A 144,179-nucleotide genomic window follows, 5' to 3' on the forward strand; every position below is an offset into this window, starting at 1 on the left:
ATTGGGACTATAACTTTCCTTTTTATCTGTTCTTTCTCCAGTATCTTTGCCGTCGCCTTTTTCTTTTTTTCATTAAGACTGGGATTATGCTTTATTCCACGCTTCACAAATGATTGATATCGTGTTTACATGTGATCGGCTTTTGCATCGGCTCACGGTTCAGAATCGGCAATTTTACTACGTGTAAACGGAAAGCAGATTCTGCATCGGCAATTGGCGCGCATTTCATTTACTTTACCATTATGACGTAATTGTAAGCGCACGGATCCAGCGTTGTCTTTATTATTACGTATATTGTTGGTGTGCGTAGGTCTTTGACACGAGAGCCGATTCTGCAACGCGAGCTGTAACAGCGTGTAAACGCGGTGCAAGATAAACCAAAAGCCGATTCTGCATCGGCTTTTGGTTCTGAACCAAAAGCCGATCACATGTAAACATGGTATAAATCACCCACATGTTGACTTGTGTTCCGTTATGTATCTATGATAAATAATTTCTGGAATGTGATATGAAGTTGCAATGTTATATGTATATAAGAAAATGCTAATGTTATGGATAATTGCATTGCAGTTGCTTTCCTGTGATCCCTGCATTGTTTTGACTTCTCAAGACCTAGGGAGCACTTTCATGAAGCAAACAATTATTTTCACTGACTAATTTGCATTGGGCCAATCAGAGGCAAGGATTCTCAGTAGCTTAGTAGTCAGTGAAAGCTTGCTTCATGAATTGCCGCCCTGAATGTGATTTTACATGTGAAAACTGTCCTAGACTTATGATCATCGTTTCAAAAGATATTTTGGTGATAAATAAATGATTTGTAAATACATGTACTACTATGTATTGCGACTTGCTTGATATCTTGAGTTCATCTTTCACATGACCCTCTTACAAACCCATTTACAGTATCGGGGGAGCATTTCATCAATATTTTTCTCCGACAAGTTGTCAGATCTGACAACTTTCCCCGATTCTGATTGGCCGAGAAGTGCCGTTACTATGGTAGCTGTCGGATAAAACAGGACTTGTCGGATCAAATCCTTTCATGAAATGCTCCTCAGGTGGGTGTTTTATAAAGCTGTTTGTAAGCTATGAGTGACTTTACAAATGACTGGTGATCATTTCTTGTGGTAAATGATGCACTGCAAAGTTTTATTGTTGATCTAGTTTCTTGAAAAGGATCAACAGTCCTTCATAAAGTTGCTTGTAACTTACAGCTTTATCAAACACCCACCTGGTAGAAATTTTTCAACATTCAAAAATCTATTTGACTCATTTTAAAGGTTCTATGACACCAATTCCATCTTATTCTAGATACATATCTATTATTAGGCAGTTTTAACTCGACACTGAACCGGTGTTGAGTTATTCCATGGAAATGAACTTCAACAGGAACGCCCACAAAAATTTTTGAAAGACTTGACCTGTCAATCATTGTGATGTCATCAAGGAAGGTTTTCCCAGCTGTGCATCCAGACCCCTAGTTATTGTACACGTTCCTCGTGTAGTTGCTGTTTCAACCGAGCTCATCCTTAACAGATTTTTATGAGGTTTTGATCATGGCTGCAACATAGTCATCAGCTGCGTCAGATTCTTCAGACTAAAGATTCAGGTTCTGAATATTATTCCAGCAATTCAATTTATTTACTTTGAATCCACACATGCGACCACAATAGGCACTTCACGCTCCAAACATCAGCAACACTCAGCAGCTTCCTTCCCTGACGTCATAACTGTCAAGTGATATATATACGAAACCAAATCGGGCTGAATTTTTGTGGGCGGGGCGAATTTGGCTCAATTTTTAATATGAAACTGCCTTTGATCATGTGTGATGTTTTTCTGGTAAACTTTTGATGGAATCGTAATTAGTAACCACTAAGCTGACAAATAAATCAATGTCTTTGCTGTATTTCATGGAACATTCTAAAAGCTGCGACTCATTTCAACATTCTAAGAACTCTGGCTCAAATTCACATAGGTGGTTTTTAAAACCATCGGTTGAACCCATGGTATATTCAGATTTCCTGTATAAATTATGCTTATTAACCGCGTACATTAGAAAATGTGCAATGCTGATGTGCGCTTTTGAACTAATGAGTCCACTCTTCACGCAGGGGACTCGTAAATAAAATAACGTACTTAACCATGGCAACAGGCTTTAAATTGGCGCACTGAAACAAAAGCATGCATTAGTATTGGACAGTTTTTAATACATGGTAAATCAAGTGTAATTTAAACAGGAAATCTGCACAAATCTTGGGTTTAATCAATGGCTTTAAAAACCATGTTTGACATTGGAAATTGAACACGAAGCACATACATGTGTCTAACAGAGTACATTTCACATATTTTCTGTTTGTCCAATGAAAATTACAAAAAGAAAAAAAAGATATTTTGTCATCTTTTCTAAGGGCAGTGACTTCTTGATATCTAATTCCAAAAGGAGCTAAATCCAAAAATATTTATAAAATTGTACAATTGTATTATTTTCAGCAAAATTTTCACTGATTGTTTGAACTTGTATCCAAAATATGTAGCTAAAAATTGAATGCATAACTATATGTAAAATAGAAAAAATAACCAATTTTAAATAAGCATATAGTGGAACAAAACTTGTTTTGGAAAAAAAAATCAAATTTGCAATCAATTTTTACCAAACTTTCCAATTTCATAATCACGGCCCATTTACTGTTTGGTGAATACTAAAACAAATTGAAATAAAGTAACCTCAAGCCTTTAGAAACATCAGTAATAATGGGAATATTTTTCTTTTTTATTTCAAGAAATTACTCCACAATGATGGAATACAAACATTCATATTTGCAGTAGCAATACATAGGAAGTTTCTCAAATTATTTTCTTCAAAGAAGTACCGCACCTGATAATCACATATTTATAAATTGGGTACATTCAGACAGAAACATGACAAAACGATCTATATTTCAATGCCATACATAAGCAATTTCAAGTATAATTACTCCACAACTTATTTTGTCTCAGAGTCAATAGTCTTGTGACTTTCTTTCATTTAAAAAAATGAAATGTGGTGAAATGTGGTTCAAATTTTAATATCCCTGTAGCCACTTTCAACGTGTATCAAAATACATACACTGTAATATTTCATATCTGCTCCTTCGAAAATACACATACTTCAAGTTATCATGATTGGTCAACAGACTGAAAATAAAAAACATATGTAAAAGTTCTTAGAAAGAAATGAAAATAAGAAAGAAGTACTAAAAAATTATCTCATACATAAGCAAGAATTGAAACCATTTAATAAAAAACAAATCAAAGTATGGACCTGACATCCCACTTAATTTTATATGATTATTCAACAAACAGTGCTCCAAAAGGTCCCAAACCAAATCCTTCCCTTGCCCACAAACATGCTTCACTTTCATTGGAAATAATACATTTAATCAGATGTATACACATGCAGCTATTAATAATGTACAATGTAGAGGAACATAAACAATCCATCGTGTGTCACCATTTGGTCAGAAAATGCCTAGCTTTATAATCACTCCATTCTATCCTACAATAAGAAAGTCAGGATATATTTGCACATTTAATGCCGTACACTTGTGCTGAGGGGCAGTCCTTTCAATATTTCAAAGACCTTTGAACTGGTTTATTCACAGAACGCCGCTGAAAACCAAACAGCGGTTTTCTACCATAACAGCCAGTCATGATCGCAGAGATAGGCAAGTGTCCTGATCTAGTACAAGATTTGTAACAGGTTTGAGGAACATTTATATCACTGACTTCATACTCTTAAGGAGGTGTTGCAAGAAAGATATCTTTATCGATTGCAAATACCGACCACAAATAAGCATTTAATAGATAATTTTCAAAGACAGAAAGTCAATTAAGATTTTTTAAAGAAAAAGTAGGCCCAGCCATCACTTGCAAAGAAGGAAAATAATAGCAAGGCTTCTGATTGCTGTTGGGATCCTTGGGACTGCTACTGTCTTGCGATCAGTTTTAGGTTTCTTGCAACACCCCCTTGTAGGATTCCTCCCTCGTAATGATCGTCGGTGCATGGCTGGTCACGTCTTCTCAAATCTCTGGAATCACAATCATGTACATTTCCATTCACGTTGTTACACATTCAAATAGTTATCTCTTTATATATAAAATAATCACCCTTATCTAGTTTCCCCTGATCGGGGTGCAACTAGCCTCACATCATGCCCCCCATACCACCCATACCTCCCATACCGCCCATGCCTCCCATACCACCGCCGGGCATCTCTTCCTTCTCTTTAGGAATCTCGGTGATGACGGTCTCGGCTGTCGTCAGGAGGGAGGCCACACCCGATGCATCCAGGAGTGCTGTCCTTACAACCTGTAAGTATAAAAGAAAAGATATTTCAAAGGACAAGTCCACCCCAACATAAACTTGATTTGAATAAAAAGAGAAAAATTCAACAAGCATTACACTGAAAATTTCATCAAAATCGGATGTAAAATAAGATAGTTATGGCACTTTAAATTTTAGCTTCATTTCACAAAACAGTTATATGCACATCTCGGTCGGTATGCAAATGAGGAACTGATGACATCACTCACTATTTTTTTGTATTTTATTATATATGAAATATGAAATATTTTTATTTTCTCGTCATTGCCATGTGAAATGAAGTTTCATTCCTCCTGGAATTCCATTATTTGAACATTTTGTGCTTCAGGCAAGGAGGTCCTAATCATCAAATTTGTAAAAAATGAAATATTGTATAATTCAAACAAAAGAAGTAGTGAGTGAGTGACATCATCGACTCTCTCATTTGGATGTAACTGGCTCGTTCATATAACTATTTTGTTAATAATAAGCGAAACTTTGAAGTGTCATAACTTTCTTATTTTACATCCGATTTTGATGAAATTTTCAGCACTGTGCTTGTCTGATTTTCCTCTATTGATTCAAATCAACATTTTTCTGAGGTGGACTTGACCTATAAAAAGTCCTGATGATTCAATAACCTGATGTTTGTAATTGGGCAAGTAGAGCAACCTGTGCAAATGCCATTGTAGGGCCACAAATGGGTTCCTGGCTGTGTTTTCATTTTATTTGCACAAGTCTGTAAAATCATCAGAGAGTACTTATAACCCATAACTCAATACTCATGCCTATAACTTTGAGAACTTGCCCCCAAAAGGTCTAGCTTGAGTGGGTATGAATGTGAAAATCATTGATCAGGTATTATGTGGCCTGAACAATTTTCTATAAATTGAATTAACAGGTAGTTTGGTAGTTTTGAAAGCAGCAACTCAGAGAGATCTGAACTTTTCAGCAGTCCAAGAAATTCTTGCATGTCGTGTTTCAGATCACTTACTTTTCTCAAGGTACTTTTGTCAAAAGTCTGTGCCTGGGCCCTGTCTTACAAAGACTTACGATTGATCCAATCAATCCCAACTGTAGGAAATCCAACCATTCCATAATGTTTTTCTATAGGAAATTTCAACAATTTCCTTAGTAAACAAAGAGAATCACACCGAATCTTCAGAACAATGAATGTACGAATATACATCATATCTAGAAAATATTCTGAACAAAATTACATTTTGGATGTTGACGTTGCAGGCCATCCATAGTTGTGGTTGATCGGATCAATCGCAACTCTCCCTGGTCTTTGAGAAGGCATTCCACTACAAAGGCACTATGCGTCTTTTAATAGCAGCCTTCCTGCATTCTTGCAGGATTCCTGCAAGAAAAATCTGGCTCTGTGTTTTGACCAGATATCGACGTTCAATTTTGAGGCCTACATGAATAATCTGGGTTATTGTAGATGACCTTGCCTTTAAATTGCGGGTTTTGAACCAAGCATCACGTGTATAATTTGATTTTTTTTAAAATCAATGTCAACTTACCTTTGTGGGATCAATAATACCAGCCTGGACCATGTCAACAAACTCTCCTTCCATTGCATTATAACCAATCCCTTCTGACGCATCTATCACCTTCTCAACAATGAGGGCGCCCTCTACACCGGCGTTGTTGGCGATGGTCTGGGTTGGGATGCGAAGCGCTCTCCTTACAATCTCAACACCTGCAGATAGAGAAACAAGGGTTGTATTTCATAGTTATTCCTTGACGTAAAGACTGTAGATGAATTGCCAAATAAGCTGTAAATAAGCAAGGGATTTTGTCATCAGATGGCCCTCTTCTCCATATGGGTACATATGTACTCCCTATTGCTTATTCATGTCAGAGGTTTATTTTTCAGCATCTTTTATTACTTTATACAGGCCACCACACACCTTACGGCCCGACTTGTCTAAGACTGGCCTGCGACTGAGTGATTAGAGATGAATCGCAAGGCAGTCATAAACCTCGACACCGTACACCTTGCGATCCGACTATCATGCTGTCTGCGACTCATTTTTGCGCTTTTTGCCATAGCAACTGAGAAAATGCGCTTACTGTACTGCGTATACGCGTTGTTTATCATATAAGCGTCGTGCAACTCTGCTGTCTGATTGGCTGAAAGTTGGATTGAGCTTGCGATCCAGTCATAAGGATTCGAAATATCAAATCCTTACGATTTTCCTTGCGACCCGTCTCTGACCGGTCTACGACTCTCAAGGTGACAAGAGCTGTGATGTCACATCTCCCCTCACTCAGTCGCAAGCCAGTCGTAGACCAGTCGGGTCGTAAGGTGTGCGGTGGCCATAAAACATATGAATTGCTTTAATAATATCAAAAGTTACTGTTAAAAATTCTTTTCATTCTAAAGACTCTCCTTCGAAACAATTCCTTACAACTTCTCAAATTTGGCTTTTATATTTTTTTTTTCAACTTACCGATCTTCTGATCAGCATTTTCGGCAGGGATGTTTTCTAATGATGGCAGACACCTGATGAGGGCTGTACCACCACCAAGCACGATACCTTCCTCAACGGCAGCCCTGGTGGCATTCAGGGCATCGTTCACACGATCCTTCTTCTCGTTTACTTCAACATCACTTGAACCACCAACCTGAAACAGATAAAGGAAGAGCTACCAACTTGTACAAGAGCATTTCAGTATTTTAAAAGTAAAAAATCAGTATTTTGGTGAGGAAATCAGTATTTCCAAAGAAATACCATAGAACACATAAAACTGAAACTTAGAAATCAGTATTTTGCATGAAACCATTAGTATTCTTCTCATTTTTCAGTACTAAATACTGAAAATCAGTACTAGTTGGCACCTCTGTAAAGGAAACAATACAACTATCCTGACCTTTACTGACAAAAGAAATCAAGTAACAAAAGTGTAATTTACTGGCAAATACGTCTGCAATCTACAGACAACAATGCGCACAATGGTTGACTGGCCATATCTCGATCTATGAAAATATGCAACGGTCAGCAACCATTCTAACACAAACTCTGACTCTATTGCAAAGATATTTCTTTTGATGATTGCTTGATTGATGATCCATCTGATGTCCCAACAAACACTGCAGCTAGTGAGAAATCTATAGGATTTAAACACTGACCTGGGGCCCGAACACAAAACTTAGCAATGATCGTAGAACATTTTTCTACGATTGATGCCATTGACTACAATGTACAATCAAACGTAAAAATCAAGCTTACGATCAATTGCTAAACTTTTTGTTACGGTCCCCAGGACTTGAAATTTTAAACTGTTAAGTCAGGATACTGCCTCACCGGGATCTGGAATTTGAATGCATTGATATACATTACCTTTAGTACTGCTACACCATCGGAAAGCTTGGCAAGCCGTTCATTCAGCTTCTCCTTCTCATACTCTGAGTTTGTGTTCTCAATCTGTTCAGCGATTTCAGCCACTCTCCTATCAATATCCTCTTGCCTGCCCTTACCCTGTTAAAACATTAAAAGACAAAATTTAGTAGTATTATATATATGTAATGATGATAAATCCGGAATTATATGTAGTATTTGTAAACCTGATGGCAGTCAGATTTCCCTTTCGTATTAGAAATTTAAAGAATACCATCATATCCAAAATCAAAAGAATAAATGATCTTTTCGAGCAAAGACCGAAATTTCAGCAGGCCAGGACCCCATTGCATAAAAAAAATACTCTTACAGCGAAGTTGCAATCCAATGGCGACTTCCAATGATCACTCTTCATAACAGCCAATAAAAATAAAAAAATTGTATGAAAATTACCACTGGACAGCAAAGTTACAAAAAATTGTATCTTTTACGAAACAAGGTCTTCTCATATTTTCTGTGACAGTACTTTTGCTTCATTTCAGTTTCATATTACTATTACACTTCAAATTTGTGTTTCAAGATGAAATATGAATTATAAAAGAAAAAGAGCCAGACTTTGGGATGAATAAATACCTTGAGAATGAGTGTATCGTCCTTGGTGATGGCAATCTCACCGACCTGACCTAGATCCTGGACCTGAACATCTTCAATCTTAACGTCCATAGCTTCATCACCAAATACCTGATGAAAACAAACAAGGAATGGAGAAAGAAGTGGATAAGAGTTTGAAGGTGAACTGCATTTGTATAAAACCTGAATTTTAAGTAATTTTTTTTTATCATATTTAACTTGGTCATGCCCTATGAATTTGTTATTAATACTCTATAAAAAAATAAGAGTTTGACAGCTAAGTCATGCATGACTGAAAAGATCCAGTACCTTTTTTTAACAAGAGTTATTCAATAAATGCTGGGACACCTCCCTCCCCTAATAACCCTTCAAAGTTTAAAATTTCCACATGGGGAGAATTCACATGCAATTAGGTGCCTTAATAAAAGCCAGAGCAATGTCTCTCCCCCACTGATTCCTCAAGCAATGTTTTTATTGCAAATCATCCTATTTCATTACAGACAAAACAAAGTGGAATGCAGGGAAAGTGAGTGTGAAATATCCCAGGGGAGTCCAGCCTTGCTTTGAAATTGAGATCCCTGGGATTATGTAGATTTCAAACTGGCAATTGGGTAAGAAAAATTATGACAAGGGACAAAGGATAACTTTCACATAGCCCATGTACTTAATAATCAGGGATTTGTGGTTTTTGCCATAGCACCCATTCCCCTGGGGCAGTAATCTAAATATAACTGGGGTAGTGTTTTATGTCCTTGTGAAAGAAAATGTAACTTGAAGTAAAACTTTTGGAAAAAAACAAACAGTTTAGCTATGTGATGTATTGGAGTATATGGAAGAGTAGTCCTTGCCTTACTTCACTATGACATCACATACGCTGCCAATTTGAAATCTCCATGGGTATAGTGATTACCAATTTTTTCAACTTTAAATATTCATAACTTTCTTATCGTTTGTCCAATATTGTTCAAACTTTATCAATCAACTTGTCTGATTTTTCTTTCTCCTCTAAAACAAGCTTTATTTGGGTTGGATTCCCCTTAAAAGATGTGATTCCTACTAATAAAAGACATGGCAGAGATGCTTGGTATTTAAGTTACCTATGGTTTATACTACAATCATCAAGGCTACATTTCTCCATGTAAGCCACAGAAAGGGAAAGTGATTACTTCCAGCGGGGGGGGGGGGGGGGTACTTACATAGACGAGTGGATACCATGCGTGACCAAAAAAATAAACGTAAAAAGGATGTCTTTTTCAAAATAGGGCATGATACGTACATAACGTAATAAGGGTGTAAAAAACACTAAAACAATGAAAACAGGGCATCTATTTTCGCTAGGATAGTCAAATTTGCAAGGGTGTAAAAAAAATCAGGACTAAAATCTTTTATAAAGGATGTACTTTATGTACTTGCCCCAAGAGTACGATTTGTGCGAGATGTGGGAGGTGGTACTAAACCCAATGATGTAGGTACCGACGTCTGTGACATAATAAAAATATCGCTGTACTTGTTCAGGGGGTCAATTCAGGGAATACTTGCCAAGAGCATCGTTTAGGTTACTTGTTAAGGGTAGGGTTTCACACGCCAATACTTGTTAGGGGGTGCATTTTCAGAATTTAGGGTGCTTTTCGAGACCCCATGGTCGCGCATGGTATCCACTCGTCAATGGAAGTGGCCCCTCCGGGATTACTTACAATTCCTCCTGTAGAGATGGCCATATCATGAAGCTGGTTCTTCCTGTTATCACCAAACCCTGGAGCCTTGACTGCTGCTACCTGAAGACCAACCTTTAACCTTCAGGAGAAGAAAGACAAAACTTGACTATCAAATCAACACATCTCAATAACAGTGTCTATATAGCATTGAGAAATATCGCATCTGGTGGACACTGGGTAGCGTAGGGACAATTTTAAATTTTCTCATGAAAATAGAAATATGCATAGGAAATCTGAGGTATTTTGCTACCTAGTAAACTTGCATATTGTATCAAGTGTTGGTCAACCTAATTGCCATAATTTGACTTAAAGGACCAAATGATATTATCCCGATGCTACATGGACACTGTATCCATGTTACAGTACACTATTTTGCTCAATGACTTCATAAATGATTAGTCTAAATTCCCCCAAATTTCCAGTAAAATGTATGGTCTTTAAAGCGACCTACCATTGACAAATCATGGGGAAATCAGGGATTCAAGTCTTTCACTCGGCTTACTTTCACTATATAATGATAGCCTGTTCCAAGTGCCAAGATTTATTGCCATTTCAAGTTTCGCTCGATGAGAAAACAGCTTATGATATGGAAGAGCAATTACAAGGCCTGCTTCCAGACTGCATGCCCCGGATGCTATGTAAAAGACACCGACATGTCTGGGATGTCTAAAGAGAGCGATAGACTGACCAAACAGAAGCAAACTGCATGTTGGTCAACCCTAAGTAAATACGATCACGAGTTCGGTCAAATTTGTGCTGTTCGAACTTCTATCGCATTAGTCCAATGGCCTCTCATGACGGACAGACTTTATCATGCAAGTCAATTGGCCATTTGCAAATTTCGTATTGATTAAAAATCCCTGTGATTTGTCAATGTAAGGCCACTTTAATATGTAAACTCACAGACAATATATAATAAGTCTTGGGTAAGGTTGATATGTCACATTTTGTTCCCCTACTTGATGGAAAGACCCAACTGTACAAGAACCTGTTTCAATTCAACAGTTTGTAAATTCATGCAGGACATTATGAGCATGTCGATGAAGCATTCCCTAGGTCTCCAGACAAAGCTTACCTATTAAGAACCAACGTGCTTAGAGCTTCCCCATCGATGTCCTCAGCGATGATGACGAGGGGTTTCCTCTGAGCGTTGGCAAGCTCCAAGGCTGGGACGATGGCTTGGATGGTTGAGATCTTCTTCTCACATAGCAACAGGAGAGCATCTTGGAATTCAACCTTTTGACCTGGAAGGAAAAGGAATCAAGGTTGTAAACATGTATTTATTTACTTACTTACCTTACTTACTTACTTTCTTACTTATTTATTCATGCATGTTCACAATGTACAATATATATATAAGAATACACAGATAATATATAAATACAATTAAAACACATATAAATAATGAACATACAAAGGTGTTGCATACATAAGAAGCTAAAAGCTTGATTGGTTGAAGCACCTTTAAACTGGTTTTGCATCCAAGAAAACAAAATAAAAATGTAAGAATACGGAAGAGGAAAGAAAGAGAAGCGTCCAAAAGTGATAGACTGCCGAGATATAACAATAAAGTTATGACATGAATGGTTTTAAAGCTCTTTATCAAATGATAGAGTTGAATGATGCCATGGCTCTTCACATATCTGTAGATATTCAAAGAAAACTTGGACAGCTACCTGTAAAACTTTATAAAGACCAGAGTCAACATATGACCACATTTCAACCAGACCTTTTCTTTTTGTTATTTTGCAAAGACATCATGACACATAAAAGTAACCGGATAAGTTTTTCCTATACAAGCAAATTTGTTTTGTCATTTTATTATATTGCAATTATGCAAGTTAGATACATATCACTAGTTTATATTATTACTCTCTTCAAATTAGGTATATCAATGCAAATCTTTTGCAAAGACTTAGGGAAAACATTCAAATAAGATGTAAAAAAAAAGGAAAAAAAAAATCAACTTCAATTCACTTTTTTATTTTAGCTTTGCTACAATCTAGTGCATCACCACAAATTTCACCCAAATGTAAATACCTTTAGCCGAGTTGATGAAATACGGCGAGATGTATCCTCTGTCAAACTTGAGACCCTCAATGACCTCGAGCTCATCATTCAACGTCTTGCCATCCTTGACAGTGATAACACCATGCCGTCCGACCTTCTTCATTGCCCTTGAGATGAGTTCACCGATGCCTGCATCTCCGTTAGCCGAGATGGTAGCAACCTGCAACAAGAGGAAATGAAGGTGAAACTGGCTAGAGTTGAGTAAGTTCAGAACACATAAATCTGTTTATTCAAGCTGAATTTTAATCAGAGTTGTCAGGTTTTGGATATTTTGGTCTACAAATTGCTTAACATGTTAGTTTGAATAACATAATGCAGGGTGATTTAAAGTGACACAATTAACTGTGGGTCATTATCAGGGAGGTAGTAACGAGCGATAGTTCCACATCACAAGGCCGATGCTAAGGCCGGCCTCGACTACATCCCCGATCATTATCAACTAGAAAGTATTGAATTCATGACTATCATCTATAAATGATTGGATAGAGTGCATCATTGAAAAAGCAACTTGATAACCGGTGCCTCCTAAAGGTTTTATTTTACTTTATTATCATTTTACTATTATTAGATTTGTAAACTGGAAATACTGAATTTCTTCCTCTTCAACAAGTGGAATGCCTCTGGCCGTCTCACCTGCATCACGCGGTTCAATATAGCAGCAGTGCTGACTTTGAATACTACTCTGACTCGCACAAGATGTTCAGTGATACATGGTTACTCTTATGTCCACTTTTTATGAACTAGACCAATAAACTTACAGAGATATGATGGTTATTCAACAAAAAACCCCAACATGGCCAAAGTTCATTGACCTTACATGACCTTTGACCTTGATCATGTGACCTGAAATTGGAACAGGATGTTCAGTGATACTTGATTACTCTTATGTACAAGTTTCATGAATCAGATCCATAAACTATCAAAGTTATGATGGTAATTCAACAGATACACCCAATTCGGCTAAAGTTCATTGACCTTTGACCTTGGACATGTGACCTGAAACACGCACAGGATGTTCAGTGATACTTGATTACTCTAATGTCCAAGTTTAATGAACTAGACCAATAAACTTTCAAAGTTATGATGGTAATTCAACAGATATCCCCGATTCGGCCAAAGTTCATTGACCCTAAATGACCTTTGACCTTAATCATGAGACCTGAAACTTGCACAAAATGTTCAGTGATGCTTGATTACTATTATGTCCAAGTTTCATGAATCAGATCCATAAACTTTCAAAGTTATGACGGGAATTCAACAGATATCCCCAATTCGGCCAAAGTTCATTGACCCTAAATGACCTTTGACCTTGATCATGTGACCTGAAACTTGCACAAAATGTTCAGTGATGCTTGATTACTATTATGTCCAAGTTTCATGAATCAGATCCATAAACTTTCAAAGTTATGATGGGAATTCAACAGATATCCCCAATTCGTCCAAAGTTCATTGACCCTAAATGACCTTTGACCTTGGTCATGTGACGTGAAACTCATGCAGGATGTTCATTGATACTTGATTAACCTTATGTCCAAGTTTCATGAACTAGGTCCATATATTTTCTAAGTTATGATGACATTTCAAAAACTTAACCTCAGGTTAAGATTGCGATGTTGATTCCTCCAACATGGTCTAAGTTCATTGACCCTAAATGACCTTTGACCTTGGTCATGTGACATGAAACTCTAATAGGATGTTCAGTAATACTTGATTAACCTTATGGCCAAGTTTTATTAACTAGGTCCATATACTTTCTAAGTTATGATGTCATTTCAAAAACTTAACCTCAGGTTAAGATTTGATGTTGACGCCGCCGCCGCCGCCGCCGCCGCCGTCGCCGTCGGAAAAGCGGCGCCTATAGTCTCACTTGCTTCGCAGGTGAGACAAAAACAGCATTGGCAAAGCAAAATATTGCTTGACTTTACAACCTACTATAAATAGCACAAATTATATATTCCAAACAGCACAATGTTTATATCTGGAATACAGAGTAGTAAAGTTTTGTTAACCCATTATAGACCGAAGCTGCATAGTGTGGGCTGGGGTCCATAGAAAATATGTCATAATATAAATTGCAAGTCTCCAATGGGTAAATTAGGTATTTAACAAATAGGACAGTTCACCTGTGCAATTTCTTCTGGTGTTGTGACTGGTTTGGACTGTCTCTGTAACTCCTTAACCACAACATCAACAGCGTTCATAATGCCCTTCCTGATTTCTGTAGGGTTGGCTCCCCTGCTGATGTTATCAAAACCCTCCTTGGCGATGGCTCGCGCCAACACTGTTGCCGTCGTGGTTCCATCCCCGGCTTCCTCGTTCGTGTTATTTGCAACGTCCTGGACAAGTTTAGCGCCAATGTTCTGCCATCTGTCTTTGAGTTCAATGGCTTTGGCGACTGTGACACCGTCTTTTGTGATTTTAGGACCACCCCAGCTTTGCTCTATAATTACATTACGTCCCTGTCAATTACAAAAAGGGGAAGTTAGCGTGACGGAAAAGGTAGAACAAGCAGTCAAGGACAAAAGATTTTTGAAAACTTAGTTAATTCAATAGTTCTTCAGAAACAAGTTCATTATATCATATGAACTTGCTCATACACACAAGCCAACAAACAAACAAATAAAAAAAGCCAACTTGGCAGTGAAGCACTTTTCTTTCAACATTAGCCTACATATGCTAATCATACAATTTTTTTATATAGAGAGAGGGAGGACAATTAAGCACAGAAAGAATCAGTTATCCGATCTCTTCATCTGATACTGAAAAAATGATTTGACTTGGAAGGTGATCTGTTTTTTTATACAGAAGGAATCAGTTGGCTGTTTGATTGATTAAACCTATCTGCTACAGTAACAAATCATTATTTTTCTTATGGCAAGCAAGAACAGGCTAATAAGTGACAACCAAAAAAAAATATTTTTGTATGGCTCAGAAAGCCTGGAGATGCACAATAGATCTCCCACAGCACTGTACAAGAAAAAACATTTTCTTCATTGCTGCCTCTTCAATTTGAAATTAAATTTTAATGTTTAAACATTCCCAACAGTCGCTTAAAAAATCCCACCAAACTAAGAACCCCCTCCCCCCATTGACCAATCAACTCACTTTGGGGCCCATTGTGACTGCTACAGCATCTGCAAGGAGGTCCACGCCCTGAAGCATCATACCCCTGGCCTCTGCACCAAACTTGATATCCTTGGCATAGCTCCTGGCAAGATGTGGGCACACAACTCTGTTTACTGATGGGGTCAGGGCCCTGGAGGTCAGGGGTCGGAGGACGCTGGATAGTCTGTACATGATGGAATCTTGAGGGCTGCAGGAAAGGAAGACAGTGAGAATGTTACCTTGTTCATTTAAAATATGATCTCTTTGTTTTGTGAAAATTTTGAACCAATATGCATGCATGCATGTAATTTACAAGACATTTAAAATAGTCAAGTTGGAACAAGCACTATCAGAAGGAACTACTGGAAGTCTCGACAGGCTTGCCTTCTTCTGCCGTACACTGATGACGATGATGAACTAAAATAAACTTAATTTGACTAAGCACTGCCTGGCTTCAGTTTTTAGTTCACTGAGGCATGCCTAAATGACAATGGTGGAGAAGGGGGTGGTGAGGGGGGAAGTGGTTTGAGTGATCTAGAGACAGGCTTTTAGGGACACATTTCTATAGTAGACTGACTAAATTTAGCAGGAGATAGAAAAAAGAGAATTTTCAGGAAATCTAGTAGGCTGATGAGATGGCCAGATGGGTATTGATTGAGCACGGTCAATCATCAAGGCATACATGGCCATGAATTTATTAAAGCTCTGATGACATTCAATTTTTTAGATTTAGATGAATATCAGAAACCTTACAATGCAATGTTTTGGCAATAAGTTGAAACTGTTTTAAGGTACAAATTTTGATGTTTTAAAAGTCAGATAAACATCAACTTCACTTATCAGATGGACAGTCAACCTGCCCATAATGTTAAATCTTCTCTCCACTCCACTCGCCGATTCAATCCAGCCTTCTACTCAACTCAAGGCTTCGCCTCTGGACTCTCTCAGTCTCACGTCATGTCTCAAACTCTGGCCAGCTTTCCCCTTAAGGACTAATTTGTTAGTCCATGTTAGTCCTGTCTAGATTATCATCAATTACCAGAGGTGAAGACCAGAAAACCTACAGGAGAAGCCCTTCATTTCCGAACCTGATGTGATGTTACACCACTCTACTTTCTAACCTCCTCCACTGCATTTGATCACCGCCTCTCTATATCCTGGCCTTATCCAATTTTCGACTTAAAAGAAGTTGTTCTTTCCACTCTTAGCTGGGCATTTGAACAATACATTACCACGAAACTTCAAAGTATACAAATTTGAAACTGCTGACCGAGGGGGGGGGGGCAGTTCCATTGCATTGATGAGTGCTATGCGCGACCACAGGGTCTCGAAAAGCACCCTGAACAATTATTTTCCATATTCTGAAAATGCACCCCCTAAGAAGTATTTAATTGGCATGTGAAACCCTACCTTTAACCATTATTGGAAACAAAACAACACCCTTGGCAAGTATTCCCTGAAATGAACCCCTAAACAAGTATGAGGGGTTATTTTAATTGTTATTTCATGTATGTCACAGATGTCAGTTCTACCTTTACCTACATCATTGGGTTTAGTCAGCCCCACCTCCCAAACTTCGCTCAAGTCGGACTCTTACTAAGCACATAGTGTTGACTGTTGGGGCAAATAGTAGGCTTCATCCTTTATTTTTTAGTCTTTTTACCATCACAAATTTGACCCAAATTCCTAAACACATCTAGTTAATCATGAAATTCATGTTATTGTTAATAGAAATCCACTGCCGAAAATGTGGTTCTTGGTGTGAGGTGTATAGATAATACTAACCTCGCACTGGTGTGAGCGACATGATAAAAAACAAATAGATTATTACACTGTACAAGATCTACACGTTACGATCCCTACTTACAGAGCTACCAAGTCTCATGCATTATGCGTGAGAATCAAGCATTTTGGACTCTTGTTCATCCCCTCTTATCTCCAGTAGAGGCGCACGACCAATATGGGAGACTCTCTCCAATAGGGGAGACAATCTCCCACATTGGAGACTTGCTTTGCAAAAGGACAAAAGAAACAACACCAACAAAAACAAGATTTTTTCCACCCCAAATTTTGTCTCACTGAGGTCAGAAGCCCATTGGTTTTGTGTGTGATTGACAAAAAAAATCCTTATCAAAACAAAAGTAGACGGTGAATTTTTAAAGTAGACGGTGAAAAGGGGTAATTTTTCATGAGGAATCTGCTTATCACATTTTTATTTGCCGCCAAGGTAATCCTTTTGCAGCAAATGTAAACAAAGGAAATTGGTCTCCCAAACTGGAGACTGTCTCTGAAATTGGATACCCAAATTCTTTACAAAAGTCTCTTACTTATATTGGAGATAATCTCTCTCATGGGAGACAGTCTCCAATATTGGCCGTGCGCCGGCCTCTACTGATCTCTGTCTCACGCAACTATCAGTACAGAATGTATGTGATCTCACTCAGATTCACAGAAAAATCTCACGCATAGCTGGTCTTTGAACTTGGCATCTCTGTACTTAACTTGAATTTTATTTAGAAACTGTGACTTGACTCGACTTGTCTTGAGTTGAGCAAGCACAGTCATCAGTTATATTAGACAGCTGGCAGCCGTCTGTTTCGAGGAGTTTTTTAACATTTTTTTTTATTTCTCCTCGTACACAGACGGCTCGCTATCGTGCACGCACCATTAGGGGACTTGCAATGCAAAATCCCCCCGTCGGGGCTCTTCAATTTTTTTCTTTAATGAATAAAAAAATTGACAATTATTGTGACCAAAATGCAAATTAATATTCCCTCTTGGCATTAATTGCCAAAAAACGGAGAAAAATCAAGTTAAAAGGAACAAAAACAGTGACTTACCTCGGCTGTCACGCAAATTCACTTCCCCGTTTTGTCCGATCTTAAGTACATAAACATATGGCCATTGAGTCCCTGTACAGATCGCGCTAGAACTTCGGTCTCTGTATTTGGTGAGTGAAGCCAACGGAGTTCAGCTGAACAACCAACATAACAGAGACCGAAGCTTTTGGTCTACAGTTTTATTTTGTTATATTCCATGATAAAAATTTGTAATAATATTGGTTGAAACTTTAAATTGAAACAGAAAACTGCAAGATCGAACTTGTGTTGAAATGACATTTAGATTGCAAAAAGAAATGTGTAATATGTAGTAGAAAAGAAAGACAGCATTCACTTCACTTTCAGAATCAGAGTCTCACTCTCAGACGTCCATACTCAACATGCTCAGTCTGATACTCGGCCCGGCATGCTCGGAGTCGGACTCTCGGAGATTAATTGTTGGGGCACACTTCACTTCTAATTTGACTTCTAAAATGTGCCTACGCGTTTAAAGAACAAAGCTACATTAAAAAAATAAAATCTTACTTACGCCTTGTGTAAATAGAAGAGATTTGTTAAGTTATACCACCAGTTTGTCCAGGGCAGGTCTCCGGGGGAGTTACGGCTGAGTTCAGTAACAAATTCCGCTAATCCGGCTAACGTTAGTTGCTCGCGCACGTGTAATCTCGAATGTTCGCACGTGCTGCATCAAAGCCTCGCACGCACGAATATTGCATAATCAAGGGTATTTAAACATTTTCGAGTGCCCCGCACCCATATAAGCCACTAAATACACATCTCATTGGGTGAATTAGATGTAAAATTCATTGCTTTGAAATGATGTGAAGACTTTAAAAAATTTATATTTATATCTACAGTATTCAATGGTGGGAAAGTGGGAGCATTTTATGGCTTTAATATCAAGAAGTTCTTCACAATTTCATATCATACTGGTTACCGGGCTACCCTTGAATTTTACCTTCATAAGTAATCGATTAAAAAACAACAGATGGGATGTTAGACTCCGTTTAGTCATTTATGTAAATTCATTCAAATACATGCCTAAAAGTAGGTTTTTCGCGAGATTTCTTTGAAGAGGGGTGTTTTACTTTCCCTGATCTATCGAACCTTTGGACTAAGGGGGTTATGAAATATCTTGAATATAAAAAAAGATCAAATCCCGGGATCAAATTCCTGAAACTCCTGCCATATTTGAAAGCTTGTCCTCCATTTTGACATCAGGGTATCGTAATCGAGTTCGCCTGAGATGAAGGGGGGGGGGGGGTTCTGTCCTGAGATAGGGGATTGGAATGAGAGCTCACCGTCTGAAAAGGGGTACTGAGCAGTGTTCCAGATTTGGGTCTCCAATTAAGGCAGGAAAGCCCGCGATAGGGGGGTTTAAACATTTTGGCAGACATGAGATAGGGGTCCGGATCACTGATCAGTGGTCCGGATAGGTGCATTTCAAATAGGGAGGGAATACCCAAAAGGTGACTCGACTTATATGCCCGGCGGGGAAATATATGCTCCTGCGACATTTTTTAAAGGACAAGTACGAACCAACAACAAATTTGATTTGAATAAAAGGAGGAAATAGAACCCAGACTGACTCAAATTTGGATTAAAAAAACAATATTCACACACTAGTCGTATGCATGCAAATGAGGGGACTGATGGTATCACCAACTCACTGTTTATTTTGTTTTGTATTATATGAAGTATTCTAATTTTAGCCTCATCATTAATTATGTCCAGCGAAAAAAGGCCTATATATTCCTCCCTATTGTTTGTCAAATCGGTGAAAATCAAAATGCTGTATAGTTCAAACAATAAAAAACAAAACTTAATAGTGAGTCGATAGACATAATTTGCATATCACTGATTGTGCATATAACCAGGAAGATATATCACTCTAACTCCTTGATATAAAAATTATTGTGAAAAATAAGCGAAAATGTCCTAACTCTATCCGCTTTTGATGAAATTTTCAGCGTATTAGCTTTGCCTATGCTTGTTTGATTTTCTCTCTATTTATTCAAATAAAAACTGGGTGGACTTGCATTTTAATCTAAATTATGCCAGACAGGCAGGTGAGACAGGGGCATATGGTTTGTTTGCTTGTTTTTTGTAAAACTTTGACAGTCGAACAAATTTTGAAAAAGTAAGTTTCACTCCCGAAATGAAGGTGAATTTGATCAGAAGAAATTGAATGATCGAATGAATGAAAGAATGAATAAATAAATAAATGAGACTATCAACTTTAAGTTTTTACTATTTTGATAGTACAGGTGCTTTCGATTAGAAATATGAAACACCCGGGGCACCCCAGCTATGTATAGGGACTTTAAATCTCAGTTGGATTTTTTTTCATTAAAATTCTTTAATCATCACTTGTGTGGGAAAATTCTTTTGAAGGCCCCATGAGCACTAAAGTAGAGTGCTACAGACGGGGAGGGGTGCAGCCTGCCCCCCCCCCCCGACGAGTCACAAGTGACCCACTCCTTTGAACTTGAAGACCCCTTTTTTGCTTGTCATTTTATTTTCTGGTACGAATCCTTCATTTGTTTTGTGATTGAAAGACTTTTTTTTTCTCAGGAGTTTCTCAAAATTCTCTGCATTGATGGGCCCACATATAACTAGACCGGGCCGGGCCAAATAGGCCTACCTATAGGCCTAAGGAAAGATATATATATATATATATATATATTCATTTTTTTTGTTATTTTTCTATTATTTTAAGTTTATGTCATTCGAAATCTATATAGTTGTATGATTTCGATTGTATTATATTATATTCCATCCCCACGGCCCACGCCCCTCGACGCTGTCTTCAAACGGCTGTCGAGAAAATCTAAGTCGATCGATCATAGAGTTTCTAGAACTTTCTGGGACCCTGACGCCAATGTCTGATGTGATGCAATGATTCATATTCTTGCAAAGTAAAGAAATTAATCAATTTGTGTGTATTAAATGTGAACCACGATTATTATTGTCCCTATTCTCAGATTCACAGATGATGTATGAGATGAGTTTATTCATGAAAGGGGAATTTTAGAAAGGTTTTAAAGAAAAGGGGGAGGGGTCGTCAATGCGTACGCGCACGCGTGCGGCAGCTGCATTGTTTTCGCTAAACACGTGTGATTAGCCGAGCAAACCGGTTTTGTGTAACAAGGGTCGAGATCGAGACTGTTGGATAGTCAAAATTAAACGTACCTTAGGAAAATAAATCTCAAATAAAATGGTAAGAAAATTTATACGATATGAACGTTTCGTTCAGATGTACAATATATCGATACATTCAAATATTAGTTGTTCTAGATCATGTGAAATTCGACCTAGCTTGATCATGCAGTCCCTTGCATTATATTCTGTGTGTGTTGTGCGCATTGAAGTGGTTTTCTTGTTTGAACTTTGTCTTTGATAGTTGCAGGGGCCGCTGAATGGTTTTCAAAGTTGGGGGGGGGGGGAGTCTTACTTTGTTACTCTTATGTGCCTATTTTTTTTGTTTACCAAACTACCGATTACCAGGCCTTTTCGTTCGGTTAATTGGGAAGTGCATGCCAAGTCGTTTAAGTTAGGACTATGAGGAACGTCTTCGTTTCGGCTGCAGCACTACTCCAGCTTTTCCGCGGAACATACCTACCACTTTTTTGGTCGAGTAGCCCTAGAACCGGTTCTAGTCATGGCTCAAGGTTCCCTATGGGCATTTTAACGGTAACTGACGTTACATGGCACAATTTTACACACTTCATTGTGTGTGATTATCTCTAAAACAAATGATGGGAGTTTGCTTTTTTATAATTATGTCTATTAAAAAAAACACATGATGGGAGGTTAAAAAGCAAACTCCCATCATTTGTTGTTTTAGAGATAATCATACCGGGGCAGGGGGAGCAGAAGCGAAGGGGGGGCTACTCGACCAAAAAAGTGGTAGGTATGTTCCGCGGAAAAGCTGGAGTAGTGCTGCAGCCGAACCGAAGACGTTCCTCCGAACTTAAACGAACCAGGAGTTATTATGAGCCATGCAGCGTTCTCGCCAGGATTTTTCTTACGCGTGTCGCAAACCCGCCGATTCGGTGGTGGCCGATTTTACACGTGATGTTTTGATTTTCACATGCGCTTTGATGATTTGATCCCGGTAAAGTCAAGTTTCATTGCCAATCCGCGAAGTTCACTGTAATATTGTTCTAATCGGCGGCGCACACCAATACCTAACTTAGAGTTGATATCGGCAAAATGTTGAAATGTTAAGTTGCTGTTTATCTAAAAATTTATGGGTCTTTTTGTCTGGAAATGTTTTAAAGTGTTTTGAGCTGTATTGACTTAAAATATATTTGGAATACCTTTCGTTATGGACTCCCGTTCTCCGAGAAGAAATATAAATCACGCATCTATCAGGACATGTTTTAACATTGTTTTGAGGTGCTTGAGTTGAAATATATTTGATATGCCTTTCGTTACGGACTCCCGTTCTCCAAGAGTAAATATAAATCACGCATTTTTCTGACAACCGCGGGAAAGAAAAATAAAAGAAAATAGAAGTCACAAATATCTCAGATTAATGAACGATCTATTAGGAATGTTTTAAAATTGTTTTGAGGTCCTAACGAGTTGAAATATATTTTATATACCTTTCGCTATGAACTCTCTAAGAATAAAAATCACACATTTATTCTGACAACAGCGGAAATGAAAATAAAAGAACAGAAGTCACAAACATCTAAGTTTAATGAACGATCTATCGGGACATGTTTTAACATTGTTTTGAGGTGTTGATGAATTAAAATATATTTGATATATCTTTCAGTACGGACTCCTGTTCTGCGAGAGGAAATATAAATCACGCATCTATCAGAACATGTTTTAACATTGTTTTGAGGTGTTTGAGTTGAAATATATTTGATATGCCTTTCGTTACGGACTCCCGTTCTCCAAAAATAAATATAAATCACGCATTTTTCTGACAACTGCGGGAAAGAAAAATAAAAGAAAATAGAAGTCACAAATATCTCAGATTAATGAACGATCTATTAAGAATGTTTTAAAATTGTTTTGAGGTCCTATTAAACGAGTTAAAATGTATTTTATATACCTTTCGCTATGAACTCTCTAAGAATAAAAATCACACATTTATTCTGACAACAGCGGAAATGAAAATAAAAGGACAGAAGTCACAAACATCTAAGTTTAATGAACGATCTATCGGGACATGTTTTAACATTGTTTTGAGGTGTTTGAGTTGAAATATATTTGATATGCCTTTCGTTACGGACTCCCGTTCTCCAAGAGTAAATATAAATCACGCATTTTTCTGACAACCGCGGGAAAGAAAAATAAAAGAAAATAGAAGTCACAAATATCTCAGATTAATGAACGATCGATTAGGTATGTTTTAAAATTGTTTTGATGTGTTGATTATTTAAAATATATATGATATACCTTTCGTTACAGACTCCCGTTCTCCGAGAAGAAATATAAAGCACGCAATTTTCTGACAACAGCGGAAATGAAAATAAAAGAACAAAAGTCACAAACATTTTAGATTAATGAACGATCTATCAGGACATGTTTTAACATCGTTTTGATGTGTTGATGAATTAAAATATATTTAATATACCTTTCGGTACGGACTCCCGTTCTCCAAAAATAAATATAAATCACGCATTTTTCTGACAACCGCGGGAAAGAAAATAAAACGAAATAGAAGTCACAAAAATGTCAGATTAATGAACGATTGATTAGGAATGTTTTAAAATTGTTTTGAGGTCCTATAACGAGTTAAAATATATATACCTTTAGGCTTTTGCTATGAACTCTTTAAGAAAATTTAAAAATGTAGCTACAGCCAAAGCAAGTGATACCTCCTTCGTCATAAGGTACATTGCGTAATACCTTGGGTGAAGCAGCTGGGCTAGATCTGTCATCAGGACACTCGACAACAAATTTAGATAATCTGCCAAGATTTGCTGAACCATTAAATCAGGTAAACATGAGATGAAAATCGTTTCTCTTGGGTCTCATTTGGGAAGCCACTGAGGTCATTTTAAAACATGAGCCATGTGAGCGATTGCTTTGGGTGCATGGTGACGGACATTTCATTGATTTTTTTTTTCAATCAGCGACTATACAAATAAAAAAAAGTTATACAAATTCTAATAACTTTTAAAGTCTTTGATGAATTTTCGTAAAACTTTCATCAATGCTTATCATTATGTTTAAGTTCTACTATGTTTACAATAAACTTTTTGTCAGGGTGAACTGCCGCTTTAATGTTTGGTCACTTGAAAATGACACCTACGTATCACGAACGTGTGTTTTCAGTAAGTTAATTTTTAGTTGGGAAATATTGGAAATATACAAAATCACTTATCATTCATTTTTACCATGCTTTAATTTTTTTCAGGTTGAGACTTCGAAAATGTGTTGACCATTTTCATCATTTTGCAATTCAAATTCCCTTTCAAGATGTTGCAAAGTCTTAGGCATATTCCTGATCTGTACGATGCAGGATCTTTGGGCGGGGGAGTTGGCATGACATATCGATTAGAAATACCTAAACATCGATCTCATGCCACCCCCCCCCAGAACATCAATCAATAGAACTGTACACACATGTGAAAAAACAATACAAGAAATTATAGTCTGTTTTAGATGAAAGAATGAAAAATAAATGGTGAATCCAGCAATTAGCTGTCATACAAATAACATTAACATCTCGCTCCCGGGATCTCGCTTTTTTCCTTTCACAAAATCATCCACATGTATATCGCAAACCGTTTTAACATTCATTCACATTTTCTGATATCAAGAATTAATTTCTTGATATTAAGAATTCATTTCTGATTTCGAGGGTCAATGTATTGCAAGAAAGCATTCTGATTTTTAATCAGAAATTCTTGATATCAAGAAATTAATTCTTGATATCAAGATCTTCATTTTCATTTCTGATTTTGTGCATCAATATATTGCAAGAAATCATTGTGATTTTTATTCACAAATGAATTATTGATATCAAGAAATTAATTCTTGATATCAAGGTCTTCATTTTCATTTCTGATTTCGTGCATCAATATATTGCAAGAAATAATTATGATTTTTATTCAGAAATTGATTCTTGATATCAAGAAATGAATTCTTGATATCTTGATATCAAAGATTCATCAAGAAATGAATTCTTGATATCAAGAAAATCATTCTGATATTTATTCAGGAATCAATTCTTGATATCAAGAAATTAATTCTTGATATCAAGAATTCATTTTCATTTCTGATTTCGAGTGTCAATGTATTGCAAAAAATCAATCTGATTTTTTTTAAGAAATGAATTCTTGATATCCAGAAATTATTTTTTATATCAAGAAATGAATTCTTGATATCACAAGAAATGAATCTTTGATATCAAGAATTCATTTCTGAATTCGATCGTCAATTTATTGCAAAAAATCATTCTGATTATTAATCAGTAATGAATTCTTGATATCAAGTTAGAAATTAATTCTTGATATAAAAATGTATGTTTTTTGGTATCAAGAATTAATTTCTTGATATCAAGAAATCGTTTTATGATATCAAGAAATGAGTTCTTGATATCAAGAAATTAATTCTTGATATCAATAAATCTAATAATTTTTGATGTCAGAAAATGTTAAAATAGCTTGCCATACGCACGTCGCTGGCCATTAAGCCTATTACTTTATTAGTATTACAGATCATACATCCAAGAATTTCATCAATTATTTCGTTGTGACATGACAGCAGAAATTGAGAATGAACGTTAAGAATATACTTAGCAAGTAATTACCAGGAAAATTATATGGAACAATTCATTTTAAAATCAAAATTTCTTGAAAGTTATCAGAATCATGTAAAAATGAAAAGTTACGTCGCATCGCGGACAATTCAGTTCCAAACACTGCGTGCAGGTCCGGCTCTGGCTCAGCTAGCTAGCCGCGCCAGCGGGCTGGCAAAGCTAGCGTGGCTGGGTGGCTGGCTACTGGCTAGCCGGCTGGAAGTGTAAATGCGCCAGTGTCTATGCATGGATATTATCCGGTCAAGTGATAAGATCGTAGTTTGTCTGTTGCCGAAATGATTCTGAAACATTCTATATTTTTGAGGATTGATGATGAATGATGCAACAATTATTTTCGATGATTTTCCCTCACTTTTTATAATTTTTTTTTGCCCGTGTCGCTCACTTTTTGCGCGAGACGCACCAGGAGCTTGTGGGATTTGCGTGTGTCGCATGCGACGCGTGTGTTCTACGCTGGCCAGAAAGTTGATTATATGGCTCGCCAAAAGGGAATACGTATGTAACCATATGGATAGCAGATAGAGATACTATATAAAAGTGCTTGTTACTACAACACATTCTTGACCTGTCTAGTATATCAGTTATTTCTCTCAAAATGTGTTTTTTCCCTGCAATTTTTTATTTGTTTTAAAATTTGATATTCCCAGGCTGTTTTCAGGAGATTCAGACCACTGTTTGACCGAATCCTTGTGGAACGATTTGTCCCCGAGACCAAGACCAAAGGAGGTATCATGATCCCAGAGAAGGCTCAGCAGAAGGTCAATCAAGCTACCGTTGTAGCAGTAGGAGCAGGGTCTAGAGATTCAGTGAGTATAAGACAGTTTGTAGTTCAATGATCAGAGGAAGGTCATTTGTACTAAAGTGACATGGTAGTTTAAAATTTAATAAGATAAGCACCAACTTCGATGTCTTGATTATTCATATAAACTTTTGAATTGTGTTTTTCATTCACTTCCAAAAAACAATGCATCCACGAATGGCTGGTATATCACAATTTGCCAAGTACATTGTGCAACATGCTATGATATGCATTCAAAGTAGAAATGCAACAAATACCTTCATAGAGTGTTCAATGGTGTGCTATTCTAGTCACCTAGTTTATTCAATTTCTTCATGTTGCTATGTAAGGCATCTTAACATAATGTCTTGCTTTGAAATCTGCCTATAGATCTCAATGAAAAAATTGAAAGGTCATATGACCAAAATTGTCCATGAAGAAGCTACATGTACGAACTGGTCTATTCAGCAGGAAAGGGAAAAGGGTGTTGTTCCATTTATAAAGCTGTAGTACATTGATTTATTTTATGTTTCAGGAGGAATCAACATTGTTTTTGTCTCACCTGCATAGCAGAGTGAGACTAGGCGCCGCTTTTCCGATGGCGGGTCAATGAACTTAGACCATGTTGGGGGAATCAACATCAAAATCTTAACCTGAGGTTAAGTTTTTGAAATGTCATCATAACTTAGAAAATATATGGACCTATTTCATTAAACTTGTACATAAGGTTAATCAAGTATCACCAAACATACTGCATGAGTTTCACGTCACATGACCAAGGTCAAAGGTCATTTAGGGTCAATGAACTTTGGCCAACTTGGGGGTATCTGTTTAATTACAAATTCATAAAACGTGGAAATAAGAGTAACCAAGTATCACTGAACATCTTGTGCAAGTAATAGTAGTTTTCAAAGTCAGCACTGCTGCTATGTTGAATCGCGTGATGCAGGTGAGACAACCAGAGGCATTCCACTTGTTTATGTTAAAGGTCGCTATTAATAACGTGAACATGACCACTAGTGTCCACTATCTTGGTTTTCAAATTGTAGTAAACAATTCCACAGAATAAAACAAAAGACCACTGAGTGATCATACACATTAGCTTACAAGTATTAGTCGACCTTCAATGAGTTGAACATTCATCAAAATTTGAAGTAATTTTTAAAACCAGATTATGCAAAATATGTTCTAAATGTCTTCAAAGTCGGATTTCTCCTTTTGAAGTCAAACGGAACTTTGTAGTCCTAGTAGTAGGTAGTATGACTGCTCAGAAAAGCGGTCTGTATACTTTGCCAATTGATTCTGATAGAAAAAATATTGTTCAGCAATTATTAGCAAAATGAACAAGGTATTTTATCAGTAGCCTAGTCTTCTCTTGAAGATGAGATTATTTCTTACAGCTTACCAGACCATGGGCCTGTAGCAGAAAGTGTTAGAAAATCACATTCAACTCCGAATATCAATTGCAACTTGTCAACCAATCAGAGGCATACATTTATCTAATTTTTAATTACTTCTGTTGGCCTTGTTTTTTTTTCTCATCCAACACAGTCAGGTACAGTGCACAAGGTCGCTGTAGATGTTGGTGATAAAGTTCTACTTCCAGAATTTGGAGGAACCAAGGTTTCATTTGAAGAGAAGGTAAAGTACTGAAACATTTCATGAAATTGTTTTTCTTTTTCTTGTTGCTCACTTAGTGGTGGATAAAGATAACTTTTGAAATTTAACCTATCAGTCATCAACCGTGCATGCACATGTATTTGCAACTGATCATGGCATTATGAATGACGTAAAACATCCTCAAAAGGTCCCCTATTTCATCGACTTCAATGTTTCGATAGTATTAATGATAATATATTTTCATTCTGTCTTTGTTTTACAGGAATATTTCATCTTCAGGGAAGGTGATATACTAGGAGTTCTGAATGAGGAAAAGTGATGGAGATTTAGAACAATATCTAATTATAACATGTAACCACAGCCAGTGTTGACTCCTATTCGATGCATGTATGGTGTAAATATGAAGATGATTTATTGGTTGGATGATGGTGTTGCTTTTCTACAAGTATTTGTCTTTGTATTTTGATATGTTGCAGTCTTGGACCTGCCTAAAATGGAAAGTTCAATTATTATGTTAAATTACTCATTTCCGTTTGCCTCATAAAGGCTCGTATTATATTGATTAATGAAGTGTGAATGCATCAATGCACCCCCTTTACTCTACCCAGACCAGTTTATACAGATTTCAAAACTGCATAGCTTGACCATCTAACCCTACTGCAATATCGTTCTGTTGGTAGTCAAACATACATTTATAAAGGTTGATGATATCCTTGGTATTTCAACTGCCACCGTACTCTATCCAATGGAGTGGTCTCTGTTTGGTGTGAACAGACAAGGTGGTAAACTTCTTTCAGAAACAAGGACTTGTCAGTGATGATTTATACAAAGCCCCGTCTTGTAAGGCAATGCCTAATGTTTTCTTGATAATCTTTTACAATGGCTTCGTTTCATGAAACTTGTCAGCACTGGCAATGTGTCATTCTCCGATAGTTGCCATAGTAATATAAGCAATCAGAACCAAGAACTTCATGGAAATTGACAATTTCCATGAAGTTCTTGGTTCTGATTGGCCAAGAAGTGCTTATATTACTATGGCAACTATCGGAGAATGACAATTTTTTATCAGTGTTGTCAACTTTCATGAAATAGTGTCCACTAGTTTATTTTTTCCTTGTAGGAGAAAAAAATAGAAGAAAGCAAATATGGCTCTGTAATTGTATACTATTCTGTTGGCCAGGTGCTTTATACATATTAATTACATGAACATTGTAGTACTGACAACTGTATTCTCAATATTGATTCTGTTGGTCGTCATGAATTGCTTCCTGCATCACGATGCTTATCTCAAGTTTTGGATGTTAAATCATTAACCAAAACAGTGTTTGTACTATGTACCTTTGAGGTATGGATATGTCAACATTTATGAATGAATAGCACTATGTATTATGTAAAGATATGACCTGATCATGTTGATTAAAACTGAATTACATTGTATAACTTCGGGACTGAATCTGTCATCTTATTCTCTTCCATGTGGTAAATCATACTAAGAGAAATAAGTGATAACATCACAAAAACCCTTCAGCATTTCTACACCATACCAGGGCAGGGCATGATGAAAAAAAAAACTCCCAACAGCCCAAATTTGGTGAGAATCAGTTGATGCCCCCCACCCCCCCCCCCCCCCCGAGGATATGACCTGAAAGCATGATTTGCCCCAAGAAATCAGTTCAGGTTTGGTTCTCATTTAATTCTTGAGGCCCCCATTGAACAATTCCAACCAATTTTTGTAGGTTTTGGAGGTATTGCATGAAATTGTCATAAAAATGCTGAAGTACTATCTCAGAAAATTGATGTCACACTTCAGTTCTCTGTTGCAGTTCAGATTTTTTATGTGGGTGTATGGAAAAATCTGTCCCTTGACTGGTAATTATAAAAAAAATTATAATGAAGGGAGGAGGAATCTGTCATAGTTTTATTTGAAAGGGGAAAAATGGCTAACAAAAAGTTGAATGGGCTTTTCATATAAATACTGCCTGGGGTATCAATATTTCAGCAAGTTTGAAGATTTAGCAAGGCTCTTAAAAAAGTATGGACTTAGAGGGAAGATGGAAACAGGAAGGAAAGGAAGAGAGAAAATGGGGGAGGGTCACAAACAGGGATGGGGGAAGATTAAAGTCAGAGAGGGAGAGATGGAAGAGGGGGAGTCCTGGGGAGATTCAGAAATGGGGATTAGTGGATAGGTGGAAGGAGAGAGGGCTGGGGATTTTGCGAATGAGGATTAAGAGGCGTGGTTGATGGAGAGTTAAAAGGGGGGGGGGGTTAAAGGGGAAGTTCACCCTGAAGAAAACTTTGTTGCAAAAATAGCAGAAAAAATAGTAAAAAATATTAGTGAAGGTTTGAGGAAAATCCGTTAAAGAGTAAGAAAGTTATTAGAGTGCAAAGTTTTGGATTTGTGACGTCATAAACGAGCAGCTGCCCCATGTGTTATGTAATATAAAAAGCATTAATTTCAAATTTTGCATGGTTCCTGATGACTTAATTTTCTTTTCTATTCATGATCGGGTGTGAAATGATTTGTCTATTGATATACAAAAGGTACAGCGAAAACCATTATCAATTTTCTGAGAAAATGACATTTCATTGATTTTTTACCATTCGCTATGTAGGAATGCTGCTCGCATATGACGTCACAAATCAAATAATTGAATTTCTAATAACTTTTTAATTATTTGATGAATTTTTCTCAAACCTTCGGCAATATTTTTTATTATTTTTTCTGCTATTTTTACAATAAAGTTTTTGTCAGGGTGAACTTCCCCTTTAAGGGTTCGTAATAGAAAAGTATGGCGGATGATGAGAGTGAGGGAAGGGAGATTCAGACATTCGCATTGAGATGAAATGTGGAAGGAGAAAGATAGAGACGGAATAATCAAATATAACCAGGGGCCCATTTCATAAAGGACTTGCAAACTTGTAACTTTGCCTCTATGGCAACTACCATGGTAACGGGGCTCAGCAGCCAATCAAGGTGACCATGAAAGTTGCCATAATGGCAAAGTTACAACAGTTGCAAGTCCTTTTTGACACGGGGCCCCAGGTGAGAAAACAAAAGAAAAACACCAAATATTTTAGTGGGTCTAAAAGACTTTATTCTCTCAGAATATATTTGTACATTCACAGTGTGCTGAATAACAGATTACATAACACACATTTAAAAATTCCTTTCTCCAAAACAGAACTGACTGTCAAATTCATTTTTTTCTTATCACTCAAGATGATTATGATAAACTGTCATGTTAGTGTGCCATATCCCATATTTTTTTCAATTCTTTCATTAACTGATACTGCACTAAATCTCTGCATAGATCAATCATTAATTAGGCAAAGAATTTAATGAATCTTTCTTGGAAAGACCCGCACCATACACAGCATGTGTTAAATACTAGTTGTCAAGCCAAATACTAGTAGTCAAGCCAAAAGGAAAAGATTTGTAGAAACAATGTCGAATCATTTCACTGTAGATTGTATGAGCTGTACAGGTACATAATTGGGCAAGTATAAAAGCGATGAAATACACTGCCTTGCCAGATTAAGCACTGCACAGTCATAATTTATTGCCTTGGAATCTCAGAACAGATATGCACTTGGTCTTCAAATAAAATACAATCTAAAGCAAAATAACAGTTTTAGCAGGCGCCAACATCTCAGAAAAAAAATCAATAAAGCAGGGTAATGAAGCTAACAAACAATAATGCCAAATCTATAAATCCTACTATTGAAATCTATTTTGGCAAAAGAGTCAAACGATATTGATAGTAGTGTTATGCTACAATCGTCACCTTGTATTGAAAGGAAAATACATGACTATCCTGCTAGTACAGTTTCATACGATTGGCAAAGAATAGTTGGTATCCACCTAATATAAGCCTACATGTAGAATGCTCACAGATTTAGATATGGTATGGATACAAAGTTGAAAGGGATATACCACATTACAGCCATTACCTTGAAAATATTTCTCCAAGCATTTGGCTGGCTTTGACTTTTATGACATTTGATAGAATAGATTAAATCTGGTATTTTCAACAAAATCACAAAATTTACAAGTTCACAACTGTCGATATGTAAGAATTTATTCTAAACCGGAAATAAAATTGAAGTAAACAGCAAAGCAGCTTCCCAGGTCAAAATAGATCTACAAAACTGAACCATCCTTGGGATAAAACTCAAAATAATTTTTCATACTTGGTATTCAACTCTCAACTGCATTTTTGAATACAAATAATCATGTCGTACATATAATATTCAGGACATCACAAGATTCAACACAGTGGGTCTAATATATTTCCGCTAAAAGGTGACTTTGTCCAAATTTCATTCAACAAGTACACTCCATCGAGTCCCATAAATATATCTTTTAGTTAGATTTATACACACATCTTCGCAAAAACCCTTTTGTATATAATACTCCCTTTAGGTTAGGTTTTAGAGGTTTTGTGTGGCATAGCTTTATTAGAATAGGGGGTTGTTTAGCGACCGACAAGCTTCTTGAGCCCCTCGGTGCTCATTGATTTTGGTCGTTCCAGAGGTAGACCGAAGGCTCTGTCCCAGATGAGAGAAGCAAGGGTACCCAAAGCCCTTGAAACACCAAAGAGGACGGTGTAGTAGTTCATCTCTGTCATGCCGTAATACTGTAATTAATACAAAGGAGGAACAAACAAAAAAATAACACTCAAGATTGCACATGATTTTCACTGGAATACATTTAATATCAAGGAGCTTTGGATATCTCACACATGATGCAGATCTTCTCTTTTGGGGAAATCAGCCTCATGAATGTTAATAGAATGCAGCATTAAAGGAGAGAAAATCCCTAATCATGGAGTAGATTATGAAATCTAAAGCTCCCTATCAGAACCAATAACAGAATACTAGTATAAGAAATTACAAGGTCTACTCGCATACCAGCATTTAAAAATTTGTATCCGATTGCTAAAATTTGTTTCTGACAGGGAACAATTACTTGCAGTATATTAACCCTATTGTTGCATTTGATTGCGTTTCTTTCTGTGAGGATTCCAAGATGTCACAAATGTCCCAAGTTCTATATATCTTACATATTAAAAATGGCATGATGCTCTTTTCTCTACCACAGCAATAGACTTGTAAACAGCCAGGAGCCGAATATTTTGCCTTCTTCTCTGCCCTCCTGGCCATTGTGTTATCATTATCAGTATGGGGAAAATCAATGTTGGGGAAAATCTTGGGAGAACAGTAGGTCCATTGATTGGGCAGGTGATGTTCAGAGGAATTAGATCTACGAGAGAGCCATTTCAAACAAAGGGAAATAAACAAAAAATCCCCCCTAACATTTGAAATAACTTTGGCGTCATCTGCGCCTATAAGGCAGAAAGTGAACTTATTCAGTGACCTGTGAATGTCTCCTCCCGACTTAAATAACGTTGTGGCGTGCAGGTGGACCAGTACACACGGGTTTCCTACTCATGGTAAATGTTTGATAAGACGTCATTGGCTTACCTGGAGTAACACACCACTGTGTGCATCCACGTTGGGCCATGGGTTCTGGGCCTTGCCTTGCTCCAGGAGGATGTCAGGTACTAGCTTATAAATCTGACTAACAAGCTTGAACATAGGGTCATCAGGTAGATGCTTCAGGGCAAACTCACGTTGGCATTCGTAACGAGGATCCGTCTTCCTCAGGACAGCGTGGCCATAGCCCGGTACAACCTGAAAGAAGATAAGGATACAGTCATAGAGCAATTGATTTACAAGTTCGGATATTGGACCATCAGGAACATATAAAGCATTTCTCAGAATAGCATGGCCATATCCTGGTACAACCTGAAAGAAGATCAAAGTTAACAAGCTTGAACATAGGGTCATTAGGTAGGTTTTCTTCCGGGCAAACTCATGTTAGCATTCATAACGAGGATCTGTCTTCCTCAGGACAACATGGCCATAGCCCGGTACAACCTGAAAGAAGATTGAAGGTACAGACATAGAGCAATTGACTAACAATTTTGAACAAAAGGGTTATCAGGAAATCCTGTTGGCGTTCATAACTGGGATCTGCCATTCTTTGAACAGCCTGGCGATTGGCCATAGCCTGGTACAACTGTAGAAAGATTAGGGTTTATTTGCAATTATACAAACTAGGGGTAAATTCAATTTGCTTACTAGCGTATGGCACATTGCCAGTTTGAGTGACCGATTCTTACCTGTCCTGATTTGAGTGTATTCCAGATGAATTCTCTCATGTTTTCATCAGATACATTATCCCCAACCTGCTCTCGGAGCTTTGTCAGCCATACCAGCACTTCCTGCAATCGGATAAAAAAAACAATCACCATCATTGTCATTAGATATCGATGCATTACCGTATATGAATGAAACATATTCCATCACGTACAAAGAAATACATAACCAGGGATGTTTCCTTAAGTTGTTCATTATGTATGCATGAACTTAAAAAATGCTGGTACGCATTCTTAGGTGATAAATTGAAAAGGTACTGGAGTGCTCTGTATAAATGTAACTTTTATTTATTACGCTCTTTCCCTGTGAATCATCTAAAGTCAAATTACAGTGAAGTTAACATAAGTTGACTTTATATAAGATGCAAATTTTCACAGCAGAAGCAAATTTTCACATCAAGATAAGCAGAGTAGATCTAACTTCCTTTTTTTTAAACCAGTACCTGCCAGTGATTTTTCAGTGCTTTTTGGAGGACCATTACATCAGAATTGTCAAAAACAAAGACGTGCTGAAGAAATAAATTTCTTTATTAGTTACCTGGTTAGCGAGTCCATGGAGTGGTCCAGCAAGACCATTCATACCAGCAGCAAATGAAAGATAAGGATCTGAAAGAGCACTGCCAACAAGATGAACTGTGTGGGCACTGACATTACCTCCTTCATGGTCACTAGAAAAGAGAACATACATTGTGATTAGGACAAGGATCTGAAAGGGGGCACTATTGACAAGATGAACCACGTGGGCACACATATTACCTCCTTCATGGTCACTAGAAAAGAGAACATACATCATGAAGGTAATTTGAATGCATATGACCATGCAATAATGAGCTTTATATTTTCCCTCCATGGCACTGAATCTTCTGATTGGGGGAAATGCCTTACTGGGCATGAATGAGGAAAGAGAGCAGCCTGTAATAGGGGACAGAAGATTCCATGTTATTAATAATAATAATCCGCTTTTATATAGCGCTTAATACATCTAAGCGCTTTACAGATATATCATTACCCCAGTCATCGGATTCAATCAGTCATTCCTGCACACAATGTGTGTGCATATCCTCCACTCCCTGGGGAGTATTCCAGTCAGTTGCCGGTGAGGCCCACACAGCAGTACTGGACAAGCTACAATGACTTTCCCATCCTACCGGGTACCCATTAAGCACATGGGTCGAGAGTGGCAAAGTGGAGATTAACGCCTTGCCAAAGCACGCCAGACCACGGTGGGATTTGAAAACACACAACCCTCTGTTTACAAGGCGAGAGTCAGAACCACTACACCACGTCTCCTCCTTATTGCCTTGGGCTAGAAAGTGAAATCTACAGATCTCTACAATTATGTGAAATAATATATCACTTGAAAAAGCTTAGTTTACAAACTTAGCTGCACTGACTGACTGACTTTCATACCCTATCATATTATTTGACACTGAATTCTAAAACAGAAAATGAATGATTTTCAGATGTATAAAAATCTTCTTCTTCCAATCCAAATCCTTACCTGTGAATTGTGAGGTACAGCCTCATAAGCTCTGTGAACATGTCATTATCATAACCAAGCATCTGAGAGAAGTTACCAGACCAGTCCATGTCCATACTGATAGGAGATACCTTGCCATCCTTGTAGAGATTACGGTAGATAATGGCTGCTACAGTAGGGAGCTTGGCAATCAGGTTCATGGAATCTTCATAGGTGTACTGTGAGAAGAAAGGTTTCAAATATGATTGACAGTTGTAGTAACCCTGAAGAGTAATCCCTTTCAGCAACTCTAAAGCTATCCCAGGATGAAAACATTTTCTATGTATCAGCACAAGAAGCCAAGGTGAAGGTAAACAAAATTTCACTTATATGCAGTAAAAGTGAATGTGGATCATGCAAGTAAAAAATGCCTCTATAGAGACCCAACAGGAGGCTGCATCGCACTGATGAATGACAGTGCAGCCTCTCTAAATACAAAGAGTTCATTCCTATCAAACAGATCCTGGTAGGTGGTTCCTAAATTTGACAGTACGTGGGAAGGATAACATGTAAGCATCTAGTAAGAGTAAAAAATTGACCGAGTTTGAACAACATGCAACGAAATGACCACCTATTACTAGTGTTCGTATTATGAATAAAAGAATGTGCCAGAAGATTCTGGAAGAAATGCTTGTTGATAAATAAGCAAAATAAGCATGGCATACCAGCTTAATATAGGGTCTTTATCCAAGCGATAACAGTTACTTCTCTCTGTCGGTTTGTTTGTTTTCAGCTATTAGGTTTAATTAATTGTATCAGATCTAGATCTACAATGATATGGAGACAATTAACCTTCATTTCTAATGATTTTACCATTGACTGCACTGATCATTATGTGCAATCAATCATAAAACTCAAATGGACAAGGAGGCCTGTATTTTGAAATCCTTTTCAAATCACACCATGGTCTAAACTCTGTGCTAAAATTATGGGAAGCAAATGTTGTCAATAGTTTAATAATCTAAGTTTCTGTCTTCACTATTTTGTTTGCAATAGTGATGACAAAAAAAAAACTAATATCGTAATCATTTCCAGAACATTATGAATGATTTTATTGTTAAAGATCCAGACCGGACCCAAAAATGAAACTGACAAATTATATACCAATCGAAAGCTTATAAGCTACTAAATACAGCAAGGTATGCTTTATGCATTTTCACCGCTTCCCAGCTGAGTATTTTGCTTAAGAATATTCCAATTATCGGGCTTCGAACCCCGTTTAGAAAATAGGCTTTATTGTGCTTTTCACCTGCCTCGAGACCGTGACGTCACGTTGTGTAAGAAGCGTCGTGATTCCATAGGTTTGTACACAGAAAAACTTGGTGATTTTTTTGTTTTCCAGATAACGCATTTCATTCTCTTCACTTCTATCACAGAGGGATATCACATATATTTTTTCCTACAAGCTTGAATTTATGAAATCTACAGTTTTGAACTAGTTTTTGTCATATTTTATTTCCTGCTTATTTGGCGCAGATTTCAATTCTATCTGCATTTAGATTATGAATAACAACTTTTCCTGACATAGCAATTTAGGCCCAATAAGAGCCAAACAAAGAAATCACAAAAAAGGTAGTGAATAGTTGTAGGTTTACAACAATTTGAACAGTGAATAATTTTGAGTGCCATTTTCATCTGAAAACGAAAAAAAAAATGGATTCATAACATGGAAATGGAAGAAAATACCCAATGCTTTTGTACACAAACCTATGGAATCACAACCCTCCAGACACAACGTGACGTCATCATTTCCAGGCGACGTGGGGGTGCTCAATCAAAGCGTAATTTGGAGGAGCAGTTTCTTTGATTTTTATTTAATATTTTTAACTATTGGAAGGAGATATGTGTAATATTTTTGGTATATTTGTATTGTATGAATCAATACCTTTATTTTGATATATGATTGTTTTTACACCGGTCAGGGTCTTTAAATGAGTTGACAGATTGAGCGTGTACTATTACTGACTTGTGTCACACTTTGCTATCCATACTTAAACCACAACTTCAGAACAGGGGCCCGTTTCATAAAGGACTTGCAACTGTTGTAACTTTGCCGTTATGGCAACTACCATGGTAACCTGCTGAGCCCTATTACCACAGTAGTTGCCTTAATAATAAAATAATAATACATAAGATTTACATAGCGCACTTTCCATCTTGATGGCAAATTTACAACAGTTGCAAGTCCTTTATGAAAAAGGCACCTGAATTAAATTAATAAGAGTGCAGAATATGGGCCTTGGTCACAAAGCTTTGCTTAGCAGGCAACCTTACCTCCCAGTATGTGGTCTTATGAACACCCTGTGCGTAAGCCTCGGCAAACTTGCTCTCGCTGTTCATAGCGGAGATAGCAGCACTGAACTGAGACATAGGATGGAGTGAATCGGGGAAGTTATTCAGCATCTGCACAACGTGGTACGGGACGGCTGCTCTCTCGTTCCATTCCTGAGAGATGGCTTTGACCTGCAAGGGTAGTAATGATAAAAATACAGAAAATAATGAGATAGCAAGGAGATGATTTAAGCGACTGGAAGACTTACAGGACTACCTTCTCTTCTGTATATTGCTAATGCTGATGATGACTTAATGGATCATACACGTTTTGCAGCCCCCAAACATGGAATGGTCTACTGGCACATCGATATTCATGTTTATCAAGAGAATCCTTCAAGCAGAATTAAAGACTTATATATTCTGTGAGGTACGTACAGGTAATTCTGCCTAGGTGGGACAACAATTTCAATTTCATTTCATTGTCTACATGGAAATTTGATTTATTCAAATCAGAAAGATTTGTAATAAAACGTTACATATTTCATGTTCGTACAGGCATCACATGCAAATAAGTACAATTATTCAAAACGACATCAGACAGTGGCAAATACAAGAGAAATTCTCAAGGATAATAAAGATGTCAAAGTAAAGATGATCGCCAAGTAGAGAAGAAACAGAAAGAAAGTTCAAGTGGTGGGATTATTGTACATGCATAAATCTGCAAACAGACTTTGTTATTATTACTACAGGTTGTGGACATTCAGGGGCCCTGTTTCAAAAAGAATTACAATTGTTGTAACTTTACCATAATGGTAACTACCATGGTAACCTTGATTTTGATTGGCTGCTGAGCCCTGTTACCATGGTAGTTGCCATAATGGCAAAGTTACAACAGTTGTAACTCTTTATGAAACGGGTACCTGGTGTGAAAAAATGCTTCAAATTTTTTAGGCGATTATTGAATTATGGAAAGAAGAATTGGGCAGAGTCTACTTTACATCTGACGACTATATGTGGGACCTTGATATAATTCGTCATTGTTTTCAAGTTCATATGAAAGGTTTTTGAATCATGGCCTTACATGTACATGTAGCAGTCTATGAAGAGAAATGAAAATGGAGAAAAATATGGGTTGGAAGTACAAAATTTTAATCATTTCATGGGATTGCCCATTTCTTCTCTTCTGAATCAGTGAATGCCGAGATAAAGGGCATTGCTATATAGGAATATTGCATAGAATCTTTAAGCAAGTTTGCAGACACAACATGAACTATAAAGAGGAGAATGTTTAATCCTAAAACTACATGTACAAGCAAAGATTCTGCATTACAGAAGCTGTTCAAATCTTAAGCTGCATATTGTGCTTTCATAAGACAAATACCAGGGCCCTGTCTCATAAGACTTTTAATTAAAGTTCTATTAATGCACAGTCTAAAAGAAGTTTACCATCGGCCAATCAAGTTGAGGAATTTTGGTAGTTTTAAACTGTTATTTAAAGTTTTAATCCTAACGAGTTTCATGAAATGGGCCCTGGTATATTTTACAAACCTGAGCCTCTGTTGGGATCTCTCCCGTGACCAGGAGCCAGAAAAGACCTTCAGGCAGTGGCTCGGATCCACCTGGAGCCTTAGGGAGAAGCTTCTGACATTCAGGGATGCTGTAACCACGGAAACGGATGCCTTCATTTGGATCGAGCACAGATGTCTCTGTGACGAGACCCTTCATACCTCGCATACCTCCATAAAGCTGACAAGACACAAACATAATGAAGTTATTTGAAAATTAACGACAGAACAAAGGCACTGAATGTGATTAGGTAAAGGGATGTAGTAAAAACAAGTAATTAAAAAACATATCAGAACTTTTAATTGCTTTTATTTCTATTCCTGTACCTTTAATTAATGTTCTTTCATTCTCCATTTCAAAGAGACTCCCCAAAACATTGAAAATTAAATAAAAATATGGAGAAATATAATAATTTGACTGATCATGTGGTAATCTCTATAGTATACTGTACCTACATGTATGAGGCAGTTTTGGTAATTCAACTTTAATGTAATATGGCACATTTCCTCCTTTTGGTCAAATACAGCAACATTTCTTTCGAAAAAAAAATGTACAGTAGGTCTACACTTACTTGCTACAAGAATCTATATGAATCCTGAGGAGAAAAGATTCATGTACTTGAGAAGTCCTGACAATTATTATGATGAAAAGGAGAGCATATACAAAAATGTACATGTAGTCATCCTACTTGTCACAATCATTCTATTCATAATCATAATGTTGCCAATTCGAGACTTATCTGTTTTTTTTCAAAATGCAAGAACTTTTTTCATTCTCTTTATAATTTCTGTCTAAATGTCACATTTCTAGCTTTATACTCATTCTAAAACAAGAAGAAACACATTTAATTTTCCAAAAAATTTCAAATAAAAGAACTTACCATGTCTACTTGAATCTCACCGATGACCTTTGACCCACATTCTTTGCGGAATTCTTTGATTTCCTTCTGCTTCTCTGGAATTTGTCTGGCTAGCACTTCTCTTAAATCCTAGATGAGAGGGTGAGAAATAGAGGGGGGGGGGGGGGGGGAGAAAGAAATACTCAAGAGTAAAATTCATTGAGCTACAAGTGGTTTTATTTGTTTGAAATCTTTCTTTTTCGAATGTTACATACCTCATAATTACCATACATGTACATGTAGATCCAACAGTGAATTACTGTAATGTACTATATATAATACACATACATGTACATGTACAAGTACTTTGGGCAGGATCAATATACAATTCTGTATATTTCTTGTTCAATTATTATTTTCATAAATTACATGGTTCGAAGATACGTTCAGTTTTTGATAGCCATGCATCATTGCCTTTATGCACTATGCAGTGTCATGTATAGATCCTATAAAGTAGAAAAAAATCTACAATTCCAAATATATTATCATGATAGTGATGTGATTATCAAAAAGCAAGATATACAGTCGTCCTCAAAATTATTCATACCCTTGTTGATATTTGTGATTTTTCATGTTTGTGATGAAATAAATGCATTTTATCAAGTTTCTCTATGATTTATGTGTGACCTACTAGTGAAAGAATAACAACAATGCACAATTCAAGAAATTTCTCTTTTCAGGGGTATTTTATTCATAGATATTCAAACAATGTCATGTTCAAAATTATTCATACCCTAGGTTTTCTGAGTCCAATGTCTTTCATTAATAGTCAATAGCATAGCCTTTGTTCTTTACGACTGCTTCTAGACGATTCCTGTAAGTGTCCACAAGCTTCCTGCACGTCTCCTGCGGGATGTTGGCCCATTCTTCCTTGGCGTAGGCCTCAAGCTGGGTCAGGTTGGTCGGGTTCCTAGCCATCACTCTGACTTTCAGGTCTCGTCACAAGTTCTCGATCGGATTCAGGTCAGAACTCTGACTTGGCCATTCTAGGACGATGACATCATCGTCCTTGAACCATTTCTTCACCAGCTTGGCGGTATGCTTTGGGTCATTGTCTTGTTGGTACTTCCAGTTGGGGCCAAGCTGGAGTTTTTCGGCAGATTCCTTCAAGTTCTCATCAAGGATCTGGATGTAATCCTCCTTTTTCATGATTCCTTTGACTCTAACGAGGTTCCCTTTGCCACTGGAAGAGAAGCATCCCCATAGCATTATGTGCCCACCACCATGCTTGACGGTTGGCACAGTGTTCTTTGGATTGTATGCTTCCCCTTTCTTCCTCCAGACGTATTCAACATCCATATGGCCAAATAACTCCAACTTCGTCTCATCAAACCACAGGATGGTTGACCAAAAGCTTGGATTTTGCTTCAGATGACCTCTAGCAAAGGCAAGTCGAGCCTTCAGGTGTTTCTTCCTGAGCAACGGTGTCTTCCGAGGCCTGCGTCCATGGAGACCTCCTTTGTGCAAGACTCGCTCGATGGTGGACCGGGACACCTTCGTCCCTGACCGGTCAAGCGTTTCAAGTAGGGCCTTGGTTGTGGTCCGGGGGTTGTTGTTGACCTCTCTGCAGATTTTCCTGGCAAGTTTAGGGGACACCTTGCACTTCCTGCCACGCCCACTAAGGTTCTTCACAGTGCTGTACCTCTTGTGCTTCTTGATTACGCTCTGGACTGTTGCCACAGGGATGTCATACTGCTTTGAAATGGCCTTGTAACCTTTTCCCTCAATGTGGGCATTCACAAGACGTTGCCGTAGGTCCTCACTGAGCTCCTTCTACTTGGCCATGATTATCAGAGACTGAGAATAACCAGAATGCTTTCCTCTATTTATACCCTTTTAGAAAGATGCTATTTTCCATCATTGTTCAATGGCTTGTTTAACAAAGAGGGTATTTAATTCATTGGAACATCTTGAAATAACTATAGAACAAAGAATAGCACATTCCCAGATAGTGAAAATAATGCGCATTGTCATAAAAGGACATTTTTGTTGAGGTATTGGCAAGGGTATGAATAATTCTGAACAAGTGCAAAAAATAACTTTCGACCCTATCTATTATTATGCTAATGAGACTTGCCAGCTCATATGTCAAATCATGCATATCAACAAGCAGACAAAAGATACAAAGAAAGTTACATCATAATAGCTTTTACAAGTAAAGAATCTACCGAAGAATGCTTTTCCACAAGGGGTATGAATAATTTTGAGGACAACTGTACATGTACATATTTTTCTCATTTTATATTTTAATAGGAAAGACAAATCGTAGCTAACCTTTCACTTTACAACAAAATTAATAAGAGAGGAAATATAGATCTGTCACATTTTTTCCCCATTATATGTGTCCATAGACAACTTCAGAAGACAGGTATACATGTAAATATACAAATAGACGGTTCATCCTTCTTTATAGAGTACATTATTCATCGAAACAAATTTGATGAACATGATCTTTGAGAAGGAAACAAACACACTATGTCTCCATCTGAAAGAAATAAAGTCTGATCTTGCACAATGCAGCATAGAATAAGGAAGGTTCAATTATTACTGCGTGTCTGCCTTTGCTTTAACCTTGCTCTGACTTTTAAGACACTGTGTGACCTCACCGAGTTCAACTTCCTATATTCATTGCCAGGTTTTTTTTGCTACCCTGGTAAGAAATGACTATATCTTGAAAAGGCGGACAATGTACATGTACAAGCAATGTAGTGTACATGTGCATGTAGCAGCTGTTATTATAATTACATGTACTACACTGGACAGAACAAACCACCCCCCCCCCAAATACATACATGTACAGTAATGGGTATGTAAAGAGTAAATTATATGTAACTACGGGTGGACTGTAAGCAGAGCCTAAATGTATACATGTAGAAGTAATGTACATGTAGGCCTACATGTATGGTGTATATACATGTATCAGTTCTTACTGAGGTGAGCTTTCTTGGCGTAATGACCACCATCAATCACCTGTTTCTTATTTCATGACTCAGACTCATGCAACGTGCTATTCATTTCCAAAAGTTGAATGTCAAAGACTTATGCCCATATTCTGAAGGCAGTTTTAACTTTAGACCACGGTCTAACTCTGTGCTAAAATTATGGGGAGCTTAAAGTTAAAAATTTCTGTTTATATAATGTTTTACTATTTTGTTTCCTTTTGCTTTCATAATGAAGAAAAATACTTCAAAATACTTCAGTTATCATTCCCAGACAATTATGAACAATTTAGGGGTGTCATATTGAATGTGTATTGTTAGGGATTTGTGCCCCAATTGGCTTTCCATAGTTAAACTACAACTTTAGACCAACGTTTGATTCAAACCTGAGTTCAGTATATGGGCCTACAATGTCTAGCCAATATCAAATAAATGTCAGAATTCTTTTCAGTTTTTGGAATATAGCTTTTTTACACATTTAAAGGGCTGGAAATTCAATATTTTCGATCTACATAATCTTTATTTCTTTTACAGGGCTTCAATCGACCCAAGGCCGTGGTTTTGCCTTGATGCCCCTCTCTCTATCGAGGTGGTTTCAGACTGCCTCGAAGTTCGTCAGTTTCAGGTATTTTCTGATCGGGAAATTTACCCTGATCAGAAAATACCAGGTAATATTGGCAATGTGGAAGCAAATTACATGTAATCTCCCCAAAAGAAAATACCCACTAAATAGTCGGTACTTGTCAGAACTATGAGAACTTTCGCAGGGATTTTCCAAGGTCACAGGTATTTTGGCAATGTGAAAGCAATTTACAAATTACAGGAACTTTTTTTTAGCCCAGTGTGTAGTTGGGTGCGGGCACCTTGGCTGGCTGCTGAGCTAGTGATTTTGAATCTCGCGCCTTGCTTGCTTATCAGACCATACTGCTGATGCTCGTAACTTCAGGAACTTAATATCTCGAAGGGTATGTTTCGGGGCGGTGTGAAAGCAGGAATAATTAAGGGGTATTTTTTCAGCCTAAAAAAAGTTCTCGTAATTTAATGGGGATTCTTATGATCGAATCAATTGAAACCACCTTCTCTCTCATTGGCCTTGGACATTTGAATTTTGAATTTTACCCATTTGCACTGTAACATAGAATGTGCCCTGTAGGAAAGTGGCCAGCCATGGTGCCACCCCACTCCCCTATTTTATTTGCGTGTAATCACTGATTTCATAAAATTAAAGTATTACTGAGAAGACCAAGGAAGGGAGCTAAAAATAAAATAAAAATGTTTTAAAGAATCAATGGATGAAAAAGATTGAATGGTCAATTGCACTTTTGAAAGACTGGAATGCTCTCAGCTTTTGTACCTAGGTTTTAACAATCACTCTACAAATAATATTGGTGATCCCAGTCGGTGGAGATGGTAAAAGATGTAGGACCAGCATGCATGACATTGCAATTCAGTATTCATGACCTGTACCTCCATGTATACCCTGAAGTGAGGGAGCCTGCATAGACATTATCAAAATATCAAAGGGTCTCCGAGTTCAATGACTGGAGTACCGGTACACCATGGACCTACCTATAGGTCCATGAGTATACTGACTTGAAGAAGCATCATGAAATTCAATTTGGGCAAAACCAATATGAATGAGAGTTTTCTTTTGATTATAAAGGGTTTATAAATTAGACATATTTTTCTATTAAAGTATTATTCAGGGGGTACTTTTCCCAACCTAATTGAACTATCACAATCTGCAATATTGGAGAAGATTTAACAATGCAGTGAATGGACATTTTCCAGGGCTCATTTGAGCATTAATTACAAGGGCAAAATCATCCCGAGTCCCTGTGCATGCCCTCGCCCCCCTCCCCACTCAGTGTTATCTAGGGTACGCCTATGCTCGTTCCCTCCCTTTGAAAGCACCCCCCCCCCTATCTCATGTCTGCCAACATTTCTGAATCCCCCTTTCCCTGCCTTAGATACCCCCTAAAAGGGCCTAAATCCAGAACACTCAATGTACCCCCTCAAGTGAGCTTTCATTCCAACCCCCTATCTCAGGACAGCCAACCGGGGATTTCATCAAGTTTTCTATATTTAATATTTTATTACCCCCTTTTTAAATTTCTCGCGAGTCCAAAAAGACAGAGTAAAAATACACCCTTTTAAAGAAATCTCCGGGTGACAAGTCAAATACCGCCCTTTTTTTCCAACTTGCGAGCCGGACTCGTCCCGCGAAAAAGTACCCCTTTACCAGACATTTTGGGAACATGCATGCGGTCCCTCCGACCCCAGAGTGTGGGGGGCCGGGGAATCCCCCCTCCACCCACCCCTGCTGGTTTTATTTGGGATGCAATGAAGATACATGTACAATGTAGTTTGAACAATGTACACATTGCAATTTGCAATACATGGGGTACATAGTGCACACGATAAAAATAAATGCTGGGTCCATTTTCAGATACATGTACATCTCGGTCAACATTGTGCAGCACGATGTTTGAGTTTTGCATTAAGGAGGCCTTTATAATGTAAAGTGTCTGTGGGCATTCATGATCACAGACAAAATTTCAATGATTGGCATGCACACAGCACAAATTAATTACATACAGTAGCCTCCTGTGGGCTCACATAAACTTTTAATCATTTGGAAATTAAATACATTTCCCTAATAACAAACTTTAAAGGACAAGTCCACTGTCCACTTCAACAATAAGTTAATTTGAGAGAAAATCCAACAAAATATATCACTGAAAATCTCATCAAAATCGGACATAAAATATCAAAAGTAAATTATTTGCTGAAAGATAAATACCATTTGTGGTAATGATCTCAAAATGAGTTCGAACAGAATCCAATGAAATGACCACCAAAGTGTTTGTACGTATGTAAAAATATGTGCCAAACGGCTCAGGAAAAAATTATGTAACTGCTGAGAAATAAGCAAAATACGGTAAGCACGGAATTCCATGAAAAATAGTATACTACACATATATACATGTACATGTCTGCCTTTTTGTGTTAGTGATTATCAGAATTATCGGTTTTCAACTAAGATTTCATGATTTCACAAAAACAAGTTTATTTCAATGTACCAGAACTACAAGTAGATCTATAGATGATAATTTTTGGTGACATTTAACCTTAATTCAAAGACTTTCTCATGAAATAATTGTTTGCTGCAAATACTTTCTTGTACCTTTAATTTTACAATTTCAATAGTCATATCATATGCACATCCTGGTGAGTTCATAATATGCAAATGAGTGAACTCATGACTTCATCCACTCCCATTTTCTTTGGAATAAAATATTCAAATCTTCTCCTCATCATCTTGTGGAACAATGTCTTATTCCTCCATGAACACGTGGAATTCCAATTTAGCATTTTATGGTTCAGTCATGTTGGATGTTCATGTCAAATCTGTAAAATTTCATAATTCAAATTTTCAAACAATAAAACAAAAAACATAAGAAATAAGTGAGGGACATCATCGACTCTCATTTGTATGTCACTGAGTTTCGTAGTACATATGTACATGCATATAAATCGTTCTGTGAAAAAATAAGCGAAAATTTAAAATGTCATTATTTTCTCATTTTCATGAAATTATGTTGGTCTGACTTTTTCTTCGTCAATTAAAATCATCATTTTTCTCGGGTGAACTTGATGTTTAACAAAGTCTAAGGTCTTCAAATACTGAGAAAAAAATCTGAACTCTGCTCGACACTTTAAAGTCTGGCCAATAAACTGAACTTACTTTGGAAGAAATCATTCTTCTTTTTCTAGATAGCAACATTAAAAAGCCAAGACTAAAACATGTACATGTACATATGTATGTTTTTCCCTTTTGGGTGAAGAATTGGTACAAACTACAAAACCTATGCAGATTTCACGTATAACTGCAAAAAAAAAATAGTTTCCATTATCTCTACGGCTTTCAAATAAAAAAAGGTGTAATAGTTTTCCCACCTGTAGGCTGACACAGTGGGTTCCCTTTGCACTTCAAACAAGACCCTCCTCACAACACGGATATCATTGCATTTCTTTTAAAAGATGCTGGTAATTGATTACACCTAATAGCTCATGTACATGTACATGTATACAGGCAGGACGATATGAAGGAGTAGGTCCTGTAGTGCACTATGTACAATTAAAGGGGAAGTTCACCCAGACAAAGAGTTTTATTGTAAAAATAGCAGAAAAATTAAAAAAATTGCCGAAGGTTTGAGAAAAATCCATCAAAGAATTAAAAAGTTATTAGAATTTGAATTATTTGATTTGTGATGTCATATAGTGAGCAGCATTCCCACATTAAACTTTAAGCAAATGTTAAAATATTAATGATACCAGTACATGTGTATGTCATTTCCTCAGAAAATTGAAATTTTCTCACAGTATGAGTACCTTTTATATCAATATAGACAAATAAATTCACATCCGATTATGAAAAGAAAACAAAAATAAGTCACCAGAAACCATTGAAAAAATGAAATTCATGCATTTTAAATTACAGAACATAATCATATGGGGCAGCTGCTCGTTTATAAATGTCATAAACTATCCAAAACTTAAGATTCTAATAACTTTCTTAATCTTTAACAGATTTTCCTCAAACCTGCACCTCTATTTATTATTTTTTTCTGCTGTTTTCACAACAAACTAATGTATTCTTCAGGGTGTACAAGTATTAGACTAAGGCAAAACTTGTACAAAAATGTTAGGGTTCACCTACATGTACGAATACTAATTTATTGAATTATCAGTATTCTGTTCCATACAAGATAGGGTTTGAAATTATAATACAGTGTACGACTCAGAATGTACTGTATTTCTAAACAATGCAAAAATAGTTTTTGTTTTGCCATAAATTTGAAGATTAAGACTAGGAAAGAAAATTTCTTAAATCAATCTGTAAAGTACATTTCAGTGCAATACAAACAAAACCCATTGCGAATCAATGGACAGGGTTGACTGGATTATCCATTCTTTTTAACATTTTACTGCACTAAATTGTTAAAAAGAAAGTGTAGCTCTGGTAAACAAATATCCATCAATGTGTCATGTGAAAAACAGAAGCCTTTGTATAAATTCTCTCATTAAAACTTACTTTATTAATGATTTGACCAAAATATTTTGTCCCCCCCCCCTTTACCTGTGACTGTGGCCATTAGGGAATATTTCATGAAATGAATTGTCGGACGTTTCATCCAAAAAATCCTGTTTCATCCAACAGTAACCTTTGTAACAGAGCCTCTCAGGAGTCTCACCCAATCAATATCTAGGAAAGTTGTCAGATCTGACAACTTGTCGGACAAAAATGTTGATGAAACGCTCCCTTGAGCATCTCTACCAAGATGAATTGCGTCTATAAATTGCTTTAATATAGGCTAAACCTCAACAGAAAAATCTGTAAGATTTGATTCAGAGGATAGATCCTACAATTTGGATTGAGGTCTTAGGGAGTGTTGCAAGCAATCAATTGCACATTTCAGATGCAAATTTTCAAGTGATAGACCAATTATAACTGAATCAATGCAATAAGCAGACCATCAATTAATTGCAAATTGGAATGAAATGCATCACTTTAAAATGAATTTGGTATACCCAGTTGTTGTGTGTCCGGACAACCAATTTTAAGCAGCCATTGGAAAAGTTAACTAGGAAAGTTCCACAATTTTTTTTGATAAACTATTATAGAGCCAACAAAACTGAAATAGATTACAACTATCAAATTCATATTTTTTTTGGTAATCCAAAGCGAGAAAGAAGACTTCAAAATTTTAAAATGTCCAGACACCCCACGTACCCAAACCCATCCTACTTCATATTGATTTTTGCCATAAATGGCAAGTTTTTTGCAATCCCATTAGTCACGCCTTCAGTGCACCTCCCATAGGCTTAGGCAAGACAACAATAAAAGGCCCTAAACTCTTAGGCCCGTATTCTGAAGTCGGATTTAATTTAAACTCTGGCTTAAAGTCTATCTAACGGTAGAATTTCAATGTATCAGCTCTTTTTTCTCTCAAATCATTCTTCAATATTTCGGAAGGACATAGCTTTCTTCATACAACATACAATGTAAGGAAAATTTTGATATTTTGGGCTTTCCATAATTTTAGCACTGAGTTAGACCATGGTCTACAAAATTAAACCTGACTTCAGAGTTGGGCCTTAGTCTCCCATTATAAGAACAGGTGTGCACCTGTAAGGAAAATTTGGATATTTTTGGGCTTTCCATAATTTTAGCACTGAGTTAGACCATGGTCTACAAAATTAAACCCGACTTCAGAGTCGGGCCTTAGTCTCCCATTATAAGAACAGGTGTGCACCGCCCCCCCCCCTCCTCGAGATGTAGCTATTTTTACTTACTGTTGACTCTGATGCATTTCTGACCCCAGCACCAAATGCAGGTAGAGCATTCTGTGAGGAAAAGAAGAAAATTATTACATTAATGGTAGAGTCTCGGCATACATTGTAAACTTGTAAAATCCGAATAAAGTTTATCAACAATCACAAAAATGACAAAATCAATTAAGAAAATTTTAAAGTAAGACTAATTTTAAAGGACACGTCCACCCCAATAAAAAGTTGAATTTAATAAAAATAGAAAAATCCAACAAGATCAACACTGAAAATTTCATCAAAATTTGATGGAAAGTAAGAAAGTTATGACATTTAAAGCTTCGCTTAATCTCACAAAATAGTTAATACAGTTATGCAGATTCTAATCAGTATTCAAATGAGGGAACTGATGACATCATCCACTCAGTGTTTCCTTCTACTTCATGATATGAAATATGAATACTTCCATTTTGCTTCTCATTATCATGTGAAACAAAGTTTAATTTCTCCCCAAACATGTCAAATTACTATTTTTCAACATTTTGCGGTTCATTCAAGTTGGTCATTATTGTCAAATCTATAAAAATTTTGTATTGTATAATTCAGAAAATAAAAAACAAAATAAACAGTGAGTGAAGGACATCATTGACTCTCTCATTTGCGTATCAATGAGTTGCGCATTTATAAAACTCTTTTGTGAAGAATATGCATCACTTCAAAATGTCACAACTTTGTTATTTTACATCTGATTTTGAAGATATTTTCAGCATTATGTTTGGTTGATTTTTGTCTATTGATTTTGAACATTTTTCTGTAGTGGACTTGATGTTTACAGCAAACCAAAATACAAGGATAGAACCAATCTGATCAGAAAGAATAAAATGAAAGGAGCAATCTACCACTTTCGTCAAAATCAGTTATAGAATATCAAGCGAGTTAAGGAAGCTGGAAAAGTCTTGGACATCATACTTTCTACAACTCAAATTCGCAAAAATGCTTCAAATTGCTGATTTTATGGACTAGGCCTACTTACCATTTGTACACAAATTTTCAGATTTTCCCCTTTTACATACATCTATTTCACATTATCTCTTCTTGACCATGACATATGTGGTGTGAATTATTATACTTTGTTAAAAAGATATATACCGGTACCGGTACCGTATATCATTTTTTAAAGAGAAATCTCTGTAATTGTAAAGACGCGCATGCATGTTGAAGTAAAAAATTGACACAATCTCACACCTTTGCCACGCCCACGCCTCCTGGCGGAATGGATTTCCATTGGTTGAGTGACATGAGAGAGCTATAATGCTAAAAGCGCGTTTCTTAGTTATGCTAAATTAATTGGAGTTTGGATATTGATTAAAAAAATAGGTGTCTTACTAAGACTCTTAGTAGTTAGTACTTAGTTACAGAGGTAAAATTGAAGATAAATAAAATTGTTCTCAGAAATCAGAATATAGGCCTACCAAGTACCAAGAATCTGAGAGATTTTAAGGGTATTTTATCTCACTGATTTTAAGAGAGATAACAAATTTAATTTCATCTGAGATAAAATGGATCTCAGAATACCATCCCTGGCACTGGCCGACGCGATGATGTCCCTTCTCGCTTTCATTTTTCATTTCATTCTCATCACATACCGGTACCGGTACGTCCAGTACTGTACCGTACGGTACCGGTACAGACTAAAAGATACGCGTCGCGTCAGGGCGGCGTTGCCTGGCTCATTCACAAAACACGACCACTGCGAAATATTCACTTAAAATTAAAATATTGCACAATATAAACCATACCTTGGCATTCAGAAGTAATCTCCTAGTTGCTATATTGACGAGAGACATGATTTTAAGTTTAACTCAACGCCAGATTACTTGTAAAAGGGGACTTCAATCCAGTCCAATGCACCGGCCAGTTCTCATGCAGCAGCGTACCGGAAGCTCTCGGGATTCTTCAATCTTCAGGTCAAACTTGGGTCATCGATCTCGATCTAGATTTCCGAGGGGCGCGCCAGGGTCGGGTAAAAAAGGGAGCTCCGAGGGGCCGAATGTGATGACATGATCCCATCCATTGGCGGCGGAAGCAAAAAAAATTAAGGGGGGGGGTCCACTTGAAATTTTTTGATGGACACATGTAAAAAAAATTGACAAGCAAAAAAAAAAAGGTCATCAACTAAAAATTTAGGGGGGGGGGTCGTCCCCCACCTCAAATTTAGGGGGGGACCTGTCCCCCGCCTATGATCCCATCCCATTCGAGGCGGGGGGGGGGAGGCAGGGCTTTGGTTACGATTTTTTTTTAACTGGGGGTGCTGATAAAAATTTGAAAAGCAAAAAACAAAAACGGGTTTCTCAAAAATGATGGTCATCACCCAGGGTCATCACTTTTGGGGTTGTATATTTTTTCTTTTGTACATATCTTCCAGAATACCTGGGGTTGCCGTGCCACGCTGCATCGATTAATGGGGCTATGGTTTGGGGGTGCTTCTATATGCAACTCCAGCACCCCGGCTTCGAGACCATAAGGGGGGGGGGGTCCATGCCAGTGCCCCTATATCTGTACGTCAGTGGCGTACTGAAATCCTGCATGATTTGGCTGACTCCATATAAATCTCGTGAATTTGGATCCCCGTTCCCGATTTAAGGCACAGAATTAACTCAGATACGCCTCAATGATGTGATTTTCGATCCCGAGCTAGATCGACCAAGAAGAAGACTTGAAGAAGAAGAAAATGGGAGAAGGAAAAGAAGAACAAAAATGAATTAGACCTATCAAGGCTCGCGCTTCGCGTAAGCCTAGATGACTCAACCCCTTCAAAAAGTTGATTTGAATAAAAAAGAGAAAAATCCAACACACTGAAAATTTCATCAAAATTGAATGTAAATTAATTTCACAGAACAGTTATGCACATCTTGGTCAGTATGCAAATCAGGGGACTGTTGATCACTCACTATTTCTTTTGTATTTTATTATATGAAATATAAAATATTCTAATTTTCCCCTCTTTGTCGATCCTGTGAAACAAAGTTTTATTCCTCCCTGAACATGTGGCATTAACATTGTCATAACATTTTATGGTTTAGTTAAGTTGGTCCTTCATGTCAAATTGGTAAAAATGGAAATATTCAATTAATAAATAAACATAAGAAATAGTGAGTGATAGACATCACCGTCTCTCTCATTTGCATGTCACTGATTTGTGCATGTACATGTTTTGTGAAAAATAGCGAAACTTTAAATTGTCATAACTTTCTTATTTTACATCAGATTTTGATCAAATTTTCTGCATTAGGCTAGAAGTATGACTTTTCTCTATTTATTCAAATCAAAATTTTTCTGGGGTGAACTTGACCTTTAATTATCGATCGTTTTCATGCACAGTGTCATTCATGGTTTCAGTGTGGATATCCCAGCACCTTGTAATTGGGACCTGAAGGGGGGGGGGGGTTACTTCATCATTGCCCTTGATTTTTGCGATCATATTAATTTTATATTTAGGCCATACATTATAATCATAAATGTGAGTCGTTTTTGGTCCGCCGTTTATTGTTTTTTATTAGCTCTTTGTTATCTAACAAAACGAAGACAGCAAATCAGAGAAAAGTAGTTATCTCACGTGTAGGCCTATATAATTAACAGTGAGCTACATAGGCGGCGGAAGCGGGGGGGACGGGGGGGACGTGTCCCCCCTAAATTTTAGGTGGGGGGACGGTCCCCCCTAAATTTTATTTTGATAACCTTTTTTTTTTTTTTTTTTTTGCTTGTCAATTTTTTTCCTGCGTCCCCCCCTAAATTCACGTGGCCCCCCCTCAAACGTGTGTTGTCCCCCTTTTTTTTTTTTTTTTTTTTTTGCTTGTCAAAAAAATTTGGGGCGATTGTCCTATTTTTTACATGTGTCCATCCCAAAATTTCAGGTGGACACCCCCTAAATTTATTGGCTTCCGCCTCCTGGGAGTGAGCTATAATACAGTCTTAATCTTAGTCATTTAACATCTCCGATAATCCGATATGTCCGGAGAATCAAATGTTTCAAAATGAGATTCTGTTGGCATCGGCCATGAAATGCAAAATAAATTTCAGGCATTACCTTATTTTCAACAGCCTTAATGATTAAATAACCATATAATATATAATTCACATAGCAAACAACCTGTTAATCGCCCGAATTATAATTAAAAGAAATTGTTTCGGAAACATTTTGTACTCTGTTCGTTTCCAAAGTCCATTTCAATCCAGCCCGAAAGATTACAAGCTTTACTCGTTAAGAGGTAAAGAAATCAACCTCAAAACAAAACAAACAACCAAGAGACAAATTATATTGTAATAAAGGTGTATACTTATTCATGAAATAATTCAAAGAGCTTAAAAATGAACACTGATTATGTATAACAGTATTACTGATGAACGAGAATAGGCATATTAGTCTGGTCAGTTAGCGGAATTATGTGGACACGGTGGACAAAAGCATGATTTTTTCTCCAGACCTTTGTTTATGTATAAGAATTAAGAATGGGGTATGCTCCAAAAAATCTGGCTGCAGGAACAGTGAAAAAATGGGTGAAAATGTCAGAATTTAGGAGTTCAGATTCGTCTGATATATAGACTAGCGCTAGTGCAAAACTCAATAGCAGTGCATTATTTTGCATTGAATTAGTTCTTGAATTCAGACCCTTTTTGAACAGATCTTCTGTTTGTCCTCGCATCTCAATGCACCAAATATCTGAATGAAGATGCTAACCAAGCCGAAGGGTGACGGTGGAGGGGGTTGAATGTTGGTGTGTGTGTACATATTTTGGTCTTGGGGTAAAGGTGTGCAATACACATTTTTTGCATGTGTTGGAAATTGTGTTGCCATGGTAACAGTGTATTATTGCAAAAATAAGGTAAAAATCTTGCAGTTAGAACCACTTCCTCTGTTTTTAAGCGATTCTCATGAAATTTGGCACACACATTGGTCTTAAAGTGAAGATGTCTAAGACACACTTTTGTGTGTCTTTCAGAAATCTTGTTGCCATGGTAACAACATATCTGGTGAAAATTGAGGAAAAACCTTACAATTCAAACTGTTTCATCAGTTTTCAATCAATTTTCATGAAATTTGGCACACACATTGGTATTGAAGTAAAGATGTACATAGCACTTTTTGTGTGCATTTTCAAAATTGTGTTGCCATGGGAACAACATATTATATGGCGAAATTTAGTAAAACACTTGCAATTTGAACTACTTCATCAGTTTTGAACCAATTCTCATGAAATTTGGCTCACACATTGGCCTTGGGGTGGGGTAAAGATGTGCAAGAACCTTTTTTTTGCATTTGTCAGAGATTGCATTTGTCAGAGAGTGCATTACCAGGGTAGCCACATATGATAGCCAGAAATGTAGGAAAACTTCTTGTGGATCAAACTTCTTCCCCTGTTTTTAGTCAGTGCTCATAAAAATTGGAAGAAATATTCATCTTAGGGTAAAGATTCATATTAAATTCTAAATGTCTTCTCTGCATTAAAATGTGGGGTATTAATCACCTTCATTAATATTTCTGGGTTTGGGGGGAAGGGGCAGGATTAGTCCTTTAAATCTGACATCAAAGAAGGTAAAGGCAGTGGCCATTAGAAACATAAAAATGATAAACACTCTTAAAAAACGCATCCCCTTAAGGGCATATAGGCTGGAGGTACACTGGGTGAATATGAAACCTTCCGCTGAAGCAGAGGAGTTCCAACACTGGCAAGCAAAACAAAATGTGTACCCCTTGTACTTTCAACAGCTGATTTTCCAAACCTTAGTTCCACCTCCCCAAGATGTGCACCCCTCCCCATACCACTTTTAGTTCTATTTCCCCATGCTCAAACCAGACAGCACCTTTGTCCCTCAGGGGTCAATGCATTTTTAAAGCTAGACATTACTCTTTTTCTGGGGGGTGGGGTCTTTAGAAAATGACCTCATTAAAATTACAGTTAAAGGATTATGACTAGGAACTTAACCCCCCCCCCGAAAAAAATAGGGGGCTGATATACTTTTTAGCAGAAAATGCCCCCCCCCCTTCAAAGGTAAGAAGAGTCCTTTGCACTTCAGACCATTCATTTGAAGCTTAATGCATTCTGATTTGATAAAAAATTTGTTTACAGTACCCAATTAACCATTGTTTATTTATATTCTCCTACTCAGTCTTTTATTCATATTCATATTCCGTTCCTACTCTTTCTTTTTAACTTTCACATCACTCTTGATTTTGAGCTTCACCATGCCATCTCTTTCTGTTTCCTGTCTCTCTCTAAGTATATTTTTTCTGACATTTTAAAGTGTACCTTTAATCATGCAACTAATTATTATAGAAATATAAATATATATCAAAATATCTGCACTTGTTTTAGAAATTCACTTGCAAATCCATGACTCAGTAACATACCATATCAAAAATATACCTATGTGCACAATAGATTTTAGCCTTATATTTTCTTTCATTTAATTTTTTCAGTATATTTCTGTGACAGCCCCTGCTTCATGCTTCAAATAAAACATTAATTGGACACCGGAAACTTTTTTTTTCAAAGCAGAATGTTTGAGGCTTTAAATTAATATGCTGAAGTGTAAAGGATTTCCCTTTTTTTTTGGGGGGGGGTTAAGTTCCTAGTTGTTATAATTTCATTTTAATCTTTATGTGGCAATTTTCTAAAGCCCCCCCCCCCAACAAAAAAATGTAAGGGGTGTTTTTTAAGAGTGTTTAAGTTCCTCATGGTCATGGCCTTTAACCTTATGTTGTCAGTTTTTAAGGACCTTCTCCGCCCCTCCCCCAAAAGCCTATAAATATTATTGAAGATGATTAATACCCTGCGCTATTATATGACGTTATAAAGGGGAATCAAACCCAAATAAACACTTGTTTTTAGAGGAAAATGAAAAATCAGACAAGTTTATAGGTCAAAGTTTGAACAATATCGGACAAACCATAACAAAGTTGTGAACATATTAAAGTTATAAACATTGGTAATCAATATACCCATGAAGACTTCAAATTGACCGCATGTGTGATGTCACAGTGATTTAAGAAGGCAAGGACCACTCTTCCATGTACTGGAATAATTAATTAGCTAAAATTTCTTTTTTCAAAAGTTTTACTTCAAATTATATCTTTCTTTCATGAGGACATAAAACATGCTACCGGGTTTATATTACGGCCACAATGGAATAGGGATTTAGGAGAAAACCAAAAATCCTGATAACTATGGGAAAGTTGTCCTTGCAGCCTCACCCTTGTCATAATTTACTTACCCAGTTGCCAATTTGAATTCTACATACTAGTAGCCTTAGGGATCTTAATTTCAAAGCAGCCATAACTTTATTTTGCTTGTCCGATTTCTTTAAAACTTTCACCATTCTTATTTTTCTCCTTTTTCCATGCACACAACATTATGACCAAGGCTTGATTCCCTTTTAATACTGAATATGAATCTTTACCCAAAATGAATATTTGTGTCAACTTTTATGAGCACAGGCTGAAAACTGAGAAGTAGACTGATCCACAATGAGTTTTCCCCATATTTCTGGCTAAATGTGGTTACCAAGGCAATGCACTCTCTGACAAAAGGTTCTTGCACATCTTTACCCCAAGGCCAATGTGTCAGCCATAATTTTTTCATGAGAATTGGTTCAAAACAACAACAACAAACTGATGAAGTAGTTCAAATTGCAAGGTTTTTACCTAAATTTTGCCATATAATATGTTGTTCCCATGGCAACACAATTTTGGAAACACACAAAAAGTGCCTTGTACATCTTTACTTCAATACCAATGTGTGTGCCAAATTTCATGAAAATTGATTGAAAACTGATGAAACAGTTTGAATTGTAAGGTTTTTTCCCCAATTTTCACCAGATATGTTGTTACCATGGCAACAAGATTTCTGAAAGACACACAAAAGTGTGTCTTAGACATCTTCACCTCAAGACCAATGTGTGTGCCAAATTTCATGAGAATCGCTTAAAAACAGAGGAAGTGGTTCTAACTGCAAGATTTTTACCTTATTTTTGCAATAATACACTGTTACCATGGCAACACAATTTCCAACACATGCAAAAAATGTGTCTTGCACACCTTTACCCCAAGACCAAAATATGTACACACACACCAACATTCAACCCCCTCCATCGTCACCATTCGGCTTGGTTAGCATCTTCATTCAGATATTTGGTGCATTGAGATACGTGGACAAACAGAAGATCTGTTCAAAAAGGGTCTGAATTCAAGAACTAATTCAATGCAAAATAATGCACTGCTATTGAGTTTTGCACTAGCGCTAGTCTATATATCAGACAAATCTGAACTCATAAATTCTGACATTTTCACCCATTTTTTCACTGTTCCTGCAGCCAGATTTTTTGGAGCATACCCCATTCTTAGTTCTTATACATAAACAAAGGTCTGGAGAAAAAATCATGCTTTTGTCCACCGTGTCCACAAGTAGGGCATTTTTGACGCTAACAGACCAGACTATATGGGGAAAAATAATGTTACCCTGTAAAAACGAAGATAAGAAGGGCTAGAGACCGGGCCGAAACAAACTATTTTTAGGACGGCGGCAAGGGATGGGGAGGGGAAATGACTCCCAATTGTGTTTTTTCTTTTTTTAGATGTGAATAAAGAGAAAGATTGAGAGAGAGAAGAAGAAGAAAAAAAAGAAGAAGAAGTAAAAAGAAGAAGAAAAAGAGGAGAAGAGATAGAAGAAGAATAGGAAGAAGAAAAAGAGGAAGGAAGAGAAGAAGAAGAAAAAGAAGTAAAAGAAGAAGAAGAAGAAGGAAGAGGAGGAGAAGAGATAGAAGAATAGGAAGAAGAAGAAGAGAGGAAGAGGAAGAAGGAGGAGAAGAAGAAGAATGCACATGAAGAAGAAAAGGGGAAGGAAGAAAATAGATAATAGAAACGGAGCTATATACAATGTAGGTCAGGTTCGTTTAACTACCTGTATAGTAGCCATAACTACAATTAAATTGAAGAAAATAAAAAGCCTCCCCCATCAGGACGTCTTGTCCCCCAAGTAGTTTCGGATATTCACATCTACACCCCAAAACAATCTACTAAAATGTAATTCGCATGATTATAGATACTCCTCTTAATTTACAGTAAAAAGAATGCCCTGTCAAAAAAAAGAAGATACATTTGGCTATTCGCTCGGACAAAAATCTTCAATTTTTTGAAATGGAAAGTTTATTAAGACTCTTATTTCAGTAAATAACTAAATCTCCCCTCTGACAAGGCATTTATTCAAAATTGATTATGTTATTTTTTGGAGTATGTATATATATATATATATAGACCATTTTCTTTGTGGGAATCGGAAACAGTGCGGTTAAGTTGACTTTTTTCCCCTGTGATCTGACTAAAAATCAAAGAAGGTCCAGGAAGCGACCTTTCATGAACAGGGAAATATATGTGCAGATCAACTTCCATAATAAGGTATGTCAACCTGTCATATTCACGCATGCCAACTTCGATCAACAAGATATGGGCTTATAAGTTCAGGATATCAACAATCGTACAGTAACAATTTTAGAGACAGGTTGGCAAGCATCGGCAACGAGTGTTGGTTGATTTCCAAGTTCATGGATTCGTGATTTGGTGAATTATCGGCCAAGCAGTGTGTAAGGAAAAACTATGAATACGACCGAAGAATGCACTGGAGGTAGGACAATTGCAAATCATAAAGACACATTGTTGCATGAGTCATCAGAGATCAGTCTGATTTAAAAGTGAATTAGCTTATAATCTAAAAACAGTTTCTGAATCAGTCCATGTTTTTCATCAACTAGCAACCAATGGGACCGAAGAAGGTGCAAAGAAAATGGAGCCGCGTGACATCTCTGAAATCTACAGAGAAAAGTACAGCAGTGATCAGGAGAAGATTCTGACAAGGCCATGCAGTATTTTGAAAGATGATGATACAGATGGTCACACTGGAGAAAGACCATCAACTGCCTGGACATTAACTTCCTCCAAACTTGATGATAGGACACCCTGCGCTATCAAAGGAGACCGTACCAACGCTGATGCCAAGGAAGGACTGGACTTTGGTTGCTGCCAACGTCACGATGGTCAGTGGGAGAAGTTCTTCTGCAGAGACTGTGATGTGTTCATCTGTGCATCGTGTGTGATCCTGGAGCATGAGAAGCAGGGCCATACATGGATCAGTGCGTCTGAAGCTGTAGGTCAGATACAGAGAGAGACAAAGGACATCCTGCTCAGAGCAGAGGTGAAGCTGGATACAGTTGGTGCCGCCATTACTGAGCTTGAGAAGAAGATTACAGAGGTGAGTGACTAGTCTTTGTTTTCCAAGTTTTGTTCATTGTTTGAATGCTGTTTCTTCATTGATATATCCCAAAAAGTGTTAATCAAAGAGAAGAGAATGGTATTCCGGTCTGCCAGTTACCCTTAAGTTTCATTAAAAATAAATTAGTATAGAAGCAAGAAATGGAGAGGGAGGTAAACTATAGAAAGTGGGAATGTTTGATATTAATATTTACATTTTGGCAAGCACAGTACAATTGTATTGGCTACTGGTTACATCAACATGAACTATATTATTTTAAGAAACATGGTCTTAATTCATTTTAAGACACTGACAATATAAATGAATACACCCATTGCCATTGATGTAATCTGATCAAAGGAAAACATTTTTTAATGCCTTTTTTGTTTCCTTCTCTCCACAATTCTGGTATATTATAGGTACCCCTACATACACAGGCTCTCAGGGATAGTGTTGCAGTAGCTTGTGATGATGCAATCAAGTATTTCATGCAACATCTGCAATCCAAACGCTCCCTGCTATTAGAAAGAATAAAAACCCTGGAGAAATCTGGCATTGATGATCTAGAATCATCACAAAAGGAAGGAATGGAGATTCAGGCCAAACTTGCAAGGATAACCTTGTCCGAATCGAAGGTAATAGCTGAAAGGAATCCAGGAGATATCTTGAAGTGGAAAACCAATCTTGAGGAATCTTTGAAGGCTATTCAGGTGCAGAGCTGGTGTATAAAGAATGCCCATGTAAAGGTTGGTGCCCTAGATCCAGAACTCAAATTTGTCAAAAGAGCTCAGGAAACTCATCAGTGTTGGTGCCATGTTGGCAGCCTAGTGCAACCAGGAAGATGGAGAATGGTGCGAACAATTAAAGTTCAGAGGCAGTTGGGTGATCTAGTAACAGCAATTGCCACAATGAAAGATGGTTCAGTGGCACTGGGATACGAGATAAGTGGAGTGTGCATTGTAGATGCTGCTGGTCATCAAAGGCATGTTTTCCAAGAAGTAGGACATGTTAAAGACATCTCAGTCATGAGCAGACACAAACTAGCCATTTTAGATGCTAATGGTGTCATCAAGGTTGTGCATTTGTCAGGTCAGGTGACAACAAATGAATTCCCTGAAGGTTCCCACCATTTCAAGTGTCTCTCAGCCTCTACAGAAGGTGCACTATTCATGGGATCAATCTCTGAGAACACTATCCACATCTTGGGAGGTGACCAATCCTGTGAAATCCTAGCAATGCCAATGTCGCCACTGAGGATTGCCTTCTCATCCAACCACATTGCCATCTTGCACCAACCTGCAAGCATCACAATACTGGACATGGATGGCATAGAACAGAGTGTCATCCACGAAGACCAGTGGGCTTATGCTTCAGTGTGCTCGTCAGGAATGGGTGACTTCTTTGTCCTCTCTGCTGACAAATCCAACCCAAAGTCACTGAAGATTGGCCGTTATGGCTTGGATGGGACAATGGTAGAAACTGTCATTAGTGACTATCACATATCTACATTAGGATGGTTGAACCCTAGAATAAGTGCTTCATCTGGTAAGATCATGGTTTGTGTCGAGGATGAGCTCATTACCTTTGAACGAGAAATGTTTACATTGGAATAGTGTAACCTCTATTCTAAATGGTCCTTATAAAGTACAATGTTTGCTGCATCTTTCAGCAGAGGCCCTTCTCTGCAGCTTCCCCTTTCCCTTCATATTGCAGCCTAGACAAAATAACTGCAAATTAGCAGGACAATGGCATTGAAGAACTTGAAGTTTGTTATTGGTGCTTGTGTTGGGAGCACAATGCAGATTGCCTCCAATAGCATCAACACATAAAACTTGAGTTTACAAAAATGTTCCAAATCACATTATTCATGCCTCAACATCAAGTGAGTGAGATTCACCCTAAGACCAACATTATGGTGCAATTTTTGTCAGATCCAAAGCTCGGGACGACACTGCCGTTCCGGTTCACTACATTTCGATAAAGACCTCCCAGCTGTTCATTGTCATTTGACAGACATTTTACAATACATTAACTATGTTCTTGAATCCATTTTACATCAGGGAAGTGAAAACTCCTGAACTTCTTGGTCTTTACCTCAGGGATCAAATTATTGGTCTCACTTGAGACTATTATATCAGACACAACACTGTAAACCAGCAACTACATGTAATGCGTCCAAGTACCATCTTGCATTAATTTCATTGTTGCACTATTGTCTAGGATATTGCAAATATTTTCACTTTCTGATATTCCTAAACAAAGAGGATGCAAGTGCATTGAAGTTGCCAAAATAAACCCTAACAAATTTCATGTGTCGAAGCAAACATACAATACACATGCTTATGGTTGAGCGGAAAGTAATATACAGTGCGTCCCAGAATAAACGAAATCGAGATTTAGCGATCATTTATCATAACTTAATCATAAATAGAATAGACAAATGACCTACCAATTTAAAGCTTAGAATCTCCTCTTTCATCTGATATTACTTAGGTTATTTTTTATTCACGCATGAGTGAGCAAAAACAATTTGAAGAAAGGATAACGAAAACTCATTTGGCGGGGGTTATCTGGGTTTCAAAAATAAAACCACATTTCTGAAAAGTTCAATATCTGCTCTTTAATTTGGTACCAAAATTACAAAAAATGGTCAAGAAATAAAAAAGTTCTGTTCATTTGAAATAAGGCTTGTATTTCCATAATTTCATGAGATAAACGTGTTTTCACCGGTTTCCCACAGAAGCTTTCGATGGTAAACAAAAGATTTGATGCATGGCTGATCGTCAACAAAACAGTGTCGAGAGAGTTTGAAAGCCATCCTGGAGAACCTCTTCATTTTATGAAATTATTGAAATTCAAGCCTTATTTCAAATGACCAGAACTTTGTTATTTCGTGACCATTTTCTGTAATTTAGGTATCAAATTAAAGAGGAGATATTGAACTTTTCAAAAATGTGGTTTTCTTTATAAAATGCAGATACCCCCGCCAAATGAGTTTTTGATATCCTTTCTTCAAATTGCATTTGCTCACTCATGCGTGAATGAGAAATAATCTAAGTAATATCAGATGAAAGAGGAGATTCTAAGCTTTAAATTGGTAGGTCATTTGGCTATTTTATTTATGATTAAGTAATGATAAATGATCGCTAAATCTCGGTTTCGTTTTTTCTGGGACGCACTGTATATCGTTCATTGGGACTTTGCTGGGACAGGGGTGTGAGTGGTCACAAATAAAAAGATCTGAAAAAAAGCTGAAGAGTGTTGAAAAAGTCTGAAATAGAAAGAGCTCCCATACTTTTTGTACACAGGAAAGCCCAAAATAAGCTGAAATTAAGCTGAATTAAAAACAAAAAAAAATTGAAATCAGATAAAAATCTGAACTCTCACACCCCTGCTCACCCTGCTGGGATTTAGCTTCATCTTGCAAGTGTTTCAACAAGTGTCCTGACAGTGATTTTCAGATGAATTTGCTCTGAGCCAATCAGATGCAAGGATTTCAGTAGCTTATAACAACTAGTCAGTGAAAATCACCACTTGTTTCATAAAATGATCCCTAAGACAAGACCTGGTGGGTGTTTCATAAAGCTGTTTGGAAGTTAAGAGCGACTGGTGATCATTTCTTGTATAAAATTGTATACACCAAAACTCTCATTGGCGATGGTTTATTAGCGCGTAAGAAAGGTTTACCAGTCGTTCTTAAAGTCGCTCTTAACCTACAAACAACTTTATGAAACAGCCCCCTGGTGATCCCTTTTTGTGGTGAATGGTATTATTGGCGATGGTTAAGCACGTAAGATAGAATCACCAATTGTTCGTAAAGTCGCTCTTAACTTACGATCTGCTTTATGAAATGACCCCCTTGTAACTTAATTTTGTTTAAACAGAAAACACCACACTTTTATACAATTTTTCTGTAAATCACAACGAGAATATAGTTTTAGGCACAATTTTGAATTGTTTATTTATGAAACAAATAAGAAATTTACATCATATAGATAACAGGCACTGCATTTGCAATTTACATTTATATACATCAAGAGTAGAAATGGTTCTTACTAGTATTTCATAAAGCTATTTGTAAGTTACAACCTCATGCATGGCTGTGACATGTTCTTGGTGCAAAATCAGATTATCAGTAATTGTGATTCCTATTAGCTAAGAGTCTGAATATTGATTTATGAAGTTTGAAAGTCTTGTTGGTAATAAGCGACTAAGTGCAATTAATTACTTGTCAACATTTGATTATTATAATAATAATAATAAAGGTATATTTACCCAGGGTAGCCACTTCAGTTCCGAAAACTGTTCTCCCAGCGGGCCCTGCTATTTGATTACCAGTATACTTTAAAACAGAAAATTTCCGAGAAATTTAGCACGATAACAAAAAAGTCACAAGTGGTCCAAAGAGTAACAGGTAACTTACGAACAGCTTTATGAAATTACAAGATCACCTTTCTTCCTACATTATAGTGTATTCAGTCTTCAATATCTGTACAGGGGGAGTTTCACAAAGATCCAAGTCTTACTGAAAGCCATGCTTCATTGCCAACGAGCACATGATATTTAACAAGTAATCTCACTGACTAGTACCATAGCGTGCATCAGAGAAACATGATCTGACCAATGCATTGATATGTAGTATACAGGTACCACATGGAACTAGTCATTTTTAGTCACACCTATACCTTTGCAAAACATCCATCTACAACATAAATATATTCTTTTGCAAAATACCCCCATCTGCTTTAGCCAAGGACTTTCAAACTAAAAGGAAAATAAACTTAAAGTGGGTTAAAAATGAGTCTCATGGTTTGCTTTGCCCAGGGCAACTTTTCAAAACTTACTGCATGATTCTGCAACATTGGATAAGCTTTAACCATGAAAAGACTGGGGGGGGGCTGATTCAGCCCCCCCCTCGACATTTTTCGCGATAAATCCGCCGCGCGAAATTTTTTGACCGCGTCGCTCACTGACTTTTTACTTTCAAGTCTCGCGCAACTTTTGAGACCAAAATTGTGACCCCCGGGTACGTGGTTCCAAAATTACGCAACATTTCGTGAGTGCATGCAGACCCAAAATTACTCAAAAACGTGAATTTGTGTACAAATCCAATGCAAATAGTGTTCTTAGCCAAAATTCATAAATGTATCATTATTTTTACTTTTACTGCTTGAAATCAATTAATTTTATATTTTTTATGGTAGAAATAAAGTCCCCGACAATTTCCATTGAAAAAACAATAAAAAACAAAAAGTCAAAAAACAAAGAAATACATAAGAAATTTAGAAAACAATAGAATACATAAGAAAATAAATGTGATTTTGAAATTTTTTCAAAATCAATTCGATAAGATGCCTATCTAGAGTATGTGAAACAAAATTTAGCATTTCAGGGGCATTATTTTATTAATTAGAGCAAACTTATGATTTTACGCATAAATTAGCATAATTAATGAGACATGAGATTTTTTGCAGAATTTGATGTTATAGTTTTGTAGATAATGCCATGGGTAACGCATGTGCCAATTTTCGTCGCGATCGCGCGATCGACGGCCGAGATCATAAGGGGGGGCTGAATCAGCCCCCCCCCAGTCTTCTTAGGCGTCGAAATAGCCCAGTCTATTTAGGGTTAACAATGCAATGAATGGGGGTTTTCAATGACTCTTTTGAGCAAATTCACCCCAAGCATTCATGTCCCCTCCCCCCTGGCCATGTCAAAGCATAATTTTTTTTCTTGAAGCACCATGAGCAGTGGCGGACTGTGACCTGGAGGAGACAAAGCATTGGAGGGGCTCAGCATCGTTCACAGACAATACAGTGCTCCTCCAATGCTTTGTCTCCTACGGGTCACGGTCTGCCACTGACCATGAGCACCGAAAGATGGACCTGTGCGCTATATAAGTAGCCACCATTATTATTATTATTATAAATGATACTTTAAAGCCCAATGATAGAATAAATAGGTTACACCTAGAGGAATATCGACCTGATATACAGAATTGCAGTATATTCAGTGTGGACAAATCCCCCTAAGTTATCAAAATGTTCTACTTTTCTGTCATAGATGCATATGTAATACAATTTAGAAAAAAGACAATTTAATGAAACCAGCATTATTTTAATGAGAAGCAGCAAACATTCTGCAAAATGGAATAGTTTGCACCTTGGTTTCTAGCTTGAGAGGGAAGTTTCATACAGTACATTCAGACTATAGATCAATCTATTTAGTTTTTAGGGATGATATGAACGATGAGGAGAGTACTGCATCCATTGGCATTGGCATCTGGTCTCATGTACTTTTCCATCCAAAGCAGACAACTTGAAACAATAATAAAGTAAGTTTCAGATAAACATTCTTGTTACTATGAAAATATGAGCTTTAAAGGTCGCTTTTATAATCCCTGGTGGCTTGTTTCTTCCTATCTCAAAGCCTTTATGAGTCTTTCCACTACAGTCTTTCAAAGCCCACTCCCTGAGACCAATCAACAGCTCACAATGATATGTCCAAGGGTGTTAGTCAAAGAAGAGCAGTCTCAAGCATCTGTGGAATTGTTTAAGTAGAATTCAACATAAGCTCCAATAAATCGGACTTGGACTGTTGACATATCCTACAGCTTGCTTTGCTTTTCTTGTTTGTCTCACGACTTTGAAGCTTGAGCACTCTGAGGGTAAGAAGAAAGTAAGAAACAAATATCAAAATAATAGTTGAATTAAATTTTATTTTGAAGAAGATAATAAATATCAATAAAATGGGAGAAATCACTTACATTTAGGGACTGAGTGATTTCAAGTCTGGTGTTGGAATTTGGATTGCTTCCCTTAGCTGCAAAACCTTCTGAGTTTGTAAAACTGATTCAGATCACACAATTGCCATCTCAACAACTAGTGAGTGACATTTCAGGACCATCTTCATTTTATGTTCGGTGTTTTACTTGTGTTAAAATTGACCTAACACCAACACCAAAAGGTCAACACTGAACTTGAAATCACCCACTGTCAGCATGAATTGGTAGCACTTTTACAATCACTGGTATCTGGTGCCATGTGTTTTATCATAACATTCGGAAAGATGAATTTCCATGGATATAGCTTCTGAAGCTAAACAAATTAACAGAGAATTACGGTACACCAAGTATCTGTGTACATGTAGGTGTTTGGTAATGACATCATGTAATTATAACATTTGGAAAGATGAATTGACAGGGATAGAGCTTCTGAAGCTAAACAAATAAACAGAGAATCACGGTACACCAAGTATCTGTGTACATGTAGGTGTTTGGTAATGATGCCATTTAATCAAGTGGCACGAGAGTCTAATTTCCATATCATGTACATATTTTCAAACTTTATTGAATGAATATATGGTTCATAACCAGTTTACCAAGTGGTGTTAGACCTAGTGGGATAAAAATAAAATTGGTATAGCCTAAATGTCAATTAGATGAAATAGTAAATACATGTACATGTAGGCTTAGTGGAAATGCGATTAGATCATCTTTTGGGGTGACACCAAATGGGTCATTCCAAAAACCATGTCTCCTTTAACTATACAAAATATCTTTCAATGTCTTCAGCAAAATACTGATGTCCCACCGATGTTTGCTAATTAAACATCATGATGTATTGCAATTTCAGACTTACCAGTCTAATGCCAATGATATATGGATGTAATTACATAAATATTGTTTTTTTAAAAAGTTGATTTGAACTACAAAAAATTTCAGAAATGATTTCAAGATCAAATATGAATTACTTTGGTAGGAGACATTCCTCACGTAGAAATCTGAGCCACATCTAAGACCTATCTTACAAAGAGTTATGATTGATCTGTGGTCTGTTGCAGAAAGAGTTGCGTTTAAACGTAAGCCAAAAAATCAATCGCAAGTCCCAAATGGGCGCTGTTGATTGGTTGAAAATCAACTTGCGCATGATTTTTAGAGTTGCGATTGATTGGAACTCTTTCTGCTACGGGCCCCTGATCAGTTGCAACTATGGACGGCCAGCAACATCTATCATGTATGTTTGTTCAAAATATTTTCTAACTACATGTATGAGTTATATTTATGCAATCCATGGTTTCTTGAAAATTCACTGTGCTTCTCTTTGTTTACCGAGGATATTGTGGAAATTTCCGGTGGAAAAAATATGGCACTGATGGATTTCCATAGAGCAACGATTGATTGGATCAATCGTAACTCTTTGTAAGACGGGGCCCTGAACTGATCTTCACTGTAAAATAGAATACTTGATACTTATGTTACATGGGCATTTTGCAATGTTTGGATTGAAACTGATGGGATTACCCAAATAGGAAGTACATCATGTGGGTGTAGACCAATGAAGACCTGCCAACCTTCTACATGTACAACAAAAGAAGTATTCTTAAAAGGAAACAAGGCAAAAGCGATTTTGTGTCTCGCCCACTTATGAAAATAACCAGAATTACTAGTATCGTGATTTGCGAGAGCATGCAACAGAATTGTATCGCAACTTCATTGTGAAATGACTGGGATGAAATAACACTTGCATAAGAGCCTTGCACGTAAACTTTAATGTTAACCTGAAAATTGCCATTGACCTTACCATATGACCTCCCACTGCAGCAAAACATGCAGGTCACCCAAGTTCATCTACCATCCAAGTTTGGTTGAAAAGTGACTTACGGTTGCGGAGTTAGGTGTCATGAGAGAGTCTTGCATGTAAACTTTAACATTGACCTGAAAATGATCTTTGACCTTACCATGTGACCTCCGACTGCAGCCTAACATGCAAGTTCCCCAAGTCCATCCACCATCCAAGTTTGGTTGAAAAGTGGCTTATGGTTGCGGAGTTAGGTGTCATAAGAGAGATTTGCATGTAAACTTTAACGTTGACCTGAAAATGACCTTTGACCTTATCATGTGACCTCCGACTGCAGCATAACATGCAGGTCACCCAAGTCCATCTACCATCCAAGTTTGGTTGAAAAGTGACTTACGGTTGCGGAGTTAGGTGTCATAAGAGAGTTTTGCATGTAAACTTTAACGTTGACCTGAAAATGACCTTTGACCTTACCATGTGACCTCCGACTGCAGCATAACATGCAGGTCCCCCAAGTCCATCCACCCTCCAAGTTTGGTTGAAAAGCAACTTACGGTTGTGGAGTTATATGTCATTAGATTTGTGACGGACGACACTTGGATCCCTTAGTCTCCCCTTCACCTCTGGTAGGCGCAACAAAAAAGTATTTTTGACAAAAAAGAGTATTTTTAAACATTTGTCTACATGTACATGTAACAATCACCAGCCTGTTGTAGTGAGATTGGTGAAAAAACATGTGAAATGAGTAATGGCTCTACTTGAAAACTTGATAATTCACCCTTTTAAACATGTGCTCATAGGAAAGAATTTACTTGTTCTTTTCATGCAACAAGTTTCTGGCCCGATTGTGATTTTTACCAGTCTTGTATAATACATACTCCATGATCGGACATTTTAAAAAAAGTATTGGTGTATTCATAGCTAAAAGAGGAACAAATACTCTAGAAAGGGAACAGCTGGCATGTGTGCAAATGGCCATTTGTTATTGCTCTCACCTGTTGAGTGCCCCATGAGATATAATCAGGTTTAGTAGCAGCATGGCACTCATCAATCAACTGCTGAACAACCTCTCTAGAATCATCCAACTCATCAAGATTATCCTTGAAGATACTCTCCTTACGGAACTGCTCCAGGAAAGCCTCTCGCTTCCGAAGCTTGTCGAACTGCTGGCATGTCCTCTCGAACAGCTGGGTTAACATAAACATAGATAAACTTGCATAAGTCAACCTTTCATAAGTTAAATATTCGGTGACATGACATTTGCTCAGGGCTTTATTTTGTCTAAGATATAGGGTTAGGGTTGCGATAGGGTTTATGTTAGGTTTAGGATAGGGTATAGTGTTAAATCCAGGGTTGACGTTGGTCGTTCCATTAATATATGGAATATGCAGCAGGGCATTGTTGCTGGAGCAAATGTCATGGAACCGAATATTCGCATAAGTTGGACAAACTAAATTAGACCACAATATTCAATTCATGTGCTGAATTTATCATAAGTCAAACAAAATTTTGTGGTCCCAAGAGATGCGATTCAGGCAAAGCTAAGGTCATGAATCATGGCAAGCCAAAATATTTGAAAAACCCCTATTTTATGTACTGACAAATAAAATCATAGTTTCTGCCATTGGCCAACATCTACACACAAAGAAGGTTTTTTAACATCTTCTTGTTTGGCTTTTAATTAGGTTTGTTGAAAACACATCCCAGAACAATCAATATAATACAATCATGTAATTGCTGTAGGTGTGCACATGAGCGATCTTTTTTTATAGCATGCATGAAAAAAGGGATTTGATGTTGTACCCTTCTTGTGATTAACCTTTCTTTTGTGAATTTTGGATATGACGTTTGGAACTATTATCTATGTTATAATGTGTATATTGAATTTTGGCCACTAAAGTGAATTTTAGAAGATATTTACCAATTATACAGCCAATCAATAAGAATTTTTTTTATAAACTTTATAAAATTCAGGTGTTTAAACTAATTATCTAAATAAGTACATTATTTATCATTTCTAAGCTCATTCAGATGAGGACTCCAAATAATCCAAGCCATGGCGCAATTTCCTTCAGCAAGAAACTCATCCACATTGTGCTGCACTCAACCCAGGTGAGGTAACTGGGTACCAGGTAGGAAGAAATTCCTTGAATGCTTGAGCGCCTAAGCAGCTCACCCAAAGCCGGGGTAATAATAATAGCAGGGCCCACTGGTAGAACACTTTTCGAAACTGAAGTGGCTACCCTGGGTAAATATACCTATATTATTATTATTAATTTGTTGTTCTAAATGCAGAGCTGCCAACCTGAACATGAATATTTCAGTATTTTTAAGGCTGAAAATCAGTATTTTGGCAAGGAAATTAGTATTTTCAAAGACATACCATAGGACAACACAAAAAACTGAAACTTGAGAAATCAGTATTTTGCATGAAACCATCAGTATTCTCATTTTTCAGTACTAAATACGAAAAATCCATACTACTTGGCAGCTCTGTAAATGGGATAAAAGTAGAACACAAAGAATAAAACTCACTGAGACGATGCTGGTATGGTTTGCTAACATCAAACCACTGACTCTGTGAGCTGTTTGTACATAGGGAGATTTCTTAGATAGAGCGACCTGAAAGGGAAAGACAAAAAAAAATACTGAAATGAAATAAAGGAAAAATACACTAAGGGGGTGTTGCAAGAAAATATTTGCGTTCAATTGCAAATATTCTCTTGCAATTTTACAACTGATAGATCAACGTTAGTTGTAGCAAATCAGATTCAACTTCTTTTTTCAAGGAGCAAATTAGCAATAAATCACTAATTTGCAATTAACTGCAAGACATATGATTGATTTAGGGACCAAAAATTAACTTGCAATTAATTGCAAGTTTCTTGCAACACCCCATAAGTCTGCATATGTTGACCTTCTTCAAGTCAAATAATCGCACGACTCAAAGCAGTTTTTCAGAACAGATAATACAAAAATCTGTGAGGGCGTTTCAGTTGTGGCCTTCTTATACTGCAGATCATTTACTACCACAATAGCTAAGCACATTGGGTGGTATTCTTGTACATAAAGCTTGGCTCAAATATACGGTTAACACATACAAAACAACCCAAAGTACATTTTCCTAATCAAATATTCACAAAAAGGATAACAAAGTAAAACAAAACTTTCTACCGGTATTGTATCATATATATTATCCAAGTGCGCACTTCATTCAGTCTTTAGATTAGTTCAGTTTATCATTCTTTATTAAAAATTACACCCATCAAAACCAGCAGCCGGCCTAAAAGGCCTATGAGTAAGTCACATACAATTACATGAAAAAGGAAATCGTAAGATATTCACAATGTAAACTTAAAATTTCAGGAATAAAGAGCATATTTATCCTTATGTATTTTTATTTTTGCATATTCATGTTTATTTCATTATGTTCACATCTATGTTGTATAAAGGCCACCGCACACCTTACCACCCGACTGGTCTGCGACTGGCTTGCGACTGAGTGAGGGGAGATGTGATGTCACAGCTCTTGTCAGCTTGAGCGTCGCAGACTGGTCAGAGACAAGTCGCAAGGAAAATCATAAGGATTCGCATGACTGGATCGCAAGGTGTGTGGTGTCGAGGCTTGTGACTCCTTTGTAATTCAACTCCCCTCACTCAGTCGCAGACCAGTCGGGTCGTAAATTGTGCGGTGGCCTTAATATGTTATTGTCACCCTGTATCTTGTTCGGTAAGAACCGATAGCCTGGGTTATGTGTATATTACCATTGTTTATTTGATTTCTATTATTGATCCATAAAGAGGTGATTTAAAACTAAAAAATAAAAAACAAACTCTAATTCACTGCAAAATTATATTTTCATCATAACTTTCACTTAAAAAAATATGCACTTGATGAAACTTGTGAACATTTATATTCATACCTTTATAAATAGAAACATATTTAGGTAATCCGTCGTTACAAAGTGTGATTACTAAATGTCCAAAATGTGTCAAACATAGATAGACATAATGCTATACCTGAATACTCGCTGGTCCCCACGGTATGAAGTTGGCAAGTTTTCGTTCTCGTATCCTTTGAAGACTCTTGTGGACCTAAATATTTCAAGAAAAACAGGATAAGTGATATGTGGAAGAAAATAAAAAATGTCACAAGTGTCTCAAGTGATTTTCTAAGGAATCTGTTTTCAAACCAATCAAATATGAAGTTGTGAATGTGAAACAATGAGCCCATTCCTGACAAGATACTCCACATGGATTACATGTACCACGCAAAGAGGAGTGAAAGACACACCGACCATGCTTGCCAAAATAATAATTTGCAATGAAATGAAAAGTAGTACACTTATTGCAACATCGTAGATATCAGGAGAATAACTGACCACTTGGAATATATCTCTAGCCGTGACTCTCTTGACCATACAGGATTTCAAATTTTATGAATGTATTACTAGCCATATCTATAATTTGGATGTAAATCCAGGGGGGTGTTTCACAAAGATTTATTAAGTATGACTTAGAGTCGCACTTAAATAACGGGTTGCGTATGGAATGAAAGGCTTGACAGCATTGGTCAGATCGTGTAATTAGGATGCGCACTACTGCGTATCTATCAATAATATCGCGCGTTGCATATCATGTATGCGTCGGCATCTAAGTGCGACTTAAGTCTTACTTAAATCTTTCTGAAACACACCCCCCTGGACAAAGTTGACAACAGACTTTCAGATGCAGGAATAACCATCTCCTTCCATTTCAAAGAAAATTAACTGCAAAAATTGATTATAATGTAATGTATTATTATAATGTAATTGAGCAGTAGTAAATGTGAATGAAAAATAAAACCAAACGTTGTCTCTTGAATTGCCTGCATATTGAGGGTTGGTTCTGCCCATAGTTTCATCCTTTGGGGTATCAACTGAACTCAAAGGCCCGTATTCTGAAGTCAGGTTTAACTTAGACCATGGTCTAACTCTGTGCTAAAATTGTGGGAAGCCAAACGTTCAAATTTTTTTTTTACAGTCATTGCGTCTCATGTTTACTGTGCTCTTTACTAATTCTTTAATGGCGAAGACAACTGTCATACTTATCCTTCCCAGGCATTTAATAAAGTTTCGGGAGTCAAATGAGCTGATACATTGCACCTCTGCTGTTAGAGATTTATGTAACAACTGGCTTTCCATAGTTAAACCACAACTTAAAACCATGGGGGCGTTTCATCAATATTTTCGTCCGACAAGTTGTCAGATCTGACAACTTTCCTGGATTCTGATTGGTTGAGAAGCACTGTTACTATAGCAACTGTCAGATAAACAGGACTTGTCGGATAAAACATCTGACAAGTCCTTTCATGAAACGCTCCCCAGAGTTTAAATTAAACCAGGGGAGCGTTTCATGAAAGGACTTGTCGGACGTTTTATCAGACAAGTCCCATTTTATCCGACAGTTACTATGGTAACAGTGCCTATAAACCAATCAGATCTGAGGAAAGTTGTCAGATCTGACAACTTGTCGGACAAAAATATTGATGAAACGCTCCCGACTTCAGAATACGGGCCAAAAAGATCATTCCAATTCAGAGTCTTTGTGAAAACATACCTGTGTTGGGTCAACCTCTCCCTGTATGATGTTGAGGATTGAGATGTAGCAATGACTACTCTGTTTATCTCTCAATGTGGTAGACACCATGATATTCTTGGGCTGCAGGAGACGGCGCATCACGTCAAGGACCGTGGTCTTCCTCACACTCGCCAGCTGCGAGGGGTGTGAACAGATAATACAATGACTTGAAAGGTTGAAAATTCAATTCAATTGGTTTAATAGGAACGCAAGTCCTGCAGCTTAACTTTCTACTATGAATATAACATTAAGTGCAGCTTGGCAACTGTTGGTTTAGATCTTAATATGCCTTCTGAGGATGGAATTTTGTTTCATAATATTGTATCCCTCTGTTATTTACATTCTTGCCCTCACTAAACTATAGGGGGTGAGAAATAATTAGAAGAGACAAAGTGACTGCTTTTACTACATGTTTATCAAGTATTATCTGTCGATAAGCTGTACTTTTCTAATGTAAACTAATAATGTGTATGCTGCTTTTTTTCTTTTATTTATTTATCCTGTTATATTTTGAATTACCTGTATTAATTACATGTGATTTGTTATACAAAATTATGAAAACCCAATAAAAACTTTTAAAAAAGAAAGAAAACTATTGGATTGGTTTTAAACTGTGTTAATGCAAGATGGTGTGACCCCTTTGCAGTTTGTTACAATACAGAGCATTATAATCACTCAGACCTAAAACTGATACAAGGCAGGAGCTCAGTATCGATACAGTCTTAAATTTCTAAACTGTTTTAAATGTTTTCTGGGACCATGGAAAAATAGTACCGATAAAGACTCTTCACTGCTGAGTTTGCATTATATCAGATTTCTGGCATTCAATAGCTTTAGACCGCCTTAAAGGAATTCATCTGGTATTTATTGTAAAATCCTTACATACCTTGGTGTCTGTTCCCAGTGTAAGAGGTGTATAACCAGTCATAAGGAAATGAAGCCTAGGAGTAGGGATGAGGGAAGCTACCAGTCCTATCAGATCATTGTTCATATAGCCAGGGTACCTCAGCGTCGTGGTGCTGGTTGACATGATGGTTGACACCTAGAGAAGAGAAAATTCCAAATACAATTTAAGTAAGAGCAAAGAAAAAGTTCTTTTCCAACAGGAGCAATTTCCCTAAAACTTCTTTTAATTAAAAATCACATCTTCATCAACCCAAAGAGACTCTTGCAACTCTGGGGTTGTAAAAGTCCTTGATTATTTTTTCCTGTGTTAAAAGTAAGTATACCTACAAATTTCTTGAACCAAAATTTTCTGGAGTCTTTTCAGTTTTTTTTTTACAGAGAGAGGGGGTCAAATTGACACCCCCTCCCGTTTCAGAACTGGGCCATAAAAGGGCTGATAAGCGCAAAAATCTAAACTGACATTGGGACCAGTGAAAAGGATATCCCATGTATCTCTCTTTGTTAAAAAAGTTGTTTTGCAATATACTATGCTAAATTATGCAAATAAAAAGGAAAGTATTTATTTGTCATTTCCCTCAATATTGGTGCATGTATCTGTTAAAAAACCAAATAATTTACATCATTATGTTCTGTTCAGATATCACTTTTTATCAACTAAATCACTACCTTGAAACAATCAAGCATCCTTGGCTAAGCCATCAGGCATGTCCGAACTGTCCATGTGGTATATTATACAAATAATGAATGTTTATGAGTGCAATTGACAGAATACTTCATGAGGTGAAAGATGAAATGATCCATTCAACGAGGCTATGCCTCGTTGAATGGATCATTATTTCATCTTTCACCGATTGAAGTATTCTGTCCATTGCACAAATGAAAAAACATTCATCATTTGGTTTATATGACACATAAAAATTGTTTTTTTTTCATGTGAAATTTATGAATTTCGATGCAAAACATGCTCATGCAGTGCAAGTTCGGTCTGTTGATTGCTACGTCATTACAACATGCGTATTTAATTGTCTATGAGCTGTGTCGGTGCATGCGTGCAATGGACAAAATCGTATGGATCCAAAATTGCACGATGAATGGATACAAAATTGCACGGTTGATGACGTCATTACAAAATGGGATGAACGATATCAAACAACCAATCAAATCGCAAGGATCTATCTAAATAAAAATAAATTAAATACTAAGGGGGCTGAAACACAGAGGATTTACCCAGAGTATGCCAACATACATATGGCAAGACCTTTTATCAAGAATTCTTTTTTTGACATCAAGAAACCATTGTGTTTTCTTTAACAAATGCCAATTTGTACATCAGAGAAAAAAAAATAGATGACACAACAGCTTGGCCTATGTACATTGGAAAATGCTGGCTACATTCTCCTGGGCCCCGTAACACAAACCTTAGCAATGATTGTACGTAGAATATTTTTCTATGATTGATTCCATTGACTACGATGTACAATCGATCGTAAAAATCAAGCGTACAATCAATCGCTTTGTGTTACAGGATCCTGGTGGGAAAGCCCCTTTAGAGCCATAGCAATGAATCTCATTTGTATATTCATGATCATAGTCAAGTTACCATCTGGTTGATCTGTAAGAAATCTGGCTGTTGAAGATGGAGCCTCTCGGTGGCTATCCTGTTCAGAGCCGTGTTGTCAAGTACCACCTGGGATACAGACAGAATACAAAATATAATCATTATGATGTAAATAACCACACAGGCCTTATAAAATAATGACAGCACTACAGTTCCTATTAAACATATAACACCATAAGGATTCCATGCATGAGGAGTGATGAAAAAAAAATATTGGGTAAATATTACAAACATAGACAAGCATAAACGTAGAGGTGTTGTGGCTCAGTGGATAAGTCTCCGGACTGTAAACAACAAGGTCCGGGGTTCAACCCCCACCGCAGCACTAGCGTCCTTTGGCAAGGCGTTTATCTACATTTGTCACTCTCGACCCAGGTGTAGTAAGTGGGTACGCGGTAGGAATAAATTCCTTGAATGCTCGATGCGCCCGATCAGGGTAGCCGTGCTAAAGCCGCGGTAATAGTATGCAGCGCTTAGAAACATTTGTATTGAACGCTATATAAATGTTGCCTGTTATTATCATTATTATAAAAAAAAATCAAATATCTATAGATTTGACTTGATCCCAATGATAAGTAATAATATATTATCATGATGTTGATACATAAATATTATGCTACTTATAATTAAGACTAGTATAAAGAAATTTCATGATGCAAATAACTCCAGTAAAGACTATAAAAGAAATCAAGGCTTTGCATATCGATGGTGGGTGTTTCAATAAGTTGTTCGTTCATATGTTATAAATCAACACCTATGTATAACCACAAGGAAAAAAAAGGTACCAATCCTTCATAAAGTTGCTTGTAACTTACGAACAGCTTTATGAAACACCCATCGGATATAGAGCCAGCAGCCAAGATTAAAAAGCATGCACCCTCTTCCTCCTAGGAATCAAATGCATAAGTTTTACACAACATTAAAGGAGAATGAAACCTTTGGAACAAGATTGCTCATGTGAAAATAGAAAAATCAAAGATTAACAAAAGTTTGAGAAAAATCGGACAAATAATGAGAAGGTTATGAGCATTTGAATATTGCAATCACTAATGCTACGGAAATCCTCAAATTGACAATGTGACAAAGATGTGTGATGTCACTTGTGAACAACTCTCCCCATTACTTGAGTATATATTTCACTCAAATTGCCTCTTTTATCACATCTATCAGTAGATCGTGTGTTCTTTCTACAAGAGGGCATGTAATACAGATTTTTAATGCATACATCATGGATAAAAAGTTTGTATCACAATAAGAAAAAGCAAAAAGAGACATTTTGAGGGAATTTTATAGTCCATCAAAATGGAAGTTGTTCACATGTGACATCACACATCCTTATAGCATTGCCAATGGGAGGATCTCCATAGCATTAGTGATTGCAATATTCAAATGCTTATAACTTTCTCATTATTTGTTCGATCAATATATCTCAAATTTTCTTTGTTCTTATTCTTTGATTTTTCTGTTTCGACACACGCCTACTTGTTCCAAAGGTTTCCTTCCCCTTTAAATTCAAAATGATACCTTCAGTAGAAAGTAAACAATTGTGTGGTCCAATGACCAAGCACATCCACAAAATCAGCCAGGTGGGCCTGTTGACGATAGTTGCACTTGACACATACCTCTGTGGGATGTTGGCTTATGGCGACATCAGAACAAATAATTGGAGGGTAAGAAATGAATTCAACGGTTGAACATTTAAACGATAAAAAAATAACCTCGTGAAACTTACCACACAGTCACTGTTCTGTGTCAATCTCTTCAATGTAAGCATGGAGTTATAAGGTTGCACAACGACATCACTTATCTCCTGTTGGTTGGGAAACACCGAGTAGGTCTGGATCAACTTCTTAGGAAACCTGGTTGAAAAGAAAGGACACAATATAATAATAATAATAATAATAGGCATTTATATAGCGCCATCTATCTAGAAATATTCTATTCCGAGGTGCATTGTTATTATTATTATTATTACCCCGGCTTTAGCTCAAGTTGCCTTTCAGCGCTCGTGCATTTAAGGGATTAATCCTGCCGGGTACCCATTCACCTCACCTGGGTCGAGTGTAGCACAATGTGGATAAGTTTCTTGCTGAAGGAAATTACGCCATGGTTGGAATTCGAACTCACAACCCTCTGCTTCAAAGTCAGAAGACTCCACATAGAATACAAAAACAATACTGCCCTCTAATAATGTAGAGCATGCTTTGATTCTTCAAGAAAAATGTGAAACCATCATGTTATCAATTGATTGTTCAAACATTCTTTAAAGTCATATACAACTATTACTTAGCAAATACTTCTCTCCTTTTAACCTCTATGCAGATATACCTTTTCAAACGACATGTAAACATATCTACTGTATTCAGTTTCATGCAGAAAAAATCTTTTCAGTTCCATTTTAACCAATACTTTTCCATTTCTCACTTATTGCTGTTGTCTTTATTAGAGAATAGATCCTTTACATAATCTGTAGTTTTCTTTTTAAGAAAATTGATCAAATTAAGAATATATATTTTAGATTAGTTGATTTATCCTCTATTAAACTCAACAGGTACACATTCATCATCATATACAAATATAGTGTCTTTATTATTACTATTATTATTTGGCATTCAAAAAACAAAGAATACAAACAGATCAGAGACAAGATCAATCAAACTGGTACATGATAGAGAAAATAAGAACTGGATGAGAGTTGGAGAGGCTGCCTGGGTATGGAAAAGGCTAACTTAATAGCCATAACCCACAGGTCTTCCTCCCCAATGAAGAAATACATGGATTTGATATCACAACCCTATCTGGGACAGCATTCTAAGCCTTTTTTTTTAAAGTACTTCTGCAAGGTTTCAAGGTTATAATGTTATTATATATTTAGCTCCAAATGACATAGATCGTTTTGACATGGATTCAAGATAAATGCCAGTTGTGGTAACGATTTCAAAATGAGTTCGTACAGAATCCAAAGAAATGACCACCAAAGTGTCTGTTTGTATGAATAAAAATATTTGCCAAAGGATTCTGGAAGAAATTGTGTAATTGCTGAGAAATTAGCAAATAAGCACAGGATTCAGATCAAGCGTCGGGCTGACATTCAAAGCAATAATAATACACTGTCCCACATGCGCTTATCTGTGTTAGTGATCTTAAGTGTACCGGTAAACTTTTTTTAGCGTAGATTTCAAGATTTCTCAAAGTTCAGTTTATGTAACTGTGCCAGATCTAGATCCATGATGACATTGTAATACTTAACCTTAGTTTATTGACTTTCTTGTGAAATCAGTGTTTACTGCAACTACGAATCCACAACTCCATGATTGAAACTATGATGTCATCAAACTTATTCTCACCTGTCATTCAATTTCTCCAGGATATAGGATCCCATACCAGACCCAGTCCCACCAGCGATGGAATGACACAACACAAAACCCTATACAAAGACAGAAAAAAACAAATGATTGTATTTATGGAGGGTCACTCTCGCATAGTATTAAACTGCTGCTAAAAGGTGTATTCCATATCTGACCCAGTCCCACCAGCATGGAAAATGACACAACACAAAACCCTATAGATAAACAGAAAACAAACTATGCGATTCATATGATGGTAGCTCTCACATATTATGTGTATATTACACAGTTTATGTCTACATAGTCCATGTCTACTTCTGGGGTTTTCTAATACCATTTGGGCTATACCCATTTGGTCTAATCTCAATTTGGTCTAATTGCTATTTGGTCTACACTACATGTACACCTGGGCCCCGTCTTACAAAGAGTTACAATTGATCCTATCAATTGCAACTATATGGAAATCCATCAATGACATAATTTCTTCTACATGACATTTTAAAATATCCTTTGTAAACAAAGAACACACCAAATTGTCAAGAAATCAATGAATTTATGGATATACCTTAATATCGAGAAAAGATTGTGAACAAACATGAATTTAATATGTAGACGATGCTGGCCATCCATAGTTGTGATCGATCAGATCAATCGCAACTCTTTTTAAGACAGGGCCCTGGTCTAATACCAACTTGGTCTCACTATTACTCAGTCTATAAATGCTCAGGGTGTCTAATTTCCACTCCGGTCTGCTCATCATTTTTAACAATGTCAAATGAAAAAATTGGTTTATAAACGATTCATCTTACCTTACTACATTCCATTCTATTAGATATGCTTATATTAATTTACTGTGTTCATCTCCACATTGCCAGATTAGATCAGAATAGTACAATACTCCTCATTTTTTTTTATTTTACCAGTCTACTTATTAATGACCAGTAGACTACCTTTTTAATTATTACTTTCAATCATTCTCCAGTTATATGTAAAACATCAATCAGCTTCTGCATTTCATTTTATAGGAATTTCGCTAAACATTGGGCTAGATTTAGTGTTGTCAGTCGGTCCGGGATCGGGATGAATTCCCGGCAGTCTGAGGCTCTGAGACGGTTCCGGGATCAATCAACTTAGACCGTATCCCGGCAGGAAAATAAAATCAATAATGGCCAAATTCATGTTGTAATATTTCCCTAATTAGTTTTTGTACTTACGAAATACGAGAGAACAATTTAGTTTCAACTGGCTGTGTGCACATGCACCTCGAAATATTACGCAATCTGTACTCGTCGATCGCATGAGCATGCACGCAATCTAGCTTTGCACACGGCTCCGAGAGATCTGCGCAGACAACAATCGTCTACTGTATAGTCTCATGTGCAGACCTCTTTCACCTCAGTTCGTTTTACTGAGTCATTCATTTACCCCATACTTTCGAGTTGAATCTGCTACGATATGTATGGACTAGTGAATTTATCATGAAATAATTTACTAACAATTGACGATGATGATCTATGAGTATTTGCAAATTTAGTCATTTAAAAAAAGTCGCCATTAATTTTGTGATGATTGTATTTGGTGGGGTATTTTTTTGCGAAAGGGTTTGCAAATAACAACTAGACGAATGCGCATCATGTTTCAGCTGGTTAGAGCCGGGAGAGAGAGAGAGAGAGAGAGAGAAGGGGGGGTTACGGGAAGTGCTTGGTCGTTCACGACTGGGGACCATCTGTCATCTGTTGACTTGATGTTTACAATTGCAAACCAGTCGGTCAAATCATGGAGCTGTTAATAGCTCTATGGTCAAATCATTTCTCCTAGATATATTTCGACTTAAATTATAAAATTGTACCAAAACGCTGTTAGAATTGGCGATGTTTAAAGTGGCGTTGTTTAACCCTATCTAGGCCGGGGGGGGGGGCCTCGGAAGCCCCCCCCCTCAACAAATCGCGCGATATTTTCGCCGTGCGAAATTTTTTGACCGCGCCGCTCGCTGACTTTTTACTTTCAAGTCTTGCGCAACTTTTGAGACCAAGTTTGCGTCACCCGGGTATGTGGTTCCGAAATTACGCAACATTTTGTAAGTGCATGTCAGACCGAAAATTGCTCAAAAATGTGATTTCGTGTACAAAGTCAATGCAAATTGTGTTTTCAACCAAAATTCATAAATGTATGATTATTTTTAGTTTTGCTTGTCTAAATGTATTCATTTTATGCTTTTTATGATCACAGAAGAGTCCCCAACAAATTTCATTGAAAAAAACAATGAAAAACAAAAGGTCAAAAAACAAAGAAATACATAAGAAATTGCAAAAAACAATATAATACATAAGAAAACGATTTGATATCACAATTTTTTTCATGTACACTTGCTAAAGACACCACAAAGAGTTTCTATACCAAAAATTAGCACATTTGGAGCTTTATTCAGGGAGTTAGAGGAAAAAGTATGATTTCGCATACTAATTACGCATAAATTAGCATAATCACTTAATAACAATTCGCATGAAATAAATTACTATACGATCTTGTAGATTATGTCCAAGGCGACCCACGTGCCAATTTTCGGCGCGATCGCGCGGTCGATGGCCGAGATCTTGGGGGGGGGCCTGGGAGGCCCCCCCCCGGCCATAGGAACTCCCAAAATACCCCGGCCTAGATAGGGTTAAACTTTGAAACAACATTGTTTTGAAAGTCATATCATACCCTATATGTTGTAAAAATATGTTATTAAATGCATCAAACAAATTATCAATGATATTAACAGTTTTAAATGATATCGTTGGAAATTGCAAAAAATATTTAAAAACAAACTGTTTAAAGTTTAAAAAAAAATCTATTGGTTTAATAGTTTAAAAACAGTTGTATATTGACTGGCTTAAACAATGTTTCTTAATATTTAAATAGTTGTTCAAAATATTTTTTTACTGTGAATAGTCTGAGTATCTATTCAAATAATGTTTTCTCGATCGAAAGTAATTCATGATTAAAGAAAAAATGAGTTTGTTGTTTTGATGCGAAGTGCCGGCCGCCGGGACTAATCTTGTGTAAATTTCCTAATAAGCTTCTCTGATAAGATAGTATTCACTTTTCTCAGTAGTAGTGATATCAAGGAGATATCTCCTTGGTGATATCATACTGTTCAGAGTTACGAGAGAGGGAGTGAAACTGAAAGTTAAAATTCCGGGCTAGCTAGGGCCACAGGCGCACTGACAAGACATTACGCAATTTGCTTATAACTGTCAACCACGTGCGCACCGACCACAGATCAGTGGCAACGACACGTGTGTTATTGGACTGTCAGATCAGCAGCTGGGTCGACTCAAACATAATTCGGGTCATGTCAGTGGTCATTAATGTTTACAGTTTGCGGTGGTGGCACGCTTTGACTGTCTCATCATTATTTTCCCCACGTTTTGAGTGAATGTTTACAATTTGCGGTGGTGGCATGCACACTTTGACCATGGAGCTAACAGTTAATAGTTCTATGCTTTGACTGTCTGGTGCACCGCCAGTGCGCAGTGTTTAAGGCTGGAAATGTAGGTATACACTTTTGGTTTGCATTTGTGCGTGGAGATATGTTTCGGGATTCGGGACGAGCCGGGATCCCGATAAGGAAATTTTGAAGTTGCCGGGACGGTTTCGGACCGGGATTTTTTTTCTAGATAACAACACTAGCTAGATTATTTCTTGTAATTTTTATGTTTTCTATTGATATTTGTACGCAGTGCTACATGTTAGGGTGAGATGCTTTAGAGCAACAGCTATTCATTATGCTATTATCACCCCTGACCAGCATGTAGCACTGCTCCATTCTCTACTGTTTGTTTTTATCATGTATAATGTCCTCTATGGTTATATCATGATTTGGTCCCCCCAACAAAAAATGATAATGGACTAATGAGATCTGGTGACATAAAGCTTAGTAATTCATCTCAGTTGATTTGTACAACCAATTGCCCAAAATGATCAATGTAATCAAGCATAAAATTCTGCCTTGCGATCAAGTGCTAACCTTCGCGATACGGGGCCCTACACACAGTAAACTCACCTCAAGACTATCACTGTTATCGGCTTCTCTATCTATGATGTCAAAAACCTCTTCATACAGTCTTTCACCCTGCAAAAAAAAAAGAAGAAAAATATCATGATCAATATCACATATTTTGTTTTCAGAAAAAGATTCATAATTTCAAATTTCCACATATATGCTAACAAATTTAGGTTCCAGGGTGCTACATAGTAAGCACTTGCCCGATTGCCCGGGGCCCGGGCAAGTAAAAGTTAGAGTCGGACAAGTGTTTTGAAGTAAAGACCAAACAACTTGCCCTAATTGGGGAAGCAAAATTCTCAGAGTAGAATGACCAAAATTAGGGTCGATGATATATTGACCGTAATTTTGGCCATGGCAAGCAAGATAAAATCTCTTTGGACAAAGAAATGCAATAACAAGTTAAAGTAGTTCATGTCAAAAGAGAGAAAATGGTCAATGGTTGATAAACCCGCAAAACTTTTTTTAGGATTTTTTCGGGCAAGTGAAATAGATTTTTGGCAAGTATATTCCAACTATTCAAAAAATTTGCTTGCCCGACTGGGCAAGTGCTTCTAAAAAGTTATGTAGCAACCTAAGTCCTATTACAGGAATCAGGCTGTCAACCACATTTTATCCCGTCCCCAAAGCAGAGACGGGATATGAATCAAGGTACATGTAATTCTATTACTCTTTCTGTTACTCTTCCTTTTTTATGAAACCAACTTGTGTTTATGTCAATAATGTGACTTGCAATCATTCAATAATCATTTGTAAATTTTGTAATTGACTTTAGTTTGTTATAATAAAAACGGAATAAAGAAAGAAAACAAAACACTATGCTAAAGGCTCCCCCACAACATTCAGAGTCACTTGGATGGGAGACGATACAAACCTGTGTGTAGCCTGATGCCCAGTTGTTTCCAGCTCCCCCTCCATGCTTGGAGATGTAGATGTTTTCTGGATTGTACAGGTTGGCATAGGGAGAGTTCTGAATTCCATGGATGACCCTGGGTTCCAAGTCTAGCAAAACTGCTCTGGGTATGTAATGTTCATCATCAGCCTATTGAAGTGATATGAATAGGAGTCAGCATGTTTTTAATAATAATAATAATAAACAAGATTTGTACAGCGCACTTCCCATCTTGATTATATGCTCATGGCGCTTCAGAGCAGAACAACAAAAGCTATTTAATACATGTCCGAACACAACCTTTTTCATGCCTTAAAGCTCAATGAGAGGGGCATTGGTGGTAGTAAATGGGGGCATCTAAGGACATCAAAGTTCATACATGCAGCCTTGGTGGCATTAGAATCATTTAATCCCTGGTTTTTCACTAACATTTACCTGATAAAAAAAGACATCCTTGCGATCTGATCCATCCGTTGCGAAATCTTCAAGAATTCCTTCCGGGCTGATTCCATGTTCTAGACACAGCTGCTTCCAAAACTCCATACCAACTTCAAAGAGAAAAAAAGATATGTATATACATGTATATATAAAAGTATATAATATCCATATTGGGAAAAAAAGTGAGAAATCCACTTCAGAATTTGAAGTAGATGTACATTAAAGGAGAATGAAATCTTTGGAACAAGACAGCTTGAGTGAAAACAGAAAAATCAAAGAAACAGATCAACAAAAGTTTGAGAAATATCGGACAAATAATGAGCATTTGAATATTGCGATCACTAATGCTGTGGAGATCCTCTCATTGGCAATGCAACAAAGATGTGTGATGTCACTTGTGAACAACTATCCCCATTACTTTAGTTTATATTTTAGTTAAACTGCCTCTTTAATCATATCTATCAGTAGATATATAGAAGGGCATGTAATACAGATATTTAAAGAAAACATCATGAATAAAGAGTTTGTATCACCATAAGAAAAAGCAAAAAGAGACATTTTGGGTGTATTTTATAGTCCATCAAAGGGAAAGTTGTTCACATGTGACATCACACATCCTTGTCATATTGCCAATGGGAGGATCTCCATAGCATTAGTTATTGCAATGTTCAATTGCTCATATCTTTTTCATTATTTGTCAGATTTTTCTCGAACTTTCTTTGTTCTTATTCTTTGATTTTTCTGTTTCGACACAAGCCTACATGTACTTCTTCCAAACGTTTCATTCCCCTTTAAGATACAGATGTGGTCTTGGTTTCCCCTACGTATTGTACCCTACAAACTCTGCAAGTGATGAGATATATAACATTAGTGGTAGTGCATGTGATGTTGCCCTTGGTTCGGTGAGAAAGGCTGGTAGAGTTGCTGGTGAGAGTGTCGCCCTCGTGAATGTGTATTTCACATATAATACACCTGTTGCTGGTGCATTTTAAGGTGCCATGCTGTATGGGAGAAGAATGGTTTGAGGGAGGGCAATTCAGCATGAACAATGAGGTCCCTGAGATTCGGTGGGCGTCGGTATGCTAGAATACTAGTGAAATACACATTCACGAGGGCGACACTCTCACCAGCAACTCTACCAGCCTTTCTCACCGAACCAAGGGGAACATCACATGCACTACCACTAATGTTGTATATCTCATCACTTGCAGAGTTTGTAGGGTACAATTTGTAGGGTACAATATGTAGGGGAAACCAAGACCACACTCAAGAAACGATTCTATGGGCACAGATCCAACATCAACACAGCAAAGCTGGACACTCCTGTTGGCCGCCATTTTAACCTTCCCAACCACTCCATCACTGACATGATGCTACAGGGCATCGAATCTTTAGGTATCCGTCCTGACTCAGTCCGTACTAGCAGAGAGAAATTCTCGATGAGACGACTTTGCACCATCCAACCTCATGGCCTGAACATCCAAGAGGGGAACAACTGATTAATCCTTCTTTTCCACTTTCCATTTGTATACACATGTATATTTTTTTCCCTCAGCTCTTTTAGATTAGTTACATTTTAGTTTCTGCCTCTACTTTCCTCCCATATCTCATACAAGCTCAGCTATTTTTCCTCCCTTATTCAGGCGATATAACAATTATTATATTTTTTTTTTCTCTCCCTTCACCTCTTAGAGTTACCACTTATTTATTTTGCTTTTTTTCATGTTTACTATGTTTGTTTGTTTTCTCAATACAACCCCTCTCTCATACAGCTTCAGCTTTTTTAATTGCTTTCACCCTTTTAGGCAATTTGCTTCCCTTCCATATATACAGGGGTTTTTTTTCTTTTCTATTATATAGTCTTCTGTTTTTCCCCTCACACCCAGCAGATTACTATATCAGTTACACCATTTGTATATACATATATTTTTTTTCCTTTTGGATATTTTATACTTTTATACTTACAGATTTATTTTTACACTTCTTCTCTTAGTTTGTTTAATGCTCTGTCATACATACTTTATGTCTCTTGCACATTATCAGTTGTTCCCTTCTCTTTCCCTTTTTTCCCCACTCATATACACCAGTTTATTATGCCTTTCTTTGTTACCTGTTTGACCCACCTTCTCTTGTTATTCTTCTCTTCCTCATACCCTCTATCACTGTTTTGTTCTAGATCCTGTTTGATGTTGCCTGCCTCATATCTTAATCCCTCCCCGCTTGAGGTCTTTCTTTGGCCTACTCACACCAACTTCCTTTTGTGTCTGCCTACTCCTTTTCTTTCATCCCCTTCATTAACCTGCTTGGTCATCTCTTCTCTCTAATGTCCCTTTTGTCTTCTTGTTTCCAGTGTTGCTGTTGAATGTCTGTGGTCTATATTATGGTTGTTCCACCGTATATGTTTGTCATTTTGCCCCCGAAGAAGATTCTGCTAGGATCGAAAGCTTTGGCCCCTTTTTACTCTCAAATTGAAATTAAGTAAGAAACAATATATGTAGTCCCATGTATAGAATTTTTTGGATGGTTTGGATTAATGCTGTAACCGATTTTTATTCCAATTCCTGATCCGATCCGATTTTCCCCTTTTTTCTACATTTTTCCGAACTCCGATTTTCGACCAGTGGGGAAAAAATCGGATAGGAAAAACCAAAACATAACAAGACAAAAAAAAAAAACATGTGGCGACATGTTTGCCGTCAAAATGCGCTGGTGATTTGTTTAGATCTCAGACAAAAGCGGTGGAAGCAAAAGAAGATAAAGGGGAAGAAAATTATGATTTGTTTTTATCTCCGATATTAGCGGAAAGGCAGGTGGAGAAGAAGATTACAATTTGTTTTGATCTCCGACATAATCGGGGAAGAACAAAACGATGATGATGATAATTGGTGATAATATGTTTTGATCTCCGACAAAAATGGAGGAAGAAAAACAACGAAAAGACGCTATGTTTTGATCTTAAGCGGAGGCATATAAGATTTAGTTGAACACGCTGACATGCGCGGTAATATTTATGACTATCTGACTATACGTCCTCTAAGAGTTTACGATTACCTCCGCCATCACCACGATGTTGTAGAGAAGGTAAATATCATGGTGAACAACTCTGGATAATAATGCGTCTTTTTCGGGAGGTCATGCGACCTTTATGAGATTACAATTACCTCACGATGTTGTAGAGAAGGTGAATATCATGGTTAACCAATCTGGATAATAATGCGTCTTTTTCGGGAGGTCATGCGACCTTTAAGAGTTTACGATTACCTCCGCCATCACTACGATGTTGTAGAGAAGGTGAATATCACGGTAAACAACTCTTGATAATAATGCGTCTTTTTTGGGAGGTCATGCGACGTTTAAGAGTTTACGATTACCTCCGCCATCACTACGATGTTGTAGAGAAGGTGAATATCATGGTAAACAACTGGATAATAATGCGTCTTTTTCGGGAGGTCATGCGACCTTTAAGAGTTTACGATTACCTCCGCCATCACTACGATGGTGTAGAGAAGGTGAATATCATTGTTAACCACTCTGGATAATAATGCGTCTTTTTCGGGAGGTCATGCGACCTTTATGAGATTACGATTACCTCCGCCATCACTACGATGTTGTAGAGAAGGTGAATATCATGGTAAACAACTCTTGATAATAATGCGTCTTTTTCGGGAGGTCCTGCGACCTTTAAACAACATCGAAGTGATATGTTGTAGAGAAGGTGAATATCACGGTAAACAACTCTTGATAATAATGCGTCTTTTTCGGGAGGTCCTGCGACCTTTATGAGATTACGATTACCTCCGCCATCACTATGATGTTGTAGAGAAGGTGAATATCATGGAAAACAATTCTGGATAATAATGCGTCTTTTTTGGGAGGTCATGCGACCTTTAAGAGTTTACGATTACCTCCGCCATCACCACGATGTTGTAGAGAAGAGGCCTATCGTTGATCGGCAGTAGTGTCGCGCGCTGGAACGTCATTATCTCATTTTCCTTCCTCCGATTATGTCGGAGATCAAAACAACTCATCATCTTCTTCCTCCGCTTTTGTCGGAGATCAAAACAAATTCTGCCATCAGTGTAGCGTGCCGCATTTGTCCACGGGCCGGCCACATACAAATTTTAATGATTTTTTTTGTTTTTTAATATCTTCCGATCCGATATCCGAACCGATTCCGATTTTAGGAGCAAAACTTCCGAACCGAACTCCGATCCCGTAATTGCTCTAACTTACAACATTAGTTTGGATTCTCCTATAAGGAGATGCGTAAGAAAAAAAAATTGTGGCTAATTATGTTCCCCTTTGTATTTATGAAATCCCATATGAGTTTTGATAGAAAAATTTGATCCAGATTTAAAATAGAGCCAATATAAATTTGTGGAAAAAAAGTATACTTAAAAATATGGCCTTATCTTCATCCAAGTCACTGGGGACAACTTAAGAAACACCTCAAATATCAGCAATCTTTTAATGGAATCCACAGTTGGAAGATTTTCAAAAGAAATCCATTGTTCATGATGCGAAACGGTGCGAAGCTTCTCACTGAATGGGGACTTCCTTCCACCACACGTTTTCCCATTGACACAATAACTGACTCAGACACTCAGACAAAAGGACGCAAATGTTGGTCTCGTGTATAGGAGAAACACAACCTGACGTTAAAACCAATACACTATTCGTCAAAGAGCAGGGTGTTCACCCGGTGTATTGCACCTGCCGGTCCCGGCAAAATTCAGGTTAAGTCAATCTTGACATTCATATGCCATTATAATCAATGATTGTGGGCATTAACGGAAAAACAAGACATTCTTTTTACCTGACGAAATAAAGCAATGGAGACTGTTAAGAGAAAGATGCAATTTGATTTATTTAGTAAGAACATGAGAGATGAAATAAAGCATAATAATTGTAAGAAACATACAAACATACAGTATATATATAATATAATATATATATATATATATATATGAAAAGAGATTATAGCATAAAAAGTAGACATCAAAATAAAGCAATAAGGACTGAAAAAGTAGATGCAATTCTGATTTATTTAGTAAATTAGGAATTGACGAAATAAAGCAATGGAGACTGAAGAGGGAAAGGGCCTATTTATTTATTTAGTAAAAACAGACGAAATAAAGCAAATTTTATGTTGTGAGAAACATAAAAAGATGATTTATTTATATAAAAAGTACTAGTTTACGAAATAAAGCAATAGAGATTGAAAAGAAGAAGATGCAATTATGATTTATTTAGTAAATTAGGAATCAACAAAATAAAGCAATGGAGACTGAAGAGGGATAGGGCCTATTATTAACATAGATCTAGACGAAATAAAGAAAAAAATTATATTGTGAGAAACATATTTAGATGAATATAATCCCAATTTATTTATTCGAAAAATGTGTAGTGCCTTGAATTTACCTTGCACAGAGGCAGCGATGCACCCATGGGACATTGGCACCCATGGTTTCAAATCATCTCGTGTGTGAAGGATTCATATGCACCTGGTACACACAAATCTTTCACACGTTTTTAGCTCAAATACTTTACATCATAGCTAAGAATTCTAATTGTGCTATGACACTTACCGAACCTGTCACCATATGGATCGTTTGTTGACTTCTCTTTGCTGTTTTTTTTAATAAAATAAAAGCATTTTTTCGTGATCTTCACGTAGATGCCTCTTCATCAGCGTGGATATAAATTTTTGCCTAAAGAGGGCGCGCAATACTATTCACAAGCCGGTTTGTTTACGGTTCTAGCTTGTACTGCCAATGACTGCTAGCTGCATTCTAGGCGATCAGCATTATTTTCTTGCTCGTTCAATCCACTTTCATCATCATCTTGTCAAAAGATTGCGTACTTTACCTATAAGTATATGGCCATGCGTTTTGAGTTGGGCCCATTTCCTTTACACCTCAACTTTTTCTTCAAAATCGCGACGTTTTATACAATTGTATTTTTTTCTAATGTTTGACATCCTATACCCATAAAAGTATATATATTCTGAAAGGAAATTGTCTGAGGAATTCAAAAATGCAGTCAGAAAAGGCATAGGGTAATGTCATAAAAAGTTAAAGGTCAAAATATGTGGAAAACTGTTAAAAAAACATACTTCCCAATAAATCTATGAATCAGATAAACTTAACACCCTATAGGGAAATAACATGCATATTTCAACTCTTTAGAGTGAGACCTTTCCAGTGATATATAACTTGTTGGGAATAACTCTACCAAAATAACTGGGCGCAATCATCTTTTAAGACCAAATTTCACATTACAATTTTTTGGGTAAATATGTATCAATGCTTGATTTACCCCTAAATATTAATTAGTCTTGCCTTTAGTTGCATAAATAAACTTGCAAACACTAACCAGTATATTATAACATATTTACTGTGGTTATTATGAATAAAAAATGATTTCATTTGACTCAAATCCTGGGCTTTGTCACCTCTCGGCTCAAAGACCGGTGGACCACAGGTTGACAAAGTTCTGAGAGTCAGGTTTAACATATAAATATAGGAAAATGTGAATGCACAATGAAAAGTTCTTATTACTGCTTTAGCTTATTCAAACTTAGTGTGAACAAAAACAATTAACATGTTATAAATAAATCCATACACCTGGAAAAAAATACTTTGTTATTTTAGAGTGTTATATTTTAAATACACCCTCTTAACATTCTGCAGGACATGGTTTCTTGGTACTGGGTCAATTGAATGTCAATGCATAGAACATATTTTATGGGTACATTTGCCTCTGTTTAGTTTAATCTTTGTACCAGTTTCATTCTCAAGTAGTTTTTTTTTGGTAATTTGGAAAAATATTCTCTGAACACTTTTGTGCCAGCCAAATATGTGTCATCTACTGATTTATAGACGCAGTGTGATGTAACATTAAGAAAAAAAGTAAATAGCATCAGATGAGGGTTTTATTGCAACAAACAAGTTTTCATTCATTAAAATTGCATAAAAGGTGTATTTGCTATCTGTTTTGTTACCAGAATAATCTGAAGATTCAGACACATCAAGGTTATCACTATCAGTCTACGCTGACAATATTGAAACCATGAGGTCATGATTATTAAAACAATAGATTGATTTATCTCTGAAGCCTTTATCTAGTTTGTGCTTTTCTTTTTGAAAATTTTGCAGCTTTATTTTATTGAAGTGTAAACCCACAACTATATTTTATCTCTCCTCATTTCCTATACATCAGACAGTCACAATTTCAATCATGTTCATTTCATGATTTGCATCAATTAATTATACTAATTAGCTTAATTAGATATCCTATAAACTTGAAAGTTCAAATTTGACCCACTTATGATTGAAGAATAAGCCAGTGAGCCCCAAAACTATTTTATATTTGACCATGCGTTTTAAGTTGGGCCCGCAAATAGGTGGTATCGTTACATTTGCACGACAAGCACAGTAATAATTAATGGTATAAAGCTTGAAATACATGTGCTACATGGGTATATTTGGTATCATATTAAAGGGAATCTTTATACCAATTACTTAAAAGAAAAAGAAATACTTGAGATTACTTCGTTTACCAGTAATTAGCAATTATGTAACATCAATTGGCCATTTTTGCATAGTGGTAGACGAGGGGAGCATGACGAGGGGAGCATAAATTTTAATTTCATTAAGAAACTAAATGTGTAACATCACAGTACTTAAATATATAATAGTTTTGGGGCTCACTAGCTTATTCTTCAATCATAAGTGGGTCAAATTTGAACTTTTCAGTTTAAAGGGTACCTAATTAAGCTAAGTAATTAGTATAATTAATTGATGTAAAACATGAAATAAACATGATTGATATTCTGACTGTCTGATGTATTGGAAATGAGGAGAGATAAAATACAGTTGTGGGTTACACCTTGAATAAAATTTAGAAGCTGCATAAATTTCAAAAAAATTTAGAAAAGCACAAACTAATTAAAGGCTTCAGAGATAAATCAATCTATTGTTTTAATAATTATGACCTCATGGTTTCAATATTGACAGCGTAGACTGATAGTGATAACTTTGTGTCAGAATCTTCAGATTACTCTGGTAACATAATAGATATAAATACACCTTTTATGCAATTTTAATTAATGAAAAATTTATAACTTGTCAGTTGTTTTTGTTTACACTAATTCTAAATAAGCTCAAGCAGTAATGAGAACTTTTCATTGTGCATTCACATTTTTCCTATATTTATATGTTAAATCTGACTCTCAGTTGTCAACCTGTGGTCCACCGGTCTTTGAGCCAAGAGGTGACGAATCCCACAATTTGAGTCAAATGAAAATCATTTTTTATTCATAATAACCACAGTAAATATATTATAATATACTGGTTAGTGTTTGCAAGTGTATTTATGCAACTAAAGGCAAGACTAATTAATATTTTAGGGGTAAATCAAGCATTGATACATATTAACCCGCAAAAATTGTGATGTGAAATTTGGTCTCAAAAGACGATTGCGCCCAGTTATTTTGGTAGAGTTATCCCCAACAAGTTATATATCACTGGAAAGGTCTCACTCTAAAGAGTTGAAATATGCATGTTATTTCCCTATAGGGTGTAAAGTTTATCTGATTCTCAGATTTATTGGGAAGTATGTTTTTTTCACAGTTTTCCACATATTTTGACCTTTAACTTTTTATGACATTACCCTATGCCTTTTCTGATTGCATTTTTGAATTCCTCAGACAATTTCCTTTCAGAATATATATAGTTTTATGGGTAAAGGATGTCAAACATAAGAAAAAAATACAATTTTATAAAATGGTGCGATTTTCGAAGAAAATTTGAGTTGTAACGGAAATGGGCCCAACTCAAAACGCATGGCCATTTAGGTACTGTGATGTTACACATTTAGTTTCTTAATGAAATGAAAATTTATGCTCCCCTCGTCATGCTCCCCTCGTCTACCACCATGCAAAAATGGCTAATTGATGTTACATAATTGAAAATTACTAGTAAATGAAGTAATCTCAAGTATTTCTTTTTCTTTCAAGTAATTGGTATAAAGATTCCCTTTAATATGATACCAAATATACCCATGTAGCACATGTATTTCAAGTTTTATACCATTAATTATTTCTGTGCTTGTCGTGCAAATGTAACGATACCACCTATTTGCCATGTTTGCGGGCCCAACATAAAACGCATGGCCATATACATGAGATGCAACCTATTGATTTTTGGTACAATTTCTTATTATGATTTATGTGCCGACGACTTGAGTTGAATCGAGAATGTTCAATAGGAAAAATTTAATTTTGATTGTTGTTTGCGCAATTTCCACCACAGTATTAAGGATAACTAAGGACGGATCGAACAGAGTATCCTGGTTGATATTTGGAGTAAGCGATAAAAACACTTTTATAAATAATTTCTAATTCCTTTTTAAAATGATCTTAAAATCTTTAAATCATAAATACGATCAAGATTAACATGACATAGTGGAGATATATTGAAAGGTTTGGCGTGTTTTATTCCCTCACATTCGTGTGATGAATGAAAACGTCAAAGTCCACTAGGAAATCACATGCGTTGTGCGAGGTTAGTATTACTAACCTCGCATGTTGTGTGAGTGGGACATGATTGGGTGCCTCACCTTAGCTCCACCCGTTATTTAATAACTAACATGACTAACGTGGTAATAAGCGTCTGGGACCAAAGTAGATCTATATCTAGGCGGCACAACACAATTCATTAAAAGAAACATCATCTATCGTTTTAATTACAGTCACGATTAAAAAAACTTACTCTGGTTGCCACATTGTCCAAGCTGCAAGGTAATAATCTCCCGAGGCATGATTAATTGACGTAAGTGCTTTTATTGGGCAAACCTTCGCATCCAGTTCAGATTTTCAACGTTAGATATGATTGGCGGTAAATTCCTTAAAATTGAACAATAGAGGGCGTTCATTCTCTGTGCCCCAACACCCAACCGTGATTATGATCATCACCCCCCCGGATACCCCCTCAGTTCCGACTTCTTCCATCCCCTCAGCCTCCTCCTCTTTCTAGGGAGGGGGGGGGGGAGTCACTGAAATATATTGCTATATACACGCGCAGGCGCGCCGGAACACTTTCAGTTTTTTTTTTTTTTTTTTTTTTGGGGGGGGGGCAAAATCCCGAAGGGGGCACAATATATTTGACAGCGTGAGATACCGAAGCGTTCGAGCGGGAGAGGGGGTTGGACCCCCGTAAGGACTTTGTGTAAAAATGGAGTATAAACGTTGCGTTTCTAAGAGAATTCAAAAATAAATTTCTTGAGAATTAAACATAGAATTCACTACGAAAGACTATACTCAGAGTTTATGAGAACCTATAAAATCTACGCGCAAAATGTGGTTTTTGTGTCTGATCAATTAAATTACGTAATACGCTTATATTGACTCAAAATACCAGAAATTACATTTTTCATGCATTATCCTTTCAGAAATGTTTATTCATGTAGTTACATACACGGACGACGCGAGAGAGCACAATCATCATAAGTTTCAAGAGTGTATTAAGCAGAAGAAGCGTAACAACAGAAACAACATACATTCTAATGAATGTCTTTTCAAATTCAAAATGTCATACTGTTCTGACGTGGCAGACGTCGATAAGCACTTAAATCCCCATTTTATGCAAATCATTTCAGCATTGAAGATAGTCAGTCCCTGATTATCCATGCATAGGCAAAACGTTTCATATTTTGTAACTGGAGGAAAAAAAATTATGACCTGCTTAATTATTGTCTAACAATTTAAACTTTTCTGAAAATTTAAAACATTACTCGATTGATGTGTTTCCTTTGGCATGTTTTGTATGGCTGGGAAGCACTTTTGGATGACCCCTTCAAAATCTTCTTTTTTCTTTACATATTTTCTGGGGAAAATGTGACCATAACTAGGAAATGATGAATATCAAATTCCAAGAAATATTAATTTGTAAATAATCATGAATTAACAAACTACGGCAGTTCATAGTGTACATTATGTAACATTATTTAGAAGAAAACAATTGCATTCCAATAGCGGATGTGGTTGACGGTACACCATGTGGAGTTTTCGAATAAGTGGATAGAGGAAGAAGTGAAATTGATAGGAGGAAGTGGACAGTTGATAGTCAAGTAATTTTTTTGTTCAAATGAGCGTATAGTCCTGATAAAGACAGTAAACCAGAAAAGGTTAAAGACTTGAAGAGGCTTGATTAGTTGATAGATGGGTACTCCTGCTCTGCGCACTCCATTGGCCGACTCAAGCTAGCATCTTCTCATTTATCCAATAAGCAACTACTCAAGCCTCTATAACTCTTTAAACTTTTCGGTTTTACAGCTATTTTTATATTCCATATGTTGCTCGAGTAACTAGCGCTCACGCGCGTTGGTGATATCGGGTCCGGGGAACATTTCATAAAAGGACTTGTCGGACGTTTTATCCGCCAAGTCCTGTTTTATCCGACAGTTGCTATGGTAACAATGCTTCTCAACCTATCAGAATACAGGAAAGTTGTCAGATCTGACAACTTGTCGGACGAAAATATTGATGAAACACCACCCCGGTCCGAGCGTTTCTGTGCGACCGCGCGTTTGTTAGCCGACACAGCATTGGTGAACCACTTTCATTCGGTTTTAGTCTGAAATGTTTTCATTAAAAGGTTAAACGTTATCACACTGTAATAAGATGGAAAAGGGGCTTATCAAAGGTATGTTTCACAGAGGGGCATATTCGTCAAAAGACGCAAGGCTTACTATGATGTGTATTTGCCCCGTCAGGGGCGAAATTTTTTCATTTTTGACAATGGAAATGACAATTCTTAGGCAGAAAAGTGTCTTCATCGTTTACTTTTGTCCTTAAATAATATAATTTTTCTACTTTTAGAGGGGCACATTGGGGGAGGGGACAAAATCTCGTTTTGCCCCCCCCCACGCCCTTGTACACGCGTGACCACAGGTTTTTAAACCTACCTTAAACAAGTATTATACATTTGTCAAATTTATACCCCATTCAATTATTTTTGTCAATTTCACCCTCTCTCAGATTTCTTTCAAAAAAGTATATATAACCTCTAAACATCCTCTCGAACCAGTATAACCTTAAAATGTTTATGACAACTTCTCAATTAAACCTCTTATAAAAACTAGAAATAATTTGAACATTTTTACAATTTCCACCAGTAACAGGACAGCCAAGCTCCCACTACTACTACTACTACTACTACTACTACTACTACCAGGCGCGCCGGAACACTTTCAGTTTTGGGGGGGCAAAATCCCGAAGGGGGCACAATATTTTTGACAGCGTGAGATACCGAAGCGATCGAGGGGGAGAGGGCGTGGGACCCCCCCCACGGTAAGGACTTTGTGTAAAAATCGAGTTTAAAAGTTACGTTTCTAAGAGAATTCAAAAATAAATTTCTTGAGAATTAAACATAGAATTCACTACGAAAGACTATACTCAGAGTTTATGAGAACCTATGAAATCTACGCGCAAAACGATCGCTTAATTTGGAATGTGGTTTTCGTGTCTGATCAATTAAATTACGTAATACGCTTATATTGACTCAAAATACCGGAAATTACATTTTTCATGCAATATCCTTTCAGAAATATTTATTTATGTACATTTACATACACGGACGACACGAGATAGCACAATTATCATAAGTTTCAAGTAGTGTATTAAGTATAAGAAGCGTAACAACAGAAACAAATACATTCTAATGAATGTCTTTCTAAATTCAAAATGTCATACTGCTCTGACGTGGCAGACGACGATTAGCGCTTAAATCCCCATTCTATTTAAATCATTTCTGACCTCAGCATTGGAGAGAGTCCCTGATTATCCATGCATAGGCAAAACGATTAATATTTTGTAACTGGAGGAAAAATAAATATGACCTGCTTAATTATTGTCTAACAATTTAAAACTTTTCTGAAAATTTAAAACATTACTCGATTTATGTGTTTCCTTTGGCATGTTTTGTATGGCTGGGAAGCACTTTTGGATGACCCCTTCAAAATCTTCTTTTTTCTTTACATATTTTCTGGGGAAAATGTGACCATAACTAGGAAATGATGAATATCAAATTCCAGGGAATATTCATTTGTAAATAATCATGAACTAACAAACTACGGCAGTTCATAGTGTACATTATGTAACATTATTTAGAAGAAAACAATAACATTCCAACAGCGGATGTGGTTGACGGTATATACACCATGTGGAGTTTTCGAAAAAAAAAGTGGATAGAGGAAGAAGTGAGATTGATAGGAGGAAGTAGACAGTTGATAGTCGAGTATTTTTTTTTTCAAACGAGCGTAGTCCTGATAAAGACAGTAAACCAGAAAAGGTTGAAGAAGAGGCTTGATTAGTTGATAAATGAGTACTCCTGCTCTACCCTCCATTCGCCGACTCAAGCTAGCATCTTCTCATTTATCCAATAAGCAACTACTCAATCCTCTATAACTCTTTAAACTTTTCGGTTTTACAGCTATTTCCAGATTCCATATGTTGCTCGAGTAACTAGCGTGAACGCGCGTTGGTGATATCGGGTCCGGGGAGCGTTTCATGAAAGGACTTGTAGGACGTTTTATCCGACAAGTCCTGTTTTATCCGACAGTGCATGCTTCTCAACCAATCAGAATACAGGAAAGTTATCAGATATTACAACTTGTCGGACGAAAATATTGATGAAACACCACCCATGTCTGAGCGTTTCTGGGCGACCGCTTGTTTGTTAGCCGACACAGCCAGCATGAAAATTTTTTAGTCTGAAATGTATTCATTTTATATAGGCTCCCATTCCACAGAACGGAGACCATTGAAAGACCACTGAAACTTTCTGAAAGACTTAAAATTGGTGAGGTCTTACAGCGGTTTTCAAGATCAATGAAATTTGTCATCTCTGTGGAATGGCTCAAGACCCCTCAAAGAACTCTGAAGACTGATGGATATTTCTTGTCGTACTGGTCTTAGACTAGTCCTCTCGAGATCTTTCAATGGTCTTTCAGAGATCTTTTATGCAATAAGTGATCTTTCCGAATTCTTTCCATGGACTTTGCCGGGTCTTTCAAGGGTCTTTCAATGATCTTTCAATAATCTCTCATGAGTCTTACAGTGATCTCCGCAAAAATCTTGAGAGACTGCCGAAAGATCAATGAAAGACTATGAAGACCTTTGAAAGTTCATCGAAAGACCGATGAAAGACTGCTGAAAGACCACTGAAAGACAATTTTCCTGTAAGACCACTGTAAGACTGTTTTGAACCGTTTCAAAAAGTTTTGGAGCCCATGAAGACCACGAAGACCACTGAAAGATTGGTCAGGACAAGACCTCAAAGACCATTGTAGGTTCATTGAGAGACCTCTGAAAGATCAACCAAATTTCATGGTCTTTCAAAGGTCTTCCAGCGGTCTTGTTCTCTGTGGAATGGGGGTTTAAAAGGTTAAACGTTATCACACTGTAATAAGATGGAAAAGGGGCTTATCAAAGGTATGTTTCACAGAGGGACATGTTCGTCAAAAGACGCAAATCTTACTAAGATGTGTAATTGCCCCGTCAGGGGCGAAATTTTTTCATTTTTGACAAAAGAAATGACAATTCTTAGGCAGAAAAGTGCCTTCATCGTTTACTTTTGTCCTTGAATAATATCATTTTTCTACTTTTAGGATGGCACATGGGGGGGGGGGGCAAAATCTCGTTTTGCCCCCCCCCCAAATTTTCTTGGGGGGGGGGGGGCAAGTGCCCCCCTGCCCCCCCCCCCCGCTTCCGGCGCCCTTGACTACTACTACTACTACTACTACTACTACTACTACTACTACTACTACTACTACTACTACTACTATACTACTACTACTACTACTACTACTACCGTGACTACTACTACTACTAATACTACTACTACTACTACTAGTAGTAGTACTACTACTACTGCTACTACTCATAGTAATATTTTCCTCCTCAGTTCTTCCCACTAATCATTTATCCGTTCTATCCCAGTATATCCTAAAATGACTAATCCCTTTTAGGACGATCTTCATTTCTTGCGAGATCTTAAATCACTTTCTATATAGATGAAGGTCGAACGTTTTGAGGGGGCAAACAAATTGTGTACGGTGAAACACTACAGTTGGGAGAGAGAGAGGGGGGGGACGGGTGAGACCTATGAAAAAACGTTTTAGATAGTAATTTATTCAACATCAAGAAAATTATTCAATATTTCACGTTCCCCGCTTCTTTCCTTTTGTATTTATCGGTCATGGGACTATTTGGTAGCATCTAGCCCATTTTCCCACATCTTTATGTGATCCAGATATGAATTACAAAAAAAAAAATTCTTTGTCATTATGAACTGAAGATGCTTCAAAATGTGAAATCAATATAACCTCTCTTTTCTCCCTAATCCTGGATCGACCATCCCCCATACTTAAATGCAGAAAAAGCATTTTCCGGGGCAAAACGCGTCATCTCATTTTCCCAATCATTATTGATAACGAAGTTATTGATCCCCTTTCACAAAACAAAAATCACATTGGGCGATCGCGCATTTGCACTTGCTGCCCCTAAATAAAATAGCCTGCCAATTGACATAAGACTGAAGTTTTCCATCTCTTACTATCTTCAAATCGAAATCGAAAACATATCTTTATAATTGCTGTGTACACATAGAATGAAGTAAAATAACTCTGAACAAGCACATCTGAATTTATTCATATAAAAGCTGCGCTATACAGATTTATGTTTATTATTTTATTATTAAACGGTCAAGAAATTTCTCTTTTTTCGTATTCTTTCCTGTTCAGTAGTCCCATTCCAAAAGATCCTTACACTCATACATTATTATGTAACAACTATTATAAAAAGTAGATTTTTATGAAACCGCAAACTTCTACATTTAAAGTCAGATGAAGAAATGTTCACCTTTTGTATAACTCAAGCCAGGCTGACACTTGCACGACTTTTGGCCACGATTTTATCGTGGCAAGTCGTGCCATTTTGGGGCACGAACTGGGAGGCTCCCGCACTGTTTTACGACTTGTTCACGCATTGTTCACGACAAGTTCACGACGAGTTCACAAAAAGTTCATGAATGCGTGCCCGTCAGTTTTCACATTGACACGAACTGGCATGACGAGTTCATGCATAGTTTACGCACTTCTCGCATTGGCACGACGAGTTTGCGCTATTCGGACGGTGTCGTGCTGAACTATTCGTGAACACAACGTGAGCTGTTCGTGAACCATTCGTGACAGTCGTGGCATGGCGCGCACTGCCACGCATCCTCCCGCGTCGTCCCGACGAGTTCACGAACAGTTTGCGCATAGTTCACGACCCGGTCGCTAAATTTTGTCGTGACCAAAATTTTGAACATCTCAAAATTCTCGTCCCGACATGGCACGCAGTCACGACATGTCACGACGTGTTTACGCACACTTCACGCCAGTTCACGACTAGTTTGCGCACTGGCACGACTTGAGTCGTGCCAATGCGTGACACAAAATCGTGCAAGTGTCAGGCTGACATCACTTAATCAATTTGTCCGGGAGGTCCCTTTTCGCGCTCGTATTGTACGCATCTTGATTATGATCATAAGAATTGCAGAGAATGTTCGATTTTCAAGTTTGAATAATGAAATATTAAAAGACTTAAACTCGCGTTTTGCGCTCGCATATTTTACAGGCTTTCTTTTGAGCGATTTGCAGCAAATAATGATTGATCTAACGGAAAGAATGTATGATTAATTAAACAACTCTCTTCAATTTATCAAACTTTAATCGCCTTTTCCATTTGTCTGAATATATCTATGTCGGCCCAACATTGATCAACGATTTTTCTGAAGTCTACGAGGTCTAATACATGCATTATTTTGAAAATGTAATTTTTAAAAATCTATTTGTGAACCGTTTGTAAACACATTTTTTTCAGCCATTGGCTGCAAAATGTGTATTGTTATTTTTGGAACAAATAAACCATGAATATACAAAAAGAAAGTCATGAAATTTCACAAAACAGATGTATGCACAACTCATTGACATGAATATGAGAAAGTCGATGATGTCCATCACTCAATATTTCTTTTTTTATTCATTGTTTGGATTGTACAATATCTCATTTTCACAGATTGAGATATTAAGGACCAACTCGGCGGAACCCAAAAAGTGTTATAACAATGGTAATTCTACAAGTTAGACAATGAGGAGAAAATATACCTGTAATCAGATAATAAAAGGAAATAGTTAATGAGTGATGTCATCATTCCCCTCATTTACATACTGACAAGGATGTACAATAATTTGTACATGTAACTATTTTGTCAAATTTAGCGACACTTAAATAATGTCACAGCTTTCTTATTTTCAACCGATTATGACAGGCCTGGATGGATGTTTCTCGTTTTATTTGAATCAACATTTTGTTGAGATGCTCTTGTCCTTTCATAGCAAACACGAACCATCTAAAGTTAAAGTTATCCCTTTAACATCATTGATCTATAATTGTTGCGAATGTGAGATATTTTCATGAATGTAATGAACTTTATGACCTCCTGATTTTGACCACAACATTGATTTAAATATCTACTCAAATTTTGGTCTTCTTAGCAATATCATATTCATACACACACACACGCACACCCCGACATCCCCCCCACACACAAATATATATATTCCCGGCAGAGACTTTTTTCGGCATCACCAATTTTTCCAAAGGTAGATAGCTCTGGGAGACTTGATTTAAGCTACGCCTACCATTGTTCTCTTCATTCATTTCTTTCACACAATATTTGAATAAAAGAGTTGCCAAAGCTGTTGTACATGTATAACTTGACACATTTGTATATATATATATATATATATATATATATATATATATATATATATATATATATATATATATATATATATATATATATATATATATGTATATATATATATATATATATCATATAAATATCATATATGTGAATGACTAAAAGTCGTCAAATAGTCAAGGAAATTAGATAAATTATGATTAAGACTGCAATAAATTAAAATCATCATAGAAACATCTATACCAATACACTTTTTAAAACCAATTCTTTTGCTGTATATATGGCAATGGATTAAACAATATATGTCAATGCGCATAACACAATGTACATGGTCACTGCTATAGATGCACTATTTGCAAATATATCTATACAACATTAAAAAAACGAATAAGTGAAGAAATTATATAAAATAATCAAGTAAAACCACATCTATGCGAATATACAAGGGAACAAATAAAATCCGCTTATAGAGCCATGACGTCAATTTAATTATGAAACTTTTATTTCGGATTATCATCAGGAATAATTGAATTCAATGAACAAAGTGAAAAGTACTCTAATAATGCGTATTTAATGAAAATTAGATGAATGGAATACGGTAAGGAAAGAAAAAAGGCGTATGAATTGTCAAATAAAGGAGTGGGGATTAAAGAGACGGTCCAGGCTGGAGATATTTATATCTCAATAAATAGAGTAAAATTCACAAAGCAAAATGCTGAAAATTTGATCAAAATCGGATAGCAAATTACGAAGTTATTGAAATTGAAAGATTTGCATTATTCCGATGAAACAGTTCTAGGTATGTCTTTTTTATGAAAATTCATTAGGTGGGCTGATAATGTCAAACCCCCCACCCTTGTTCTTTTGTATTTTATTATATGAAATTGAGTTTATTCAAAAATGTTCTACCAAGAACTAAAACAAATGGATTGACAATTGATTATTTGCATTAGTTATTATTGCCGCAACTTATTTTATCATAATGGAGACACATCATTTACACTTATGTATGAACAAATGAAGAAAAAAAAATGATTTCAGGTAATAACATTTGAAAAAGGAAAGTGTGGATGTGACATCATCAGCGCACCTAATGAATATTCATGGATGTGCATATAACTTACTTTTTTTAAAAACAAAATATTGATAAACTTTAAAATTAAATAACTTCGTTATTTGTTATCCAATAAATTTTCAGCAAATGGCTCTGTGAATCTTGCTTTATTTATTTAATTATAAACATTTTCATCCCGGACCACCTCTTTAGAGAGAAAAGAAAGGAAGCGATTAAAGGTGAAAGAAAGGGAATAAAGCAAAGTAAGGAAATAAATAAGAAAAGAAATGAAAAGGATGGAAAGTAATAATAGATTATGGAAAAACAGATCGAGCATGAGAGAGAGAGAGAGAGAGAGGGGGGGGGGGTTTGATACCGTAGATTAAATATGAATTTATTGATGACGCATGTTATCATTACTCATGAAACCGATTGCTAGTGTAAATAACACGAACAAACATAATATCTGCACGCAATTTTTGTATCATTATAGATAAAGAAATGAAACCTTACACGCCAAGAGTTGGGGATATTACTTAGGAGATTCATTCTAGCACAAGTTAGTGCCTTCGAGCCATTTTCAAATTTCCATCAAATCTTACATCACATTCGTTTCAGAACTTCGATACGGCATCAGAGTATGATTTCAATAAAGTATTTCAATAAAGATGAAAGCGAACTCAATTCAATTCAATTCAATTTATTGACCATTAAAAAGACATCAAAATATTTACAAGAATAACATAATACAACAAATTCAAAATATAACAGGTTACAAGTTTCTTAATGGTCAGGACCCCTAAGAAGCAAGACTGCTTATAGCCGGGGCCCTACAAATATACAAATAACATAACTCAAATTTTTCATCTCCCATTATTATTTTCACCAACTGATATAGGTTTCGAAATTTAAGTACATGTTTATTGTAAGCGAGCAGATTGTACAAATAATTTTAGAGACAAGATTATTGTTATCTAAGCATGGTTCGAATGACGGTAATGTCTACCATTATGATGGAAAACATGGCAAAACTTTAAGATGATTTCTTTTATCTCCGAAGGAAAATGATGATGATATGATTTTGTTTCGTGGGTAACTTTAGAACTACTATAGCATGATAAGTAATATTGGTCAATCAGTTGCCTCTGTATTCCAACTGATGTCACTTCACGGAGGCCGCGGAACCGGAGGGGTCAGGGTAAAGAGGGGGGGGGAGGGGGTGGCTACAACCCACACTTCATAAACGTAAACCAAAACATAAAAACTAACATTTGATTATGATTTTTGACTGGTCAGAACCAAAACTGGCCACAAACTTTTGGCTCAGCGCCCTAATTATAGAAATATTGTTCCGCGGCCTCCTGCTTTACTTTTTGTTCGCTGAAAATGTCTGAAAATGTCTCAACTCATCGGAGTGCATGCCTGAAATATACAGACTGCATGGAATCGGGCTTCCAGATTGCTCTCGTCATGATTAGGGCTAGAAGACTTTTTTCGCCTGTATTTCTTTCTACGGATCTCGTCAAATTTATCTCCAAGTTAACATAATTATGTATTTTATTCATAATTAGATCATTAAATGTCAAAGGTATGTCAGTAGTGACGTAATTAAGCCATATCCAAGCGAATTGTTGACAAGAATCAAAGAAGCATTGCTATATAGGCCTTATCCATGTTGTATTTCGGAAACGTATATCCAACCAAAAGAATTCTTGAAGAGGTAGATTAAAATAAGTGAATGGAATGTCGACTAAAAACGGAAAAGAACTTTATTTGACAAGCTAGATCGTCGGAGATTTGTAGAAAGGATTATTTACGATGCTTTAAAGTAGGCCTGATTGGGAAACATTCATTTTTATGCCCACTTCAGAAACAGAAAAGCGAGAAGCATTGAGATCCAGGTCAAACTCGGGACAAGTCGTGTTCCAGCTCCGGTGAAAAGACAACCCTCATAGTTGCCTCGACCGAACGTTGCCTCTTTGGTCAAAGCAAGAATGGCATCATCACCGTGGCGTCCGCTTGGTATAAGCGTAATCTCGGCGGTCCCGTCGGCACCGACTTCTACGATCCTGCCGGAGCATCCGTCTGTGGTAGGATCCCCGCTGATGAGATCGCAATATTTACCTTCTGGAAGACCAGTCTGAACAACCTCGGTAACGGTGATCTCTTCGTTGTTCAAGGCAAAGAACCCCTTGTCCCCTCGAGAGAAAGCGATGGCATTTTTACCGTTGTCCCACCAGTTTTCCACGTCCTCTCCTTCCACGGTATTCTGGAAACAGACCATGTTACGAACCTCATGCCAGCGATGTTCACACACCCACCCGCCGTCGCACAGGCCACGGCTGTTGATGACGACGTCGTCGATTTCGCCGTTCTCGTTGGAAGGAGGTCCCTGGTCAGAATTTTCGAATTCGTAGCTGCTCATGAGTCGTTTGGTTCCGTAAGGCCAGGCAAGGGTGAACGCGACGGCTTTCTTGTAAGGGAGTGGCTCTTGGAAGGCCAGGATATCCCCGCCGGCTCCATGATTCCGCTGGTTATCATGATTCTCCACAAAGACGACAGCATTCTCATTAGGCATCATTCCCCATTTGTCATCAAATCCAAAGTCCTCGTAGTCACTTGCATTTTTTGTCCCCCGACCAAGGAGTGTTATCGCATCGCAGTACCGGAATTCAGTAACATCACCACACTCGAAGTACTCAGAAGAACGAATGGCCTCAGCTTCGTTAACATCGATGACCTCATTGTAGACCCAAGGGCTCCCGCCAAATGTGCAATCATCGAGACTGTATAACGGATGAAAAAGATAGGAAAGGGTTTAACATGTTTAAGGTGAGGTTGAAAAATATCGATCATGATGCTACTTTTGGTACAAATTGTAAACAAATTTGGAATATATAGGCATCGTTATCTAAACTACCGAAGTCATCTTGTGTCTATTTGACATCGTAATGGAATTAAATCGCAGTGATGATAACTAAATGATTGGCAATAAGGCCCCGTATTTAGCCCCTTTTTTTATAGATTTTTTGGGGTTAGCAAAATATAACACCAGTCTGATAAGTATTAAATATCTGAAAATAAGGATATATATTGATATCCTGAGATTTTCAGACCAGGCCAGACAGATCACTGCTCTCGACAATCGTCATCTCATTGCTGGAATGAAAGTGATCGTTTTCGCCCCCAATAAAAAAATCCTCACCGTAGATTGTATAGGCGAGTTTAGAGAGGGAGTAGCTATAGGGAAATAAAAAGTCAGTTCTTATATACTAGTACCGCATAACACATTATGAATACATGCAACGTCTCTATGCGCTTCCAAAGGACATGGATATTATTACCCTCCAATGAACATGACCGGGGAGCGTTTCATCAACATTTTTGTCTGACAAGTTGTCAGATCTGACATCTCGCCTTGATTCTGATTGGCTGAGAAATTTCACAACACTCCCCAGGTGGGTGTTTCTGTAAACGATTTTAAGAACGACTGATGATCCTTTCTTGTGGTAAAAGAAAGGTTTACCAGTCGTTTATAAAGTCGCTCTTAACTTTAATGCCCCCTTAATGCCCCAAGGCCCGAACTTTTTTTTTTAAACTATCCCAAATACAGGATTACATCACAACGTCCAGTGAAGCAGGGCCAGTTTCCAGAACAGTTTCATCTACACAGAATTGGCTATCCTAGCTGGATTAATAAAACCTTATGATCATTATTGCTATTATAAAGTCACCAAGTCATAACAAAGTGAAATGTTTCTGTATGCTATGAACGTGATACACATTTTCACGCACAAATGGTAAATCACCATTACCATGATTACCAAACATTATAATAATTTTACTTACCCGTCTAAAATATCAGCAAGTATGTCGGGAGGCATGTGTTTTGCAGCATCAATTCGGAATCCGGCAACACCCATCGATATGAGGTCGTTGAGATACTCCAACACCTTATCATTAAGAATAGATAAATAGCAACAAAAGTAAATTGTAAAGTTATTTTCATCCGAAATTGTACAGAGTTTTTTTTTTTACATTATTGTTAATATTTATTCTTTTTATGTTTTTTGTATTTACATTGCTGTCATCCCAATCTATTGTATATACTGTAATTCTTGATGATTTATATTAAAAACATGAATTTATATTAAAAAAGTATTGTGAGAGCAAAAGAGAAATAAATAATCATTATCGTATTTATGTTGATAAAATGACACATGTTAAGGCTCATATTAAAAAAAATAGACTTACGAGATTTTTTAGTTGTAACGATTTTATTCATTAGGTCATTTCATCATTACTGTAAATCTAAACATGACAGTATACAGAAAGCTATTCTAGGTCATCTTCCCATCAAGGTGTATAGGACTATTTATTACATTGTACTTGTATGTAAGTCAAGTGACACACTTGAGACAAGGACAGGGTCAAGTAGGCACGCCTATGACATAATATATGCATATAGGCCTAAATATTTTATTTATCACGCGACACTTTGTCATTATGGTCATGTGACACGGTACGATCACATATTTTCAAAAGATTATCAACGGGTGTCCTCCCTCGGAAGACAAAGGGTGACTATATTCATAGTGGTAACGCCTTCGTATACAAAAATTGAATTAAAACAATGGTATACACATCATAGGCAAACAGGTGATATTTTCTTGATGTCAAGAATTGTTTTTAAATTAAAAGGTTTTTTATGACCAGATTTCTTTTTTTGTTGTTGTGAGGGTGTGTGTTGTGTAGGGGGGGGGGTAGACTTATATTTTTGTGTGGGGGAGTTGATGTTGTCGTGATAGTGATTGTGTGCATGAATGAAAGTGTGTGTGCGTGTGGATGGAGCCATGGGTGGAAATCCCAGGGGGACAGGGGGACGCGTCCCCGTACCCAAAATTTATAGAGGGACGCAATATCAAATGTCCCCTGCTAATTTTGGTCTGATAAAACACTATTTTGGACAGGATGACCTTTCCTTTTTGGTTTTTTTTTGCCTGTCAAATTTTCCAGCCCCTGGTCCCCTTACCTTTGCGGGGAGATTTCCGCCCTTGGGTGGCGCTGCAATTACGGGGCGTTCTTTCTTAAAATCTGAGGAAATCGGACTTGGAAACTCACGAATGTCAAAATCTTAGGCTATAATATTATCTTAAACAAACCTTGGTCTTTCCGTAGTTATCATTATCCGGTCCATAGTAAATATCGGCCAGCGATAGTAAATTGCAGTAGCGGACTTCATATGAGCTGTCTACGTAGCTTGTTTGAGCTATATCCCCCGATGTAAGGTTACAGAGTCCTTTGGGCACATTGAAGTCTTCGGGTGTGAATGGCACGTCCGGGAAATTATAAGTATCATTAACCGTTGAATTTACTGCATAATTAAAATATGAAACGTGTGTGTGTGTGTGTGGGGGGGGGGGGGTAACCAAAAGAAGAAAAGAAATGCCAGTAATATTGATTACACTTTATGCGTTTTAACTGTTTTCATACAATTATATTTAAAACAAAAGGGTAATTACAATGTGATTATTATGCAGCTTCGTCCATGCAGTAATATAGCAAACTTGCGACATGACATGTTGCATTTTCCAAACTCGTTCCATGACCTACTAATTACTCGTTCCTCCACTTTATTAACTCGGTTACTCAATTCACAAGCTAACCCGTACCCTTAAGAAAGCAGATGGAACGTTTTAAGTCTAGGGATCAACGTAATGGGTTGAGGGTACGACTTAGTAAGATGTGGAAACTACGTAAATTAAAAAACAAAAGTCAAGTGGTACATTCTTAAATACATTAATGTATGTTATGATCAGTGGCGTACCTAGGATTTTCCACATTTTACCAATCACAAATAAAGGATTTCGTACCAAGAAAAAAATTGACAAGCAAAAGCTCGGCAGGAGGGGGGGGGGGGACAGGGATACGTCCTTTGCATGGGTTGTGGCTCGTCAGGGTGGCAGACTGCCCCCCGTAGGTACGCTAGTGCTTATGATGATAAGTATATAATAGACTATTCAGCTGCAGCGATTGTGGTTTCTTGGTACGGAAAATCACAGTTGTGATATCAAATTATGTTTATTAAAGCTTTGATAACAAAACAACATAGATACAAGCTCCAACCAAAGAAAATGTTGATTTGAATCAACAGAGAAATATTAGACAGGCATAATTCTGAAACTTTCATCAAAATCGGATGTAAAATAAGAAAGTTATAACATTTTAAAGTTTCGCTATTTTTCACAAAATAGTTATATGCACAATTTAGTCACATGCAATTGCCAGAGCCGATGATGTTCCTCACTCAATATTTCTTGTTATTGTTTGAATGATACAATATTTCAATTTTCACAGATTTGACATAAAGAACCAACTTGAATGAACCACAAAATGTTAAAAAATGGTAATTCCCGCGTTCAGGGAGAAATGAATTTTGCTTCACAGGACAATGAGAACTTAGAATATCTAATTCAATAAAATACAAAAGATTTTTTTTAGCATTGTCATCAGCCCCCTCATTTGGATACCGACCGGGATGTGCATTTAACTTTTTATTTTTATAAGTTAAGTGAAACTTAAAAATGTCAAAACTTTTTTTTTTATTTTACATCGGATTTTGATGAAATTTTCAGTGTTTGGATTTATCTCTTTATTTATATTCAAATCTACTATTTGTTGGGGTAGACTTGTTCTTTAAGAACAACCCCTGCTTGAGAAGTCAAGATATTTGACCAAAATCCATATACAAAGACTGAATTAATTTGTGTGTAGCTTTGGTCTTCGCAAAGAGAATACTTCTCGATATTACTGGGGGGAAAAAGAGATAAATTTCGAGCACACGTCGATCGCGGGATGGTCGTTGCTACATCAGTTGGTACGACATAGTGTACATGGTCGATCAAGGGCTCATGTAAGTTCATTCCAACTCCCTTATTGTCTAGTCCATCATCGAGCAAACTACATAGCATATTGCATATTAATATCCCCTTTTGCGGAAATCCCCTGGAAATTAGGTTGGTATGCTAAAATATATTGACCAAAACCTTCATTTGGAGACGAAACCCTCGGTTTTTTTTAACCCAATTAAGTCCCCATCATTTTTAAATGAAAACTTTTTTTGCTGAACAGACCAGCAAGTACCTCCTCTTTTAAATTATACTTGCTTATATAGCGCTTAACACTTGCTTTGTCAGAAGTCTCTAAGCGCTGTACAGTATATGCAGCATAATTACCCTGGCTTTAGCAGTGCAGCTGTTAATACGCGCGCTGCGTTTCAAGGAATAAATTCCTGCCAGGTACCCATTTACCTCACCTGGGTTGAGTGCAGCACATTGTGGATCAATTTCTTGCTGAATGAAATTACGCCATGGTTGGGATTCGAACCCACGACCCTCTGTTTCAGAGTCCGGAGACTAATCCACTGGGCCACAACGCTTGGTTCAGCATGTTCAGTGGATTATACTTCCTTTCTTTTTCTCTTGGTATTGATTTTTTTAATTGATTTTTTTATCTATTTATCTATTTATATATTTCTGAATTATTTATTCATTTATTTATTAATTCATATATTTATTCATTCATTTATCATTTATTTATTATAATCATTATTTTATTTTATCTATTTATTTATTATTATTATTAATTTTTTTGGGGGATCCCAAATTATTTGTTATTGTCTTATTCACAGGTGTATTAATATTATGTCCTCCAAAGAGGCTGTCTGTGGGGATAGAACGCTCATATCATAAAATTGTTTCAACGCGTACCACTGGCCATATGGTTGACGATGGCATCGACATAGACCCGGACACCGGCATCGTTACATCGTCTGACCATGTCAGCGAAGGCTTCTCTGCCACCACTCCTGCTATCGATACTGTAGCTGACCGGTTGGTACCGCTGCCACCAAGGGTATCCTAGCTCTGGGTAGACCCTGTGTTCCATTGGAGGGGAGATCTGCACCCCAGCAAACTGATGAGGTCCGAGATAACTGTAGCACATTCATTATAAAAGAGATGAGGTATAAGAATGAGCCATGGATAATGATCAGAGCTCGAGTTAAAGGGGAAGTTCACCCTGAAGAAAACTTTGTTGTAAAAATAGCAGAAAAAATAGTAAAAAATATTGGTGAAGGTTTGAGGAAAATCCGTTAAAGAGTAAGAAAGTTATAAGAGTTCAAAATTTTGGATTTGTGACGTCATAAACGAGCAGCTGCCCCATGTGTTATGTAATATAAAATGTATGAATTTCAAATTTTGTATGGTTCCTGATGACTTAATTTTGTTTTCTTTTCATGATCGGGTGTGAAATGATTTGTCTATTGATATACAAAAGTTACAGTGAAAACCATTTTCAATTTTCTGAGAAAATGACATTTTATTGATTTTTTACCATTCGCTATGTAGGAATGCTGCTCGCATATGACGTCACAAATCAAATAATTGAAATTCTAATAACTTTTTAATTATTTGATGAATTTTCCTCAAACCTTCGGCAATATTTTTAATTATTTTTTCTGCTATTTTTACAATAAACTTTTTGTCAGGGTGAACTTCCCCTTTAAAAGCCGACTGGTTGGAAGTCTACCGCTGCCAACGCCACCATGGGCACCAGTCCTTCCTCTCTTGATATAGGAGTAGAGAATTCTACCAAATCAAATAGGTGACATCCGAGGTACCTGTATAATCACAATAAAAGACTAAATGCATAGCACATTTGTAATAAAAAGGAAGAAATAGATGATAAACCATTAAAGCATAAGCAATAATTACAAAAATAAAGATCCCACACGCTCAGATATGCAAGCAAGCACTGTTATACACGCACTCACGCACACACACCCCCACACACCCTCCCTCTCTCTCACACACACACACACTCATCCATGTATACGGGCATACCTTGAAGACACACACGCTCTAAATTCCAAAGATAAACGATAAATCTAGATCGGCTGTTGATATAGTGACCAGCCGAAAATTAGAACTAAACCTTATTTAAAAAGAATATAAAGCTAAAAGATTTAAATTTTAATTTGTTAACATTTAATCGTTATTTTTTTAAATTAAAAAAATGGTTCCTATTGACATATTGTTATGCCACACTCAACACACTAAGAAATAGGGGATCAAATTTGAACCCTCCGGGTTGGTACAATAGCTGCACCCTAAAGTATGTTAATGAGTGTAATTATGCTCATTTGTGGGTGCATTTAGCTATGTTAGGTACCCAATCATGCCTATAGGGTGCGAAATTAAACAATGTGATAAAGGTTCAAATTTGAACCCTTTTTAATGTCAAGTACTATGCACCTTAACAGGTTCGCATTTGCACCTATTAGGGTGCAAGCGAGCATTTCTTGGTGCATTTAATAATAAAAAGGTAAATTTTTTGCCACTTAGGGTGCAAGATTACACTCCTAAAGGTTGGTACAAGTGCTTCATTAGGGTCCAAACATTTCTTAGTGTGAACACTTGTGGAACCGACTCCCTGACATACCAAACCTTTTACATTATTACCAATGGCATGATATCGGTCGGTTTGGAGTCGGTTTCACCGGTGTGACTGTAGGTAGCATAGGTTAATTACTCATCTGCCCGTCATGTTTATTTGTAGACCTGAGCCCTGTCTTACAAAGAGTTGAGATTGATCCGATCAATCGCAACTATGGGCGGCCAGCAACGTCAACATATAAAATTCGTGTTTGTTCAAAAAAATTCTAGATATGAATGTATATCCATAAATTCATTGATATCTTGATAATTTGGTGTGTTCTCCTTTGTTTACAAAGGACATTTTACAAATTTCCTGAAGAAGAAATTATGACACTGATGGATTTCCATAGATTGGATCAGGCGCGTACGCAGGATTTTTGAAAGGGGGGGGGGGGGTTTCGAGCTGATTTTTTTTTAAATCTCCCGCCCAGTCTCTAAAAAGTGATGAGCGGGGGGGGGGGAGGTGATGATTTTTTTTTTCAGCGCTGCAAATAAGACAATAACATTTAAGTGGGGATGGGTATGTAACAGTGCGGTCATGACCCGCGAGCGAGCAGAAATGTTCTCATTTTTGCGTTGAAAACATAACCTTTTTGTCAATAGTTTATTGGTATCATAGTCGATGCTACATGTCCTTCGGATCGTAGCACTCATGATATGGCCAACCGCGTAGCCAGGATTTCATTTTGGAGGGGGCGGTAAATGCACGCGAAGCGTGCCAACACTTACAGAGCGCGCGAAGCGCGCTCCCTAGGGGGTGGGTGCAGGGAGGGGGAGTTTCCCCCTCCCGCGCGAAGCTTTTAGTGTTTCATAAATTAAAATGAAAAGGAGCCGTTTCTCTTGTCTCTAGTACCCCCAATTCGGTTGACTATATTGCGATTTTGTACCTTGTTTTCAAAAGTGATTGTAAACGCACAAAAGAGGTATACAATGGAGGAAATTAAAATGATAATAACTCCGCGCGAAGCGCGGAAGCTAAAGTGATTTATCAATTTTTCTTGCCATAAAAAGGGTCCCGAGAAAAGGGTATTCTCAAAGATATATTGAAACTTTCTTTGGAAAGATCAGATTTGATTACAAACAATTTAGCATCAGTGCATATTTTTAACTCGCAAAACAGAGGAGAAGATTGGTAGAGGAAGATATTCCTCCCCGCGATGAGCAATGAAACTCTGAAATTTCAAAGGGCGGACGTTTCATCAAATGTAGATATTTCTAATACCCAATCGTCTCTAATTCAATTGATTTTCTAAGATTATTGAACTTCATTACAAGGAAAATAGTGCGCATAAAGTTGAAACTTCTGTGATTTATTGAAATTATCTATCTATATAATAAAGGATGATTAATTTTTTTGACTTATCCTGAAGCGCTTCATTTTGAATATAAAGAAACTTAAGTGTCATTCAAATTTCAAACTGAGGGCGCAAAACAGGACAGGAGATGAATGTATACAGGGAAATGACATGAAGTTTAATACAATTTGATAAAAAATATATTGTACTTTTTTATTTAATACGACACGAATTCCATACCTTCCTCTTTTTAAATTAGGAACCTGTTTGCCCCCAAATTATGGTTGTTTATAGTAATGAGCTGAAAAGCGGGAGAAGCTGACTTTATGGAGGTGACGGCAGAAACTGATATAAAGATTTTACCCGCTCGGAGCCGACCAGACCAGAAGTTGCGCGATCAATTGAAAAAAAAGATAACTTCATACATTTACTTCTTTCAAACTGAGGGCGCAAAACAGGACAGGAGATGAATGTATACAGGGAAATGACATGAAGTTTAATACAATTTGATAAAAAATATATTGTACTTTTTTATTTAATACGACACGAATTCCATACCTTCCTCTTTTTAAATTAGGAACCTGTTTGCCCCCAAATTATGGTTGTTTATAGTAATGAGCTGAAAAGCGGGAGAAGCTGACTTTATGGAGGTGACGGCAGAAACTGATATAAAGATTTTACCCGCTCGGAGCCGACCAGACCAGAAGTTGCGCGATCAATTGAAAAAAAAGATAACTTCATACATTTACTTCTTTCAAACTGAGGGCGCAAAACAGGACAGGAGATGAATGTATACAGGGAAATGACATGAAGTTTAATACAATATGATAAAAAATATATTGTACTTTTTTATTTAATACGACACGAATTCCATACCTTCCTCTTTTTAAATTAGGAACCTGTTTGCCCCCAAATTATGGTTGTTTATAGTAATGAGCTGAAAAGCGGGAGAAGCTGACTTTATGGAGGTGACGGCAGAAACTGATATAAAGATTTTACCCGCTCGGAGCCGACCAGACCAGAAGTTGCGCGATCAATTGAAAAAAAAGATAACTTCATACATTTACTTCGGCCTAACCTTACTCAAATACATTCCCTAATGTATACAATTTTAACTTTAACTGGCAAGAAGCACATAGCTGAGGTGGAAAAACAGGGTTAGAGAAAAGGTGGGGGAACAATGGAGAACTTCAATATTGTCATTTAACCGCGCGCAGCGCGGAAGCAAAATTCATATATGAATTTAAAGCAAGAAGAGTGAAGGAGTTTCTCTTTTGAGAAAAAAATAAAGAATAAATAGAAAAAACACAAAGCTACCTTTCTTCCCTTTCTTTCCTTCCCTTTTCCTTTTCTCCTCTCCTCTTTTCCCTTCTTTTTTTTCTTTTTGGGGACGTTTTGGGGGGGGGGGGCGACCGCCCCCCCCGGCTACGCGCCTGGATATGGCCTTGATCAGAACACTAGAAACTTGAGAAATGTCATGAATAATTACGAGCGAGCGGAGCAAGCGAGAAGAAATGTTTGCGTTTTTCCGTCAAAACATACAATTCTTCTCAAAAGCTTCTTGGTAATGATTACATATTAGTTGATGATACATGTCCTTCTGCTCGTAAGTCTCATGATATGGTCTTGATCAAGAGACTAGAAACTTAAGAAATTTCATAAATGATTACGAGAGAGCGGAGTGAGCGAGCCGAAATTTTCGCGTTTTCCCGTCAAAACATTCATTTCTTGTCAATAGTTTGTTAGTAAATCAAGTATTAGTCGATGCTACATGTCCTTCTATTCGTAACACTCATAATACGGCCTTGAACAGGAGACTAGATACTTATGGAATTTCATAAATTATTACGAGCGAGCGGAGCGAGCTAACCGACATTTTAGCGTTTTCCGTCATTTTGGTTTTCATATTGGTAAAACATATTTTGTAAGAAAACGTATGTCTTTGTCTTGGTTCACTTGTATTGATAAGTATACATCATGATAATCATGTATGGCCTTGTTAATGGCGATACCGTGATCATGTCGGCGACATGCGGAAATAAAAGATATAATAAAATGGAGCGAGCGAAGCGAGCGGAAATTTTTTCTGCGTTTTTCGTCGGAAACATGAGATTCTGTTCATTATTGCTGTCATATACATTATTGGGTAGGGGAACTGTCCGTAACCAGACCAAGGAGTTATCAGGCGCTTGCCCGATAAATCCTTGACCAGACCGACCTCTGGGGAGACAAGCAAAAAAAAAAAAAAAAAAAAAAAAAAGGAAACGAAAAGGGGGGGGGGTTGAACCCCCGACCCCCCCCCTTGCGTACGCGCCTGGATTGGATCGATCGTAATTCTTTGTAAGACGGGGCCCTGATCCACCTATCATCTACCAAGATATGAACAAGACCTTTGACAATGGATAACAAGTTAGTTTCAGGTTTCAATTGTTTTAATTTTTTACAAATTCTGAAACACCTGACATCGCAAGTATATTATTCAGTTTATAGATCTCCATTTTTCTTTTGCTGTCTCATTAAGATGGGAACTTTTTTCTTCTGATGAATGAATTGTTTGAATTCATGAAACAGCAGCAGGTTATTTGTTGAGATCAGATTATTAATTCATACTGCACAGCGATATTCTGCTACGCATTATCCTACACTGTTAGAAAATTTATCCTTAAAATAAAAGAAGTTCCTGCAGCAGAGTCTCGAGATCATCTGTAATCTTATTGAATTGCGTAATCTTACAGGAATTTGGTATTTGGTGTATGGAATCTTACAAATTTCCTTGAATAAAAACACCCTTTTCCCCTTTTTTTAACAGACCTGTTATGTTAAATTGCAAAAAAATTCCTGTTTTATGAATTTACAGAATGATTCTGTTATTGCTTTCTCCAAAATCTGTTTATTTTCTGTAAAATCACGGGTTTTTAAAAATGTAAGATGCAGACGGTAAACGGATTACGTGTCTTCATTCTTTCACAAGAATTATACATGATTTATCATGATTTTAAGGATGTACTGAAGTTAATTAATTTGAACTTATTTCAAAGCATCCTCGGTTCTTATCTTGCACAAAGCAAGGTTAGATAAGTACAGAATTGATACAAGACACACACAAGAGACCTTCATTGATAACAACAGTTTGTTTTCAGTCTAACAAAAATCAACAAAATGCGCTGAGCTTATCTCCAAATTAAAAATTTTCATTATGAAACACACGGAGCTCAAATTAATATACAAATTGAAATGGGACATTCTCTGGTGATTGCAGAAAATACGCAGGCTGACATAAACACTCTTTTTCATATTAAAAAAAAATAATTCGTTGCATCAATGTATAATAATCTTATTCTTCTGGCTATCCTATTCTTAAATCAGTGCTTGTATAAGAACGGAAATTATCATACATGCATATTTATTTTTGCTTTTTAAAGAAACGCGTTGGCAAGTCGATAACTATATATTTTCGGTTGATTATTTTCTGAGAATGCATGAGTAAATATAATTCTTCTGATATAAAGATAGACAGTATATCATTCATTAAAGAATATATTAGTATACATATCAGTGCTCTGTAGCTGCGATTATAGAAGGTGATCCCAGCAAAGCATGGCCTATGGTGCTATAAATTATGTTTTTTCTTGGAATGAATCCTCTTTGCGAGAGGAAAAGGCCCTTAAAGGAGAAGTCCACCCCAACAAAAACTTGATTTGAATAAAAAGATAAAAATTCAACAGGCATAACACTGAAAATTTCATCAAAATCGGATGTAAAATAAGAAAGTTATGGCATTTTAAAGTTTCGCTTATTTTCAACAAAATAGTTACTTGAACGAGCCAGTTACATCCAAATGAGAGAAATGATGACATCACTCACTCACTATTTCTTTTGTAAATTGTTATATGAAATATTTATATTTTCTCGTCATTGTCATGTGAAATGAACTTTCACTCCTCCCTGAACACATGGAATTCCATTATTTTAACATTTTGTGCTTCAGGCAAGGAGATCCTAATCGTCAAAGTCGTAAAAATTGAAATATTGTATAATTCAAACAATAAAAAAAACAAAAGAAATAATGAGTGAGTGACATCATCGACTCTCTCATTTGGATGTAACTGGCTCGTTCATATAACTATTTTGTTGAAAATAAGCGAAACTTTGAAATGTCATAACTTTCTTATCCGATTTTGATGAAATTTTCAGCTTTGTGCTTGTCTGATTTTTCTCTATTGTTTCAAATCAACATTTTTCTGGGGTGGACTTGACCTTTAACGGTTTTGATAGATATTAGACCAGGGTCCTAAACGTTGCCCCAACAAGTATTAAAAGAGGACCCAAAGCACATTCCAATGTCTACCATGTCTACCATGGTCGATCCTAAAAAACAAAACAATTTAAATGCTTACTCTTCACATTCCCTGACGATGTCGGCCCATTTCCACTCGAAGAGGTGAACGATAGCCGTTCTACCCTCCTGAAAATTGGGATCCTTCCTGGTAGCTGTGACAGTGGATATCACCACCAGTAGTACAATCAACGAGTATTTGTAGCTCATTGTGTCTGGAAAAAGACATGAAAGTTTTTAACATCGTGGAAAAAATATTCATATTTGATCTCCTATTACAAAACAACAAGAATAAGAACAAACAGCAACATCATCAACAACAACAACTTCTGCCACACTCGACCCAGGTGTGGGACTTAGAAGAGATTACCTATAATTAAAGCTATGCCTATAAAATGCATGAAATATTAATGGGTTCAGTCTCTTCCAAAACTATTATATCTTCCTTAAAAGAACCATAAATCGCCTGGGGACTGAGCAATCAGAGAAAAAATAGGCAATCACGTAGATAAAATCTTACCTGTATATTTCATGCAGTATATATTAATTCTTTGAATAAAGGTTTGAGGTCATCCGAAGGCAGATATCAAAGTGATTACAACTAATTGCGTGCCAGCTCAAACAATGAACGCGGAGGGTTTCCCTTACTTCTTGAATGTAGTTCCGACAGCTCCTTTCCCTCATACATGGAATATGATTAATAATGGGAATCATTGGGAATTATTATGAAAGGCAAATAAATGCACACGAACTTGGACCGGTCGAGTCTGTCTAAGGTCCACTGTCCTCAGCGTAGCGAGCAAGTAAGACACTGTCATCCAATCATGCCACTGAGTTAGGGTTAACCCTTAATACTCACTTCAATGGTAGTCTTGATATGTATGCCCTTTACCCACAATATATATATACAGTGCGTCCCAGAAAAAACGAAACCGAGATTTAGCGATCATTTATCATTACTTAATCATAAATAAAATAGACAAATGACCTACCAATTTAAAGCTTAGAATCTCCTCTTTCATGTGATTATTTCTCATTCACGCATGAGTGAGCAAATACAATTTGAAGAAAGGATATAAAAAACTAATTTGGCGGGGGGTATCTGGGTTTCAAAAAGAAAACCACATTTTTGAAAAGTTCAATATCTCCTCTTTAATTTGATACCTAAATTACAGAAAATGGTTGAGAAATAAGAAAGTTCTAGTTATTTGAAATAAGGCTTGAATTTCAGTAATTTCATAAAATGAAGAGGTTTTAAAGGCTGGCTTTCAAACTCACTCGACACTCCGGTTTGTTGACGATCAGCTATGCATTAAATCTATTGTTCACCATGCGAAAGCTTCTGTGGGAAACCGGTGAAAACACATTTATCTCATGAAATTATGGAAATACAAGCCTCATTTTAAATGACCAGAACTTTTTTATTTCTTGACCATTTTCTGTACTGGAGGTACCAAATTAAAGAGCAGATATTGAACTTTTCAAAAATGTGTTTTTCCTTTTGAAACCCAGATACCCCCCTCCAAATGAGTTTTTGGTATCCTTTCTTCAAATTGTTTTTGCTCTCTCATGCATGAATAAGAAATAACCTAAGTAATATCAGATGGAAGAGGAGATTCTAAGCTTTAAATTGGTAGGTCATTTGTCTATTCTATGTATGATTAAGTTATGATAAATAATCGATAAATCTAGGTTTCGTTTATTCTGGGACGCACTGTATATATATATATGTATGTATGTAATATATATCAGTGGCGTGGGCCCTTGGGGCGCTTGTCCCCCCCCCCCTCCCCAAGAAGTAATCACCCCCCCAGAAAAAAAAGAAAGGCATGGAGGGAAGGGTGAAACATGGTAGTATTTTCTGAACTTGATGTCAAAATATATCACAAAATTGGATTGTTGTGAAAAAATCGAAATGTTTCAATATTTTATTATGATCTTTGTTTTACTGATACGCGATATCTCACCCCTGAATATTTTTGGCTCATTACGCCACAGCAAAAAATAATCCCGGATTATATTTCAACAAAACAAAAATACATTCTAAAAATATATATTATTTAGTTCCTCTTGTATTTTGCAAGAAGACACTGAGGAATGGGCGTTGCAAAGAACAGTAATCTACAGGATATATGTGATACATTCGAGATATAGGACCAGGAAATATTCGAGTATTTTATGACTATTCATTTTTTATGACTGATTATTCTAAGTGACTGCAGCAATTTGGCTCGAAATCCTTTACAAAGTGTGGATATATATTTCATCGACTAAACGATGTTCGTTTCGCCACCCGCGAAAAACAACAAAAATGGAATTGAAAAAATGTGATATCATTCAGCAGAATAAATGTCAACAAAATGTTTCTTATTATGGGAGGACTAATAAAGCAATGATGCAATAGGGAGAAAATTATCTTACTTTACTTAGATACATTATTTACTTGAACATGGTTCATTAGGATAACAAGATAAGTGTGATTAATAGTTTACATATTTGTCCCAAATATTGAACACTGCGTGAATATCAAATTAACCTATTGCCAGCTAGAATTTGGTATCTGTAGGCCTACCCATCGTGTTGATTTATTATATACGTAATTGTAATTAATTTTCCTAAAATGACGAATGGTAAACAATGTTATACCTTTCTCAGTTCCTCTTTTAGTAATACAAGGGTTTTTTCGCTATGCGGCATACAGAGGAATCAAGATCAAAGTAAATGTATTGACAATGCCCGTCGAATGACAAAGAACAGCTGGGAGGTCTTTGTCGAAAATTGGTGAACCAGAACAGCAGTTCCATCCTATGTTTCAGAGCAGGAGAAACACTGCAAATACGTCGTTTGGCAAGAAGCAAGGACTAAAATGCTCCTTAGATTAACCAATTTTCGACAAAGACTTCTAGGTTGTACTTTGTCATGACGGGCAATCAACAATACATTTTCTGTGTCCTTGAATTCCCCACACGCTGCTGAGCGAACATTCCCTCTCGTCATTCTTGTCATTCCATGCCTACGTGTGCTGCCGTGTGGCCTTGAGATCTCGATTTCATCAAACTCTAATAATCATTAACATAGTTTCCATTATTTTTAACTTCATTAAAAATAACATCAAACATTGGTATCTAAGGAGCATATTTGCTTAAGGCTTTACAAGTAGTCAAGATAATACATGATAAATTGAAAAGTACAAAACACATTACTTTTTTCTTCGGTTGCCAGAATGACAGATTGCACACTGCAAATAAAAATGATGCTGTATCTATGAAGCAACCGCCATTGCATACAAAATGTTATTAAAATGTTAGGGAAATTTCAGTATTTTTGATGGAGGAAGTATTCTGTCGACAGAATGGGTACACCCAATTATTCTGTATATCTGTAATCAAAACTAATATTCGTCTAATATAATATTGAATTTAATAATAATATTCGACTTTTATTTTCATTAATACGTTCAGCTTGATTCAAATGTTTCAAACTAAAAATAAAATTAAGGATTCTGGCACCCTCCATTTTTTATCTTGTCAATTTTGTTCAAACCTTCCCTTCCTTGCCTATTTTTTTTTAAACATAATTGTTGTTTTTTGTCCTTTCATGTTTCATACGAATATATTTTAATTGAGGGAAAATATGATACCCGAATACCGTCATAACCCATTCACAAGGCCATTAATAATTCTGTTTTCTAATTGGTGCTTAGATCAAAGTATAATCTTAGTAATTGTTATAATAATAAAGTGCATTTTAAATCAACAAAACCATGATGAAATTAGGAGGGTATTCTGAGCCAGTAGCGGTGAGAAAATAAGATTGGCCGAGAATCTGCTGAGATGCCACGCTTATAACGCATGGGAAGCAAGGTCCAAAAGTCCGAAGTTCACTGGCTATTCGAAGATACCTTAAGGTTGGACAGCAGGCTTTCTATTGGACAGAAAAGAAGGATGGATATGAGTAATGTATTTAACTATTAGGGAGGGGTTAGGGGCACACAGTGGGCGGAGAGCATGTACGCCCTGTCTGCTTTATAGGCCTACACAAAAATACAATCCCCAGGAATGCATGGTGATGTAGAGAGATACTGAGACTTTTGCTCCATGTAGGGGAGGGGAGGGGGGACACGACCCCCTCCTTTCGGCTGCTTTGCAAAATTCGAAATTCTCCCCTGAAAACCCACAGAAAGAGAAGGAAGGAGGAAGTGAGGAAACAGACAATTATTTTTAGATGACCAAAAGGAAACATTCGGAATATATCTACAAAGAAATTTGAAATGGTTTGAATATACGCATTTTCTAAAACCATAAATCATACAGTCTCACAACAACTAAAATACATTTCCCTTACTGTAATGATCTTTTTCCCCGTACTCTACTTCATTTTTAATTATCATTTATAGTGCGATGAGAAAGACGATACATCATAACACATTCGTATTCTTTCTTTATTTTGTTTCCATGATTGTATTGCGACCCTTATTCCTTCACAAAATACAAAACAGTTAATTTAATTGCCAATCAAATTGATTTTATAGAAAATACATTTGTCGAAATAATCAAAAGCACCTGCCGCTGAAACATGTCATAAATATGAATATAGAACCAAATAGCCTACTGATTGTTGTACTTCTGCACTTCTGACGTTTAGGCATTCAAAAACTATTGTCAAAGACCTAATTTAAACAATTTCGTTCTTGATAAATAATCTGTTCTTGATAAACTGGGTCCTTGTGAAATATCTTTATGCACGTGCACGCGGAGAATGTATTAATATTAAGGTTAATGGTGCAGTACACTTCAATGTATGACAAATATTGAAAGAGCAAGTTCCATCTTCGTTCGGGACAAAATGTCATCAAATGAGATCAAGTGGGGACAAAGAGTTGGTAGCGCCCCCCCCCCCCCCCCTGAACCCTTTTCTCGAGCTGGCTCACCCGAACATTAAAGGGGTATTCGTATAAAATAAAATATTAGATAGCCAAGACAGATAGCCAAGCGCGATTGGTCCATAACGCGTCACGTGATATGATCGAAATCAATGTATTTTCCCAGCCGGTCCACCTTCGATGAATATATTGACCAACCGGTCCATGAATATATTTTTCTACGTGTATGGCGCCCTCTTGTGGATTAGATGCTACCATGCATTATCGGCCTGCCTTGGGTCCTGGACCTGGACTGGGCTCGAACTTAGATTTAGATCTATGGCTAGGCCTAAACAAAGTTGATTTGAATAGAAAAGGGTCATTCACTGCGTTAGACTAACGTTACTTAGATATATATAGATCAAGATCTAACGTTAGATCTATACCAGTTCAATCAATCACTGTGAATATCATAAACATGCTGCACGCATCGGTAGGCCTAACTTTATCTTCATCATTAGAGGCTATCTAATATAACAGATATTGACTGATGGGATGTGTAAAAAAAATTCTTTGGACCACCTAAAGGATTAATATTTTCCTTCGTGATCAAATTTTCCCTCAGCGCTGCGCGCTTCGGGAAAATATAACCCCTCGGGAAAAATACAAATCCGGCGGTCCAAAGAATGTTTATATTACACACCCCATTAGTCAATATGTGTATAATATGATCAAGCATGTCCGTGATTTGCCATTGCTATTTATTAGCACATAATAATTTCAATGTGGGAACCAGGGAATTGTTTAGATTCCCTGCTCAAAGACTTCTTTAAATTATACGCAGTTTACATGCGGGATCACTAGTTGACCACAGAAGCATCTCAAATATTAATAATTTATAATAAAAGCTTGTCAAATGTTTTATGAAATGCTAAACACGAAGGGTACACCCGGTACTTACCATGCTTACCTACCGTGGGTTGGTTTACATGTTATGAATCTACCAAATGTTGGTTATAAAGAAAACTCTCCATTCGTTTACTTGCAATTGTCTTATAACCAACAATCGGTAGATTCACAATGTTTACCAACCACTAGCATAAGTGGGAATTTCGAGAGGCCAGGGCGGACATGGTGTATGAGGCAAAATCTCTAAAGGCTGCGCGCGAGAAAAACTTGACTTCTTTCTTCTCTGATACAAATTTCAAATTTTGTTAGTTTTTATAGATTTTGATATAAGATTCAGAAAACATCATAGTACATACTTTTCCTTTCCTTGTGATTCTTTATCTTCCCTTTTTCTTGGTTATTTTTTTTTTAAGTTCATGGCCCCTGCCAATCCTCACCACACCTTACCCCGTGCCAGTTCCCCCCTCTCTCAATTCATAACATACGGAACCTTATTTGAAAGTAGTTTGTAAAATGGTAAAAATTCATATTATCAAAACCTCACCATATTTTGTCATTTTGGATCATCCATAAACGTGAAACCTTTTCATTTTTGACTTCCCTATTTTGATACCCACGGAAAGTATATGAAGTATAACCCAAAAAACGCGCCCAATGTCGAGAGGTAAACGTTATCATCACTCGCGTGAGTGGCCCCTGGGAGATGATGGATCCCTATATAGCTGACAGGGCAGTGTTTACAGATTTGAATGATACACGCCCCTTCCCTTGTAATCATGACACACAATCGTTCTACATAATTTATACAGCCTGAACTAATTTCAAGAACGACAAAAAAATCATTAGACCACTTGAATAATTTATTAGAAAGTTTTGCTTAGTACAATTATTCATTTTGAAATCAAAGGACAAATGAGATCATTGATGACGAAAAAGAAATCCAACAAACAGGAAACGTCATCATGGACGGGAAAGCGGGAACGCTGTGGACCATTGACACTATAGTGTGACCATGAAGATATAACGATGCAAGAGAGAAAAACGATTGTGCCACAACAAATATTCATCAGACAATAACCTCTGCACTCCGTGCAGGTAAGTGATAAACGATTTTAAAGTCTGAATTCCTTTGCCGAAAAGGAATATAAAAAAATGCAATTAATTCAATTAGTAATAAATACAGGATGAGAAATATCTAAGATGTAGAATGACCATTGTGTATAGATCAGAAGAGATAAGAACATGGAAAAGACTTGGGTATTAACATTAATTATAAAATCATTTCATTCATTCAATTTCTTTTTAAATCCCTGATAAAATAACAAATAAAAAAAAATACAACTTACGATGAGAATACCATGGCACTGGGAAACGGGGTTCTGACCTCAAAAACACACACCTTTTTTGCCTGTCAAATCACATATCATCACATTTAGCAACATTACTCAAATTCTGTTTATTATTCATTATTCAACGGTTACTGAAATTATTTCTAAATCAAACAATACTGTTACCAGTCATACTTCCTTTCTTGTTAAATCATATTTAGCGGTTTCCAAATGCCTTAATTTGTCCCCTTGTCTTCAATCTAAAGTAACCTTTTCTTCCGATTCAAATTTGATCTTTTATATGATTGTATTTAATGTTTATCATATGAATCTGTTTCACTGTAATATCTTTATATGCAATTTTGATTAATGTATTTTTTTTGTAAATGTTGTACATATTGATTTTTTTTTATTTCAGAGCCCCCAAAGACAGCAGTTTGTGTAACTGATGAGGCCGCCCTGATTAAATAAAGCTGAAAATAAAATAAAAATAATATGAATAAATAAATCGTTCTCAGTGCCATGCTTGGAGATACCATCGCCATATGGGAATGGATAGTAATAAGAACGTCCTGATAGTTTTCCACGTTGACATCTTAACTGCAGCATTATAAAGTGATGTACAAAGAACAGCTTGTTGTAAATTAAAAGAGATTGACAAAAGTGTTAATACAGTCATTATATAATGAAATGCATCTAAATGTTTTAAATGCATAATATTTTGTCGAAATATACAAATTGAAAAGTATCAAAATATCAGTTGATGCATAAAGAATATGCCAATGACAAGGAAATATGAAATGTCTCACACAAATAAATAATGCAAGCATTTGTTGAAATGGAGCTAGAAAAAATGATCTAGATTCTATATCATTAATTTAAAAAATGGCAGTGCGTGCGATAACATTCAGGACGTACATGACAAGATCAGCACCATTATTTAGGGTTCTTAAGATTTAGGGTTCTTGACATTTACCAACTGTATAGATTATATATCTGTAGTTTTATGTATGATCTAATTAATACAAATTTGCCACATTCACTGCTACAATATTGTTCACTAATTCAACATATATATAATACAAAGCAAAAATAAGATGAGGATCTGTACGTACCAAAGGTTAGGACAAGCTTGGGAAAGGAGTGTTTATCTTATGTAGGCACAACTTCTTGGAATGATCTACCAATCAAAATCAGAAAGAAACCATCAAGATCAGTTTTCGTAAATCTGTTGTTGAACATCTGTTTGAAAACCAAATTTTGATACCATCTATATGGTAATTTTGTTATCATCTAGATATCTTTCATATGTAAATACTGTTAACTTTTGTTAAATTATTATGTAGTCATTGTTTATATATATTACAGAGTACATTTAGCAGAGTCACGATTGTTCATTCTAAAAAAACATGTTTCTATTTATCTAGACTATAATGGGCCAGACTTGACTAGCATTCATGCTATTTTCTGGCTCCTATTATCCTTGCTTTTCTATGTATTCATAACTGATTGTCTGTAAACTTGTAAAATGGTATTATCATTGAATTGGATAATAAATAAATTCATTCATTCATAAGAGAAGTTATTTACAAAACCTACAATATACATTAGACGGTCATTCAAAAATGCCTACTTAGGATGTGCAAATATTGGTATGCACTTAAGTAGACATCCTATTGATATTTCAGATCTGATTTAGGATTTTGCAAAAAGATTAATACAGAAAGTATAACTTACCACGATAAATACCGTGATATAAATAAGGTAAACTAGATATCAAGTATAAATGTGGAATTAGAGAAATAAAAGTAAAAAAAAATCTTGTGAGGCCATATAATGTTCATCCTATATATCTAATATTTCCAGTGCCTCGAATCAGTAATTACGCTTCCTATTTGTGTTTTGGAAAAAAATCTAATGAAAATAATAAATAAATCTATGACAAACAATAAAAACCCATGTCATTTTCTGCTTTATTCAAAGTAAACGTCAAATCAATAAAATTATTTTCAAAGTATTTAATTGCACACCACACATTAAAAAAGACTTGTTCCAACGTGGAAGTCAGAGAGTGTTTTTACGTGATTGGATGGATTGGAGAAACGTTGTATACTTCTGTAAAGTGTACGAAAGTCAAGACTCCTCAATAAGAAGAAATATCAGCTATAATTCGTTAACAAACATTTTGGCACAATTTTTTTTCCTTCTCCTCTCCTTTCGTATTCTTATTCTCATCCTTCTTTTCCTCTTCCTTTTTGACTGTTCAGATTTGCTGATCCCTTGGTAATGTTTTTCCTCTCAGCTTTGTTCTTCTGATACTTGAGGAATGTATGCAGTCCACGACGTCCTTGCTGTTCGTGAGAAATAAACAGGGAAAATAGACAAAAATCGTACGGAGAAACCCACACATTTTGAAATAAGAGATCAGGGGCAAGAAATTATTGAGTGAAAAAGAGAAAGAGGGGAAGAGATTGAGAGAAAGATATACAGATAAAAAGAGTGAAGGAAAGAAACGAATAAAGAAAAAAAGACACGAAAACGAAAAAAAATGAAAGAAAAGAAAGAAAGAAAGACAGAAAGGAAGGAAGAAATAACGAAAAAGAAGGGGAAAAAGAAATCGAATACTGATAATGTAACGTGGTCAGTGATAATAACAATTTAGTAAACATAATTGATAACAAACCACAAAACCAATAGGAATGTTTCAATCAAAATGTATTTCGTGTAGATGATCCGTAGGCTATACATGATCCGATAGGTATGATTCGAATGATGTAAAACGAAAATTAGATTTTAGTATTTACGCTTCTAAACGGGAACGATAAATAATAAAAAAATAAAATATACATATTGTAGGAGAAAGATGATTGCAATTATTACACCAGTGCCCGGGACCAGTGCCTCTATATTCCATAAGAAAAACTTCGCGAAGACGCAAATGAATGCACTATTTTCATTATGATTTCCATTTTTCTTGAATGTAAATATGAACATAAGAATTAGGACCTTGAAAATGAAATTATGATATAAAACCAAATGAGCACTTACCTCTACTAAGAAATCCAGGTCTTCCTTCTCTGGGCTAAAGTCTAAGGATTTGACATACACAGTATTGATTAGGACTGTTCTCTCTATATCATGGCCCTATAGATGAAATAAAAAAAACAAATAGAGTAAATGAAATACAATAGTCAGAACTTAGGGATCAATTACCTCCCATGGAATTTACAAGGTAATAAATTAGGACATCGTTCTCAGTTAATAATAATTGTGTAGTCAAAACCCTTTCACCTTTTCAGTTTCTTTAGTAATGCGATATTTTTTCCTTTTAAAAAGACCTGATGGTTTAATGTTGTTTTTTCTTTATTATGAAGATTTAAGGTTGACAAACTGCTTTCCAGAGGCTATAAACTAAAGAAATGTTTACAAAGTAAGAACTGTCGTATAACGCACTTGTGGTGGCAGCATTCATTTTAGATTTATTAATTTAGTTTAATACTTGTTACAAGAAAGCAGTCATCATCATATTACATTGCCCAGTTAGGGTGCCTTCCGGCAACTATTCTCAAGGCACTTGACAAAGCATGTCATATATTTTCTTCTCATGCATGATGCATTTATCTCTTCTCATAATCATTGCTTCTGATGAGTGACCCCTCTAATTTTCTAAATCAAAGGTGTGACCACTGACCTGTACCTCAGCAGATCAGTGGGTGTGACCTACCATGGAACGCACGGAACGTTGTGACAGAGTCTTTAAAGGTCAAGTCCACCCCAGAAGATTGTTGATTTGAATCGATAGAGAAAAATCAAACAAACATAACGCTGCAAATTCCATCGAAATCGGATCTAAAATAAGAAAGTTATGACATTTTTCAGTTTCGCTTATTTTTCACAAAACAGTTAAATGCACAACTCAGCGATATTCAAATGAGAGAGTCGATGATGTCTATCAATCACTATTTCTTTTATCTTTTACTGTTTGAATAATACAATATTTCAATTTTTACATATTTGACCTTAAGGACCAACTTAACCATAAACTGTTAAAATGATGGTAATTCCACATGTTCAGGGAGAAATAAGAGTTTGTTTCACTTGACAAGGAGGAGGAAATTAGAATATTTCATATGATACAATACAAAAGAAATAGTGAGTGGGTGACGTCATCAGTCTGCCAATTTGCAACTGTTTTGTGAAATAAAGCGAAATTTAAAAATGTCATAACTTTCGTATTTTACATCCTATTTTGATGAAGTTTTCAGTGTTTGCTTGTTGGCATTTTCTCTTTGTTTTCAAAGTCAACTTTTTGTTGGGGTGCGCTGGACTCGTCCTTTAAGGCCTATCACATCACAACGATCCGTGCAAGTCTTGCGTGTGACCTGAGGGTAACTATTTTTGCTATCCGCATTCCGCAGGTTGCCCGCATTGACAGTATCTAGAAGCACTTATCTCACACGCAGTTGCCCGCAGAAGCGCACGCAAGTCTGTTTTGCACGCAGAAAAGTTTTGAACATGCTAAAACCTTTGTTGCGCGGGGTGAGTAGAGACTCCAACCCTAAGAATTTTCTGATCCGGAGAATCTCCCGCCTGGATCCCCTAGCAAACTGGAGACTCCAACTTGATTTGCGCGAAGTCCCTTGCGACCGGGGTCCAGGTCTCGCTAAAAGGGCCCCAGCCTCCCAGGAAGCAGGGTTCTAGATGCTCTCTCATGCTATCTCAGGCAAATTTTTAATATATGATGGCACCAATGGCTATGAGCCAAAAATTTTGAGGGGGGGGGGGTGTTACACCCACAAATGTAATAATCGCCCACAAATGTAATAACACTTTACCCACAAATGTAATAACGCTCACAAATGTAATAACACTTTACCCACAAATGTAATAATTTTTGATCGCCCACAAATGTAATAACACTTTACCCACAAATGTAATAACGCCCACAAATGTAATAACACTTTACCCACAAATGTAATAATGCACTTTACCCACAAATGTAATAATGACTTTACCTACAAATGTAATGAATTTGAAGTGATTTTTGGCGAATTCGTTCTAAACTAATATTCTATAGTAATGCGTTCATATAGCACAAAAGTTCAAAGTCTTTTTTCCAGACCTTGTTAATGAAATATTACAGTACAAGTCCAAGTCTTTTTCCAGACCCGGTTTTTCAAAATTGTAATATATGTCCAAAGTCTTTTTACCAGACCCGGTTGTTTCAGAATTATAATATACGTCCAAAGTCTTTTTTCCAGACCCGGTTAATTCAAAAATTATAATGCAAGTCCAAAGTCTTTTTTCAGACCCGGTCGTTTCAAAAGTTATAATATACGTCGGTGAGGGGTAAAGACAACACTCTAAGCCCAAGCATTTTAAGTGGGTTTAATTTTGAAGATTGGTCTCAGCTGTCATTTTTTTCAATATTTCTTTATCTTTTAAATAACCGGGTCCAGACGAAAGACTAAGCATAATACTCGTGTTATTCCACAAGAATAAGAATATGAGTCTTTTGTTTTTAGGATTGTTTAAATCATTTTTAAATCACCGGGTCTGCAATAAAGACATCGCTCTAAACATGTGCTTCTCTACATGCATGGTCTTAATTTGGAGGATTGTTGGTTCTTAGATTCGTTGTTGGGGGTTGAGTTTTATTGATTTTTTATTCCTGAAATAATTGTGTCTGGAGGAAAGTCGATCTTCGACAATCGGTCTTCATGTTGTTCCACAGTAATTAGATTATTGGGTATTCGTTTTACAATATTTGTAAAAACTATTTTATTTTTTCAAATAGTAACCAAGTCTGGAGAAAGGATGTCTGCTTTACTCACGCGTTATTACAATGTTTTGTAGGGTAGTAGTATTATTTAAAAAAAAGACATATTTTTACTGGGTGAAACTTTGGAAATTTGGTCTTAGATTCGAAGTTTTTCAGTTACTTTTTTTTAATAGCCGGGTCTGGAGGAAAGAGTACGTTTTAAACTCGTGTTATTCCACGAGAATAAGAATATAAGGTCTTATGTTAGAAGATTTTTTTCGTAACTGTTTTAGGTCTGGAATAAAGACAACACTCTAAACCTCTTTTAAAACAGGTTCTTAGGTTGAAGGTTTGTTTGGTCTTAGACTTTGATTTTTTTAAATTCTTACTATTAGCGTTTTTTTTTAAGAAAAAAATGGTCGGGCTGAAAGGCTACGCTATATCCAGCATTAATAAGATTATGGGGTCTTTATACTGTTTTTAAACTGTTATTCATAATGTTTAAATAACAGGTAACCGGGTCTGGAGAAAAGACTACGCTTGATTCTCAATTTACTCTTAGTGCATATATTCACAATATACACCGTATTAGTTGAAACAACAACAAAGACATTAATTCCACCAGTTTTAATTTACTGGGTCTGGAGAAAAGACTAAGCCACAGGAATATCATTATCGTATCTTAGTTTGGACTTATATTTCAAATTTTGAAATAACTGGGTCAGGAAAAAGACTTTGGACTTATCAAAATTCTTGAAACAACCGGGTCTGGAAAAAAGACTTTGGATTTATATTATAATTTTTGAAACAACCGGGTCTGGAAGAAAGACTTCGGACTTGTACTTTGATGTTTTATTAACCCGGTCTGAAAAAAGGACTTTGCACTTTTGTGCTATATGAACGCATTACTATAGGATTTTAGTTTAGAACGGATTCGCCAAAAATCCCTTCAAATTTATTACATTTGTGGGTAAAGTCATTATTATATTTGTGGGCGATCAAAAATTATTACATTTGTGGGTAAAGTGTTATTACATTTGTGGGCGTTATTACATTTGTGGGTAAAGTGTTATTACATTTGTGGGCGTTATTACATTTGTGGGTAAAGTGTTATTACATTTGTGGGCGTTATTACATTTGTGGGTGTAACAGGGGTCGATATGGCGTATCGCGTAAAATTTATAAAAAGATGCGAGATGGCGAAGCGAGCAAGCAAAATATTCAACAGTTTTATCCAAAATCCAACTTTGTGATAGATTTTGACTTCATATTGAAAAGAATATATTTCACCCTTCTCTCTTTCCTCTTCTCTTTTGTTCTTGGTAGTGATTTTATTTTTATTTTTTTGGGGGGTCATGTACGCCTTAGGATAGTACTTAGTACTTAACAACTCAATGAATCAAATCGCACACGTAGGCCATAGGAGGACCTAAGGAGGGATGATGCTAGCTAGCTAGCTCGCGCCTCCTAAATTTATGAGTACGAGATCGCGAGGCGGAGCGTTGACGCTCTATGAAAATTTGATTCCAGTTAAAAAGGGCGTTTCGGTGGGAGAAAGATAATTCTAAGCAGGAGAAAACACATCTTAAGCGGGAGACACAGGGCCTGGGCGGGAGATATTAAATCTCGAGCGGGAGAATGGGAGATTTTTGCGAAAATGGGCTTTCGGAGGGAGATTTCCCGCCGAAAGCGGGAGAGTTGGACTCACTGGGTGAGTTGCAGGCAATCACCCGTAAGGCTTGCATGGAACGATGTGACAGGGCCTTTACATTTGCACAGGTGAGGATTCTTCAGCAGCAAACGGGACTAACCTCTAAGAAAGCTCTCTTTACATTCATGAGAAGCATATTGAAGATACCAACGAGATACTCAGTCGTGTTCTTGATCTCAAGATGTCCTGTTCCAATGTGATGGGTTTGGATTCCTACGCCTTCCTGCTCAGCTAAAGACATCAGCTCGTTGAAGTCAATCTAATCATAAAACAAATTCTTAATAACCTGTAATATGCTTTCATTCCCCTCATGTCAGTTGAGGATGCAACAAAAAGGGATACTTCGGAAAGGTATTACAATCTTTTTTTTTTTTTTGGGGGGGGGGTGATGAACTGAGGGCATTTGGCATTTTCATGGTGGAGAATAAACTATATACATCCCTGTAAAAACCACCATACAAAGTCAAACCGATTACATGTACTTCAATCGTAGTCAGTGGGCTTTCCCGGATGGGATTGCGCAGAACCTTGTTTTGTCCCCTAACATTGGGATCTTTAAAACATCTTAAAAGATTGAGGACTTTTTAGGGTCTTAAGTTTGGATAATAGAAACTTTAAGTAAACTATTTTTATTCACAAGGTCCTGCATTCATGTAAGAAAATGTCGTACTGTCTTGTAAGTTACTGAGACTGAAAAGTATTGTATAGAGTCTACAAGTTACATGGTACGTTCCTATCAAGTATTTCGTAACAAAAGATATTAAATGTAATATGTGTGAATACGATTACGATGATTTCATACCTCCCCATCAGAATTGGCATCAATACTGGCAAATATTTCCTCGATAGTAAGGTCTTCACCGAAGAGAATTTGGGCGTGGTCAGATGTGAACTCTTCATTCTAAAAACAATGAGAGACGTAATCAAAACACTTAGAATCGGGTGTGATCATACAAGAAGGGAAGAAAGGGATCACAATTTCGTGATTGCACAGAACAGTGTCACCTCAAGATCATGGTCGTAGAAGGTGTCTTATGGGGTGTTGCAAGAAAATATTTGTGATCAATTGCAAATATTTTGTTTCAAATTTACAACTGACAGATCAACGTTAGCTGTAGCAACTCAGATTACACTTGTTGTTTCAAGGAGCAAATTAGGAATCAATCACTAATTTGCAATTAAATGCAAGGCATATGATTGAATAGGGACCAAAAATTGACTTGCAATTGGTCGCAAGTTTTTGCAACATCCCATTAGACAGCAAAACTACTCCTTACTTCTAAACCGATAGTTTAGGAGTAAGGACCAAAACCAAAACTTTAGCACTGATTAGAAATTCTTAGTTTTTTTAGCAATAGTACACCCAAACCGAGCAATGTCGAGATTCTAGCATTTAAATGATGTTAGATAATTCAAATGAAACAACAAATGTTCTAACCATAATAAGCCACCCCCTCAACATTTTTCGGGTCGGTCGCTGACTTGCTACTTTCACGTCTCACACAACTTTTGAGACCAAACTTGCGATCCCCGGGTACGCGGTTCCGAAACTACATTTCGTATAAAGTGCATGCAGACCCGAAATTACTCAAAAACGTAAATTCGTGTACAAATCCAATACACATGATACATATAGTACTTTTAGCCAAATTTCATTAAGTATTTTGTTGTCAAAACAGCCCAGCCTATTCATACATGGACCTACTACTCTGTGGTTTATCAGTGTATTTCCAATACTGTCTCTGGATTGTTACTTAGCCCACATAATATGTACTTACATCGTTGAAGGCTTGCATGAATTCGTTCTTTTTAATTGTGGTACCTTCTAAACAGTTCTGATCCAGAACTTTGAGGAATCTCGTCATTGCGTCTGTCACGAGACGATGCTCTTTAAAATTCAATTCTCTCTTCATTTTCACTTTTTGGTGTGCTCTAAGATGGAATAAAAGTTAGTTAACAACATAATGCAGAATACTCGATATGACATTTATTTTTAATTTAAAAAAATATTAAGCTATAGGTGTCACTTCTTAGGAAAGAGACGACTGCATCGGATTTACAAATCTTGTGGCCTACTACCATCGAATCCCTATCAATGAGTTGTGTTTGAACGCAAACAATCGCGTTCAAGTCCCAATTACAGAGCCTAGTAAACTGAAAATCCACAACGAAAACTGAGAGTGTTAAAACAGATTTCTGGAAGAGAAAAGATAGATGAGCAGAAGAAACAAAACTAAACTTGGTTTGCTTTTTCTTTGAATAACTTCGTTATTTTATTACTAGTTTTATAAAGTCTGTATATTATTGGATACTTATGTAAGAAACTAGAATAGATAGATGATGCTACCCTCGCCTGACAACATGCTCCCATTGTCGTATAAGAGGGGCACCAATAAGACGAATGATAGTGACAGATGTCGTATAAGCACAGGATGTCATTCCCATCATGCTACTTGATGTCGGAAACTTGTAAGTAGACAGTCGTCTTTACCATTTCGTTCTAAAGTCCTTCCATTCGATTAACCCTCAATACTACATAGGTGGCACTCGAAATCGATAAAGTCGAAGCAGAAGAAATTGGTGCTTCAACCGAACTTGAAAATTAATCAATAATAACTCGCTTTGGTCGGAATTTGCAAATGACAGTCGGTAATAAATGAAAACTTACCTGGCAAGTTTTGTGTCTGGTATAGGTGCTATGGGTGCTTCTAGTTCGGGATTGGTTGCAAGTACGTGGGAATCATAATCACTGTACTGTTGACAAAGAGGAAGGATATTATAACACTTGTTACTGTTAGGTAGAACTTTGGGTCAGTCAAGAATTAAGGATTAAGCGTGAACCACCACGGAATATAGCTAATTGAAAAATCACATAAACTCGACAACCAACCGTCACCTTTTTACTAACTAAATTTCTTTTCTCTCAGAATGCTTTATCGTAATCATTAACATTGATTCAAAATTGTTAATTTCTGTTTCAATTCCCCTGATACTTGATGTAATATCAGAACTACCATTTGACACTGAGATATTCAGTTGTTTTGCTTATACATGTTATATGAACAATCATCAATGCAAAATAATAGTGTCAAACTTACTATGATCATGCCGAATGTTTTGTCGTTGAACATCCCAAATCTCTCTTTCTTGGTGAGAAGCTTGGCTGCATCCTCCAGGGGTTGCATTCTCTTCAGGAGAGAGTCTTCGGGTTTCATAGAAAGCCACCATCCTACCAAAACAAGGGAAAAATAATGTTCATAAATCGTTCTGAACTGTAGTAAAGATTTTGCAATTCTTTTTTAAATGTACGTAAGACACGGTGGTAAAGAAAATAATATTCGTCAATCTTGACCAAAGCTAAATGGTGTTATGGCTGCCAAATGTTGGTTTACTCTAATTACGACTATTTTACCCAAGCTCCATCAACGCTTTAAAAAACTTGGTCATAGGCGTAAGTTGGACTACTTTCTAGAATGTCATTTTCTGAGTTTCAGTATACTGAAACTAAAACTCAGAAAATGACATTCTAGAAAGTAGTCCAACAATTTGCATTAGGATTAAAAACGATATCACTAAAATGTTCATTGTTTCAATTAAAGAAATAACATGCAAAATCAAGAATAAAACACCCCCAATGGCCCAAATACACTTACAGTGTTTGGTAAAACATTCTAAAAAAGCCCTCCCTAAATCTTAAATGATTCAGAACTGGTTCTCGATTGGGCTGTCTGTGTCAAATATTATACATATATTTTTTTTAGATTAATTAATACTTACCATCGAAACAATGAACTGGATAGTTACACAAAACACCACCGTCGATGTAGAGATCGGTCCGGCCCATATGTTGCCGCTTGACAGGAACAAATACAACTGCATAACGATATTTGAGAAGAATTAACAGCAACATTGATGTATTTATGATATCATATTCTGAATATTTTTAAAACTCTATCACAAAATAGGATTTCTGTATCAAAATTTCAACCGTTTTGCCCACTCGCTTCGCTCGCTCTCAGCTTTTTAAAAAATCCCCCTTAACATCACGTGTGAACCCTCAACGTTTTCTGCTCGCAACGCTATTGATTAACACTTGAAAAAGATCAACTTGCCATATATGTACCAAGTTCTTTCATCGTGTTACCTTGTGATGTGATTTAATACCGCATGCAATTGCTTTCCTTCTGTCCATGTCAAGTAACTCTCATTCTTGTGGTTTTGGGTAAAGTAGTTATTTTTCTAATAACAATAATGTTGTTTGTCACAACTTCGTCCCTTCATAATCATTATAATCTTTGTTAGTAGGGTTGCATTCACTGTTTCATTAACAAATAAATCATTTATGAAACCAGTGGATGATACAAAATACACCAGAGTGTATACATATGTGTGCGTGTGTTGGTGTGTGTGCGTTTTTTTTCCTGGGTATTTATACAAACATTCAGCATTTTCAGCAAACAGTCGTACACACACATGCATACACACAATATATATACATATATATACATATATATATAATATAATATATATAATATATATATATTATATATATATATATATATAATAAATGTAACCAGGCATCTACTCTCTAACATGACTACTGTGTCTTGTACAAAAATACTTAGGCGAAAAAATGACAAGACGATTGGACGTCTTGTCATTTTTTGTCACTCAATCAATGTATAGAAGTCGTATCTGGTCATTTGCTTGTAATTAATTTGTTTTATAATGTAACATTTCGTATTGCTTAAGGACCCATAATCCACTTCGACCGAATCCGTTTCACTTGAACGAACTTAAGTCACGCCCATTACCTCACACCATTACAGCCGACGCTCCACAACTCAGCCCGAAAGACCCCCACAGACCCAGGTAAAATGTCTCCCCATTAAGACACTTATATGTTTTTATTTTTATGTATAAATATATATATGTATGTGTGTATGTATGAGTATATGTATATGTATGTGCATTGTGTATGTATGTGTATATATATTTATATGTATGTAGGTGTATATTCAGGTATATGTTCATGTGCGTATGTGTGCATATATTACATACGACTTTGTTGTTGATATGTTATCACACCAGTTTTAATATTTATACATGTATATGCCTATATGCCCATATGTTACTCCCTCCATATACTATTGATATGTTTCGTTCGTTTTTGTTAACATAGAACCAATAATGAAGGCCCGTAAGGACGAATGCTCGGAAGGAATAAATTGTGGTCTATCAGCTACGTCCAATCGTCTTGTAATTTTTCGCCTATATATATATATATAATATATATATATATCCGAGTTTGGCCATTAATTTATCCCAAATCCCAATTTTACACAATGCATATTTGACATCATTCAAAGATCATTTAATTCTCTTTAAAATGATACCATGCTTGTTATGATCATGCTATTACCATGATCATAAAAGAGCAGGATTCAAAATTGTTGGATGAGGTCTGAATTGAAAAGCTGCAAAACGAGCAGAAATAGTCATAAAGGGTCAATGCAGAACATGATTCTTTTGTCTGTGTCAATAGATATGAAAATCCATTCAAATCAAACCCCTGCTTCTTCATTTTTTATTTTTTGTTGTGGTTTTAGTTCCTTGAGATAACATGGTTTGAGTCGCGGTTTGAAATACCCATGCATGTTTGTTTGTCAGTTATGTGTTTGCTTGTGCAGAGGTGTGTATGATTCCACGTTAACATGGTTAATGTGCATGAAAACAAAAGAAACCGATCAGAAACTCACTAATCACCACGGAAAAAAGAACAATGATTTTCAATATTCTGTAATTTTGCAACTTTTGAATGTTGACCTTCCCCCACATTTCAAGGCACTGCACCTCCATGTGACTCCATAATCATATCATGTAGGGTATCATTTTAAAGAAAATTTAATGATCTATTCATTGATATTGATTACACATCGATATTAACTAAAACCAAGGAGGGATTATCGATCGAATTCAGATGTCCAAACTCGTTTTGAGTTTATATTTATATATAGGTTCAAGCAAATAAAAGTATCAAAACTCCGTGGGCAATAATATATTAACGAATTTTCGCCCATAGGGCTTTGTCAAGTTATGAAAAATATAATTATGCATATTCTATGACCGTAAGGTATATATTCCTTACATGGAGCAGATATGGACATCCTGACTGCTGTTCTAATTGGCATGTTCGGAGTAGTCTTGACGTGGCAGTACTCCTCCATCATTGTACTTAGATTGGTCACCACTACACATAATTCCTTTCCAGTCTGATCGTAAAGGTCCTATGGGGGAGGATAGGTGAATGAAACATTCAAATAGTTTGGTTCTAAATGTCATTGTATAACCGAAAAAGTCTTAAAAAGAGAGAATGAAAGCAATGGTTTGAATGCAATTCAAAACAGTACGGTTACGCCCCAACGGTCTTTTGTGAATGTCAAAAATAACAATTCTAAATGACAATTAGAAATAAAATCTTAATTTTGAGCCCAAAATGGAATAACATCACCCTGTAAGGTGGAAGCCTCCTTCTTGCACCAAGCAAACAAAAACATGCATAGGATTTTACTCATTCACACTCGCTTATAATGTGTATGGTTACATGATATTTAAAAAAAAATGACATCTCTCACAAGTATATCTTGTCAATTTAGGGTTGTAGATATGATCCCTAATGGTTTATTGGGGTGCAATGATTGATGCATCCATGACGTAGCTTTTCTTTCATTTGCATTTTGAATATAAATTTGTGCAATTTTTGAACATATCTCTAGATTGAGGGAACCTGAAAGAACGAGTTATCGGTTATAAAGGCGGTTGGTTTGTGGGTGAATTTACTTACCTTGAATGTAGCATTCTCGTCTCCTAGCTTTTCAGCAATGTCCTTACCGAGCGTCGTGTAGAAATACCTCCCCGGATGCCAGCCCATGTAACGATACAGATTTGGCACCAGGCTTAGTTTTCCACAGCTTGCGTCTTAAAGAAAAATATTTTAAAAAGAAAATATTTGAGAAAAGAATGAATTAAGTGAAGAACTATACGTCAACATGTTAATGATAAATATTTTTAAAAACTTCTCATGGCATATCAAAGCAAAATCGGCGATATGAATTCAAATTCCTGCGAAACCCTTTCCTTATACTGTACCGGGGCCCATATGAGAAGGCTTAAACTAAAATTTGTACAAGCAAGTAAAACTTGATATTCAATTCTTTCAACGTTTTAATTACCTAACAGATCTGAAAATTGGGGGCCATCGTTCACAATGGAGAGAAATTTGCTAGACCCATGTCCTATGGCAAGCAGACATGCTGTCATGGACCCCACGCTGGAACCAGCGAAACGTCGTAACTTCCCCAGGATGTTGAGTCGCTCCATTTCCTAATTGACGTATAGAAAAAAAGAGTGAAAATTAAGTAAATAGTAGAAGCAGTAGTAGAAGTAGAAGTAGTAGAAGTAGTAGCAGCAGCAGCAGCAGTAGTAGTAGTAGTAGTAGTAGTAGTATTAGCAGTAGTGGTAGTTGTAGTAGTAGCAGCAGCAGCAGTAGTAGTAGGAGTAGGAGGAGGAGTAGCAGCAGCAACAGCAGTAGTAGTAACAACAGTAGTAGCAGAAGCAACAGCAGCAGCAGTAGTAGTAGTAGGAGTAGTAGTAGGAGCAGTAGTAGAGTAGTAGTAGCAGTAGCTGTAGTCGTCGTAGAGGTAATGTTTGGTCTACTTTTAGACGAAGTTTGCTTTCGACTTGTCTTTATGAATTCGTAATCATGTTTGAACCAATTCTTCTGTATTTATCAGGGTTTTTTCATGTTATCGAACTGGAATATGGCAATGAATGAAATGAATTTAAAAAAAGGCACTCCTTCGTTATTCTGACAAATCCCCAGACTAGATTCGAGCAGTAGACCCACGACAGGCTGCATATGTATTTCTTCAGTCATGAGAGTGGTCGTATCTTACTTAAAAATTCCTTTGCTAGGAAAAGAACAAGTAACAATCAGCTAAGTTCTTACCATAATGGCTCCAAGGTAAGCATTTCCCTGACTTCCGCCGCCTTCCAGTACGAGGTTTTCATAAGGGAAATAGACATCGTCCTCTTCAGAAATACTCGTTAATGCGCCAGGGTGAAAGCTGTTGGTGGACTTTGTGGGCTGATTGGTTGTAGTTGATGCATCGAGCTCGTATTTCTTCTCTAAAAGAGTGAGTCTCCTCTTGAATCTGATTTTATAAGGATAGATGCAATACATAATTATAACATGATACCTATGTCATTATGTGCCGCGCCAAAGTCGAAAATTGGGGGCTCCAGAACTTAATCTTGATCTTAAAACGGGGGTCTCCTGAATGGCTTTTGGATAAAAGATTGCTAAAAATGCAGTGGTCTGGAACTGACCACATAAAACGGGGGCGTCGGCGTAATTGTTAGCGGCTAGATTCATATAGGGCTAGCGCAAGCTCGCTGCGGGCACGTGGGGAGCTCCGGGCCTCCGCCGCTATGGCTCTGCCCTGATCGAGCTCGCCTCTCCGACAAGCTTAGTACAGTGCTTCCACCTGCAACTTAATTTTTGAATTATGAAAATTCAATGAATACCAAGGAATTAATTTTTGAATTATGAAAATTTCTATTTAGGAAATTTTACGGAAATTCAAGGAAATTTTTAGCAAAATTGAACGAAATCGGCTATATTTCAAGAATAAGGTGAATTTAAGTAAACCACTGGATATCAGACTATTAAAACCATCGTATATGTAGGCCCCTACTTCTTAAAGTTCCTAACATGTGGGTTGGTGGCTATAAATTCTTTTGAACTGGGCATACTGACCATATATCTTGATACTGACTGAGTCTGAGACATGTTTTTTACGTGGGTTCGCACAGTGATAACTATCAATAACGCAAACAGCTTTAGGACGGATTCTCGAGATCAAACACTTTTTGGAACTTTCTAGATCGATCGAGCACGCGAAAGCGGCATGGACAGCGCAGCCGAACTCGAAGCTTAAATTTGCTGAACACTGCACTACGTACGCGCACGTGGCGACCAGTTACCATCCCGGCCCCTTGGGTTTAAGTTTGGCACTGGATTTGGAAGTTTGATTTAGTTTGGTGCTTTAGACCCGTTTGGTGATTTTGGTGAATATATGGAATAGAACTGACATTAATCATGGATCAACCTTCTTCTAGTACAAAGCGGAAGCGTAGGCCTACGGATGACGGTGATTCAACATGTGATTTCACATCTACTGCTGATGACAGTGACACATGGGTGATTGATGAGCCTCCAAGGGATGAAGCTCCAGATCAAGGATAAGATAAAGATGGCTTGTTCTACTCCTACTACTGACAGTCCTGCTTCTTCTCCTTCTAAGAAATCTTCTATAAAGAAATGAGCTAAGTGTGAACAAGGTTTCTGTGATAATTGGATGTCAGATTCCAGCTTTTCGAATTCGCTAATTGATGAGAAAGAGCAGGGCAAAAACTTTCCATATTGTAAATACTGTAAGCCTAAATCGAAAATAAGTTGTATTAAAACTTCACTTGCAATACATGCATCAACAAAGTCACATCAAGAAGCATCTAAGATGCATGCCCATCAAGATAATTCACAGTAAAAAATAAATTATTTTATTTACATCAAGAAGTTCAGAACCTGCTGTAAAAATGGAAATGCAGATTGCAACTTTTCTTAGGGAGAATAATCTTTCAATTTCATTGTCAGATAGTTTACTTGCACTACTTCGAAGTCTTCTCCCAAATGACACTGAAAATTGTTCCACAAAAGGCAACAAATACTATTCGCCAAGTTTTGGGATTTCATTCCGCCAAGCAGGCATAGATCTACTAAGGAAAACAAGTCCACTACCAGTCAAACGACTGCCAA

At 36.7% G+C, this 144,179-nt stretch overlaps 7 protein-coding genes across 8 annotated transcripts in view; 2 read left to right on the forward strand and 5 right to left on the reverse strand.

Annotated features, from left to right (window-relative positions):
- Positions 1-2,752: 2,752 nt before the first annotated feature.
- On the reverse strand, positions 2,753-18,729 carry LOC121425882 (60 kDa heat shock protein, mitochondrial-like). The gene is made up of 11 exons (XM_041621970.1): positions 18,585-18,729; positions 15,216-15,423; positions 14,234-14,569; positions 12,081-12,270; positions 11,116-11,284; positions 10,020-10,119; positions 8,329-8,436; positions 7,699-7,836; positions 6,808-6,982; positions 5,875-6,053; positions 2,753-4,351 (listed from the first exon to the last, which is right to left on the reverse strand). The coding sequence occupies exons 2-11, from the start codon at positions 15,405-15,407 to the stop codon at positions 4,187-4,189; spliced, it is 1,752 nt and encodes a 583-aa protein (XP_041477904.1). The 5' UTR covers positions 15,408-15,423; positions 18,585-18,729; the 3' UTR covers positions 2,753-4,186.
- Positions 18,730-21,157: 2,428 nt separating this feature from the next.
- Positions 21,158-29,224, forward strand: LOC121426365 (10 kDa heat shock protein, mitochondrial-like). The gene is made up of 4 exons (XM_041622646.1): positions 21,158-21,275; positions 26,492-26,650; positions 28,174-28,263; positions 28,505-29,224. The coding sequence occupies exons 1-4, from the start codon at positions 21,273-21,275 to the stop codon at positions 28,559-28,561; spliced, it is 309 nt and encodes a 102-aa protein (XP_041478580.1). The 5' UTR covers positions 21,158-21,272; the 3' UTR covers positions 28,562-29,224.
- Positions 29,225-31,318: 2,094 nt separating this feature from the next.
- On the reverse strand, positions 31,319-51,949 carry LOC121426108 (probable citrate synthase 2, mitochondrial). The gene is made up of 10 exons (XM_041622271.1): positions 51,792-51,949; positions 50,020-50,070; positions 40,703-40,810; positions 39,805-40,002; positions 38,257-38,445; positions 35,965-36,161; positions 35,002-35,131; positions 34,428-34,529; positions 33,727-33,936; positions 31,319-32,879 (listed from the first exon to the last, which is right to left on the reverse strand). The coding sequence occupies exons 1-10, from the start codon at positions 51,837-51,839 to the stop codon at positions 32,718-32,720; spliced, it is 1,395 nt and encodes a 464-aa protein (XP_041478205.1). The 5' UTR covers positions 51,840-51,949; the 3' UTR covers positions 31,319-32,717.
- Positions 51,950-58,864: 6,915 nt separating this feature from the next.
- Positions 58,865-62,098, forward strand: LOC121426950. Its single transcript, XM_041623368.1, has 2 exons — positions 58,865-60,293; positions 60,713-62,098. The coding sequence occupies exons 1-2, from the start codon at positions 59,829-59,831 to the stop codon at positions 61,904-61,906; spliced, it is 1,659 nt and encodes a 552-aa protein (XP_041479302.1). The 5' UTR covers positions 58,865-59,828; the 3' UTR covers positions 61,907-62,098.
- Positions 62,099-66,694: 4,596 nt separating this feature from the next.
- Positions 66,695-95,631, reverse strand: LOC121426196 (tubulin gamma-1 chain). Its single transcript, XM_041622402.1, has 13 exons — positions 95,514-95,631; positions 85,738-85,850; positions 85,285-85,452; positions 84,411-84,479; positions 80,363-80,442; positions 78,748-78,874; positions 76,998-77,084; positions 75,378-75,533; positions 74,471-74,626; positions 72,893-72,967; positions 71,408-71,494; positions 69,868-70,059; positions 66,695-66,954 (listed from the first exon to the last, which is right to left on the reverse strand). The coding sequence occupies exons 1-13, from the start codon at positions 95,560-95,562 to the stop codon at positions 66,931-66,933; spliced, it is 1,383 nt and encodes a 460-aa protein (XP_041478336.1). The 5' UTR covers positions 95,563-95,631; the 3' UTR covers positions 66,695-66,930.
- Positions 95,632-106,107: 10,476 nt separating this feature from the next.
- On the reverse strand, positions 106,108-120,591 carry LOC121426914 (alpha-amylase-like). The gene is made up of 6 exons (XM_041623324.1): positions 120,253-120,591; positions 119,794-119,947; positions 112,374-112,597; positions 109,767-109,978; positions 108,454-108,557; positions 106,108-107,390 (listed from the first exon to the last, which is right to left on the reverse strand). Exons 1-6 carry the CDS (start codon positions 120,263-120,265, stop codon positions 106,460-106,462), a joined length of 1,638 nt encoding a protein of 545 aa, XP_041479258.1. The 5' UTR covers positions 120,266-120,591; the 3' UTR covers positions 106,108-106,459.
- A 5,758-nt stretch (positions 120,592-126,349) lies between these two features.
- The window catches only part of LOC121426466, a 20,942-nt gene continuing 3,112 nt past the window's right edge, over positions 126,350-144,179 (reverse strand). Inside the window, exons 2-14 of one of the 2 annotated variants that reach the window (XR_005971602.1) lie at positions 142,311-142,515; positions 141,535-141,685; positions 141,147-141,280; positions 140,451-140,589; positions 138,080-138,175; positions 137,401-137,531; positions 136,971-137,056; positions 136,081-136,234; positions 135,105-135,203; positions 134,403-134,561; positions 129,879-129,974; positions 128,912-129,181; positions 126,350-128,010 (exon numbers count right to left, since the gene is read on the reverse strand). Coding sequence is in view for 1 of the 2 variants with exons in the window: in XM_041622784.1 (XP_041478718.1) it covers positions 129,062-129,181; positions 129,879-129,974; positions 134,403-134,561; positions 135,105-135,203; positions 136,081-136,234; positions 136,971-137,056; positions 137,401-137,531; positions 138,080-138,175; positions 140,451-140,589; positions 141,147-141,280; positions 141,535-141,685; positions 142,311-142,515 (1,570 nt within the window). In the remaining variant the exon portion in view is untranslated. Of the gene's footprint in view, positions 129,182-129,878; positions 129,975-134,402; positions 134,562-135,104; positions 135,204-136,080; positions 136,235-136,970; positions 137,057-137,400; positions 137,532-138,079; positions 138,176-140,450; positions 140,590-141,146; positions 141,281-141,534; positions 141,686-142,310; positions 142,516-144,179 lie in introns of both variants that reach the window. The other variant, XM_041622784.1, reaches the window with a different exon arrangement.

Source organism: Lytechinus variegatus, chromosome 13 (genome assembly GCF_018143015.1).
Source record: "Lytechinus variegatus isolate NC3 chromosome 13, Lvar_3.0, whole genome shotgun sequence".
Classification (NCBI taxonomy): domain Eukaryota; kingdom Metazoa; phylum Echinodermata; class Echinoidea; order Temnopleuroida; family Toxopneustidae; genus Lytechinus; species Lytechinus variegatus.

Coding starts and splice junctions, on each gene's coding strand:
- LOC121425882 (XM_041621970.1), bottom strand. CDS start 15,407: ATGTACAGACTATCCAGCGTCCTCCGACCCCTGACCTCCAGGGCCCTG. Junction 14,570..15,215: donor CAGTCACAATGGGCCCCAAA/GTGAGTTGATTG, acceptor TGTAATTGACAG/GGACGTAATGTAATTATAGA. Junction 11,285..12,080: donor TTTCATCAACTCGGCTAAAG/GTATTTACATTT, acceptor TTTTCCTTCCAG/GTCAAAAGGTTGAATTCCAA.
- LOC121426365 (XM_041622646.1), top strand. Junction 26,651..28,173: donor GAGCAGGGTCTAGAGATTCA/GTGAGTATAAGA, acceptor CATCCAACACAG/TCAGGTACAGTGCACAAGGT. Junction 28,264..28,504: donor AGGTTTCATTTGAAGAGAAG/GTAAAGTACTGA, acceptor TTTGTTTTACAG/GAATATTTCATCTTCAGGGA.
- LOC121426108 (XM_041622271.1), bottom strand. CDS start 51,839: ATGTCTCTCGTCAATATAGCAACTAGGAGATTACTTCTGAATGCCAAG. Junction 38,446..39,804: donor AGATCCCAACAGAGGCTCAG/GTTTGTAAAATA, acceptor CTACCCTTGCAG/GTCAAAGCCATCTCTCAGGA. Junction 36,162..38,256: donor ATAAGACCACATACTGGGAG/GTAAGGTTGCCT, acceptor TTCTTCTCACAG/TACACCTATGAAGATTCCAT.
- LOC121426950 (XM_041623368.1), top strand. CDS start 59,829: ATGGAGCCGCGTGACATCTCTGAAATCTACAGAGAAAAGTACAGCAGT. Junction 60,294..60,712: donor TTGAGAAGAAGATTACAGAG/GTGAGTGACTAG, acceptor GGTATATTATAG/GTACCCCTACATACACAGGC.
- LOC121426196 (XM_041622402.1), bottom strand. CDS start 95,562: ATGCCTCGGGAGATTATTACCTTGCAGCTTGGACAATGTGGCAACCAG. Junction 80,443..84,410: donor ATAACAGTGATAGTCTTGAG/GTGAGTTTACTG, acceptor GTCTTTGTATAG/GGTTTTGTGTTGTGTCATTC. Junction 78,875..80,362: donor CTGGAGAAATTGAATGACAG/GTGAGAATAAGT, acceptor CTTTTCAACCAG/GTTTCCTAAGAAGTTGATCC.
- LOC121426914 (XM_041623324.1), bottom strand. Junction 109,979..112,373: donor CGTCAACCATATGGCCAGTG/GTACGCGTTGAA, acceptor TTAATTATGCAG/TAAATTCAACGGTTAATGAT. Junction 107,391..108,453: donor CTTGCTGATATTTTAGACGG/GTAAGTAAAATT, acceptor TCCGTTATACAG/TCTCGATGATTGCACATTTG.